Genomic DNA, 115,435 nt, shown 5'->3' with positions numbered 1-115,435 from the left:
TTTTATTTGCAAGTCAATTTTAAATAATTTTAAATAGTTAACTATTTTCCCCTACAAAGAGGTAACACATCATCGCGTCGACATCTAGTCACTTTACACAGAACTATAAAAGCAAACTGCATGATCATCAAATGATAATTTACCGACTTCCCAGCGTGAACACCATCCACCATCTGCTTGTCTAACATTAAACTAATTAAATGACAACGTTCATCACTAGATAAGTCAGTATTATTTATCTACCAGCAGTAATAGATTTAAAATACAATGAAAATGTGAATATATCGAAATTTTCACAGCACTGTCCTATTGTTAACAGTGTCACACATTTACACATTTCGATGCAATAAATACCAAAAAATTTACAATGTAAAATATATACATATAAGTCAATGAGAATAGTACTGATAAGATAAAAAAACAACTGCTTCATTAATTATTATTCAAGTATCGGTCTAGAAACGTTACTTTTCCATATGGGTTTTTTTAGTATGACCAACGAAAGAGTCCACCTCCCGAACGACGAAATCGAGTATTATTTATGGAATGTAGCTGCTTCGAAAGACAAAAGAAAAACCGAAACGCGGATGAAGCATGCTGAAGTTTGAAATTCGGTGAGGTCAGCAACAGAGCATAGGTCAAATCACATGATAAAGGGGCTTTCACGGTCGCTTCGTGATAGAATTTACGATGCTCGACGGACTCCTTTGACATACTTTGTTTGCCTAGACTGCGATCAGTGCATTTCTTGCCTTCGGCGAACAACGTGCATTACGTGTTCGGTTTCAGTGACGTCTCGAACTTATTCTGTGACTCCAGTTCCGCGAAATTCAACTGTTACTGCAGTGCTTCGACTTTCTTTTCCTTCCGCAAGTCAGGAACTCCGTGCCATTGTTGAAACTTCGTTACCACAGGAGAATGCATTTCTTACTCTAATTTCAGGTAAAACGCTCCAAAATGCTTTCTTCCTATTTTTTTCTTCTTTCTGTCATCTTCCCTGCTATTTTTCTAGACGAGGACATTTGGCAAATTTATTCAACACTAGTTGCATATAATAATTATCCCATTGCATGAATATCTGCAATAGCGATTGTCAAAATGCGAAGCTATTGCGTGAACTGCTACTAATTTATAATTAGTTGATATATAACATCGAACGAGTGTTTTCTTCGTAGTCTTCTGGGTTGGTCGAACGAGTTCCTTGGTTAAAAATTTAAGACGACGATGTCCCAATTGGACCTGAACAAATTTTATTTGAAATGAAAATGAGAAATAACTATTTGAGATCATTCATTTCGTTGTTTCCAATGATGTTATTTGAAAATAAAAATAATATCGATTCGTTTGAAATGATAGTAACTTGAAACAAAGAATAATTTTGATATTTTTTATTTCAAATATGACGAAAAAAATGATTCTGAAAATAGTATTCAACAAAGAGATTTTATTTTAAGAAATCATTACATCAGTTTGCTTTGAACAAAAGCTCTTTCCTCAAAAAGTTCATCGTTTAGAGATTTTTTCTAGGTTTATCTAAGGGGAAAAGGGTGGGGTGGGGATGGAGGTGTTATTCTTTAAAAAAATGTTTCTTTTTCTGCGATAATCATCTAATATTGTTTTAGAAAAGATTCCTGGCATGAAAATAATTATGCAGTGAAATTAAGTGTTATTCGAAATAATATTCCAAATAATGTAATTTCAACCTTTTTTTTGAAATCGACTTTTTCTGAAATCGTTAATACAATGATTCCAAGAAGTACATATTTGTACCTGTTTTAAGACGAAATAACTTTTTCAACCCTTTGCACTCAAATGTCTGCTCTTGGGAGATAACGTGACTGCTGCTAATTATAGTAAAAAATTTGCATCGATACTTAAAATCTACTTAAACGGAGCAATCATTTCCAACGTTATATCATTTTATATTTTCCTGAATTTGATACTTACTATTTTGATGATGAATATATTCAATTTGCTGGTAGAATCAAATGGCTTGATTTTTTATTTAGATGTTCGATGAACCAGTTTACCAGACAATAACTAAACAAAATTTTGCAAAAAATTGCAATTAATTGTAGTAGGAAAGATTATTTAAAAATGATGTTTTTCAAATTTTTTATCTAAGCATACGACGAAAATTTAAACAATGCGTTCTATGGATCTCGGTAATATAAATAAGAAATTGACTGTCGCAAAAAGGAGTATAGGATTACTTTTATTAAAATGGTATAATTGAATAATTAAATGATATGGGAGAAATGAAAGTCGCTGTATTGAATGATCAAATGATGAACGAATAGTCAGATGAGTGAAATTAGTGTAGAAAGTGTTAATATTTTAATAATACATTTCACAAATTGATAAAATATTATCATAAGTGTACGAATAATTTTGTAGCCATCATGTAAATAAATCTTTGCGAATTTCGTCATTGTAAGCGTATCACGGAGCGTTAATAACAATTGGGAGAATTATGGACAGCATTGTTTCAAGTTTCGAAATGTGGCATGCAGCCGCCATGCTCCGCAGTTTAATTTATTTAGTATTTTTTTTAATCTACAAATTACTCGGTCTGAAACTTCACTTAGTTCAAAAATCGTAGATACTTTGTATTTCATTAACATTTATCATACTGTATACTTCAGAATATCATCATTTCTAAAATTGAAGTTTCAACTTAGTCAAAAATTTCTCAAGTTTTTTTGTTTAATAAATAGATGAAGACACAAATAGTTTCTAATTTTGCCGTTGTTAGATGTCGTAAAATATTTTTGTAGGTTCAATCCTCGTTAAAATCAATGAATATTAACGATTTAATTACTGTGATCATACTAACGACCTTTTTGTAGTATCTCACATGTAAACATACTAAAACAATTTTTTAGCAATTATGAAATACTATATATTGAATTTTCTTTGTCAATAAATAAAGTGAGCGGAAATGAAACGGAAATGTTAGATATATAAACAATAAAATTGTTTCTTCTTTAACCATTTGAAAACTTGCTACTGTAAATAGCGAAATAATAAAATAATAAGGAAAATATATATATTGCAGTTTATAAATAAGTGTGACTCGTACGCGTTGATAAAGATTTGAAATCGAACGAATATTGTTATTAAAGTATAAATTTTATTACAATACAATGGTTTCACAATGATTTATGGAACAGAAAATAGAGAAAAAGTAATCATTAGAAACAAAATCTAGTGAAATATAATTTATAGTTTTCTTTTCTTCGTATCTTGAGAACACTTTTGTCAAAGTTCAAAGGATTAGAATCTTGCCACTTGCAATTATCAGTTACTGTTATTGTTAATGTTTGGTTAACCGAAAGGTAACGGTTGCTGATTGAAATCTAACGGTTAGCGGTTTCAGTATAATTCATGACTCCATTTCCGACCCTGTCCTTGAAATTAATCAGAAAAGGAAATATCAATTTTCCATTAGCGGTTTGGGGTTGTTTGTTGGATTGCCTATATTATTAAAAATTGTGAATCGTTTAACACAATAGCGTGCATTCTGCCAACATATACTTCATTGGTTTTACATTTTATAAAGCAAATAAAAATAATTCTGAAAATATTATATGTATAGAAAAAGTTTATTCCTATGTTATATATTGATATACTTGAGTAATGTTTAAACAATATATTGACTGACGGAATAGTAAAAAAAAAGGGCAGAAAAATATACAGATATTTGCAATAATTTCAAGTTCTTTCAAGTAGATAAATAATTTCCAAATTGTTGAGTCACTAATTTTTTAATTTACGATTGTAAAGATACATTTATGAGTTATTTATTCAATATATGTGTTAATCGCGGAAAATATTAGAATAACACTCGTTAAAAATCAGAATAAATGTCTTATCGTTACTTTTATAAATTAATGTAAAACAGATGCTTTTAGAGCTCCGTAAATCTAGTGTAAACAAAAATGGAGTCTAAATATCGTCACATATGGAATTATTATACTGTAGGTATAAATTATTGTAAATTGTAACAGATCATTTTTCATAAAGCATGACGAGTCAATGAATCATAATTAGTAACGCGCAACGTTATCTGCAAAACAGATAGAGGACGGGTTTGCAAAATAGAAAATTATGTAAGTAGTACTTTTATTACGCGTCAAATCCCGCGTAAAAGATGCGACTGTTGAGACACTGCCAGAAACGCACATCGTGTAACAAGGTACTTTTTCAATGCAGAATAAAATTTGCGATAGGTTAGGGTAAGTGCGAATATGGAACAATATTGAGTTCTTATTAAATACCATAATTATAATAATAATAATATAAACTTTATTATAACAACTTCATTATTTATGGTACACACAATATCAGAACAAACATAACATATAACACCATATGTTATGATGATAACATGACTGCGGATCTTGATATAAGATAAAAATGTCTTCCATCGATTTAATAAAATAGAAACCACATTTCCCTTCTGTCTTAAATAATTTAAATTAAATCAGTGCGATCGAAACTCTTGAATTTTTTTAGTTTTCTTACTATTTCTAATCATATCTACGCATTTTTGTCGTAAATGCATCAAATCCACAGTCTAATAACAAACGAGATTCATGTGTCGTATACGTAATCATGAATGGCACATTCATACAAATTTTGCACTCAAAATTAATTTTTTTATAGATCATATTCATGACAGCTGGTTGAATAAGCGAGATTCTAGCTGATAAGCTAGATATGATCGCTGGCAAAAGCGTATTATAAAATTAAATAAATAAATAGTTTCCCATAAGAAAGCAAATTGCGCTTACTATACCGGTGTAATATTGCAGCCTTCGTAGTTCAGAATTGACTATTATATAGATATAATAGATAGATATTATATATATAATATATATTATAATATATATTACAATATATAGATATTATATATATAATATAGTTATATAAATATAATAGTTATAATGACTCCCACTCCGCAGTAGGGAGTCCCAGCGTATCACGTGACTTACTCCCACTCCTTCGATTCGAAATCTAGCTTATTCTCCCGAGTACCATGATCATATTTGCAGTCCAAATTAAATTATATTTATCTTTCTGCACTCCAGATTAATCCTTTTCGTATTCACCTTTTGCTACATCAATGGCACGCATAAATAATTTAACTCCTTCCTATGAGCATAACGTAATTTACTTCTTTGCTTCAATAACCTGAGTACATTACATAACATTTGATGCGTATGGAAGACATGGGTGACCCTGGTTGTCAGGTTTGGATGCTATATTCCAGCTTTGAGGAGTGAGGGAATGTGCTATGGTGAGGCGACCTTCACTGCCTCGACTCATTCGTAAATTTAACTATAGTTTTGTGCAAACATCTCGAAACTAAAGTCGAATGACGTTGAAATAAAAAAAGAAATAAAAAAAGAATATTATTGTTTGTAAACATTTCAGATTAGATTTCTGATAGATTACATGCAAACAGTATTTGCATAAGTAATTGTAATTTATATTTATTATATTTATGATTAAGTTATAATAGATAATATTAAGTAGTAGAAATATTTCCGCCATTATTTAAAAAAAATGCAAAAGCATTTTAATAATAATTCTATAAAAATAGAATTGTCCATATTATACCTGCGACGAAATAAAAATTCAGCAATATTATCGGCATAGTATTCTTTTTGTGTCCCGTATCTAGGAATGTTGGCACTGGTTTCTCGCCAAATGTGCTCAATGTTTTTAGCGTGGTCCCCACTATCCGGATCCACAAAATTTAATTTGTGATTTGCTGCCAAATTTGTATAACCTTCTTCGTGTAAACAGTTGCGATTATATGAAATAACGTCTCAGAACTTCGATCAAGAACTGGTACAATAAATACTGGATTTTTATACTTTTCGCATAAAAATCCACTAACCATCCACGAGACGTCCTTTATTGAACTTGCGTTTCCGAATTTTTGCCTCATCAATCACAACAATTTCGTTTTCGCCACCTATTTCAACGGCTTCTTTACGCACCCATAAAATGCATAATTCTCGACAAAAACTAGTCCAATCCACGACGGTTTCCGAGCTGATACTTCTTGTCGAGGTAGTCGTAATATCAAATGGTATCCAATAAATCGACAAATAGTTTCTAACGATAAGTGTGCATTATAAAACCACGTATTATGATAAGCAATAATTTTTGTCACATTGCTTTCGTGCACGTTTTCTGTTTCGATTGTGACAATAATAGGTATTGTGGCATTTAAATATCAGATCTTCTCTATCAAGCGTTTAGGTTAATCAGAAAATCAACTAACGTATTGTGGCTATTACAAATATTCAGGTATTCGTTCAACTTCATTTCATCTTAATTCACTAATGCTATATGATAGTATTAGAATTTGTATTGTTTCGTGGTGTTTCTTATTGGTCATTGTTTTTCGTTGATATAACGAAGCCGCGCATTGCATTTTCGCTAACGAAAAAGTTATTTCAAAAGAGCGCGGGAACCTCTCATTTCCCGGAAGGACCATAATTTTGGGACACTCTGTATATGAAATGTATTTTCATGAACATATCGGAGACTAAAGGTGCCCGGCGCTAATATAGTATAGGAAAATAGTTGTTCAGAATGATGACCTTGACTACATATTTCAAGGTCATTGAAATCGATGTGAGGACCGTATTCCGAATAATTACCCATATTTATGTAAAGTTGTTTATTATTATTAAGTTGTACAGTTAAGTTATATAAAGTTGTTTATTGTCATTATTATTATTATTGTTTATTATCGTAAAGTTTCTTTTTTAGATATACAGAGTGTCTCAACTAAAGAAGGCAACCTACAGTGCCGTGAACAATCATAAACTCAAAGAAAATTTGAAATTTTTACTGATATTTAAACAAAAACCAAAAAAAGTTGTATTTTTATATTTCTATTTTCTATTGTTTCTAGTATAGAAATTTGTACACAGTTTTTGTTTAAAAATATAAAGGATACTTCGAGTCTACAATTATTAGCAATGCTGTATCGGCGATTAAACATATAATGGAGTTCACAGAGTTGAAAAGTCACTGTTGCACAAAAGCCACGTGTTTACAGTCGTTTAATCGCCAATAGCAGTTATCGAAAAGGGGACGTTGTTATGATTAATTTATCGTGCTGCGTTCGAAGTGGCAAAGAGATCACAAGTTTTTTTTTACAACTGAACAACGTCAGTCCATCGTTTATGCGCGTGCATTCCAAACTGCGACCACCACAAACACAATTAACGTGCTCGTTGGATGGAAAGCAATTAGTAGAACGTTAACCAACAGTTTCATAAATTACAAATAATTCACGACGACACGCAACTACGAAGCGATTAACTCTCTTCTATCATTTTATCATGCTTCTGAAAATTGTATGCATGATTTTCGCTCGGAACGTGTATGTAATAACAATTTGTCCACTATTTACTTTAAATTAACATGCTTCAATTAACATACTTTCAAATTTCAAGCTTACGTTAATTTGCAATCGGCTGATTTTTATGCAAAATAAACATTGTCAGCATCAATTGTAAGAAGCAGTAACCAACTAAAAGTTTCTTTCTTTCTCTAACAATTTTAATAAGTTGGGAATAATATATTCACACACATTTTTAAATTACTTAAATTTTCTTACAATTCTTGTAGATCTTCTACTCATTTTTGTCATAAATACATAAAATGCACCGTCACTTTTGCATTTCATTTGAATACGTTTTCGCGTGGTTGCGATACTTTTCGAATAATTTCCTCCTGTTTCTGAGTTATAATGTTAACAACGATGTAATTTCTCGATCAGTTGTTCTCTTTGTCGTAAATTATTTATTATTTCCGTTATAATTTTCTACCGAATTTTTACCAAACTATAACAATTATATTATAAGAATCAGATTAGAAACATTAAAGTGTTGATAGTAACATTTTATTAATGATTTGAAACACGACATAAATTAACAACCTCGATCGCCTCCTGTTTCTCATTCATCATTTCAATTATTCAATACATTGACTTTTACTTCTCTCACATCATTCAATTATTCAATTTTTCGATCAACTATTCCATTATTCAAGTATTCAAGTATTCAATTTTTCCAACAATCCATTATTCGAGTATTCAATTATTACATTATACAATTATTCAGTTATTCAAGTATTCCTATTATTCCTATTAATTAATTAATTTTTATTAATAGGAATAATAGGAATACTTGTGTAACTGAATAACTGAATAACTGAATAATTGAATAATTGTATAATGTAATAATTGAATACTTGAATAATGGATTAATTGAAATTCCTATTAATTCCTGTTAATAAAAATAGCTTCTCTCTCTCTCTCTCTCTCTCACATAAAGCTATCCACATAGGTCAGAAATAAAGTAATAATTATTCCCAAATTCATGCAATGTCTTCCAAGTTGTGCGTTTCATTGGTTCGGTTTTGCTATAAACGCATAAACTCTATAATCTAATAATCGTCATCATTTTAATAGTCACTGTCCAGAGTACACTGTACACTCTACAGATTTCTGTAAAGAGATCTACATCCCCGTTCCATAAATCTAAGTCTATAAACGCAGGCCACGAACCTGCTAACGCATTGATTACGGTACTCGACTCTATTGGCGGTTTTGCGCACGACGCCCACTTGCTCGCATTTTTGCTTCATTGTCATTCATACTCGTACTTACGTAAAACCTGTATTTGCTTCCTCGCTGTGCAAATACAAAGTTATCGAAACAACATACTGGATATCTAGGAAAATTCTTGCTATTTACAATGTAAAACATTCAAATTATACTTTCCTTTCGCGAAATTTTAGTTTCTTTTATCATTAAAGGTCGAACAATTTAGACTAACGCGCGAGCGAAAATTTATTTTATTTATTAGGAGATTTTTCGCGACGACAATAAAATAAATATACTACTTACATATTTATGTTAGTATACGTGTTTCCCTGTATTTTTGAACAATTTAGTTACAACTAATGAAAAGGGTGCTCGATTGTATTATAAATCATTTCTTTCTACAAATTTATGCTGTGCACTTTATTGTTCAATTCTTGTTTTGGACATTCTTTAATCCTTTAAGTATTGACTAAAATGAGAATGTATAGTAGAAGAAATATTTACTTTTTATATTATTTTTACGCCTTTATGTTAATTTTTTTTATTATATGAACGTCATTCAGATAATGTTACTTGTGCCTACGCTAGTCGATCAAATCTTTCATAAATATTGTAAATCAAACATTCTTTCCGTAATGCTGTACATATAACGAAAATAATAAGATAATATTGCAGAATAAATTCACGATAATTAGTAGACGCGATCTGTTGTTTCGAAAATGGAAAATTTCTCGATTTTAATTCTATTACAAGGAATCTCTTTTAGTCATTAGGTACAAAAACGAGAATTTGCATACAGATGCAGTCTATTAATTAGAATAGCACTTAGTCGATATGGTACTTACACTTCTTAATTAGAAACTGGTATCAAATATTTTACATAACTATTAGTATATTAATTAATTTCATGTTCCATCTCATTAACGTTTTTAAATAACTCCTTACCGTAAGAAGATTCCTGAAATGTTACACCGTAAACAACTTCGTTAATGTTTCTTTTTTCGCTTAGACGCTCCCAGGAGTTTATTTTCTGAGTTCGTTTGGCTCTTTTGCTATTAATCTGATTACACGGTATTGATGACAAGTGTTTCGATTACTATAATAGGCTAATGGCGACCAGTATTTCAGTTACTAGCATGCACTAATCACAACAAATATTATACTCACTAATATACCAATATTCTTTATTTCAAAAAGTTACTCCAAATCTATTCAGCTGTAATTAAATGTTATTAATATTATTTAGGAAAAAAATCAAGGATTCTATACTCCTGGGATCGGTATTATAGGAACTGAACATGTAATAAATAATTACTTCAACAATGCCTAAGTATATCATCTCGTTTTGCTCAATATTACCACGAAATAGTTGTTTAATAATCTATTAGACGATCTAAATACTTTCTTCGAATCAAACCGAGGGTGCAAAAATACATTATCATGGCTCCGACGTAATAATTTTGTGACACCCTGTACATAGTATGAAGACAATAGTACATATTTTGTTGTGACTAGACGATTAGAGGTAATGTGCAAGACGACTTGGCTAGTAATGCGTTTTATGCCGCATACATTGACCTACGGTTCAAGAACATACAGGGTCACCGAAGGTTAATTAAGATAGAAAATTATTTTCGATACGGAAGCGATTGAAGAAATTCATGTCTTCTTCGGTGAATGAGTATTCAGTTACATTGTTTGTTTTATATTGATTGTATAATCTACTTGTGAATACAATTATTAATTTTACCATTATTTATCCTGTAATCGTTACTTATTTGTTTCTTGCGGCATTAGTTTGTTTATTGTGGTTATGCTTTTATTCATTGTTGAAAATATTGCTAAATTATAAAATGAACATCGTGTGTATACTATGTCATGAACAAATTACGGAAATGTTCAACTGCTTTTGCGAGCTAAATTACTTTTATGTCAATTGACCTTCAACGACTTTCATTGACCTTTTCATTGACCTTGATCAGTAAACGCAACTGAGAAAGTTTTGCAAGATAAAACATAAGAATTAAAGCAGAATAATAAAACATAAGACTAAAACATAATAATACATATAACATAAGATAAACATAAGAATTAAATTATTATACACATATATATAAACATAATATATATAAACATAAGAATTAAATTAATATAACATAAGATAAAACATAAGAATTCAAGAAGAATTAAAGCTATTCGTTATGTCCTTTCCATTATCGACTACAAAAATAATTATAGACATCACATCCTGTATCTCTTGACATAAAACAATTTTTTTCTTACCGGCCAATAACATCCTAACTTACAGGTGCAGATATTTCAAACGTCAGGATAGTTCACCTAACTAAAGAAGTCCAAACAGCGAATTTCTCATCAGCAATACAAGAAAATGTTAGAGGAAAACATGATTTAAGAGGTGGTAATCAAAAATGTATCTCATCTTTCTTTCTTAAAGAGAACAAATTTCTCTCAAAACTCACATTTTGTTAAGATCTCAAGATCACTGATACCTTTCTTAAACAAAACGGTATACTTGTATTACAGTCACTTGATTAACCAACGTCAAAACGAGTCCAACGACCTATAGTACCATGACCTACGCGCGACCTCTAGCAGGAAATATTAATAAAAATAGATATTATGTATAAAAAAATGAAATTAATTTTAGCAGGTGCTCAGAACGATGTCCAATAAATTCTATAAGTTCTTGTTGACGACAAATGACCTCCTATCAAACTCTCCTTAAAATTTTGTGATTAACATTTACACGTGCAGTTTTTATAATATGACCGCTGCTCAAGGTCACGTAAGGGACCTCATATTATATATTATAAATCGTTGAATTCTCCTTGGATTTGACTGTTAATATGATATTATTCGAATTATACAGTCCCACATTTGAAAGGAAAACATCGATGACCTTAAAGTCTTGAAAGATGACAATGAAAAAAGGTTTTCTCTTTCTATGACCATTTTGTATCTCATACTTGAGATGCTCAAGATAGATGGATCATCCTATATAACTACCTTTTATTGGTAATAGAAGTAGTAAAAGTCGAATTTTGACCAAAATGTTACAGGTCCTTGCATTTACGAAAAGAAAAGTGCTTCGAAATCGAATATAATGTACATTTTGTGAACCTAATGAAATTAAAAACACGTCATCAACCTCTATATCGAAAAGCTGACATCTGTGACCTTGCATTGCACTTCAAATGACTTAAAAGCCGTCCTTTGAAACGTACAGATGGATAGATATACGAATTTCCGTGCCTTAAGCCATTTTTTGCTTTGCTAAGGCTGTCATGAAACACTCTAATTTTCATTTAATACGCTAAAAATATATTTCGATATTTCAAGCATTTTGGTCTTCGGAAATATCTTTTTGCGTTGGAAATATTTTTTCAAAGTTGTCCGAACATTAATGGGAGCCACTGTATTACCATTAATGTTCGGACAGCTTTTAAAACGCAATAAATTCTCCACAACTGGACTAAACGACTCGCTTTTTTGTGTAGAAATGATAGAGGGACCCAGTCTACTAGATTGTAACTAGAGCGCTCTTTTTAAAATTTTGCTATTGCTTGAAGTGACGAAAAAGAAAAATAAAACACTCATGTTTGAATATTCAAACTCGATTTTCCCATAAACCAGGTCCCAAATATAAAAAAGCTATTCTATATTTTTTGTTCATGCTTTTTTATGAGGGATCACCTGGTGTCCGCTTGTACATACCTTTCAGAGACACCCTGTACAATATACGTTTCGTATAAATCACATTAATACTTAATTTCTACGAAGATCTTCAGCAAGCATTTCTTCCGATTTTTGGCCAGACATATGAGTCGTTCATTTTGAAAGTGGCATAAGTCACTTTACCGTAATGAAAAGTGGTGATTTTTTAATGTTTATACGAAACTATTTATACTGAGAAAAATATCAGTATCCTGAGGTAACAAATACAAGTAAATCTTCTCGAAAGTTAGCATCCATATTTTTAAACGTGTTAAAGCGCAAACCCTTAAATATATCGACTTAATAACAAAGTGACTTATGCCACTTTCAAAATAAACGGCTCATATATTACTTTTAACCCTTTTAGTGCCGGAGGCCGATATATTGGCTCTTGCTGCACTGGCGAGAAGTGCCAGAGCCGATATATCGGCCCGCGCCTTATAGCGCTTTATAATAACAAAATTTTACACATTTACAATATATAAATATAAATATAAATATTTATGTTATTATAATGAAGTATTATGCAAAATTATATCACAAATATATTTATGACAACATAATTTTGTTTCAACAATGTTATATTACCTATAACAATTACACATTTCGGAAGAGATAATCCGTCCGGCGCTTACCATGTACCTTCGAGTTATTTTTTATGTTTGTTATGTAATATTATTTATCTTGTTACAAAATATATCAGAAATGCAATGTATATACTTTGTAATAAATGATCTATATAAAATTATGATGAAAAGATGACTTTTTGTATGTGCAAATACTTTTTGTAAGAGAGAACTGGACTTTTACTTTCTTTATGATCTTTTATACCTTTGTTATTTATATAATTTTCAATGAATATAGAAAATCTAGTGTCATTTTGTTTTTGTACTCTATTTCGTCCTTAATTTACTGCTTTTTGAATCATGTAAATATTGTTTCTTGTTTGGTTTTTACAAGCATTTTCCCAAACCCTAGTAAAACCGTGAAATTCGGCCGGTTATTCTCGCATAGGGACCTCTTTTTCGCATGGCACTAAAAGGGCTAAACTCGCCAGAACTGCTGCAGCATCGATTTAACTATATTTGCTACATTTTAACACATGGAAAATATAATACTTCTCCCTATATCTTACATGATGACAGGTAAACATAATAATGAAAATATAAATCATCAATTTACATATAATACGTTTTTAATCCGAGGTCGTCCCCTAGGTCCCCTTTAACCCGAGGTAATCCCTAGTCGTCACCGTGTTCGTACATTTCACCATCCAACCATAGCAAAGAAAATTCTCTGATTAAAGGAACACGTCGAACGATCCGATATACAAGGCTCGTAACTTGTCAAGCGACCCGATACGAAGCTACGAAGATCACTGTCTTTATTCACTGGATACTCACACGACCACAGAAGTTAATAAAGCTATCCCAATTAGCGGATCAAAGCTGTCCCGGTAGCTACGATCTATCGTCGACTAAAACAACGCTCCTCGGAGCGCGCGGCCCACTTCCTATCGCTAATGATCGTGCAACCAATACAGCCTCGAGTCCCGCGCGTAAAAAAAAAGAGCAAACTTCAGCGGCCGGAAGGCCGTTCGCCGATCGTCGGCCCGCGGAGGTGTCACTGCGGACACGATACACTGGCCCGGGAGGAGTCGACGTCTCCTGCAGTCAGCCTCTAGCAAGAATGCGGCAGGGATCACGGAAAAAGCCAGTGAACCAGACACCGTGGCGAGCTCGTCTCGTTTTAGAACGAACCGCGAGCGCGGTGGAACACGGCGTATAGCCGAAGACCGAGACCAAGATATGTACTTGCTGCGCTGCGCGTTCAGTCCCTTCCAGCTCTCGGAACAGGTTTCATGGTAGGGGACAAGTACAGTACCGGACAAATGTATTCGGGCCACTTTTAGAACGCAACAATCTTTTGCAAACTGGACTAGATTACTTGAATTTGTTTTCAATGTTACAGCGACTGGTTCGCTTTGCAAGAACTAAAATACTATTTTTTTCTGAATTTTTAAATTTCTAGGAATAATAAAAGAAAATATGTGAACTCGCGTTTTTTGACATTTTTTTATCTGAGCCTGGAATTGAAAAAGTGCATTTCGTTGATCTCGGTAATTTATGTATACGCGTATTGGAGACAAGCATTGAGATATTTTTCAAAACTGCAGGTTTCTGACAGTTGTGTTGGTCGATGGTGTCAAAGATCTGGGCAAAACTGGGATTTTCGAGATTTTTAATTGGTCGTGATAATAACATCAACCGATTTCGATGATATCGTCAGTATGCAATTTTTATTTAATATATAATGGTAACGAAGTTTATTATGTGTACATTCTTTTGCATTATTTTTGTTTACAAGTAACAATACGGTACAGTACGGTAGTAATAATTGAAACATCAGAGCCATCTATGTTAATTTTTTTTTGCACCTGCAAATATTATAATACGCCGCTTGAAAAGGAACTCTCATGATTTGAAGAAAGTAATTTTAATATTAAGACGTCGACGAATGGGTGGTGGCTGAAGTTGATTAGCATGAACAAACGAACGTGAAATTTATTAATATATAAATCTCGACAAAATATCTCAACAAATATAGATTTCATTAAGGTGCAAATAACGTGCATAGATGCGCGTGTCACAAAAATTGCTGGCAATAACTTTATATAAATAGTAAAAACGCTTTTTGCAATCGTGAAAATTTCAATTATTGATTCGCCAGAAATATCTCTCGACATAATAGAAAATTGATGGCGGGGTCTTGCAAGAGCTGTTTTTATCAACGATCGACGATTTCAAAGTCTAAATAATTTAAAAGATACATCGGGCTAGAATGGCACGAACTGCGACAAAAAAAAATGTTAAAAGACTGCGCAAGTTTTGTCACGGTGAATGATTGACGTCATCAAAAATAAGGGCAGCTCTACAAAATACCGAATACTAATAAAAACTGGCAAATTTCATTTTATTCACATATGTCTCATCATTTTGCCCCATTCTATTCAATTTTTACGTTCTTCCAGATAAAATTGTATCGAATGTTGCTATTTTCATTTATCTGACTAAAACTCATCGACAAACATAGTACAGAAAAAACTGATTACCGTTATACAGGGTGTTCCAGGGTTAAATCGACAAACTTTAGATAGAAAGGGACCATAAAACAAATTGTTCCTGTGGAAGTATGCTCTTAAGTGCTTCCTTCAAGAGATATTTACAGTAAATTCTCCCTAATTCACGCTCGGATTGTACACAAAAATGGACAATCTGTCTGTCAATTAGGGAGAAAACTTATTACCGTTATACAGGGTGTTTCAGGGTTAAATCGACAAACTTTAGATAGAAAGGGACCATAAAGCAAATAAATTTTTCCTGTGGAAGTATGCTTTTAAATGCTTCCTTCAAGAGATATTTACAGTAAATTCTCCTTAATTGACACACAGATTGTCCATTTTTGTGTACAATCCAAGCGTCAATTAGGGAGAATTTACTGTACTACTAAAGTTGCAGGACCTAGTAATGTAGATATGCTATCGAAATAATTCAGGTTTACCACGTATATAATTGAAGAAAATTGTTGTATTTATTATTAGAAATAACTGCAACTATTACATATATCGATCAAAATGACTGCAATTTGTATCGATTTATCAGCATTCAATTATAAGAAATATAATCGAAGTAGTTTCACGATTAAACAAATTGTTCATTTCATTAAATATCATTGTAAGATAAAACCTGATCAAAAAATGCTTCATACAAAAGCTACTCTCTCTCCATCTTTTTTAAATCGAATAACTTTTGTTTTGAATATTTTCCTCTAAATTACTTATGTTTCAAAAGCAATTTCCATGATCGTAAGTTCCGCTTAAGAATCCTACTACTTTCGTAGTAAATATGTCTTGACAGAAGCATTTAAGCATTTTAACCCTGAAACACCCTGTATATTATATAAAAATTGTCAAATTAATAGGGTGTAAGTTACCGAGATTTAGGAAACGCATTTTTAAAATTTTCATTACAGCCTCAGCGATAAGAAATTTTAAAAACCTTATTTTTCTATTCATTTTGCCATTCCAGGTAATAATTTATTTTAAATTAAAAAAAAAATTGAATATAGAATATTTTGAGTTAAAAAGAAAGCACTTTAATATCATGACCTAGAAGACTGGTCCCGCTATCGTCTAAAAAAAGAATTCAAATCGTTTGGTCCAGTTTTAAAAAAACTTGTTGCGTTTTAAAGGGTGTCCGAGTACATTTGTCCGGTACTGTACACCGTCCCCGTGTTATCGGCGGCCTGAATGGGAAGGGAGGAGAGGATCGACGCGAGTTGGAAGAGGGGAGGGATAGTAGAGATGGTAGCGGGATTCGATAGCGCAGGCCTGCCCCGTCTAATTACTCGTATTTACTCGCAGAAGGAGAAGAGGACGCGCCACGGAGCGACGTAAAACACGAAGAGTCCAGGGTAGTAGACACGAGGAAGGTCGTCCGAGAGGAACGAGCGAAAGATGGTCTGTCCGGAAAGGCCGGTCACGGCGCTCACCGTCTCCCTCGTCTACCTTCTGGCACTCTTCGGTGAGTTACTTACTTAGCTGTCCGTTGTTAGGCCTAACAACACTCTCTCTCTGTTGGCCCGCCTGCCGCCTTGCTTTCTGTTCGTGTCCCTATCCCCGAGCCATCCTGCCGACACGTCATCCCCGCTACTTTCGAATCGCATCGCGAAACTCATTCATTAAAAACGTATCAATCTGTGGTGGGGCCGCTGCACAGGGTTCCGCTCAGAGTTGGGCATTATTCGGATTATCTCGAATAAATATTTAACTATGATAATTGCTCTAATGAATTTCTTTCAGTCGAATATTTTATTCGAATTATTCATTATTCGTCGTGAATTATTCTATCTATTTATTCGAATAATATTTTATTTTGTAATAATAAATTATTATATTAATTTATTTTATAATAATTCGAAAAATTCATCGATCGAGTCATTTTTTATTTTGAAATTCGAAAAATTCATCGATCGAGTCATTTTTTATTTTGCAATTCGAAAAATTCATTGATCGAGTCATTTTTTATTTTGCAATTCGAAAAATTCATTGTTCGGATAATTTTTTATTTTGCAATTCGAAAAATTCATCGATCGAGTCATTTTTTATTTTGCAATTCGAAAAATTCATTGATCGAGTCATTTTTTATTTTGCAATTCGAAAAATTCATTGTTTGGATAATTTTTTATTTTGCAATTCGAAAAATACATTGTTCGGATAATTTTTTATTTTGTAACTCGAAAAGTTCTTTCTCTGGACAATTTTTTATTTTGTAACTTGAAAAAATCTTTATTCGAATATTTCGAAAAAGTGATATGAAAGAAAGAAATCGATAGACTAAGAGAAAATATTTTATATTTTATTATTTTTATTCAAATCAATTATTTTCCGTGTGCATTCCTGTATGAATAAATTCTTATTAGAATAAAATCTGACTGGAATGAATTGTTGTTTGAATAAAATTTTATTCAGACAAGAGATTGCATAAATATGTCACATTCCGTCTACTGACCGCTAATTTGCTACGATCTAACAGTATTGATACAGAATACATGACGCAAAAATTGTTAGAAAAATTCTAGAAATTACCTCAATTATTAGCAATTTTATTAAGTCGCCTGAGTGGAACACTCAAGTGTGAAGGTTTAATAGAATGTTGCAATTACGAAGTCTCGCATCAGATGGTGGTAGCAAACCTGTTAACCCTCATAAGTGCCTCAAACGTGCATTATAAGATGCGTTAAGATTATTTAATTAATGTTCGTTCGTTCGTATGCACTCTATACCTCATTTCCAGCAATTATGTTTCCTTCATAATCTCATATTTCATACAAACGGCTTGAATTGCAACAAAATTGTATATGTAGAGGTATACATACAGTATCTGGAACAGGTTTCAGTTGAACACGTAGTTGGATTCGTAATTCTTCAACGCATTTAGTTTCTGAAATTAATTTAAGAAGGTGTAGGTGGTTGAGAGGGTTAAAACTACTCTTCACCCAATTTAATCAGTTAGCTGTCGCAATCTCTTTGAAAAATGTGCAAGTTACTGTAATTATACTGTAATATTTGATTTTCTTTGTATTTTGTTTAAATACAACACTTTTATAAAATGTATAATTTAATAAGAATTCAATATTTTATGTCTAATTATGTATCAAATAAATAATTTAATAAAGAATATCAAATATATATATAAGTATAAATTATATTTATATATATATAAATTAAATAAAAATAATTTATATATATATTTAAATATACATATAATTATATATATAATTAAATATATATAAATTATATATATTTTTTTAATTTATATATATATATATTATAAATCAAATATATATAAATATATATCCTTCTTAACCAGTTAGCACTTTTTGACGAGTATACTCGTCATAAAAACATAGCAACATTTTGTGTTATGACGAGCGTACTTGTCAAAAACAGCTAAATGATTAAACGGCTGATCAAACCAAAGAATGATACTGACTTCATCAGAGACCGTTTGAACGAGCGATTAGGCATTTTCCAGAATGCTATGCATTGTCGACCCGTTTCCCAGCCGATGGAAAGAAAACTAAAGTGCGAAATGCTGTTCGAAACGTAACAGTTGTTTAGTTTAAACAATTACCCAGACATTCACGTGTAATTAACAATGTGAAATGTGTCTTTTATATTCTTTATCATTCGAAGCAATTTCCGTTGATGGTAAATTGTTTATCGAAGCGCAAAATTTATTGTTTTCTCACACACCTTCCGAACATGCCAATGTTGTTTACGATCTGCAAAATTCGAAAGGTAAAAATTAAGTAGCGTCATAAATCTTAATTTGACATATTGCCATTTTATTCAATGTTTTGATGTCATCTCTTCGATTAAATTTTCTTTCGAAGTCGAATCGATTATCTTGCGTTAAAATCTTTGCTGACTCGATCGATCATCTTTTTCGAATCTACGAAGACGTTGCGGATGCTTTTAGAATTAAGACTTCAGCTTAAGATGTTAACCGAAGAAAATTGATCGTTACAAAAATTTTTGTTTCCGAAGTTAATTTTCAGAATTTGTTTCGTGAAATATTAGTTTTCTAAGAATCCCGTTCTTTTCCTGACTTCGCTAAGAAAAACTTGCTGCTCGCAGTTCCACTTGCTTATTCATGTTGTCCGCTTTCTTCCTTTTCGGTTTGTATCAATGTCACAGCTGCCCTCGTTACCATTCTTCTTCTGTAACCAATCGTGACCGTATTTGTTGGCCGAGGTTCCAGCCTGCGGAAACAATTATTTCCGATGTTTGTATGTTTCTATTGTATGCGAAAACGCGATTGCATACTATACCGTTGGCAAAAAGTATTCGACCAAACAATTCTAACTTCTGTTAATGGAACCATTCGTATCCTTGATGTAAAAAAGATTTCGGTTAATATCACAGTTAATTGCAATGATGAAACTCGGTATACAGGGTGAGCTACGAAAAACTGGTCGCTTGAATTTCTCTGTCGGTATAAAGACCAAAAGGCAAGTTGCGAAAGTGAAATGAAGCCGTCCAAAGGGGTCATTATGATGATATTCGACAGATTTTTTGATTAGCGTTTTCTTTAAAGATCATTTCAAGGCCGTCCATTTTTTTAAAAAACGGTATCATGTATTTTTAATCTCATTATGCCATAACTAAAACAGATACGAGTTCAGTGACTTAGGATACTTTGACCTTCGAATGATTTTAAACAGAGAAATACAAGTGTCCTGCTTTTTGTGACTCACCCTATATAAAAATGAATATTACTAAATTGGATACGTTCGTTCTTTTACAAGTAGACTGCGGATTTTATGCATTTATGATACGAACGAGTAATTCAAATGCAAAATAGCAAAAATATTTGAATAATTTGACAATATTATTGTATTACTGTGAACTTGCTAAAATAATTAAAAAAAGAAATAAATGTCTATGTAGTATCTGCATCATATAATTAATGAAGAAAATTTTTATTTTGCATAAAAATCCGCAAACTATTTATAAGATACAAAATGAGAAGACACATTGGATTGTGGAAAGATTTAACAATTTTCAAGTGTTGATAAAGATGATTCAACAATGTTTTACATTGTCTTTTAATTACAATTGTCTTCATTGTTTGAAGTATTAACACTAAAACTTTCTAATGTATTGATATATTTAATATATTTATACATTATGTATAAAAAATAAATATATCATAAACATATATTATAAATATAATAAATAAATTATATTTAATATGTTTTTATATATTAATTGTAGTATTAATAGAAAAGATATTATAAAATTAAATATTATAAAATTTTATTCAGATAATTTATTCGAAATGTTTTTCTGCCATTTTTTCAACACTTAGATATTTCTTTGCACAATCCTATTCATGATTCTGATTGAATATTTTCTAGATAGTGAATTTTTATGCAAAATACAAAATTGTGTGCAGCAATTGCGAGATGCAGAAGCTGCATAGTCCTTTTCTCTCTTGGTTGTTGATTTGAATAGTTCTTAAAATAATATACTAATATTCTTAAATTCTTTTTATCGTTACACTGTTTTAAGCTTCGCGTACACAATTTTATAATGAATGCATAGAATCCGTAGTCCAATAATAGTAATGACATATAAGTGACACACAAGAAATATCAAGCATTGTTAAGAATTATAATTTCATCGTTTTCTTGCAGGTTCCTACTGTCAAATGGCGCCAGGTAAATTTTTTGAATGTTTTATAAAACTATAGAAATATCGGAATGCGTGTGAAAAGAGGGTTTTGTAAAATTGACTTCACCCTGCCAAGAATGTTCACCATAATTGCCGTCCCATAACATACCATAGAAAAACACGACAAAATCCAAGCCAGTTTGACGGCATAACCGATCTTAAGCAACCGAGAGTAGTTAGGTATTTATGATTAAACGTCATTTCATTCGGTGTCGGTATTCACTTCGCGCAAAAAGACCGAAATTGCTTGTTAATCGAAAGGAGAGACTAGTATTAATTGCTCATTACCAACACAGAAGCGTAATCACCAGTATACAGGGTGAGTCAGCTTAATTTTTCCTGTAAAAATACATATTGTATATAAAAATGTTTCGAACAAAAGGAGCATGCAGGACAACGATTAACCTTTTTGCTAAATTCCTTTCTTATCAAAATGCGAGGATCCCCTTGTTTTAACTAGAATGTGCAATATTTAATCATGCCATTCGAAAATTTATTAAATTCAAAATAAAAAAATTATTAAAGGAGCAAAGGTTCAGAAAGTAACATTTCTTCAGATATTCTTTAATTGATTTTTGATGCAAGAAATGCTCAAAATGTTATCGATTACGTGTATTAGGCTTATACAACTTTTTTACTTACCACCAAGTTAGAGTCTTTATTGAATTGTGCAAATGAACTTTTTCTTTCCTTTGTATTTTTCTACTAATTACTATATTCTTTTTTCTATAAGCTAGAAAAAATTGTGTTATATGAACACTGTAGGATAATATCAAACCTTGCACATTATTGTATGCCAATGTAATTCTGCGAAACATCTAATTAAATGGTATAATATAAAAGACAGTATATATAAAATAGATAGACAATAGTACAGGATAAAAAACAAAAATTCTGAAATACTTTCATTGGAATACAAATTCTCATAAACGGTATATGTACATCCAAAATTTTACAAAATAATTGTAGCTGCGAAAAAAAGAAATAAAGAAACAATAATAATAGAAATAAAACGATATTTTCACACGAAGGGTCAAACGACTTAACGCGTTAACACTCCACAAAGTTGAAGAAGAAAGTTTTCTCAGCTTCACACTGAGCTAAACGCCATCAAAGACACATGACTTTCCAGCATGACATGTTCAAAGAACATAATTTGCTGTCGCCTGTGTCTTCACAGGATTGATACCCTGAATTGTTTGCAGTTAAGCAAAGATATTATCTCGAAAGACGGACCGGAAATAAATGATTACGTGCACGGACAAGTTTCTTATTCTCCAGGCCCAGTGTTCGAAGGGTCAATCCCTGGGTCTTACAATTAACATAGATTTTTCCTTTGGAGAGAATAGACCTGGATCAATTTTATTTGGTATGAGAATAAAAGATAACTATTTGAAGTAATTCGTCTCGAACCGATATTTTCAAAGCTGTAAATAACATCGAATTCTGTGAAATGATTGTAATTTCAAACAATAAATTATTTCGCGACTTTTTCATATCAAGTATGAAAAAAGAAATAATCCTCGAAATAATATGCAACAGATTTTATTTTAACAAATCTTTGCATCAATTTTTCTTTATTTTAAAATAATATTTCAATGTTATTTCGAAAGTGATCACAGACATGGAAATAATTAAGAAATAAAATGACATGCCATCTGAAATAATATTTTTAACAATGTCAATTCTAATGTGACTAGGCCTGGAAGACCTCTTAGCTATGACGACCAATTTTTAAGACCAATTTCTTATGTATTTTATCAGTCACACTGTGTGCAGTTTCTCTCGACAAGTTTTGCTATAACTATTCTGAAATATGTAAAATTTATAAATATTTTTCATGAAAGATTTAATTGAAATCGTAAGATGAATATGTTCGTTGTAGTACATAAATTTGTGATATATATACTTGTCATTCACAATCAAAAGATTTAACTTGATCGCAGATGTGAAAATAATTATGATATAAAATAATATAGTATCTGAAATAACATTTCAAAAGTAATTACAGACATGGGAATAATCATAAAATGAAATAACATGTCAGTCGAAATATTTAAAAAAGAAACTATACGCATGGAAATAAATATGAAATAAAAGAACATATTATTTGAAATAATATATATAATAATAAAAATGTCATTTCAAAAGTGATCACAGCTCATAGTAATAATTATAAAGTAAAATAATATTTAAAAAGTGGTTATAGGCATGGAAATAATTTTGAAATAAAAGAACATGTTACAATAATAATAATATTATATCATAATAAATACTATGTTATTTGTAATAATATTTCAAACAATGTTATTTAAAACGTGACCAGATCTGGACAAGGGCAGATTATTTCCTAGCTGGGGAATGCACTGGCATTTTCAGCTTATTTGTTTAATTGCTAGGGAGTATCCCATTTCCCGTATCTCCGTCGTGTAACAGGGACTTGGCGAATTAACGGTGTCTGTCATTGGATTGTGTAGGTGTGCGTAAACGCGTGCGTACGTGCACGCAAAAGGATGCCGGCACGCATGTATCTCGTAGTCTCTTTTAGAAGACCGATCCAGACTACGATGGTTATGTGGGCGCATATGTGTGTTCACGGTTGCACATAGGGTGCTCCGAAAGTACAAGCTCAAAATATCGTACCAATGTTCGAGACTAAAGACTAGTAGACTTCATTTGCACAGACATCATAACAAATGATCATTTGAGAGAGAATTAATTACAGTAGAAATTCAGTAAATTAACTATAATTATCTAAACCATTATTATATATATATTTAACTATTATTATAAATTAGTAAATTAACTACAATATATATATAATTTACTAATTTATAATAATAGTTAAATATATATATATATATATAATTTTATATAATTTACTAATTTATAATAATAGTTAAATATATATATATATATATATATATATATATATATATATATTTAACTATTATTATAAATTAGTAAATTAACTACAATTAACTATAACTCTGAATGCTCGATTATACAAATATGCTTCACACCTGAACAGCTCAACCTATGTCAACTCATACGCGAAAGGATTTACCGTATAAATTTATAAAAGTAAAGTATTACTGTTAAGTTGTTGTTGCATTAACCAAACATTCATGTCAGTCTACTTAAGTTGAATAAGCCTAGATCGAAGTTCTACCTTACTTCAAATATTTTATTTTTTTTACTTTTATTTTACAAATAAGAAATTGATTCAATTTTTTGTTTATTTGAAATGAACAGTTTTTAAGGAAAAGACTCAGACATTATCTGGTTACACGTTGCGTGAAAAAGATCGTACATTAGTTTGTTTGAACATACGAATTATTTTTACATTGCTGTATACTATTTTCAGAAATTATTATTTGGTTATTTGGAATACGTATTTGGATTGATTTTTTATTTGTTTTTTTTTAATTCGATCAAATATCTTTTTGAATACATTTTTTGAAATAGCTTATTTCCATCATGACCCTGGTAGCCAGAAAAATCAGCTAGATTTGCAGAGCTAGTATGTAGAGCTTCTATTTACCCAAAATGATATTGAATACAATTTCTCTTATTCTGACTTCGCTGTTTATTTTTTTCTATTTTTCTTACGAGACAACTTTGAGACACCCTGTATATGCAACCGTGTGAACGTACGTTATCGCTGGTATACGCACGTATATCTGCTGACATAAGTACTTACCTACTCGCCCGAGACCGCAATTCTGTGCTCGATTGTATCTTTCTTGCAAAACGTTCGCTTTTCTTACGGCTTAAGAAAGCAGATCCAAGGAGAACCGTGAAATTGATTTGACGTGTCGAACACGTGTTAATTTCGCGATTTAAAAAGCGGTCTCACCTCGCTGGCCATAATTAAATTCACAGTTCGGCCTTAATGTTAACAAAAAGAGCGCGTCACACAAAAGTCAATGTCTCTGAGGAGTTATTCTTTCTACAGCTTTTCCAATCCAAATTAATCATTTCGTCGATGATGTTCACCTTTTTTGTACTCTAACTTAATGCTTAATTTTTTATAATTTCTTGGACTGTCTTAACGCATGCTACATAATGTTCTTCGAAGAATTCAACAATTTAGAAATTAATGAGAACTTGTACGTACGCGGGGAAATCAAACAATATGAGCAATATCAAAAAATATGTTTTTAGAATCATTTAATCATAACATAAATTTGTGTTTATGTCCCGCTGATTTATTTCTTTTCTATAAAAGTACAGCATGGTCCAGAAAGAATTAACACTGGAATATCTCCGGTATTTTCTAAAATATGAAGAAACTTTATGAACTTAATAATTTCAGCATATGTATGGGAAAGTCTGTTTATAATAGGACCGTAATCATTTTTCTACAACTGGTGAAGTTTCGGAGATTTCAAGGTCATCTTCACTTTTTTAAATAGAAATTGAATAGCAAAAATAAAACAGTATTTTTTGAACATCGTAATTCGCATAAACGAATTAGATTACCAGACAAATCACTAATAAAATTAGAATGAAAATTAAACGTCTTCAAGATCATTTCTTTTATAAGATAAATTTTTGGAACGGGGTATCAGCACGCATTAATCGACAACAAAGATTCAATAAAATAGAGGATTAAATAAATTATCCGTCGTATAATTAATTTATTGTAACAATCCGTTGAATATTCAATATCTGAATGAAATAATAAAATAGAAACACGTACAACATTAATAATCCATACTTCTCGAATATATTCCTAGAATTCAGTGAGTAATACTTATTATAATACAATGAAATTCTTGCACGGTCGATAAAGAGGTCATTTACCTTACCTCAAGCCGCGTTTTCACTTCGTCGACATTTGTCGATCGACGGTGCACGCGGCATCGTGATGGCTTCCGTTTCGACTTAGATCGATGCTGAGTGGCACGAAAAGTTGAACGACTATAAATCGACCTATCGGCTTCGTCGCTCCTCCTCATTCCACGAGACGGCTCGAGATAAAAATAAAGAGCAGTTATTTGAAAATAAAAATGTCGGTTCACTTGTGACAAGGCGATTTCATCTAATAAATTACTTCGTTATTTCTTTATTTCAAATCGGCCAAATGAAATAATCCGCAAAACAATATTGAACGAAAAGATTTTATTTCATGAAATCTTCAGAACAATTTGTAGTTCAGAATTATAACGTTCACGCGGTAGACGCGCCATGTCGCTGTGCGGGACTCCCGCGCATGGGTCGCTTGCCCCCACTCTTTGCGTCGTTTGACCCCACTCCTCGCGTAATTTATTTTCGCGTGTACACTGCGGAGGACTCGACTAAACGTTCCTCTCTTCTCCTGGCACGATTCCCTTTGATATTTGTTGTCATTAGATAAAAAACGAATCGGCATAGCGTCCGGCTTCTCAAGTGGAATTGTATTCTTCCCAAGTGATACTGAATATGAACATCGAATACTTCAGACTTGTTTGTATTTGCCTACTTCATTTCTCGATCGTCGTGTGCCGACGCAATCGGAACGCCGATTTTACCAGGATTGATTCATTCGAACAGCGAAGCCACCCGACAGTGCCGATCGGTAAAAACCGGCACAGTGGAAACGCGCCTTTAACTCGGCGGAAGGCGCATCCCATATCGTTACATAGGTTCTGGAAATATTAAAAATCATAACTTTAGAATACTTCTTTTAACTGTATTATTTTTATATTAAGGTGCAGTGTTGATTTAAAATGCGAATAAAGTGTAAAATATATCTTAAAATCTTTATTAAACCCCTTTCAAAAATCATAACAGAAACCCAAACCGTTTTCTTCATTTCACTTGGTTATTTCTGTGATAAATTTTACCGAATAGCGCCTCCCGCTGAGTTAAACTGCCTTCCGGATGTAGAAAATTAAAATACAGGGTGTCCCGTTTTCTTTTCGTCGAATAGTACAAATATGTACTTCGCGAATAATAAATATGAAATAAATATTACGCAAACAGCTCTTTATGAAATTGAAAAATTATAACAAATAATCTAACGTAACAACGTCTCGCATTCAATCTTAATTCTGTTATTTAATCGAAGTACATTTATTTGTGGACATTAATACAGTAAACAAGAATAAGAGAAAGGGTTTAACAAAATAAAAAATCGTTGCAATTAGAGAACTATTTGTTCTTGTAAATACTAGATTCAATAACCATGAAAAATTTAATTTTGCATTAGGAATCTCTCGTCGATTCCTCTTAATTGCAATAAAAGCATAACAAATTACTTCTGCTAAAATGAATACGTACATATTTTCCTTTGAGAAATTAGTGGATAGCTTGCAATGACCTTGGGTAATAAGCGCAAGCTGTGCAAACAGATTAGATAAATATCGTGTGTTTGTTACTACGCTGCAAAGGAAAAACAGAACCACATCGCGTCGTATTTTCCTTGTCAGTTTTTAACGTTTCAATTAATAAAAGAAAAAAGAAGAAAGGGTTAACAAAAAATTTGGCACAATCATCGCGAAGCTCTCCCTTAAACCATGTTATTCTAGCTCAAAAAATGTTCAATCGAACCACAGAATAAATTAAGCTGATTAAAACGGTTTAGCCGGTTTAAAACAGTTAATTCCGGAACTTCTTCTCAAGCCCTGATTAAAAAACACTATAAATAAGTTAGTAGACAGATTTTAAACGTGTCGAGACAAAAAGATAATTTTAGCCAGGAAAATCGGACACATAGCCCACTGTGCAGTACACGTTTCTAAAGAGACACCCGAACGGTCCGTTACTTGTATCAACCCTTTACAATGGGTGCCATTTTAATTTGAAATCCAAAATAATGTTCCTAAGACATAGTACTTCCATTCAATATAACCCAGAGCATTTTATACATATAAATTTGAATTTCGTGGCTCATACAAGAGTTACATTTTCAACAGATTCTTAAATATAAACAAATTTGGTAGGGTCAAAATTATTTTGAAACGTGATACAACAATATCTAATGTCGCCTTAGAGACGTCACTCGAGTTCAAAGGGCTCCGAGCTCTAAATGCAACCAATGTACATCCGTTGTATACCAACCATTGTATACCAATGTTTATAACAGTCACAAGATCGGAGTTATTTAAACCGCATACGGTTTCTATTACAATATATGGTTGATTAAAGAAGTTTATCTAAAAATTACTCATCAGAAAAATCAGAAACCAGTCACTTTCACTGGTTGAATAATTCCTAGTGTTAACAATATTACGTACCGTTCCGATCAAAAATGTTCTTGCACGAATTTCGCGAACACCATATCAATTTTCCTGCAGCGTCGTAAACAATTTAGAGCAAACCGGGTCACGCGTTAATTCTAATTTAAAAAAAAAAAAGAAAACCTAGTGCGCCGAACTTTCTCGATCCACTGTACGGTTTGACCCGACTGATATGGGGGAGGTCAAACCGGCCGGCGAAAAAAAAGAAAAGGGAACTCTAGCACCCAATCACTGCGCGATCGAGCATCCTATGGCACACAGACGTATCGCACGCAATCTCGTGGCCACACACATGCACACACACATGGCCACGGTATCCTGCGTGTCTCATCGGTTTAGACGGGGGATTCTGTGGTAACAATGTTTGTCAGTCGACGCGTGACTCTCGCCGGGTCGCATTCCAAAATTGCCGTTGGTATCGGACGCGCGCGCGCGTGCGCACGTCGGCTACTTCGTCGACCGGTATCGGAGTCAGAGGTGTCGGTTTAATCGGCTAGTCGGTGATCGAGGTGATCCGTGCCCGAGTCTGTTAGTTCCGGTCGATTTCCGATTCGGATTCATAATTTTCGATTCTCGATTCTCTGAGACCTCACGGTGCGGCCATGTACTGGAGACTGTTCGTCGTTCTAGCAGCCATGGCCGGGGCTGCCAGGGCCTGGGACGTGGTGAGCGGTCTCAAGTACAAGCTGACGACGACCTTGCTCTTCAACGAGGCTGCCCCACCGAAGACCAGCGGGGACGTCGGCTTGCGACTCACCGGCGAGCTGAACGTGACCGCCGTTTGGCAACAGCCCACCGATCACGATACCTTCTTGCTCAGGATACAGGTAGGAGAACACTTCTTGCTAGACCTTCTTTATGCAGGCGCGAGTCATTGTTGTGATCGCGCCGAGCCGGTTGCGGTAGAGCAATTAGAGCCGAGGAGGGCTCTTGCGGGCATAGTTGGGCATTATTTAAGTAAATGTTTCATTGAAATAATTGTTTAAATGAAACGTTGTTATTTGGACGTTTAAGCGAAAGACAAAAATAATTGCTTATTATTTATATGGATCTAAATGAATCGTTTAAAATAATAAAATTCTGTCCTATTTATAAATACTTTACTAAATACTCATTTATAATTTATTTATACTAAATAGATACTTATTTATAATTTCTGTCTTATTCAACTCAAACTTTTTAATTATCATTTAATTCCTTATTTATTCGTTGCAATGGTGTACCGAATGTAGTCTGGGAATAATGTTTTCCAATCGGTCTAAACACCAAACGATAGCATTTAGTTCACGAAGAAAGTCGCAAATTAATATTTATTACACGATGAACGAAGAGAAAAAAACAAAATTGCCTATTATTTGATTTTCCCTTAAATTTGAAGAAAAAATAACATTTTATTTACAAACCTAATATACAAAATATCTATTGTATGATGTACAACATACGAAAGAGAAGCAAACATTGTTAGTTATTTAATTTAAAAAAAAAAATATAATAAACGTAGAGTAAAAATAGATCAATTAAAATTAAAATGATGAATGATCTGCACGTTGTGCAGATAAATCGAATAATTGTATTTGTTTTATAAATTGGTACGAAAGCAGTGCATGCAAAAAGAAACACATGAACGATAAATCAATTCATTTGATAATTTCCAGCACAAAAGTATCTTTGGAGCAGCGCTAATTATAAATACAAATGGTTCTCCTAACGCAAGTACAATTTTGTGTACAATTTAAGTAGTACCAATAGACAAATGCAAAGAATATTTTTGTGTCTAGATCATCCTTTTCGACTATTTTATTATTACTTATACAACGGGTGATCAAACAATTAATAGCCGTTTAAATAAATTTATGAGTTTATATTAAAGTAATGCATTTTTCTCAACTAATAAGTTCTCTTAAAGTAAATTCAAGCTGATATTATTGTAATTATAAGTCAATGCCAACTTATGTATACCTCAGCCTATTTCTCACTGGCACCTGAACATCAGTTATCGAACGTAAACATTAGTTCGTTGCCACATAAGACCATCTAATATTCTGTATTTCAGTTAGTCATTACCGAACACTCTGTATCTTGCTTATTAATCATTCTAGGCATTCTAACCTTTCACCCTAACCACAGCATTATCATCCCTTTTTCATGTACCAACATGTCATTTCAGAAAAACCTACACATTCTCCCAATGTTCCGTCAAAATATCTTCTAAACCAGGGATCAAAATTAGGCATTATTTAAGTAAATGTTAATTTAAATGATTATTTAAACAAAAAATGATTTATCGTTTGGAAGTCTAAATAAAGATCTAAATAAATTATTTCAAATAATAGGATTTACTTCTTATTTATAAATAAAATTTCAGTTGTTACTTATTAATTATTATTTAATTGCTTATTATTATTTACGTAATCGTCACAACGCAACGCATCGAGTTCACGTCATCGTCAGTATACATATACTTTTATACTGGGTGACTTAAAGATTTTTTGTAATAAATTTTTATGAAGAGCATGACGAGCTAAATCATTTAGTATAATAAAAACTATATGATTCCATTTAAAAAAATGAACCTTCGTATCTCCTCGACGCGTTCGCCTAGAAAAATTGTATTAATATCAGACTACATGACCCCTAAAAACCATTCAAATTTCGTTTGAAACACAATTTAGTATCACCGATGGATTCGAAAATATTTGACTGGATCGATTTAAATAGGTCACCCTGTGAGAGTAATATATATACATAATAATATATATATATATTATATTATATATAATATAATAATATATAATATGTATATATATAATATAATAATATATAATAATATATATACATAACGTGAGAAATATAAATGTTAAAATAGTTAGCACAATATTTTTGGAAAATCAACTTAGGCCACTTTCAAAATAAACGGCTTAACGAGACTGCATATTTTATGCATTTATGACAAAAATGAGTAGGCGCAATTTGAAAAAATAAAAATATTACAAGAATTAAAGAGTATCAATATATTGCTTTTGTTCTAATAAAATTGTTAAAAGAAAGGAAGATATTCTTAATTGTTTCTTGTATTTTATAATAGTTGCAGAACAGTTTTATTTTGCATAAAAATCTCCAATGTACATGTAACTATTAATTATAACTGAAAACATTCGAATCGAAGTTATAATGTGATACAACGATTGTTGCCATGTTTATTGTAAAAGTTCCTGAAATAAGGGATATAAAATAAAAGGATATAAAAAAATATATAAAAAATAAAGAACGAACGTGTATAATATTATTAATCATAATAAACATACAACATATTCTATTACTTACAATTTTGACATATGATATTTATATTTGTGTGACTTCTATAAGTAAATCTATTAATAAATATTATAAATCGTCGCACTCGTACAGTCATAATTCGGCCAAAATGGCCCAAAATCGTAGTCCAGAACTATTATTTAATCGGTCTATATATTTTCCTAACTTCTCCATACTACTAATCATATTTAATAGACGTACCAATTAATCGCGTATGACAGAATGAATTCGTACAGTCCTAATTAACAGTAATGAATAAACTATAAATTTCATACGCGTACGAAATGAAACTTTGATACATGTATTATTCAGATAAATTCAGCAATTAAACATTTGAATTTAAATTTGAAGGAATTCATGAATTTTTGAAACTTACGTCTATAAAGCGTTCTTCACTATGTATTTTATATTAATAATACAATTTTATACAATGTAAATGCAGATATACTATGTGAATGTAACTTACCTGGTTATTAACCGCGTTCACGATCCATCTTATCGCAGGGATCGTTTTCTTAAATATAATTAAATACTATAGTATCATTATCTAAACTATTCATCAAATCATCGCGTAGATTGAAGCTAATTCTGTTGATTAAATCATGTATATTGCAACTTGAGATTAGATACGCAATTCATTTATTTTATACGCAACGCATGATAAGTATTTCGCGTTTTGAACTGGTAAAAAGTATTTTCTAATTTAAAATATTCCGTTCGCGGATTATGAATTCGCTTTCGTATCTGCAGAACAGCATTTCGTTCGCTTCTACTTAGAAGGAAAGGTTATCAGTTCCGCGCAGAGAAGCACATACATATATTTACAACGTTTATCGTATATTCTTCGATAATTGGGTCATTTATAGCAACAGAATTGTGTATGGAATTTTAAATAAACTGTGAAAGAAACGGATTGTCCGAAATTATTGCAAAGAAATTTAATCGTTCATTTCATTTGTATTATAATATTCTTCCTGTAATAATTACAGCATTAAAGTATTATAGACGTCCATAAAGTATTATAGTCATCCATGAAGTGTTATAAATATTCATAGATTATACATATACGAAAAGTAGAATTTGACTAGCTAGCTGCTTTTGACGAGTATGCTCGTCATGAAGATATGGCAACATTTTGTGTTATGACGAGTTTACTCGTCAAAAACAACTGATTAAGACAACTGATTAAACTAAGTAAAGAAATACATGTTGGTAATAAAATTAAAAAATAAAACACTCATTTATTGCAACTTAATCCAATGTTATAACAGCACATTTACACATAAACTTTTCGAAGAAGTATTGCAACAGCTGAGTGGTTAATAACTAGTATTCTGCAAAATATTTACAAGTTAACTTGATGTCGTATCAAACTAAATTTCATCATAGTTTAAAATTCAAAGTTGACATTTTAACAAATATTGGGTTGACAAGAAAGTATTTTCGGTTGGTTACACGTAGAGAGCGTTGTAATTGTTATTCCTAAACGGAAATTTCTTTCTTACAATCTCAACAAATTGGAAACCTAAACACCAATTTCTTGTTTCTTAGACTACTTTTATAGCGTCTTTAAGGTTTCTGTAATTATTAAACATTTCTTTTAAATGAAACGATCCAAATGAATTTAAGATATTAATCGAAATAAAAAATAAGTTCATGAGTTGCTTACTCTGCTTTGATCATAAGTTACAGTGAGTCAGTGAGCCTCATCTATAGTCTTCACGCGACAAGAAGGCACCTTTGTGTTTACATTTCTCTTCTTACTAGCTGCCCCACTACCGCAACTATCGATTGCTATTGGCAGATGGCGATTTTCATTACCGTTCGCGGCCAATAGCGACCGATAGCTGAGTCAGTGGGGCAGCTAGTAAAAGGGGAAATGTAATCACAAATGTACCTTCTTGTTGCGTGAGGACTATACTGTGCCCCATATCTACTTAATGTATTCTATTGGATTGACAACTAAGTAATTGCCGATTTCAGTTATAGATGTCTCTCACTCCCATTTTTATGATATCCGTAAATGTTATATTATAAAATTATTATTATTATTATTATTATTATGTTATATTTTATTATCCGTGAATGTTAGCAACTGGACAAATTGAATGCAGCGGTCAAGGAAAAGCGACCAGAATTGGTCAATCGTAAAGATGTCATTTTTCACCAGGACAATGCTAGGCCGCACACGTCTTTGTCCACTCGGCAAAAATTGATGGATATTGGTTGGGAATTCATGTTACACCCACCATATAGCCCTGATCTCGCGCCATCGGATTACCACTTATTTCGATCCCTGGACAACTCCCTTCGTGGTAAAACTTTTAATGATGATGACGCTGTAAAATCTCACTTAACTCAGTTTTTGGCCGAAAAGGATCAGACTTTCTACGAGCGTGGAATTTTCAAGTTGTCAGAGAGATGGCAAAAGGTCATCGAACAAAATGGAAAATACATTACAGATTAAACTTCATTCCAAGTAAAAAAAATTTTTTTATTTCATTGAACAAATCGGCAATTACTTAGTTGCTAACCCAATAAATAGTGTAGTATGAATTATACCGAATGCTGTGGTCGACATTCTACAACAATTCTTGTTCGATCTATTATATAGGGTGATCACGCTGACACTAGTCAGCGTTTTTCTTAGATTAGAAGAAATGAAAAAGTAAAGACTTACACTGTTTTTTGCTAGCAATATAATGGCGTCTACAATTTTTTTTATCTGAATCGTTTCTTTTTAAATGAAGGTAACTTTCAATTTTTTAAATGATTTGCTATTTACTTTTTTACATCGAATAGAAGAGTGTGCCAGAACGAATTCATTCGTATACGACATAATGACCTATAGCACCTCTCCACAGCTACAATGAAAACTTGGAAATCGACTTTCAATTGTACTAATTTTTACCATTTTTCCGCAGCTTCTGTCGCCGCAGTTATGGATCAAGTCTCGGAGAGCTCCAGAACCGGAAGGCTTCGTCGAACACTCATCGAAAGTGGACACTGTCGGCGATAAGCCGGTGTTGCTCTTATGGCGACACGGCGAGATAAAGTCAATCTACATGGACCCGTCGGAGACCGTTTCATCGGCGAATTTGAAACGTGGCCTGGCTAGTTTCTTTCAATATAGGCTGCTCGACGGCGAGGTCCAAGAACGGGACGCTTCCGGCCTCTGCAACGCTACTTATCATTCCCTGGGTCCGAAGTCGATCATGAAAGAGAAGACCTTCTGCGAGCATGCTACTCTTCCGTCGAGAAAACGCCATCCAAACCCGCTGTTCGACGTGAAGGTCGTCAGCGAGCACAAAACGAATTACGAGCTATCGCATTATCTTCTGCCGAGCATGGTCCACGTCAAGGAGAGCCATAAAATGACGCTGCCAGCGAGGCCGGAAGTTGGTACCATCGTTACGTCGGAAGGAATCCTTGAAGAGGTCACCGATCTTTTGACCCCAAATCGCATCCAAGCCAATACCGTGAGGGAAGCTATTGTTTGGTTGCAACCTGGATTCGTGGAGACCAGCATAGAACTTCAATTGGAGCCGGCTACGTGTCCCAGCGGCGGATGCCAAACGGTTAGTTTGAAAAGGTTTTGGTATTATAATACAACCTCTATAACTTTCACTTATGATAGAGGTACAGTACTCTCTCCACATCTGTTACAATTTCGGGTCTGATTAGTGATAGTTATACTAAAGATACTTTCCATAACTGACACAACTTTGGTTCCACCGAGCGACAGTTATGGTAGTGGTATAATATTCTCTTCACATCTGTTACAATTTCGGGTCTGATTAGTGATAGTTATACTAGAGATACGATATTCTTCCTATAACTGATCCAACTTTGGTTCCACGGAGTGACAATTATGGTAGTGGTATAATATTCTCTCTACATTTGTTACAATTTCGGGTCTTCCCAGTGACAATTATGATAGAGGACAGTATTCTCTCTATAAGGGTATGCTGAATAACAGTTATGGAGAATGAAACTACGTATAAGCATTCATATATTTGTGATTGATACATTTATTTAGTTCAGTATCTTATGTTCACTTATTCGTTATTATATTTGAGTCTAATTACTCGAAAGAAAAATTTATTAGCGTGAAATAAAAAACTACTTTTCATACGTTACTCGTAAGAAATGAGAGAGAGAGAAACGAATAAGAGTATTTGAAATAATCTATTACTTTAAATATTTACTTGTTTTCTTAGTTCGTATAAAATATGTCCAAATCTGCACTTTAATATCGAGACAAACTCACAGCGATGTTCTCAAATAAAATCTATTAAATAAATATAAACATAAAATTAACAAAGATTTTATATTTCTCCTGGAAAATCACTCTCGGCAAAGATCTTCTGATCATTGTAAAGTGACTTGTAGGTGTTTAAAAAATTGATAGAAAATTTAATAGAAAATATGGCCGCCAAGAACATTAAAAAAATTGTTCATGACTTTAGCTATAAAGTATAAATTCCAGCGCTTAAAAGTTAGCATTTCTGGTCGTTTGCCGTAAACACTTCCCACTTACTTTTGCTCACGTAAGGTTAAATAAATAAACGACAGAAAATGCATGATAATGTTAATAATCTAAAGGTATAATTATAGACTTCCTAGCAATTGTAGCTTCTTATGATATAATTTTTCGCGTCAAAGCAATCTATACATCAACATGCAATATATGTCGTGTGGAAATATCTGCGAAGGCCATCCCAGAAACGAGTCGCATAACATGCTAAAGACAATTGTATATTGAATTGTACTGTCACTCACTGGAATATTCGAACGCCTTTCAAAACGGACTACATTTTCATAAATTCGATTCGATGACTTGAAATTGTTGAGATGTTAGCGAGACTAGTTTAATAGACAATATCCAAATAAATTCTCCAATCGTAAAATGAGCGATTTTCACGATTCCTAACTGTTTCTAGTAGACAACACCGTCGACCGAGTTTTCGATTCTGACAAAACGATTAAGAAACATCTGTTTTCTATCATTTTTGTCGTTGAAAACAATTCCAATCGTTGCGAAAATGTGTTAAAATATTGTCCAAAATATTGCCAAAAAGTAGACCCCTTTCTCAGCGTAAGGAGAGTTCTGGGACACCCTGTATAATCGCATGCCACTTCCGATATCAGCCAAATGACCTTGAAATTCCATTTTCAGCTCGAGCAAGCCCTCGACGAACACCGCAACGCCCTAGAAAACGCGGCTCTCGGCACCGGGAAGTCCGCTGCAGCGTTCAACAAGCTGTTGCCCCTAGTCAAATCCGCCACGTCGGAAGAGTTATTGAAGATACTGAAGAGTCCGCGATACCGTCTCCTGAAGACGCAGCTATTAGACGTGATCGGGTCCGTCTCGACGATGCCGGGACATCAGGCGGCGATGAAGGCCTTGAGACAGGACGAAATAGGCGACGACACCGAGAGATACCTGTGGGCGTTGTCTCTGTCGCCATCGCCGGACGCGGATGTCGCGAAGGACGTCCTGAGGCGATCCGAGGAGACGATGCAGAACGACAAGGTATCCGAGACGTTGGCTTTGACCGCGGCGGCGATGGCTCGTCACCTGGGCTCGCCGAGCGCAGTCGAGAAGGCCAGAGTCAGCTTAGAAATCGGTCTGGAGAGTTGCACCGGCGAGGAGTGCAAGCTGAAGTTCCTAAGGGCCCTCAGGAATCTGAGAAGCAAGGCCTCCATTCCGACTTTGCTGAGGTTCGCAACCGGCGACGATAGAGCCATCAGCGTGGCAGCTTGGAGGGCGTTGTCTGCCCTGCCGAAGGGCTCCATAACGGACGAAGCGAAGGTTGCAGCCAGAAGAGTCTTCTACCAAATCGGTGGTCCCAGGAGAGACAGCAGCGCCAGAACTATCGCGTTAGACGTAATTCTCGAGAACAGTCCTTCGAAAGACGACGTCAGGGGTCTGGTGGAGTACCTGGCCGGCTCTGATACAGCCTACGAGATCCGGAAGTACTTGGGCCAACGTTTAGAGCAGGTCTCTAAGAAGGACGCTCGATTGGCTGCGAACTTGAACGAAATAATGGAAGAGTATGGGAAGAGCGTGGTGAACTATAACGTTCTGGCTCAACGTGGTTTGAGCACAGCGTTCACCAGGCACTTCTTGACGTCCGCGGATAGCAACGGGTCTCTGGTAACTATTCAAGAGATCAGCTCAGGTATATTGAAGCGGGGTACAGTCGACGTGGTGCTGGAAGTGGACGGTCATAACGAAGCTCTGTTCTCTCTGGGACTCTTCGCCGGTGGCCTGGGAGGCTTCGTGTCGACTTCGGGCCAAGAGGACGCTCAGGACGACGAACCAGCCACCGCTGGCATGGAGGTTGACTTCATGGGCGTGGGCATCAGACCTTTCACCTTCTTCTCCGGTCAAGGAGAGTTGATGGGTCACGTTTGGTCCGGCACTGCTTCCGAGCGGACCCCAGCGTTCCAGGCGCTGTCTTCCGTTCACAGCTACAGCGAGCACATCCCGTTGACCTCCGGCATGGTCGCAGAGATCGATGTTCAAGGTGCGGTGAGCTTCGACCTGGCGGGTCAGATTCAACTGAGTCTGTGGTCCAGGAATGCTCAATCGCTGGTCGACCTGAAGGCTGGCGTCGTGATCCAAGGCGGCAGCAAAGTACGGACGGACTTCGTGCAAAGCATGGCTGAATTCGCCATGACGATGGAGCCAAAGCTGGAGCTGGCCACGGACGTGGACTTCTCTGGACCGGTGTCCCTCTGCATGAGGCTCAGCCAACCGACGAACCTCGTCAAATACCAGGTGTACAAGGTAGAAAGAATAGCAGGCAGCAGGCACAAGCTGAGGAAAACCAGGAGGATGAAGCTTCACAGTCCCGGCAGGTCTTATCAATTGAACAGCAAGAACAACGAGATGTGCTCGAAAGTGATAAACTCTCAGTGATCGTTGTCGCGGGACTTGATTAGGCTTTAAAAAGTTTACTATGACAATTTTATCGAATGCGTTAGCTCGTGTCGTCCTTGCGTAGTGCGCGACGTGGCATCGCGTGCCTCGCGATGGACCTGTGTCGTACACATTGGTGGAATATATTTTTATACTGTAAGCAATTAATGCCGAATTGGTGCTCCGTTGATGGAAGTCACTTGAAGTCATTCCAGTTAGCAGTAGATCTGTTTACAATCGCAGACGAAGTTTAGTGGAAAGGAAGCGAAAATAGGGGTCAATCATGTCTCCTCAAATTAACGTTGCTGTTACTCTGATAATATTACTGTTTGATATACACATACTATATAAAACTTGAGCATATAACAGCAATGTTTATTTCATAAAACTTCATTGACATCTATTTTTACCACATGTCCACGTGATTTTGTCGTCGGCTGTACCTTTGATCTAACCACGATTATTCTGATATCAATTTTTATGCATTTTTATATGATAACATTTTGTATTCTACACGTAAATTTTTGATACCTTGGAAAATATACAACGACAAAGATATTATTGCGCGTCTCCAGTGAAAAACTGTATGGCGTATAAACGATCTTTGGTCGATAGAATTTTATGAGGTCAATCTAACGTATCCAGCAGCATGACTTTATTCCATGAACTGCCTTTAGCAGAGAGACCTTATTTTTCTACTGTAAATTTGTATTACCTTGTTGAGCGTCAAAATGTTTATAAACATCTGTTGTTAATGTTCCAGCTACCAGAATTTCAATATTCTTAAAATAAGTGTTCGAATGATAGTCTAAAGAATTGCATTTCGAATAGGGGAGGCTAAGGAGGATCGATGCATTTTGGAAAGAAAGATCCTGTAGACGAAACTAATTAAAATTTTAATAATCTCTTTGTACATTTATAGTCAATATGATACACTTCAACGTGAACGAAGGTAACCCTTTGAACTCCATCGACGACTCTGAGGCAACTAAAAATTATTATACTGTTAATTTTAAACAACTTTCACATTGGTAAATTTGTTTGTATGTATTTCTGAGCTGTATGAAATTTCTAGGTTTTCAAATTCAAGTCGTATCGAGTGCGAAGGGTTAAATTCGTTTAATTGAAACGAACAACATATAACAAGAATGTGATTTTGTGAAACATAAAATGTCTCGGACTTCCCGATTTATGGGAGTATCGATATGCGATGATGATGGGTGTCGTGGGACGTAAAAATAAAGTTTGTTTTGCATAAATCTCGCAATTAAATAGTTCTGTTCTTTGGTTTATACTAACATATTTTGTATAGCACGATCTTTTTTTAACATGTTTCTTCTCTTTTCAACTCAATTATGTCAACATACATTTTTCCTTTTTATACAGTATGTACCGCAGCTCCTCAAATTTACATCACTTCAAAACAACACCTTTAACAACATTTATCCTTAAGTTGAAAACGACAGAAGTCATAACGTCTACTTAATATGAGATATAATTAAAATTTCATACAAAACAATCAATACACAATGGTACAAACTTTAAAGGAATTAAACAGAACACTCAAACTCGGATAACAGAATTACAGATCAACAATCATCGTTAAAACAATTTTGACAATCCTCTTTTGTTTATAACGTAGGAAATATAAAACTGTATCGAAGCTTCTTATGCAGTGTGTTCCACCTGAAACAGGCCATTCAATTATCTTTTTTAAACATAACGCTAAGAAAGGAGTTTTGGAAATCTGAAATCTCATCCAAACCAAGTTTATTGTTAATTAAAAAATTGTAAAACTCATGGTCTTGCAGATCATACTATATACATAATATAGGTGAATATAGAGTAGAATATAGAGTAGAAAAGATAAATAGATGGTCTCTTCTCGGTGGGACATCCTGTATATTAGGCCATCCCAATCTCTCTATTAATTGTATATGAACCATTTTCTATACGAACAATAACAAATGTACATATATTAAAGTTTCATTATTACAATGAAGTTCTGGACAACTGCTGCCGCACGGTGCCCTCTCTTGAGTCTACAACTCTCACTACCAGAATTTCATCGCAACAATGAAATTTTAATTGTTAATATCTAAAAAACTATTGAACGTCTGACTCTACAAGGTATGCCATAATTATGTTAACACCCGGGCAACAAGTTCGCCCCCACACATTCAGTGTTGGGAATAATTGCAGACTCAGAGTAACTTTTACGCTTTTATGTCGCTATTTAAGCAAAAACCTTAACAAAGCATCGTATCTGTACACTTCTATATTGCAAATAATAGAAATAGAAATACGCAAATGTGATACTTTGTTAAGTTCTTGTTTAAATATCAGTAACAATGTAAAAGTTACTACGAGTCTACAGGGTGTCCCAAATGTTACCCGCAATCGGGAAATGAAAGGTTCCTGAGGTCGTTAAAAATAACTTTTTCCTTAGCGAAAATGCAGTCCGCGGCTTCGTTTACGAGTTATTAACGAAAAACAGTGACCAATGAGTGGAAAGCTCGGCTGGCAAGCTCGAAGTCCAGTTCCGCTTATTGGCTCAGCCGCGCCAGCTGAACTCGCCTCTCATTGGTCAGTGTTTTCCGTTAATAACTCGCAAACAAAGTCGCGGATTGCATTTTCGCTAAGGAAAAAGTTACTTAAAATGACCTCAGGAATCGCCCCTTTCCTGCTATTAACATAATTATGGGACTTCCTACATAATAGTATACTAGATTCGCAATCAGAAGAACGCAATATATAAATGTACAAAGTCTCAACAAAATTGGTGTCCCCAATATCTTGCACTCTCCTTGTTACACTATACTAACCCTTTGTGCTCGGATGGCGACTCCAAGGCACCGCTAAAAATTGTTACATTACATTCAAAAATAATTTTGACATCTTCAAATTTATTCGTATCTAAAACAAACCGTTGAAACTATATCTATTGTATGAGCCACGAGGTTCGTTTTCATATGCACAAAATGCACTAAGTCGCGTGAGACTGAAACATTGTAAGTTGGAAAAATCATTTTGAATTTAGAATTAAAATGGCTTCGAGTGCAAAGGGCTAACACAGTGTACCCATTTATCGCGAGAATACTGTACTTCTAGGACAACTGTCCCTCGGCAGACCCGAAGATGGGACAGTTATCGAGAGACCACTGTATTTGGTGCAGCATATTACAACAGATTTCAGTCCCTAGTTTACCGGCAACCGCACTCGGCGACAACCATGTCCTCGTACCCGTACTGATAAGTCAACGTTCCACTAGCATCTAGGTAAAGGAGACTGGTGGGTGCCAGTCTGGTGGGCACGCAGCAGGCCCTGCCGACAGGCTTGTTAGCACCTTCGGCAGCTTGGAGAGCTCCGTGTACCAGGGCCTGCACGATCGCATGCTTCGTAGGGTTCAGGTGGTCCCCGAACGGATAGAAACACTTACCGGCGCATTGATACGCTTCGTAGCCCGGCGGAGCAACGACCCACTCGTCGTACGCGATCAGCGCGAAGTCCACGTACAATGAACGACGTCTGCAGGAGTTCCTGCGCCGTCTTCGAGGACCCTCTTCCTCTTCCTGCTCCTCATCCTGGACGGACCGGCGCGGCCTCTTCTTCTTGATCTTGCTGTAGCTCAGCAGCAAGATCGGCCCGTCTCCGCAGGGCTGGTAGCCGACCTTGCCGTTGACGCGAAGTCTGACCGTGCTACCGTTTCTGACAGCTACGGCGGATGTCACGTCGAATGCCCTCCAGCTGTCCTCGTGTCGCGACTTGCAGCTCTCCGACGCGTTCGCCTGGTCCAGACGCACTCGCAGGATCGTGCCAGCGGTGCTCAGCAATTCGGCGATGTCTAAGGTTTCTTCAGGACCAACCAGTGGCACCGAAAACATCAGAATCCTCGCTCCATCACTCATTGGGCCTGTTGGTAATTGATGACTTTAGTGAATGTTCAGGTATGAGGGCACAGTCTGTCCCGCAAGAGCGATGAAATCTCCGGAACCACGCATCCGATTTACTTCGAATATTATGGAGATATTCTGCATAAAGTATACTACAATGTAACGTTGTTATTACAGCAATATCTGTTGACATGTATATTATTTAATTTTTTATGATCCTTTGAAGTTGATTTTTTGCGATAAAAATGGCTGTTTTTTTCCTTCAAACCGCGGACATTTAATTATTAAAATTTTCGAAAACTCGTACGCTGCATTTTTTATGATAGTTTAACGATTTCTAATTTACGAATCAACGAAATTTGTTTAATTCAGACGCCCCAATAGTTGCCAACTGTGACGGTCAACAATCAATATTCTACAAGAAGGGATTTCGGAAACAACGAATAACTTGGACATTTGTATGATTTTTACTTTTAAAAGATCAAAAGGCGAAGCTGAAACTTACATTTATATTCTCTTAGAAAGATTGAATCTCTTATTTAGTAATAACTTGTAAAAAATATTCTGCAACTATACTTATTTCTTAATGCCACAGGGTGGTATCCACCCTTAAGGGCAGTACCTGATTTAGAACATTGAAATATTAGTGATTTTTAAGAACTTTTTCTCGACTACTATAAGTTCAACACTTTCAACACTTTAGAGAGATTATGTCAAGATTTTATTAAACATTTAGGACGGTACAACAAAATTGTTGTATTAACAATAAAGTTTCTTAGTATTACTATAATTGTCCAGTTCCGGACTCGCTAGGTTCATCGTTGATGAACTCACAAAATTATGGAAAAAGTGGAAACGCGAGAAGATATAACGATTTTAAGAAAAAATTACGATTTTTAGCATATGAATCGATTTATTTATGCAAAAAAGCTTATACAGCTTGATATTTTTATGAATGTTTTTATTCATCGACGATGATTAAATATCAGCTAACTAATAAATGGCCGAGAAAGTAAATCGGTCAAATAGTGTTTTCTGTATCGTGTACGCAAACTCTGAAAACATGGTTTCTTCAACTTTCTTATCTGAGTCTACAACGAAAATTTAAAAAATATATTTTGTAGATCTCATCATAGTCAAATTACAATCACTGAAAGATATAAAATTACCTGTTTCAGGTTGAAATACTAAAGCTGAAAAACTAAGATTTTTATGATCTTTAATTGCTTGATCATGTCAAAGACAACCGATTTCGATGAAATGTTCAGCATACAGGTAAGTTAACAAGATCTAGAAAATGCATTTTTTTAAATTTTCATTATGGGTTCTTAATTCTTCTGCCATGTCAACCTATTGCAATTTTTCCAAACAATTTTTCAGCCACTGTCTAGTAAATCAATCCTTCCGAAAACAAATTTAGATCAAATTTAGCCTAATTATATACAAATAATTTATCCCGTTTTAAAAGGTGTACAGTTATACTTTGTACACCGACTGTATTGGTTTAAGACGATACGAACCTCGATTAAGACGATAATGTTGATGCTATAGTGTTTAATACAGATAATCTAATTAATTAATGAATTAATTAATTAATTAAATGAATAAAACTGTACACGCATATTTTTAATAAGAGTATCGCTATCGATTTATGCCAAATAAAAATCGGAAATTTAAAGTCTGTGAATCAGGTTGCCCTCTTAACACACTATCTGCGGGTCATAGTTTGACCTGGATTCACGCGCCTAGTTGGCGAAAGTCAATGAAGTTTGAAAAAATCGACTTTTTAAGAAATATTTAATATTTTCAAAATATTTAAGATTTTAATAACAAACATATAACGAGATTTTTTTAGATTTTCGAAGGGGGATTATTTCAAATATATAACACGACGATCGATGCCAGTCTACGAGTAGCTAAGTAGCCAAGACGCCACTAAAAATTGCTATTCAATTTTTTCAAAATGTTTTTACATTGTTAAGTTGGATTATATTTAAAGAACGGTTAATAATGTAAGTCTGTACGAGCAAATAAACTCGACTGATGCAATGCAAAACTAATAAAAAATCAAAATGCTATACGTTGAAAGAGATATCTCAGCTTGATTGTTAAAACAGCTCCGACTGCAACGGGTTAATATCCTTCTTTAATAAGAGCCTAAAGTAAATAATTACCGACCTGTCACGTGTACTGGCTGCAGAGCTCTGACTATGTCCACGTCCGACCTTCGATGATAAAGTTCTAGCATGTACTTGGACACCGCGCCCCGATACCTTCTATGGATCCTGTCGCTGGGTCTTCGGCTCGTCCTATTGTAGAACCGATGGACCACAGAAGGAGACGATGCTGGGATAGACAGGTCGAACTGTATCGACGCTTTCGCGTGCACGGTTGACGTCTCCCAGGAGAGCGAGCTCGTCCTCCACAAACCGTACATGCAGAATGATCCAAAGACAAACAGCAACAAGTACTGAGAGGAACTCATCGCGCGACGCACTGACTGACTGTGACGATCGTCGGGTGACTGTGGTTCGTACGAGTCGAAAATCGCATGATTTTCACCCGATGCCGATCAGATTCCGCATCGAACTGCAAACGAATCCTTGGCTGAGCGGCCGAGGCTGAAGGACTGCGTTTAAATAGCCGCCAATCGAGAGCAACGATCGGATGTTGGCCCTGGAATGTCCTTATCGTCGACAGACTACCACTCGACTTCCAGCTACCCCATTTTTCTTTCGTTGAAGTCGTCGTTTCTGTTTACTGTATTTGTCTCCTCTGCGAGTAAGTGACGTGTTCACGGCACCTGCATAGGGCAGATGCGCCAGTTAAAGTGGCCCAAAACTAACCTTTCGCAAGTTATGTTATACAGGGTGAATGGATCTGTCAGTGCTGGATCAACATTTTATTCGGGTGACGGACAAAAGGTGAAGATTAACGAATATAACTATATATATATATATATATATATGTATATATATATATATATATATATATCGTTGTTCGAGCAAAATATTCGATTAAAAAGAATTCATTCGAATCAATTTTTATCTAGACAAATTATAAATATATATATTATTATTATTATTATTATTATATATAAATATATAATTTATATATATAATATAACTATATATATAACTATCGAATCAAAATTTATCTAGATAAAAATTGATTCGAATGAATTCTTTTTAATCGAATATTTTGCTCGAACAACGACTACTTCGTCATAAATTATTCTATTCTATTTATTCGAGTAATTTTTTGTTTGTATAATTCTTTATTCGTCTGCATTATTCGAATGGAGATTGTAAAACGATTCAAATAATAATGCGGATAACGTTGACCGTTTTTGTTTTTACCTAATTTAATGAAAATATATTTATACGAATATGTTTAAGGCCAGTTCAATTCCAATTGCTTGTGAAATTATAAAATTGCAGATGCCTTTCTCTGCACCTGTAAAAAGTTCTGCATCAATAATCTATCAATATCTACTATAAATCTATATATAATCTATTACAATCTACTATAAATCTATATCTATAGATAATCTACCCAGAAGTAACAAATTTTCGAATGTAACATTTGAAAAAAAGTATATCGGCGAAATAAATCGATGAATTATGAAAAAACTGCACTTTTTATTTTTCATTAGTTTCATTCAAAGCGATTATTTTCCGTAAGAATTCTTGTTCGAAAAAAATCGTATTCGGATAAATTTTTACGTATATAGATATCTATTCGGTTGGACATTTATTCGATAGCGCTCAATAAATCATCAACCGAATCAAATTCTGCCCAACCGTGATGAGCACGTAAACGACCGCGGTGCCAATAATTACAACTGAAATTGAAATAACTCGGACAACAATCAATCTTTCGAGCTGAAATTTTTACTGCAATCTCCGTGGACGACGTTGAACAGAATTGCTTGCGGATTCAATCCGATTTTTCTTCGTAAAAAAGGAATCTATTTATTGTCAGAAAAATTCGCTGGCAAAATCGTTTGCACGTAATTCGAATCAGCGTAAAAAAATGCTATAAAAATGCGTATCCTCGAAGTTTTATCTGTAAAATTACTGATAGTTGGCTATCGCACGAATGCCCTCCCCTAAACGTCCTATCTGTAGATTCGCGAACATCCGCAGTCCGGTGACGATCTAGCCCAGACAGCTGGCATGATCGATGAATCGTGGAAAGATAGGATCACGAGTTAGAGAGCGTGTGTGCGAAAAGCTGGCTGCACTTTCACTACTCGGCCGTTTTCGATCACGCCTGCGTGTCTGCGGCCAAGGGAAAGCACGGGGTGGCTAGCAAGGGTCGTTGCAGTGGGCGACATCGATTCGGGAGCTTACGTCACGGCGCTGCACGACGCCAGTAAAAAGCCGCAGCGCGTGCTACCGGTGCCGTCGTCGTCATGCCGCGGATCTGACCCTAGTTCCTCGCTGGCACGGGCCGGCCGCGACGATTTTTTTTCCGTTTCGAACGAGTGCCGGATCCGATCGGTCAAGTCCGCGAAGGTGTTGTTCGCCTGGGACGAGCCTGCAAATTAGTTTAACAGTAAGTACATACGACGCGCCACGGTATGCAGACGCCAACGGCTCGGGTTTCACGTGCGCTTTAATTTGATAGAACGCGCCGCGTTGCTCGGAAGTCTGACGCATGATTCGCGTAGACCGCCCTTCTCGCACGCGTCTCGCACTCACGGTTTTTTCTCCGTCGATGTGGAAATTCGCTTCTCATTTTATTCTAGCCTCTGGTTTTCATCGAGACCCGCTGTCGCGACCAGTTCCGTGGATTCCGGGATAACGATTCGATGATTTTAATCGATTTGCGAATAGGATAGACCGATGACGGTTGTAACACGGGGACGGTTGTAACACGTTAAATAATCTCAGAATACTTGACAGATGTTATTACACGGTTCAGATATACATATAATGTAGAATGACATTTGGACTCGTCTGTCGTAAATACCAAATAAACTCTCCCTAATTGACGTTTAGATTGTACACAAAAATGGATAATTCGGGAAGAGGAGGTACGATTATTCGAGCCTTGCGGCTCGTTTTTATAGTTACTGACGTACCTCTTCTTTCCAAATTGTCCATTTTTGTTTCCAAGCTGAGCGTCAATTAGGCAGAATTTACTGTTATACATCTGCATAAGGAAGGAAATAACTTTTCGATATCTGAAAGCTAACTTTCCTTGCAGCTTTAAAATTATGATACAAGTGCTATCGTAGCAAATGTATTCTTCGTTCTTGTTTCAAATCTCTAATTTTACATGTCCTAAAGAAATGCCCATGGTTGCTTTGCATCAATAAGCATCTTATAAATAACAATTTGTAATAAAGTTTGATAATACATATACAAAGTTTGAAAGTGCAGTCGGGAACGATTGTAACGAATTTCTACGGTTAATTTTCTTCAGCTTACAACTGAAATAAGCACCTACATTTATTAGGTTAACTAATACATTTAAAATTGTTGCAATTTAATATCTTAATTAAACTTTTAGAATGCTTCGTACAAAAATTAGAAAAGCTAATAGAGGAACCATGGATATAAAAGCGTACGAAAATGGCTAGGGACCTTGCAGGACAAGCAAATTTAATGAGAAACGTTTCCAATGTTGTGACTGTAATGACTGGGCATGTAAAGAATGCCGTGCTATGTTACAACTGTTCCGAGGTCGGGGTCGGTTGTTACATTTGACCCGCTTCCCATATTTTATTAATAACTTGGCTGTTCCTTGATATACAACTAAACCACTGTAACTGAATAATCTCGGATAAGTAGATAAAGGCAATAATTTTCGATGTAAATATTGGGTTGACAACTAAGTAATTGCCGATTTCAATTATAGGTGTCTCTCACTCCCATTTTTATGATATCCGTAAATGTTATATTATAACATTATTATTATTATTATTATTATTATTATTATTATGTTATTTTGTATTATCCGTGAATGTTAGCAACTGGACAAATTGAATGCAGCGGTCAAGGAAAAGCGATCAGAATTTGTCAATCGTAAAGGTGTCATTTTCCACCAGGACAATGCTAGGCCGCACACGTCTTTGTCCACTCGGCAAAAATTGATGGATATTGGTTGGGAATTGATGTTACACCCACCATATAGCCCTGGTCTCGCGCCATCGGATTACCACTTATTTCGATCCCTGGACAACTCCCTTCGTGGTAAAACTTTTAATGATGATGACGCTGTAAAATCTCACTTAACTCAGTTTTTGGCCGAAAAGGATCAGACTTTCTACGAGCGTGGAATTTTCAAGTTGTCGGAGAGATGGCAAAAGATCATCGAACAAAATGGAAAATACATTACAGATTAAACTTCATTCCAAGTAAAACAAAATTTTTTATTTCATTGAACAAATCGGCAATTATTTAGTTGTCAACCCAATACAATAGTTTATGTGTAATCGTGTTCTAAAATGAAAGTGTTACAGCCGTCCTCGGTCTCCCGTACGTTGACTACGGCACTCTACGGGCTTCTTTTCCTTGTCATTGTCTACGTTTATTTGCTACCTATTATCAAGAGAGATTGCCTATTTTATCCGTTTACCAGAAAAACGAGTAGTCGGAGTTTAACACGGTAAAAAGCTTAGAAGGCTTTCGGTGTTTGTGCTTACAAAGCTCGCAATATGAAATAAGTGAAGTTCATTTGCAAAAGAATGAATTTGATTTATGCGAAGTTGAATATCATCTTCATAAGGTTTAATTTGGAGTGCAAAGTCTGCATTTGGTACCATTATGCAAATTATTAAGCAAGTTGTAACTGTAATAATAGACTTTCGGGAATTATAAAATCATCGCCGGTAGATAATGTGTTAAGACAACTGCTAATTAAATGAATGAAATTTGAAAGATATTATAAATACAAACAAAATGACATCTGCAAGGAATTTTTATGTGTACGATTGAAGTACTCTATGAATTGTAATGTGGAAAAGGTATGATAGACGTTGTCTTTTTTTTGTATAATACGAAATATGCTCGTTCACTGGGAGGTGCTTATTCATTGGACAGATTACCCTACATGCCCCTGTCAGCCTGCGGTAGTATTGTATTGCCGAATGACATGACTTTTTTCTGAGTGCGAAGGTTATACAGTTATATTTAACCTTTTTCACTCCAAATTAATCCTTTCGTACATTATTTTTTATCCTTTTATAGATTTTGCGTAGAAAAATCATAAATTCATTTGTAGAAAATAAAATTCACTTACTTGTAATTATTTGCAATCGAATTCATATTAAACTTATAAATCGAAAACATTTTATAGACAATCATTGAAGATCGATGAAGATTAATGCAGATTAATTGTATATATTTCTATAAATAATATTTCTGTAATAAATTTATAAATTCAGAATAAATTTTTAAATTAAATAAAATACGGCAATTTTGATCCGTGAAGGGGTTAGTTTTATTTGCGAAAAGTTGAATATGATGTACAAAAGGATTAATTTTTAATGCAAGACCTGTACTTTCAGTTGCCTAAAAGTAATATATCTATGCTCGTTTCTCCCAAAAACGTCATTTTAAAATGATTCATTTCCTGCAACTATTGAAAAAAGCAACAGTCACTCGAAAATTATTTCTTTCTTTAAAAGATTTAATTAATCAAAAAAAAAAGTAATATATCAAAGTTTTCGTGTTCTGAGTACACCATGTTGAGATAATATTTAGAATTTTGCGTACGTATAGTCCTCATGCAACATGAAAACACCTTTGTGTTTACATTCCTCCACTTACTAGCTACTCCTACTGCCACAACTATCGGTCGCTAGTGGCTGAAAACGGTGGTAAAGATCAATGGCGGTCGCTAACAGCCTATAGTTGCGACAGTGGGACAGCTAGTAAGAGGGGGAATGTAAACACGGAGATACATTCTTGTCGCATGAGGACTATATACATGGTTGGAAATTCTTCGTGGCAATAGGGTGTGACGTTTACATAATTATTCGGCTGTGGGTCTTTATGCGAAATTAACATGTCCTGCATCTGCTGCAAGAACCTGGAGCCATTTGGGAATTTTTGGTGTCTTTGATGATGTTAATTAGTCAAAAGTGATATGTAGACTGCGAATTTTTATGAAAAATAACATTTGTCTTCAACTTGTTTCTTTAATAATTTTAATGACACTAATAGAACAATATTTTTTAATTTTTCAAATGTTTTTGTTATTTTGCATTTGGTCTACACTTTTTTTATCGTAAATGCATAAATCCTAGACTATAAATAACGGCAAAAATAGAAACAGTCTAGTATGTTAATTTATTACATAATTCTTTTAATTCATCATTTCGGATATATTATATTATGTATTATAAAATATATAAATTATATATTTTATAATACATATATTATATTATATTATGTATTATATTAAGCAATTAATATATTATTAACTATTGCATTTACTTTCATAATGCTAGTACGAGAAATAAAGATAAATAAAGTTTGACAAAACTGAGAAATCATAGAAGTCAATTTACAAAATATTATTTCGAGAAAATCCTTTTAAAGTTTCGTAATGTATGACGTTTCTTATAGTATATCACATTGCTCGAAATACTATAACATCATTGTTTAAAATAGAAGTGTACAATTTTTGTAACGCCATCTCTGAGATATTGCACTTTTGCAAAATGCAATAAAAAATCGATGTTTTGCTTCTTCAAAAGAGAATACAAAGGATAAGACGTGCCAAAAAAAGTGGCACGTCTCCCACGTAATTTTATTTGTTACATCGAATAACGTTACTGTAGATTTAAGCCTGGTTTACATTAGAAATTATATCATTAAATCTGAAACATATACATATATTAAAGTTTGTACATTTGGTGCATGCAAAGTTAGTCTGACCTCGTTACAGTTTTATTACTAGCTTGCGTGTTTGTGCTACTATTTGAATTTTTTTATTAGCAGAGCCGATTGAAACATTTTAGGTAGTCTTGATTTTTTAATTGGGTCTGCACAATAATTGTTACACATAAAGATTGGCAAATTAAATGATTTAGGTCTTCTTTTCCTCGAGAGACATTCGCATAAAGAGTTGACATTTATATTTATTCTAGCAACAGAAATTACTACTTAATAATATTGTGACACCGTTTTCGACTTACCGAAACTATTAAAAGAAACAGTTTATTTTTATTCAAAATTTATATTTCTTACAAACTTGTTGGAAATTTTTTATTTTGCATAAAGATCCGCAGTCTAGTTATTATAAATAGATCAATTGATTATTTACAAAGAATGCGAATAATCTTATTATAACTTACCACAATTTTTCATTTTTAGTACGAGAGTTCACATATTTAATCTTTTATCACGCTGGTATATTGATTTTTCATGAAATTGTGTCAATCCGATGCCAAGGGACAAATTAAATTGGGAAAATGAAGGACGCATTCCATGTCAATGAATTCTCTTGAGATTATTATTTAAGAGAGAATGATTAAGCTTCTTCTGAATATAGCACAGTCATTAAAGAGCCCGTTAATTGGCTTACGGTAGCTGAAGTGCTGAGACTAGGGTTTTTTTCATCCCATTCCACTCAACTTCGAGGGCCTAAGCAAATCAAAATGTTAAATTGCTCCAACTTACACTATTTTTGTAATCTGAATTCACAGTCGCGCAATCTCAGCACTGGAGTGGCTCTTATATTTCGACTTCTGATTTTTGAGGGAATTTTTAACTCTCTAAACTGAGACATTTAGTGACAAATTGATACGTACAAAATTTGTAAGCAATCGGACAATGGAAACTCATTAATATTAGAAACGCAAACTTATTGTTATTATAAAGATACGTTTATGGGAAATTTTGTGAATAAATTTGTTTCGGTCGACATACAGTTAGTAACTTTAAAACATTCGGACATTACAAAATAGTTAACAGAAAAATTCATAACAGAAAAAAGAAACATGGTCAGGTATAAGTTCAGATAGAAGAGTTAAAAAACGCAATTTTTTAATTTTGTTTTTGTCATTCGGAAATACCAATTGCAATTGTTGAAAAAAATTTGTAGACATTGTCTAGTAAACTAGTTCTTTAAATATCTAAAAAGAGGTTAGATCGCTAATTTAAAAGGTGATTCTTATAGCTTCTGATAGCTTTATTTACTTTCTCTATTACTATAGGCTCAGATAAAAAAGTTAAGAAAAAAGAAGAAATTAGAAAAAAGCATTTTATTCATTATCTAGTAGACTAGTTCCTTTATCATCTAAAAAAAAATTCAAGTCATTTAGTCCAAATTTAGAAACGTTATAAGTTATATCGTTTTAAAGGATGTGTCCACATATATTTGTCCTCGACGAATACACTCGCAATATACACTCATCTTCTCAGTCAGCTGTGGTTTACGGAAACGATTTATTTGAAAGAGTCTAGAAGAAATCAAGCACTCGTATAATATAGCTGATGCATACTTTTATCATCTCGTCGAAAGCTGGATAAAGCGAGAAACATTAAAGCTATTTTTAAAATTAGATCGTAGGTAAGAGAGATTGCTCAATGCCACTCAACAGAGACAGTAATTACAACTTCCCTTCTCTCCATCCGGAACAAATAAATATTGGACACAAAAATACTGAAAAAGATAAACATTAACATTCGGATCGATATAAATGAAGTATAATTTTTCTTTATTGTATCTATGAATATAAGGACACTTGCAAATAGTGCCGGATGTTTTTATATTGTTATTTATTATAGTATTTTATAATTATTTATATTATACTAGCTTGTCATAAATAATCGTATTCCTTATTTTGTATAAATGGTCCCACATTCGATACGCAATCTCTGTTCATAAAGAAACAGATAAAATTGATTTAATCCGATTTTAGTTCTGCACGAAAATATAATTAAAGTTCAATAAGGTTCAAATAATTCAACTTCATTTTTATGTATGACACTTTGCGAGTTCGTATCTGTGAAATTGAATATTGAAGTACGATAACTTAATTAAATAACAGTGTGTACTTCCAACGGACGTCATTAAAATTGATGTTTCATCGATTTACCGCCTCGTTCCAATGTCGATTCGTATCTAGGAGGCAATAGCTATATCAACGCAATAGTAGATACACAATATCCATATTTCATTGCAATTGCTTACAATGATAATGCATAATGTAATAGTATACATGCCCATTTCGTTGACATAGATGTCCTTTTGCATTTTTCACAATGTTACAGGTTTTCCATTATGGTCTTTCTGCTTTTTATACCCGTCACGATGCAAGATGACCTATGCGTTTTATTATTATTATTAATATTATTATAAACATATATTATATTACAAAGTGTACTACGTACTACATACTGCATATGGCATTTGTACTTCCTTTATTTTAATATGTTCAATTTATATGTATAAATTTCTATTAAAATATATAACTTATATTATAACTTAACTTTTTGTTAAAACTCTAATATAACTTAAATTTCTATTAAAAATCTATCATAATCTATACCTCCATTTAAAAAACAACTATAATTAAAATTTCTTTTTAAAATCTATTATAATTTAAATTTCTATCCAAAATCTGCTGTAACTTAAATTTCTGTTAAAATAACTTGGCCAGGGCTAACAAGTAAGTACGTATATATTTGTATATAACAATGGAAAAATTCTATCTTTAATAAAAATATATATTATAACAGTATTTTTGTAGAAATTTAAGTTGTACCTACTAGATTTTAAATAGAAATTTTAATTATCGCAGATGCTATACACAATCACATTTTTATCCTAATAGGGCTACGTATGATTATTACTGTGTATTTTTCTCGGATTTTTCGTAAGGGCTAAACAAAATCAAAAAGATTGAAAACCACCAAAAATGAAAAAATAAATGGATGGCTTAAATTAAAGTTTGTCAGACATCAGTTAATTAGGAATCATCTGTTAATCCGATTTCTCCCTGTAACTACCTTTGTGGTGGAGGTAAGTGCTTAAAAATTGACTGAGAAGGTTTTCAATCAATGACCTATCGAAAGTCTAAACAAAAGTCAATCTGATCGAGGGACACATTTGACCACTTTATCCGGCTATGCTCTTTTATTGTTCAGTTTTGTGATTAATATGTTTGGTAAACTGGTTAAATATATAATATATTAAATTGAAGTGTTCATTTATAGTATTTCCAAAACAGCTGAATAAAAATATACAGATATACAGACAGAATCTGCTCCGTATATTGTACATTACTTCCACTACATCTCCCTTCCCACCCCCTTCTCGTTTTTACCAGCCACGAGTCTCTTTCAGAAGTACTGCATAACAAAATGTTACTATAAAAATATCAACAACAATAATAATCATGGTAATACTAACAACAACAACAACAACAATAATATTAGTAGCAATAGCAATAGCAATAGCAATAGCAATAGGAATAGGAATAGGAATAAGAATAGGAATAGGAATAGGAATAGGAATAGGAATAGCAATAAGAATAGGAATAGGAATAGGAATAGGAATAGGAATAGGAATAGGAATAGGAATAGGAATAGGAATAGGAATAGGAATAGGAATAGGAATAGGAATAGGAATAGGAATAGCAATAGCAATAGCAATAGCAATAGCAATAGCAATAGCAATAGCAATAGCAATAGCAATAGCAATAGCAATAGCAATAGCAATAGCAATAGCAATAGTAATAATAAAGATGATAATAATAAAATACTGCTCGCATATGAAGTGTTTCAGTCGCAGTTCGAAGACTACCTGCCTTACCTAAGCGGCGCTGCAGGTGTTCTCGTGGTGACCGGAATTGCGGCTTACTTCGCATCCAGACCAAAACCAGAGAAACCACTGTGGCCTCTCGATGCTCAGTCCGTGTTACTTCCGGTGAGCGAACACCCTAACTCTTGCTGCGTAAATTATGGCTTTAGCGTTTATCGAGCTTCATAAGGAAATATGTGAATTCGATATACATAAGTTACTTCGAAAGAATAACGCATTCTTTTAGACACTTTATTTAGATAAAATTCGTCGAATATGAAATATCGTTTTGTTTTCCGTATGTCATTTTTATAAAACAATCACAATAGAAGATTTTTGTAGGCCGTCACATATTTACGATTCAGAGTACAACAGTTTTATATTTCTAACATTATTTAATACAGCAGAACGTAGAAATTAGAATTTAGAAATTAAGTGAAAACATATAAAATTGCTATAAAAATAGATAAAACACATACAAGACATACATTATATTGATTTTACATTTACTAAAGATATAGTTAAGTATACGAAATGCATGCATATGTTATAAGTGAACAGCGGATATTATGCGTTTGTTACAAAAATTAAGAAGAGAAATATAAAATAGCGAAAATATTGGAAGAATTTAAGAACATTGTCATGTTACTTTCAATTAATTAAAACTGTAGAAAGACGAAATACATTTTCATGTAGCTCTAATTTCATACAATGTATAAACAAAAGGTTATTTTGCATAAAGATATCCGTTGTTTAATTATAAGAAACAATCATTTGTTTATATATAGAACGTTTATTGTAAGTAGAGATATTATTATAATTTAAGTTTATATAATTTATTTTCATTATATACATATTTTATAACATAATCAAATTTTTTAAAAATGTAATAAGCGTGCGCAAAAGCACACAAAAAAGATTAAATTGAGTATACAAGCCCCAAGAGAATAAAGAATAATAATAATGATAATAATGATGATACGTTTCTAACATTATAAATAATTGTTAATACTGAAGTAGCTTCAAAAAATGGAAAAGTGCATCAAACATAATATTGGTACTCAAATGTAGCACCTAAAAATTTATTTTTTTTACTTACTTCAGCACTTTGATTATGATTTTATATCGAATACGCAATTAAGTAAAAATTTAATAAAAAAAATAATTATTTTCATAAACACCAAAAGGAATTTTTATAATATAATATTTTTTCCTTTATATGAATTAAATTCTCTAGTTACATCACGTTTGAAAGGAATTTAAATGAGAAATATTTGTTTAAAATAGCCACAAGCATTCATGTGTTAAACTCGGTACAAGCACACTGAATACGAGCCAGTCCTTCAAAGCACCCATTTCCCTTTCGCTGACCATTTTTATGGCTTCAGCCATTTTCGCATCGTTCCATACATTTCCCTGACGCTTCGCCGCATTCAAAGACAATATTGATCGCATTCTGATGAATATATAAATGCACTATAAAAGAATGTAAATAAATATTTTATAAATCTCAATTTTGTCAGTCAAGTAGATCTTTTCATTTTTTATGTCGTCTATTTGGTTTCAATCTTTTTACGTGACGAGTATACTTGTCGTAACTGAAAAATCACTATCGTTTCATGCGAGCATACTCGTCACATGCAAAAATGAAAGGTCAGCCAGTTTTCAGTATTTTTGTGAAAGTATCGCAATATCGCTCCGACTTCACGCCGTCTCGCATCCTGTTACATCAGCTTAGGATGTGGAAAAATAAAAGTTTGTTCAAACAACTTCGAACATACCTTCTCGTTTTCAAGAATAGGAATCGCATACCCACTGCGTCCATTTGTTCCAAAGTGCAAAGTTCCGACGTGTAAACACGAATTGTCAATCCGTTCATTCCTCGGACACACTGTCAAACAACCTCGTGTACCGATTCTGGTAGCTTCAAGCTTGTTTATACGTTCTCTTTAGTCGCACAGAGGGTGTTTGAGGTGTTGTCGTTTCCGTGCCTTGGCACAATTTGAAGATGCACCGAACTCGCGTCAATTTGTTTCGTTTTAAAATTTGTTTGAAATAAACGCACCTGTTCGGACGATTTTATTTCATTCCGACTCGGAGCACGCAATTAATATGAACAAATTGAAATCTTAAAATATACAAAAAGAATATGAAAATAAACTTATTAGATATCTGCACAAGATGATTAAATTTTTGAATTCATTTCTGTCTTCCCTGTACTTAAGTCAGGGCTCGGAATTAACCGGCACGCAACATGAGGATCGCGAGGGCTGCGCCTCCTGACTCCGGTCGCTCCCCGTGGTCGCCTCTTTCTTTCTTCTTTAGAAGTATATGTGTGTAGGTGAGTAGTATATGTATGTTTTGTGCCAGGCATCACCGGAGAGCGAGACGCGTGATAGGAATCAGAAGGCGTAGCTCACGCGATCCTCTTGTTACGTGCTGGTTAATTCCGAGCCCTGACTTAAGTCCATACGAGGACTACGGATCTCTATATAATTTTATTTTAGAGTAAAATTTTCTATTTTAATACTAAATCAGAAATATTAATTTTGTATAACATAAATGCTTTCTTTTATTTTGCAAAAGAGCGTGCGTAGAAGTTAACGGGTTCTTACAAAACGCATTTTTAAACTCGGATAAAAGAATTGAAAAGAACGTTAAATCTTTTTATCGTTGCAACCAGTCGCGATTTACCAATCGCGATTTACCAGTCGCGTAAACTAGTCGGTCTAACATCTGCAAAACAATTTCAAGTCGTTTGGTCCTATTTCAAAGACGTTATTCTGTTTGGGAAGTTGTCAACATACTTTTCTCGAGCGACTGTACACTACATTCAGAATCAGAATCACTTCAATTTCTATTACTCTGCCGATGATATACTGTGTGTGCGTTTGCTTCTTGTTTTTGTTTACGATGCGATGACAGCAACCAAACAAACGCACGTGCTGTAAACATGAATCATCGAATATACGATGCCTCCCTCTGCGGCCGTAGAAAGATTAGTTATGCAACAATGATCAATCTATCCAAAAACAATAAACTTGCTGACGCAACATTCGAAAACAAAATAAATTGTAAAAGTAAACGTGGAAGAAACGCGAATCGGTAAACCTTCGAGAAAAATAATTTGTATTCCACCATTTCGATACGAATCGAATATTTTACGAATAAATCCAGGGCAAATAAATTCGATTAAATTTTTATTCGGATAAATTGTTACCTAAATGAATTCTTATTCGAGTAAATTGTTACATCGACCAACTTTTATTCGGATAAATTGTTATCTCGATAAATTTGTATTCAAGTAAATTGTTACATGGATAAATTTTTATTCGGATAAATTGTTACCTAAATGAATTCTTATTCGAGTAAATTGTTACATCGACCAACTTTTATTCGGATAAATTGTTATCTCGATAAATTTGTATTCGAGTAAATTGTTACATGGATAAATTTTTATTCGGATAAATTGTTATCTAAACAAATTGTTGTATCGATTTTTTATTCGGATACCTTATTACGTAGATAAATTTTTATTCCGATAAATTGTTACGTAGATAAATTTTTGGTCGTATAAATTGTTATGTAGATCAATTGTTTTTCTTTATCTCTCATCCGCCAATAAAATTTTGCCTAACTCTTGTTTTAACACTAAACCTATCGAGTTATAAAAACGACTAACAAAATGTTGCCTCGCAAGAATCACAAGACAGAATTTATCCAAATTTTTCAGAATTTGTATAACAGTGTCCGCCTGAATAAAGAAACATATACAATAATTTTGAATGGAAGCGACTTTATGACACCAATTATTCCAAAATCAAAACCGGTCGTTTGACTCGCGATGGTAGGTTTAGTGTCAACAGACCCATCATTTTGCCTACCTACACTAGTTTCCATTCACTGTCTCTCATTGAATCGACCATACCCTTGCCATGTCTTTCATCTTGCAATAGCAACCCCTTCAATTTATTCCCAAAACAACAACATTCTAACAGTCCCTAAAACTATTAAAAATCGCCCTTGGCTCGTACAAAGATCTACGCTGAAGATCCCAAGCTTCCCAAGATCTCAAGCTGCTTTCGCACAATCGATAAGCTCCGAGGTGTCCGAAGCAACAGGAAAGAACGCTCGAAGAAAGAACGCTTTCTGTGGTAATCGGTGGCGGAACGACTGTTTCCATTCATCGAGTAGCAGACGCGACGATCTCGATCGTGTGACCCGTCCGATGTCAAAGACCGATGTCGATCGATTTTTTTCGCGGCTGGCGATCGTCCAACGAGTTCGGTAGCTGCCGAGGACGACGCTCGCACCACCAGCTCGGTCCACTATATTTAAATATAGTCGAAGATCGTCGTAGAGGATGGACGAGAGCGGCTAGTCTTATGCGCGAGCTACTGATAGCAGCCGCTCCTCTCGGTGGAGCAGCAGCAGCAGCGGCAGAGCAGCGGTAGCAAGCGGTAGCGGTACCATTAGTAGCACTTCTGACAGGCAAAGTAATCCGAAGGCAAAGTCTCGTGAATAGAAGTGAGCCTCGCGGGCGTGCGGGCCCGTCTCGTTCGAAGTGATCGCGTGTCCCCGTGCTCGGAATCGTTCAGGTGATCGGATCAGTCGGTCCGTGGACCGGTCGGCCCGATACTATGTCGTCGAGTTGCTTCGCCCCGGAACCCATTCGACCACCGATCGACCTCAGCGAGCAGTCTGATACAGTCAAGGTGGAGTGTCCATGGTGTCCGCCGTTGACCGTTCGACCGAGGGACCTTCGGTTCCTCGAAGCGGGCCAATCGTTCGCATCGTCATCGACGACGTTATAATCATCCGTCGGCGGTGCCGAGGGTGGTCCCGGTGATCGCGAGCATTAAGGGTGCGCTCCGACTTCGGAGCATTCTTCGTCGAAATCCCCGAACCGCTCGGTGGGTTCGCTGGGAGGTGTGTGGGTGGCTAGACTAGTTGCACAAGCGACTTGGCATCGGCGAGGAGATTGAAACGTCGTCGTTGATGGGAGCAGCTGGGAGACCAGGAAGCGATCGGTTCCCTTTTCAACCCCGAGGACGGGTCCCTCGGGACAGCTCCGATCCCCTACGCGTCCATCCCGCTCCACGCGCTCGCTATACTTAGACCCTGTGCACTTGGCATTCCGTTACATAACCGGAGAAGGAGAACCGGGTGGATCTCACGTGTGATAAACGTTTTGCAGGGCACCGACCTGATCAGAGTGTCGAGGTTCTACAAGGACAGCAAGGAGGGGAAGTTCGTCAGCTACATCCACGAGGACACGAGGACCCTGTACGATGCCTTCCGCAGGGGCGCCAAAGAGTCTAGTAAGTCCGAGCTGGCCGCTTTATGGCCGCGGAATAGCGCGGCGCGTTTTAAATAAACGAGCAGAGCCTCGGGACCGACCGCGTAATGGACCGTTTGGCAAGTGGCTGCTGTGCTACGGTCGCGTTCGCATGACAAACACGCGACGCCGCGGACACTGTCGACTAATAAGACCGAGGATCCCCTCGCTGAGGCCTGCCGTCGCGTCCCGTCTCGTCCCGTCGCGCGATCGGCCAGAAATCCGGTTTTCGTGGCAATCATTATTTCAGCGTTGCGGTAGTGCACGATGACATTTACAGTAGCGCTCGTAAATTTCTGACGATAAATTTTCATTTCGCGTCTTATAACTGTTACTTATTTATTTGGACCTCGCTGACAGACGGACGGAAGCTTTATTAACCCGTCAAGGGGAGAGACTCGTGCGACGGGTCAAAAAGATCGATTCTATTCTTCTCGCATGAATCGATGCTTTTGCGTTGCGAGAATGTCGTGCGAAACGTTCTCTATACATTTTCTCGTTGTCGCGTCGACGGTGACAGAAACCACAAAACTTCGAAACCATTTTTCTCGAAACGGCACTCCTCGAATTTCTCAACAAATAATTAACCGATCGAGCTGGATCGATGCATGTACATGTATAACTCTAAGTTCTTCGTCGTATGAATTGGTCACCTTCGTAATAATAATTATTTGAACTATGTTTATTGCATAATTAAGCTAGAAATTTGTGACGAAGATCATTTGTTTAGTTCAAACGACGCGTAATACTATTGCGAAAAAAATGTCATTCGATTTTTCGTTTTAAATCGAAGGAAAAAAATTCTAGACTGCGCGCCATCGACTGGGATGTATAAAGAATGTATATGCAAAGTGGCGATAAATATCATAGAGATCTTACGTTATAAAAAAAATTAACAAATATCACCTCTCGTTCGAACGCTTCACACGAATCTCCCCTCCTTAAACTACGGTTTCTTTCACAATTCTACGTTGATTAGCACTTCATCGTTCTTAATCATTTCTCTGACAGGACGAGGCTATTTTTGTTTCTTGGATGTCGTCGTTTACTTTCATTCCTAAATCAATCCTAGATCAATCAATCATTTTGACAAAATTGAATAGGTGAAATATAAAAATGAGAGGATATTGGACGAATTTAAGAATACTTGTTGCACTATTGTTGACTTGTTGAAATTATTAATAGAAAAAGAAACGTTTTCATTTAATTTTTGTTTCTCGCAATTGACTTAACAAATTTCATTGCCCACAAAAGATCCGCAGTCTACTGATCACGGAGAAATCAAATTTTGTGCCGATTTAGGAGAAACGAATAGCATCCATATTTAGAAACCTACGTACAATAGTGGCCACAAGACGACGAAACATAATTTCAATTTTACACATACATATCGTGCAGCTGTTATTTACTTACTTAGTTTATTTCTAGTTAGAATTTCGCTACCAAACAACGGAAGCTTTATTAACTCTTTAAACTATTTCTTTCGCAGTTACGATGATAAGCTTTATTAACTCCTTAAACTATTTCTTTCGCAATTACGTTACATTTCTTCTTAACATTAAACCTACCGTGATGATCAAAATCACCGATTCACATTTTTCACTTTAAAATTGTTGAAATTGTAAGGTTATATTTTTCGTAGGAAATGGTACAATAAATTTCTTTATTCAAGCATACATTAGAATAAGAATGAGAAGAAGTCTAAACAAAATTCAGTATCGTAATTCTTATAAAGCAACGTAAATTTTATAGCATTAATGCTCGGTAGGTTCAGTGTTAATAATTTCTCTAATAGAACGAGACAATTTTTGTTTTTTCTATATCTTCATTTGCTCAAATTTTATTTTGATTTCAACGAAGCGAATGAAATCCATATTTAGAAGCTTAGGTAGACATAGTAGCGGTTATAAACTTAAGAAATGATGAGTTATGGTTTCAGTTGCGCGTGTATTATGTGTTACTTATTTATGTAAATTTTATTTTATTTATTAAAGCTTTAAACCGGATGGTTCACGTAGCAAATGCAGGATTATTATCCCCCTCTTACTAGCTACCCGCTCTCCCACTGCCGCAGCTAGTAAGAGGGGGAATGTGAAGACGAAGGTGCCTTCTTTTCGCGTGAGAACCATATGTGTGTTCGATATTACTTATTATTATCTAGTATGTTTCGTTTTAAAATCTACAGATGCTGGTTTCGTTTTCTCAATTTCAGCCACTGAAATTTAAGCAAGACACAGTTATCTTTATGTTTCTGATCTTCTGGCTTCAATGAACGGCGAACATCAGTTTGCGACGATTTATTTAGCGAGAAGCGTTTTACAAATTCCCTTCTTATTTTAGTATACAGATATAAAAAAGAACGTGGTAATATGCTTTTAGTTGATTAACACTGAATCTACTATGCAGGTCAATTTTACATTTTTTTCATTTAAGATTGTTGACGTTATAAGATCACATTTTATAGGATACATTTGAATAGATTTATTGATCCAAGCATACATTGGAACAAAAGTGGCCAAATGTTTAAAGAAATCCAATTTTATCATTCTTATAGAATAACACATCACTAGACCATAATTTTTATGCAAAATAGAAATTATCTGCATGAATTGCAAGCCATAGAGACTAAATAACACGTTCGTTGTTTCTTTTATCATTTTAATAGATCGAAAATAGTAGATTGGCGTTTTTAAATTCCTTTAATCCTTATAATATTTTAAATTACAGCCAACTAATTTTGCCATAAATGTATAAAATCCGCAATCTACTTGTCACAATCACTTTCAGACCTCTAGGTAGGTTTAATGTTAAATTCATTTACTGAGCATAAAGGTATTGACAAATCATGGAATCTACTATTCAACGAAAGGAAACAAGTCGCAATACCATGTAACCGAAAGAAGATATTTTCTGAACTAGCAACTATTGTTAACAGACCAGAAACTGCTTGCTAGCAAACATGACACAAATTTTTAGAAACTGTTTTGGTTCTGCAACCGATATTACGGCTGAAATTAATTTAAATAATGACATATAAATCAATGCTAGAACAGTTGGGGACAATTGGAACGTTTTCAATTAAGAGCACGAAGACCACGCAAGTGACGTCGTTTTGTAAAAGATTTGCAACAACAGTTCATTTCACCACTTTCTTCCTTTCTTTCTTTCTTTTCGTCTTTCTCTTTTGTTGCTACTATAGATCGATGTAAATGTAAAAATGTTGAAAATACAAAGGCATTTACCAGTCTTTCAATGTGCCAATCATGGTTATAGTTCGCGAGTACACGAACCTCGTTCTCTTTTATTATTGATTATATGTATTGTTTCAATGAAATTTTCAACTGAAAATTTCACTATTTAAGTTACCGACATCTACAAGCTCCATTTTATAAAATTTCAATTCAGGCTGAGATAAAAAAGTTGAAAAAACATTATTTTTTAATTTGATTATGATATTAACGAATTGCAATTGTTGAAAACAATTTTTAGAGCATTGTCTAGTAAACTAATCCCTCTAACACTCCAAAAAATTTAAATCGCTTGGTTCAATTATAAAAAAAGTTATTTTGTTTTAATAAAAGATGTACGAATACCTTTTACATCGACCGTATGCAGTCCGTGATTTTGTTTACGATTTATAAACGAAAACACTGACCAATGAAAGGCCACCTCGCGCCAGCTGATCTCGCCTCTCATTGGTCACTGTTTTCGTTAATAACTTGCAAACAAAGCCACGGATTGCATTTGCGCTAAGGAAAAAGTTATATTAATAATATATATCATATATATATATATATATATATATATATATATATATATATATATGATATATATGATATATATTAGATATTATTATATATATATATATATATATATATATATATATATATATATATAATAATATCTAATATATATCATATAAATTAAGTAACGCAAGTTTCTCTTCCGCAAAAATACAACACGGAAGAGTGTGTTAAAAAGTGTGTTTTAAAGTGTGTTAAAATCAAAGATTATATAATGATATAGTTCTGCACAAATTTCAAAACGTTTTTCGCTTTCACTTCGATATATAGGGTGTCTCAAAACTCCTGTTGCACCTGGAGAAGGTTGATATCTGAGGTGATTTAAAGTAAGTTTTTCCTTAGTGAAAATGTTCTCCACAGCTTCGTTAATGAGTTATTAACGAAAACACACAGACTAATCAAATAGCGAGTACGACTGGCGCAATAACGAACTCGACGCGGTTTGGAGCAAAGGCGAAGCGCCAACCATACTAGCTCTCCAATTGGTCCATGTTTTTTTGTTAATAACTCGTTAACGAAGCTACAACCAACATTTTCGTTAAGGAAATTGTAATTTCGAATCACCTCAGGTGTATCGATCAATTTCAGTGTAACGGAAGTTCTAGGACGCTCAATATAATGTTATAGAAAATGCTAAAATAAAAGAGAGGAAACGCTTTGACCTGCAATGGATCACCTTTACACTCGAGTGATCAATCAGAGACACTACCAAAAATTGTTATACCACGTTCAAAAATAATTTTTATATTATCTAATTTGTTTATATGTAAAAAGCTATTAAAATTGAAATTCTAACTTTTGTCTGAGTAATATAAAATGGAAATACTTAGGTTAAAAAAACTATCTTGAATTTTGTACTATTTATTGTTATTCGTATCTGCCCACTAAAAGTCACCGAGACAAACGAGTTTTTGCTTTCACTAAATAGATGAGGGTTAAAATAAATAAGAAAAAAACAAAAGAAATAAATAAAAGACAAAAGAAATTTCTGATAAAGAAACGGAAGATATTTGTGATTACAAAATGGCTTCGAGTGCAAGTTCATGAAACCCTGGGCACAGAATAATATAAAGAACGCAAAATTCTTGTACGCACTAAGTTCGCCCCCACATACAGTGGTGTGAATAATTGTAGACTCAGAGTAACTTTTACGTTTTTATGTTGTTATTTAAACAAAAACTTTACAAAGCATCATATCTCTACACTTCTATATTACAGATAATAGAAAATAGAAATATACAAATATAATAGTTTGATAAGTTCTTATTTAAATATCAGTAATAAAATGTAAAAGTTACTTCGAGTCTACAGGGTATCCCAAAAGTCATTCGCAATTGGAAAATGTGGGTTCCTGAGGTCATTTGAAGTAACATTTTCTTTAGCACAAATGCAATCTGCGGCATCGTTTACGAGTTATTAACGAAAAACAGTGACCAATGAGAGGCCAGCTCGACTGGCATAAGACAGCTGAGCCAACCAGCAGTCGTAGCCCAGTTCCGCTCATTGGTTCGGCCGCCTCGCGCCAGCCGAGCACGGCTCTCATTGGTCCCCGTTTTTCGTTAATAACTCGTAAACGAAGCCGCGGATTGCATTTGCGCTGAGGAAAAAGTTATTTCAAATAACCTCAGGAACCCCTCATTTCCCGATTGCGAGTGATTTTTGGGGTACCCTGTATAAATATGCGTACCACTGTATTTCATTGCATATGACAGTTTGTTCTTCGAAATCTGCTCATATTTTTTAGGAGTTTAGATTACGGTCTTTCCGTTTGCTGTATTTTATTTGTTATTATTATCTGCGTCCACTAGCTCGGTAGTAAATGAACTCCTATGTATGCGACAACAGCCGTAATTTCCTTTGAATCATTTGAACCAGCTCACGCCGATTCAGAAATTCGCGCGTACTTATCGTGGCGACGACGTTGTTGGTCCGCGCGACGTGGTTTTTATTTTTAACCGCACGGGATACCCACGCTCGCGGACACTGCGACACGAGACACCTGTCGTTCCCAGGGACGGTAACAGTTCGAAACGTTGTTAACAATACTGCATTCGAATCTCTGGCGACAACTTTTTATTTCAATCTGTTCGACGACAGAAAATAGAATCGAATTCCAAGGTTGCGCACAGCGCACAGTGCCTAAAAGAGTCCGTTTTTGGAACAAAATTCCACTTATTTCGTTCTGTTCCTGATAAAGACATGAAAAGAAGAGCGTTCTTATTCTTATGAATAGACTGCGGATTTTTATGCAAAATAAAAATTGTCTACACCGTTCGCAAGAAATAGAAATTAAATAAAAAGTTCATTTCTTTTTTAATAATTTTATTAGATTGAAAATGACATTTTTAAATTAATTTAATCCCGCTACTATATTAAATTGAAACTACTAATTTTTTGCTGTAAATTCATAAAATCCGCAGTCCAGTTATGAATATACTACGATTTCCGTCACTAACATTTAATTATTGTCCACAACTCGGCCTCAGAATCGCTTATTTAGAATAAAAATAAAGCTAAGTAGATAATACTTGAACATGATTTTTTATTTACATTGAAATTAATTTCGATGTGACATTTTTATCAATCTAGTTCTCTATTCAAGTTCGAAAAGGTGTCGAAAAGTTTTTTTTGTTTCCGACAGTGTAAGTTTGTTTGATTGTGTAAAAAACAATGTTTATTCATTTAACCATATCCGTAATTATATTCGATATTCTAATTGTTTTCACGACGTCTATCATCCGTCAGATTGTACATTGCAATGCAATTATAATAAATTAACGAAAATATTTGAAAAAAGATCATATGTAACAGAAATAGAAAAAAGTTGAACACATAAATTAAATAATAATAAACTAAATTCAACGAAAATGACACTGATTATTTTAGTATCCTGTGTTTAGTGTGTGAAAATTTTCTTCACGTAATATCAAGTTGGAAATTCAACCTTATCACAGATTTCCACAAGTCAGTGAAAAGTGAAGAAAATTTTCGAGAAATAAAGTTAAATTACTCGTTAGCTATTCGGTTTAGGGCTAATAGAGGTCAATACCTTTTCACTCCGAATTCGATATTATTCCATATTTTGATATTAAAAATATATTATTCTATCTTAAAAAACAAAATTAACCTTCAAAATTCCGGAATGCCTCCACCTATAAAAAAATTAATATACTAAATAATGTAGCCCTTTAAACCATGCAACTTTTATGTACAAAAATTTTGCGTGTAAATTTGCTACAATAGAAACAATAGTTACAAAATCCAAGATCCAAGTCCAAATGGTAGTACAATATGTATATTGATGGGTTAAAGTGCTCGCGCAGTTCCACTAAAACTCTCCCCTACTAACATCATAATCGTAGTAAAGTCATAATAATATATGAGCCGTTTATTTTGAAAGTGGCATAAGTCACTTTTTCAAAAAAATCGAGTTAATGGTAACACTAATTACAATTGAACGGTATGTTATCATTTAAAAGAAAAAAAAAAGTGACTTATGCCACTTTCAAAATAAACGGCTCATATGTATCTGTTTATAACAATTTGGTCACCCATTCTAAACTGTTCCTTTGTAAGTAGATAAGTATAATATAGTAAAAACGTATAAAAACTATAGTAAACGATAGTATAATCGTAGCAAAATCATAGTAATATATGTATCTGTTTATAACAATTTGGTCACCCATTCTAAACTGTTCCTTTGTAAATACATAAGTATAATATAGTAAAAACGTATAAAAACTATAGTAAATGATAGTATAATCGTAGTAAAATCATAATAATATATGTATCTGTTTATAACAATTTGGTCACCCATTTTAAACTGTTCCTTTGTAAATAGATAAGTATAATATAGTAAAAACGTATAAAAACTATAGTAAACGATAGTATAATCGTAGTAAAATCATAGTAATACATGTATCTGTTTATAACAATTTGGTCACCCATTCTAAACTGTTCCTTTGTAAGTAGACGGCCATCAGACCTTCATTACGAAGCGGTAACATTGAGTAATTGATATTGTCAAAACTTTAATATAGGCAATCTGTAAGCTGTATATTCTGGATGCTCATGTATTTATAGTCACTCATAACAGTAATAGCTCATAAGAACAGTAATTCATGAAACCGTAAATTCAACGAAAATTAATACACTGCATCAGTTACTTTATCTTGTTATTAATGCGCTGTACATTTTGGTCAATTTTCTCTTCGTTTGTACGTCGTAAATGCATGAAAGCCGCAGCCTAATAGTATGCAATCGAATGCAACGCGGTGTTGCCAGTTCTCTTCGTGCTCCTGCATCATCTGCTCGGAGAGAATGTACACTATCTAAACGAGCATTTATGAAAGGGAGGCGACTCGAGTCCCAGGTTCAAAGAGTAGAAACGGATTCTGAAATATTAACAGTTTGGGGAGCGAAGGCTTTTATGCACGGCGCGGCGCGGGCGCTGCATCCGCAACGTTGCAACGCTGCAGATTTCCAAGCCATGAATAAATAAAACTTTAGGCGACGTAACTTAGCATATTAGGTCATCCTGCCGGTCTCATTTTTTTACGCTAACTCTTCGTGCGGGATAATAATGCTTTGTATAATAATCAGGCTGCGGATCTTTATACAAATTCTCATTTTCATTAATCATTTTCTAGATATCTAAAGACGGGATTCAAAAGTTTTGCACTCAAAATTGATCCTTTTGGAGATCGTAATCTCTATTTTGCACCCCAAATTAATACTTCCGTAGATCACATTCCCCTTTTTGCAAATAAAATTGACTTGTTCACTTGTCTCTAAATGAAATTCCACCCATTTGCAAATGACTCACTCATTTGTAATTATTTGTAATAAAATTCATAGTAAAGTTAAAAACTGCCAAAAGATGGTCAATTTCATCAAAGTTATTTTATGAATAACCTTGAATTAAAACGTGAATACGATTTACAAAAGGATCCATTTTAACTGGAAAAAGATGAACAGGATTTACGAAAGAATTAATTTCGAGTGCAAAGCCTGCATTAAATAACGATGCAAATGATTTTCATCAATGTTGTACGTTTCCTTGCATTTTACGAAGTTGCATGTTACCCTGCACGCTCCTGTTTATATCCAGCAACAGTTTTCGTTCGAAACATATTTTTATACACGTAGTTCACAAAAAACATTCAGGTGATATAGTTAAATGACTCGCCCTGTATATTTCCTATTTCTATTTCCTGTCAGACTGCGCTTCTCTTAATAATTCTATATCTAACTAAAAATAATATTTACTTTACATCATTGACGCGTCGATCGTACTATTCAATGACGTTATTGCAGGAGTATTTTGATCATTTCGGTGACCGTGAGAGAAAATATTTAGCGTTAATAAAGTACGATAAAAGAATTACATTTTCAAAACGCTTCTTCGGAATAATTACTAACGTACTGTGGCCCATAAAAGTGTTCGTACATCTTCTAAAATGTAATAATTTTTTTTAAAGCTCAACTAAATTAACTTGAACTTTTTTTAGGTGATAGAGGAACTAGTCTGCTAGACGATGACTAAAATGCCTTTTTTTTAACTTCGCTATTACTTGGAATGAAAAAAAAAGGATAAAATTCTCGTTTTTTAACTTTTTTATCTGAGCCTGTAACAAAAATTTAAACTGAAAATTTGATCCACAATTTGGTCAAAAACTGGAAGAAATCTGCATTTTTTTTAAATTTTACGACGCCTAGCTCGACTTAAATTTCCGTTATAGGCTCAAATAAAAAAAGTTAAAAACGAGAGTTTATTTTTGTCTCATTCCAAGTAATAGCAAAATTTAAAAAAAGCATTTTGGTCATCGTCTAGCAGACTAGACCCGCTATTATCTAACAAGAATTCAAGCCTGTTAGTCCAGTTTTAAAAAAAAGTCATTGCGATTTAAGAGATGTTCGAACACTTTTATGGGCCACTATATATAAATTCAGAGAACGGTGTCCACTTTCAGCAGTAAGTTAGTCGAAATTCATTAACAGAAAATAGTCAAACTGACAGGAATAGGCTATAACACTAGGCCAGACGGGGAACAGAAGTCACGGTAAATAGCGGATAAGCACGATAATAAACTCGTAGTAAGTATTAGGTTCACGCCATATATTCAACGTTAAAGTATGTTCAACGTCGATTTTCTGCTAAATGAACGCGCGCGCGATTAAGTTTTATCTGCGTACATATCTCTTGTCTACTTGTGTTTAGACTTTAGTGTCCATTGGAACTCGTTGCAAGTAGTAAACGTCATTACTTGCTTCAAATACCATTGCAGACAACTGCGTTCTTCCTTTGAACACTATATCATACAATATTTTTATTATCTTTATATAATCGATCTAAAAAAGGCAACGTTTACTCACTTCATGCGTCGAAAGTGAAATTACGGACTGAATTCTACATCGAATCTATTGCTACTCCAAAGTATGTATTCTCCGAGAGAGAATGAATATATAATATATATGTATAAACCAAAAGAGAGCTATATTCGTATATTTCCATTTTCTATTATTCTTATTAGAGAAATATTCAAATATGGTGTTTTGTTCAGTTTTAAATATCACAAAAAATGTAAAAGTTACTTTGAGTGTAATGGAAATATAAAATGTGGAAATATACTAATATAGCTCTCTTTTGATTTTTGTTTAAATATCAGTAAAAATGTATAGAAGCACTGTAGGCGGTTTCACCCTATATATTTAAGAAGAAACTTAACGAAACATTATATTTGTATATTTCTATATTAGAAATAATAGAAAATAGAAATATACAAATACGATATTTTGTTAAGTTTTCGTTTGGATATCGGTAACAATATAAATGTTACTTTTTGAGTTTATAATTATGCACACTATTTTAACTTAATACCTTATTTAATTCCATTCGAAACTGTCGATGACGTGGGAACATTGTAAACTGAAATGATTTTAATCAGATCTTCATTATTTTCGTAATTATATATTATACATTGTCATATTATATATTATCATTTTCGTAATTTCGTTTTATTCATTATCACGTTAATATTAAGCCCTCGTATTATAATTATTATTTCTTGTATGTCTTTATACACTTCCCCTCCTAGATTTCGATAACAAATGAATGAAATTTTGTGTGTGTGTGTGTGTGTGTGTGTGTGTTTCAATCTAAAAGAAACGAGTAACATTAATATTTAGTGAATTTTGCATAAGATCTTCGTCACAAGACTGACTCATTGTTACAGTGCAAGGGATTAATGAAAAAGAGAACTTTACATATATGTAACTCTAACCTACAACAATACAAATTCCATAAAAATCACAATACAATTTCTTAAATAATTTGCCCTTAGAAAATGTTGTATTAAACAGTAAAATTTTAAATTGGAAAAATGTTAAATAAAATCAATGAAATCTCTCGATGGTTCGACGAATCATTTAAATTTTTGTATTTCGGTACAGTTGAATAACTTGTTCGATTATCTGTTAAATTAACTAGAAAACCAGCAGACATTTCTGCAGCTTTCATCTTGATTTCCGACGTAATAAGAGCCTTATATCACACCGAGGCGATGCGACAAGATCAATCAGCGCCGTTTGAAGATGAAGATCACAACCCTCGGAGGCTCGGCATGGCCACATTAATAAAGTTCAATCCTCGGGACCGCATAAAATTAGACCACCCAGATCCACGCGTCTATTCAAAACAGCATAAATTACGATTTCAAACAAACTGTCACTTAAAGGCAAACGAATGATTGACATTTCCAAAGAAGATGTTACTTAGGCCGGTCGGCGTGCGGCGGAGCCTTTAATCATCAAACGATTACGCCCGTCGCGATCGTAAATATCATATATCCCGGCGGTTCCTCGAGTCGCGTCCTTCTCCCGCGTCCCAGCGATTCGAAGACCACTGCGGCGGATCTGTCGCCGTTACGCATCGGTCGATTTCCCGTGTCATCCGCGGCCGCGAGTTGGCAGATCGCGCGGTTCTCGACAATTAACATTCCTGGACACCCGCGAATCACGGGCCGTGGATGCGTATTCTCCTCGATCCGCCCAAAAATCATTGGCTCCGCTTCCACATTCCAGGCGTAGCCAGGATATTATTTTAACCGGGACTCGTCGAAATCAAGTTCGATCGGCTGCGGCATCGACTAACGGGAACGCTGGCCGACGTTTATTGCAATTTAGTGCCAACGAGTCACTTGCCAATCAATTTCGGGATACAAAAATCAATATTATTGTATAATGTTGATTAATATTATATATAAAATCTTATATAATATGTATAATAATAATATAATAATAATATAATAATAATGTAATAATAATATAATAATAATGTAATAATAATATAATAATAATATATATATAAAATCAATAAGATTGTCTGCATCGATTGCAAAACATAGCTGCCACAAAATTCGTCTCTCTTAAATAATCTTAATAAATAGAAATTATCTAGTTATCCAATTATGTTTATTACAACGTATTTGTTATTTAGTTGTACATTTTCGTAAATGTAGTGGACAATGCAAAAATCCTTATTTTTTGATTCTGACACATTTTTATTTCGTATACATTTATTGTTTGTTTAATTAGTTTATTCTTTATGCATTTTTTATTGTTCTTTTGTTGTGCTTTTTTTTCTTTTATACATTGCTTTTTAGTCTTTTCTGTGGTTACATCTTCTGTTATACACTGTATCAACATGCCCCAGAGAAAAAATATCAACCTGCCCCACAGGAGGTCATTTTATAAAAACGAAACAATATGGACCATATAATCGAAGTAATGAAATGTAATTATCTTCTCCTCGAATCGTTAGAAGAAAATTTAGCAAATTAATTTTTTTACAAATCAATAATTCACGTTCAACTATCTTTTTAACTCACACCTTCTTATATGATTTAATGATAATTTAATAAAATGATAATTAAAATCTTATATGATTTAATCATGTTTACAATAAAACAATCTCACACAATCACACTTTTAACCACTTGCACCGTAACAACGAATCAAACTCGTGACGAAGATTTCACACATGAATACTATTCATTTCTTGTGTATTGAAGAATGGTTGGTATTTCTGTTATCAATGTCTGTAAATGAAAGAGGATAAAAACATACAGAAAACAAAATTTGTCTGGTTCTATTATGAATATTGTTAAGACAAAGTGCCACTCAACGTAGTTGTGCAAGAAATCGTAGTGCAAGGAATGACGTTTACATAGATAATATTAAACTTTTTTTGTTATTACTTCTAGTGCACCAAGTTAATTTAAATATACTTGAAAACATATAAAGTCTGATGACTAAATAGCGAATCTTTGTGCAAAATAAAAATTGTCGTCATCAATTGAAAGAAACGTGAGTCAGATAGAAATTGCTTCCATCCTTAAACAATTTCAGTCAGTTGAAAATGATACATAGTTGTCTTTAAATTCTTTTAATGTTCTCATTCTCTTAAATTTCACCTAATCATTTTAATCATAAATGCATAAAATCCGCAGTCTACTGATGACCATAGATTAACTAAATATAGGATATAGAAGAACGTATAGTCCTCGCACGACAAGAAGACACCTTTGTATTTACATTCCCCCTCTTACTAACTGCGGCAGTGGGGGGCAGCTAGTAAGAGAGGGAATGTAAGCCCAGAATTGCCTCCTTGTCGTGCGAGGACTATACAATCTCATCTACCTTTGGATATAAAATATAGAAAATATAATAAACATAGATAAAATGAACAATCAAATCTAACTTCGATTATAAAATATATAAGACAAATAAAAACATAGATAAAATAAATAGATGATATAGTGCAACAAACAATTTAATCTATGTTTTTGGATATAAACTATATAAAATATAATAAACAGAGGAACAAAAAACAAAATCGCAATTATAAAAACAGAAACTATAACATATTTTATATTATTATGAAATATAGTTTGTGATCGATTCCAGTTAGTTAATCTTTTATAAATCTAAGCAGACAGTGCTTCTTAACATAATAATCGTTCTTCTTGTTTATTCTCGCTTAAGATAAATAATTATGAAGAACTGAAATTTAAACGGAGAAATCTAATTTTCATTGCACATAGTGTACAGTAACACAGTTTTCTTACGTGTATACATGTAAAATGCATCGTATTCATCGATAGTAGCGAAGGTGTTAAAAGCTCGCTTGGCTTTTCTGGGCGCAAGAAATTATTTCCTTAGTTACATAGCTTCACTAAATGGATTATCCAAAACGAGACTTGCCCTTAAGAGTAAGAGCATTAACCGAAAATGCATACAGCACTTGCGTAAGTCACGTTGTCATTCTTGGCGACGCGAATAAGTCGTTAATCGTGAAACAAAAATCGTGTTTGAAATTTTTATGATTTATTTATAGGTTATGTCACTTATCTTTTGTATTTTTTGTGTACTTAAAAAATCTTTTTTCGACATACAAAAAAGAAAAATATTACTACTTTGCAAATTTGATTCAAGTGTCGAAAACTTTAAAAAAACTAATATTCATCATCTGTGAGCTCCCCCTTTCCATCCCATTTTTTTCAATTCACGGCCACTCTGATACTGTAATTAGGGTAAGGCAGCAAAAGCCGCGTAATCCATTTGGCACTTAATGATCCGTACACAAGAATCTAGTTTTATTGTAAATTTTCAGAAAAATCATTATTACGCTCTTGTCCCATTTGGGGGGAAAGTGGAAAGTAACGTAATTATGCCCGAAAACAAACCAAAGGGCGCAGCAGTTGGTCACCCCACAGTAACCGGCTCTACTACCCTGTTGCGCGGACCGCGGATTTTTCTGTCCCATCGAAGTAAAGCTGTTAATGTAACCATTGCATTCATTGTGCAGACAACGGGCCTTGCCTCGGCTGGCGAGACGGCCTCAACAAACCGTACCAGTGGATGCACTACAACGAAACTCTGCTCAGGGCGAAGAATTTCGGTTCAGGACTGGTATGTCACGGCCTCGCGCCGGGCTCCCACACCCTCGTAGGCCTCTACAGCCAAAACTGCCCCGAATGGATCCTCACCGAGCAGGCCTGCTACACGTACTCCCTCGTGATCGTTCCTCTCTACGACACGCTGGGTCCAGACGCATGTGCCTTCATCATCAACCAAGCCGAGATCAACCTAGTTGTCTGCGAGAACGATAAAAAGTGCAATTTGTTGCTTGACAAAGCGCCAAGGTATGTGCATTTTCATATTATGCGAGGAAGTTCCTCTAGTTCCGGACATTGAATCTATTTTCGAAAATTGAAACGCTATCAAATTTGCTAGAGGAGGCGCATTTTCGTACAATCCAGTAGCAAGTAAGAGCAGAATAAGGAATGATACAGGTTCTGCTACTCGCGCACTCTGAATTCATCTTTCGTGTCGGTCGTATTCACCTTTCTTCGAGTTAAGTTCGTCCTTTCGCGAGTCATATTCGTCTATTTTTTGTAACTAAATTCATCCCCTTGCAGGTCGTATTCGCCGTTTTTCAAATCAAAGTCATCCTTCTGAAGATCGTGTGCATTATTTTTCAAAATAAATGCAGCCTTTCGCAGGTTATGTTAATTTTTCTACAGGTTATGTTCATCTTTTGCAAATCGAATTCATTTCGTAGCTATCTCGAGAGTGAAGTAACGTGAATATAACTTCAAATACTCTTCGCTAATTGCTTCGGAGATTGCCGTAGAAGGGCGGTGTTGGTATGCATGATATAGGAATCGCTGACGGATCAGGTGATTGCGAGAAAGGCGTCGATTCAGTAGCCATCTACCGGCGAATGTAGGAGGCAGTCGCTGCATGAGGCCCCACGAGATCTAGGAACTGCGTGTCCTTGTTCATCGGGCAAGGATCATGTATATACGCGATGTTTCCAAATGGAATTAAGTTGAACGAAGTCGCTGGTTGCTTTTATGTACACTTTAACCCTTTGCACTCGAAGTTTTTTTTGAGTCATATTACCAGCAACTCGAAGCCATTTTAGTGAAAAGATCATATTCACATGTAAGCTCATGATATAAGCATTAAAAGAAAAGTCATCGTTGTATGTTATTTCTTTTTTAATTGTTTATGGATACAAACGTCATTTGTCACCAACAGCGAAACATCCTATAACTAATTTTTACGATTTGTTTTTGTTCTTATGTTAAAAACTGAAAATTATTTGCATTGTCTCCGTAGCGGAGCCCTCGAGTTTGAAGACAAATTTTAAATGGCTCCGCTCCGGAGCCCTCGAGTGCAAAGGGTTAATATTACAGTACAGCTATGGTCTTAGCGATGCGTTATTTGCGTTTTATCTGCGTTCTTAGAGTTCTACGAGTTCTGGGAGTTCTAACAGTTCTGACTAACGTTCTAGGTGCCCTTCCGCTTGTCACCTCGGTTTTTTTGTTGATTGGTGGATGGTGGGTTTTGGTGGAGGAAATGAAGCGTTTTTGATTGGAGATGGGTGTGTCGGAAGGAACTTGAAATGAGGAGTGGGAAACTGTTCGAAAGTTCGGGTTGTAATTTTTCCGTTTTGTGAAATATGGAATTTATGAGTCTGTCGCACGTGTTGTCCGTTCGTCGGGTCGAAGGGTATTTTCGTTCGGATGCATTTTTTACTGTCGCAGGTATATTGCTTAATTGCTCAAGGGATGGCCAGGGACGTTCGACCTTCGGTGTTGCCGTCGCAACAGATCACTTTATTATTTTCACCAGCTTCAACGATGACCTAATTAAATATTTTTTTGAAAAATGTACTTTTCAAAGGTTCATTGTTACACGCGTACAATAACATTAGGAATTTCAGAATAACTTTCCATTAGAATTGAATTTTATTATAATAATTTAGGAAAACAAAGTAGAAGGACTTGATTCGCAAAGGGATGATTATGAATTGCAAAAGGAAGAACTTGGTGTGCAAAGGGGTGAATTTAATTTGAAAAATGATCGAGACAATTTGCAAAAGGATGAATTTGGAATGCAAAACCTGTATCACAATAGTAGCGGTCAAATTTTCTCCATTTGTTATTTCGATTTTCATCGCGGTTGACTTGCAATTAATGCAAAATAAAAGGGAGTACAATGAACAGTCTCAATTCAAGGGGTACTTTAATCGTCCGGTACTAGGAAGCTCTGCCTAATCAATACTTAAGATACTTAATGCTTTGTACACAATGGATACGACAACAAAAATTAATGTCACTGTTCTGTACAGTGTCCTGTACTGTGAGTACATTCCTAATACACGTTCATATTGCTCGGTAGCAATAATAGCAGTAGTATTTTTATTTATATTAAAGTAAAACAAACGAGTAGACCGTAGTAAACAAATTCACAAACACTTTCAATTTATTTTCTTAAATTATAAATAAATTGCGGATCTTTATTCATTTGTGGTACTTACATCAAATGTGGACATCTAAAATACAAGCTTATTAACGGACATTGATGATAATACTATATCTGTCATGAGATATTTCCTAGAAAATAAATTGAATTTGGTCACCATACTGAGATTTATTAAATAATATATAAGAATTGGCATTTACATTAAGATCCACAGTCTAGTTATAACCTTTTTTACCAAATGCTTCGTTTTAACAATTTTTTTGTTGCTGATGGCATTGTAAAATGTTTGGAATTATAATAATTAAAAGGAAATTAGGAATATTTAAATACAAATTTTAATTCAAAGTTCAAAAATTTCGTTATAACACATTTTATATTCAGTTCGTGGCTTGGAAACTATTTTTTGAAACACTTTCTAGCTGACTCGCTGTTTATATACTACCAGATTGCTATCACATGTATTTATAACAATAACAATACAAAATGTAGTGAAAAAATGAATAACAGAAGCGGACGCAGTTCTAATATTTTTCATTGCTCAACAATACGAGCATATTGCCATTGTAGTGGTAACCTTTTATCTAATTTTAGTTTCATCGATTAATATTTTAATTTGCACAAGCTATCGCAATCTGCAGAATAATAATAACCTCATATTTTTAATCCTGTAATGATTGGTGCATTACAACTCCTTTATAAAGATATAGTCGTTGCATTTGTCAGACAATTTATTAATACAATAAATAAATAAATAACCTCATTGTGTATTGCATCGAACTCACATTCTATCATTGTGACAAATCTTTAATTTAAATAATAACAATTTTAACATAAATAGTGAAATGTTAGCATATTTCAAAAATATACAATATTTATTCAAAACATAATAATAATGATTTTGACAATCACAATATAATATAACATGTTCCAGTGTAACTTTCATTTCTCTATCAAATTAAAGTAATTTTATTATTCTTGCTTGTCATTAACAATCCCCAACAAGAAAGATAAAATTTATATTTATCTTAACGGCTAAATATCATTAATAAAAATATTGCATTTATTTCTATCTTACAAAAAGATGAATATCCATATTTATTATTATACTGCCTCAAGTATTCATAACGAGTCTATCACAATATTATAGTGCAATATTATTTTTAACTATATCTTTGAAGACTTTACACTTTTGATGTTTCCGCTTTATTATATTAAAATGTTAATAGATAAATACAATAATAAATATCAAAACAAAAGAAGCAGAAAATGGAAACTACAAGAGTGAAATAATGCAAACTATTCAATGGAAAATATTTTCATTGTATTTTTCAAATGTGTAACAAGTCATTTTTAGAATTTTTGTAGATGAAGAAAGATCTGAAATAGTTAGTAAAAAATGTCATAAATTTCATTTAATAGATATATGTACATGTATACTAGTGTGTAATGCGAGTCTTTACAATTAGATTGTAGATCAGCATGCAAATTACAAAATTAAAATTAAAGAAACATTTCCAAAAAAAAAATTTGCATATGCATCATTTGTAAAGAATATAAACCAAATAGCATTTTCAATCTTTCTTTAATGATCTTAACAGATTGAAAATACTTCATTGACGGTTAAAGATTCTTTTAATTACTACACTATTTTAAATTCTAACTACCCAATTTTGCCATAAATAAAATAAAATCCACAGTATTGTCATTACTGGACTGCGGATTTTATTTATTCGTGACAGAAACGATTAACCAAATCAACAGAACCATAAAAGAGAATTAATAACATATATAGAGAATCGGTGTTTAGCGATAATTAATTGAAGATTGATATATGATAATTTTGCCAACGCAATTCCCAAAATAGCATATCAGACACTTTCGGATTCAATGAAAGTTTATCGACCAAGGTCGCACGATTCTGCTGCATCGCAGTAAGATCGCATAACAAAGTATTCTAAACCAACACAGTCTCGAACGGATGCTGGTCCATTGTAAATAAGAATCCTAATCATCTGGTATCGTGATTTCTGGTATGTCGGTGTGGCAATGTGCCACGAACGCGTGCGTATGTATACACCTATCTGTACGCATCTCGTCACGTATACAACTTACAAATCTCACGTGGTATTCGAGTCAAATTTAAATACTCCCGTGCAATGTCCTGAAGCGTTTCAACCAAAATAACCTGACTTTTTATTGTCAACGTGACATAGAAGGCGCGCGGTGTCTGATCAAATTGTGAACAATACGACGTATATTCGTAATAACATTGTCATTCGATGAATCAACGAAATTGAAGTATTAAAATCATCAGCTAAGCTTGACGCGCGTGCGCGCGCACAACACACGCGATGGAATCTAGAAATTATATTTAACCTTTAACTGGTACGATGATTTTCACAAAAGTGACCAGCGTACCTGGGTCATGGCAGACCCCAAAATAAAAAGTGCAAAACAATGTGTTAACCTCTAATTCTAGATAAATCATCCATTGTGTTTTACTCTTAGTTAGTGTGTAACATGATGAAAATATAGAAAATTAAAGTTACACTACAAAATAAAATTGAAATACCATATTAGGGTCACTAGTGACCCCAGCATGCCAGGTAAGGATTACAATGATTAAAGGGTTAAATATAGTTATTTGAAATACTCATTTGACTTGACAGGTATGTTTAACATATATTTCAATTTTTCGATTAAAAATCTTCTTTACAACTTGTTAGTTACGGATATATTTTGATATTTATAATTATGTTTGTGCATCCTAATATAGAGTATTAATTGAAATGATTTTATCTCATGTAATTACTTAGTAATATATGTGCATCCTATAAAAGAACAAATTTTAATCAGTAATTCCGATTCGTGTGTAATAAATAGACATTTTCGAATATTTTTGCATATTCAACTGAGAGAGAAAACAATTTTTAAACACTATAAATGAAAGTGTCTTAATTACAATTTCTAATAACTTATCAATAATTTTTATTAGAATTACAACCAGTTCTGCCTGTAACAGAAACGTGTACGCTTAATTAAAAAGGAACAATGTCAGCGTACTACCAAATTAATTTGAATACGTAGATCAAAATTATTTTACAGAAAATGTTGAATCGTATCAATTAATGCGTAAAAGATATATAATTCGATGTAAAAAGTGATGGTGACCTTAAAATCTTCAGAACTTCTTCAGCTGACTGTAAATTATTGCCGTCAAATCAATAAAAAATTTTAGAATAAAGTTTCTCTGAAAATAACGGACATCATGTTCGCATTTTATCATGAATGCGTAATAAATATGCAAGTGTAAATTATAAACAACTATACGGACATACGAGAAGTCATTAAATAAGTAACAACAAATAACGAGAACAAAATATGAATAAAATCAAAGATATACATTATAATTTTATTTTCTTTATATTTTGTTTAAATACAACACTTTTATCAAATTTCTCTTTGAAAAGTGTGTGAGTTATTGTAATTATTATACTGCAGATCTTTATGGATTTATGGCTTGTGGAAATTTAAAAAATACAATGAAACATAGAAATTAACAAGGTCTAATAGCATTTTTATTTTATTCTTTTACTTGATGAAAAAAACTTTTCCGTAATTTTCATTTTTATACATCATTGTATAATAATCAACTAAAGGAATCAAACAAAAATGCTATTAGACCTTGTCAATTTATACGTTTCCTTGTATTTTTTAAATTTTCACAAGCCATAAATGCATAAAGTTTTTTACTTTAATAATCACAGTAACTCAAATACTTTTCAAAGAGATTATACCAGCTAATTTGTTGAGAGCTAGACGCGATGAAGAATTTGGAGAATCAAGGGGACAACTAAGTATGTATAATGACGCATAATACAGATTTCCACGTCGTAATCTGTATCATCGTGTATAACGTTTTATGTTCGCAAGGCTTGTTAAACGAGTTTAACATGTCGAAACATTAATCTCCACGTGATTTTAAGTACACTGTCGTTGAGCGACGCCGATGAATTTATTTCTCTAGAACTTAAAAATAAATAATCCGACGGACGACGGATAAAAATAAGTTGTCTATTTTCATGCGTCGGGCAAATTTGTACGTTAACCCGTTTCGTTGTTTGTTGACGCGAGCTGACAAAAATTTCTACGTCGTTTCGTTTCTCTAGAAAAAGGATTTTCCTAGGAAGACGATTTGAAATATTTTAGACATCTTCCAGGCGAAATGAAATATTAAATTGAATATTTGAATATATGAAAATATACATTTTTCAAATTCTGAACTCGATGAAAAATAACACATCGCAAACATTTAATATATCTTTATTGCAAACAGTCAGTGTACAGTATAAAATACAACTAAATGTGACTTCATTGCAAATAATCATCAGATATTTATTGCAGAAAGTCAATAATACGATTAAATGCCATCACACGTGACTTAATAACAAACATTTAACAAATATTTATTTAGGAATACAATATATAGCATAAAAAACAATTAAATAACGCCAGATATGATTTTGTTACAAACATTTAGCAAATATTTATTACAGATATATTTATTACAATATCTATACAAACAACCGTGACATAACCTTAATAAGATTGCAAACAATTAACAAATATTTATTGCGGAAAGTCAATATACATATAATATAGAATATAATCGTGTGAAGCTTTTTTTACCTGCTACACTGAGGCCCTACCACACGCAGAAGGAATATATTCAGGGTGAGTCATATAATCTGCACATCCCATATAACTTCTAAATTATGCATCTAATACAAAAGTTAAGCAAGTCGCGAATTTTGTGTATTCATTTTGTCGTATGCTTACATTGAAAGAAAAGTTGGAAAAAATAAAGTATGCTGAGTATTCTCTCTCTCTCTCTCTCTCTCTCTCTCTCAGTTTTAGAAATAATATACATATTCTTCAAGGTATTTTCATTGGCACTAGTGCTAAAATTATTGATAATAATTTCCAGAGTGCTAAATGCTCGCTCCACATTGACTTGTATAGTAGGAACTGCTACTAGCTAGTTAACTTAGAAATGGGTTTTTAAGTCTCCAATTAATTCAATATTCTAATATGCTAACATTGAAATCAGCTCTTTGGAGTCCCATCAAAAAAGCAAAATGGTAAAAAATTAATTGTTGTCATATGGGCTCCTATTTATATTACATAATTTTTCTTCGAAACATTCTTTCATACAACATATAATTTACAAAAAAAACTAAAGTGAAAGAGTTAAATGACTCACCCTGTGTAATATATTATAAAATGTATAACTAATTTTCGTGCACATCCACCACATACAACCGAAACCATGTGAACCAAAATAATAATTGAGCCGTTTATTTTGAAAGTGGCATAGGTCACTTAACCGTAATGAAAAGTGGTGATTTTTTAATGTTTATACGAAATTATTTATACTGAGAAAAATCTTCTCGAAAGTTAGCATCCATATTTTTAAACGTGTTAAAACGCAAACCCTTAAATATATCGACTTAAAAACAAAGTGACTTATGCCATTTTCAAAATAAACGGCTCAATTGTTACACAACGATTTCTTTCATATTGATTATAACAGTTATGGTCCCCGCTTCTCAATCGCTTGAACGATCAATTTGCAGCTGGTAACGAAATCCGACATTTCACGTGCCACGACCAAAACAGTATTTCTTGATCGAAACACGCGACAACATTGGCATTAGAAAATTGGAACGACCTCATAGTACACGGACAGGCCGCGCGAACCAGCGACGATGCCAATGCTTCTTTGATTCATTATAATCTCGTTCCTCTGTATCAGATGCCTAAGGAAACTGGTAGTGATAAAAGAAGCTCGTCAAGCGACGAATCAGAGGGCGAAGAACCGCGGCATCGAGCTGCTAAGGTTCGAGGACGTCGAGCGATTAGGCGCGCAAAAGAACCACCCCGAGATGCCGCCGAACGTGAACGATATCTGCACGATATGCTACACTTCCGGCACAACCGGAAACCCTAAAGGAGTGATGCTGACGCACCAGAACGTGATGGCCGGTGTATGCGCGGTTCTGCTGCAGCTGGGCGAGCACAAGCCCTCGAACAAGGACACGATGATCAGCTTCTTGCCTCTGGCACACATGTTGGAACGGTGCTGCGAAAACGGCATGTACATGGTGGGCGGGTCCGTGGGCTTTTACAGCGGTGACATCAAAACATTAGCCGAAGATATGAAAGCCTTGAGGCCTACCGTCATGCCAGCGGTCCCGAGGCTCTTGAATCGAATGTACGACAAGGTGAGTGCGGCTCTTGCGACATCCAACAGCCTTCCCAAACCGCTTGCTGCCCTCCCTCGCTCTGTCACCGATCTGTCCGACCACCTGGTGTGCGAATATTCTCGCAGGGGAGTCGGAGCACTTCCTCTGGCCATGGTCGCTAGAGAAATAAACACGATCCGATGCCGTTCGACTGTTTACTAAAAGACGGATTTGAATGGAAAATATATTTGAATGTGCAAAATACAAATTTTCTTATTAACAGAGTCGGTCCCATCTTAATCGTTATGCCATTGGCAATAAGCTATAACGTGTTTCAAAATTATTTTCACGCTGCTAAATTCTGTTGCATTTAAAACATCGTTAAAAATGTAAACGTTGCATGGCCTAGAAAGCTCAATGTTATACGCTTAACATGAAATAAAAATCATGTAAGATTCAAATACTGCGGGTCGAAAGGAATGTCGTTGTTCTGGAGTTAAAATAGCGACGATTTCATCAACAAATTACTCAATTATCGACGAATAAATTAAATAAGCTACAGTTACAATGGAGACAACATAACTGTGAAGCTTGCAAACAATATTTCTAAAAATATGATTTGAGAAATTAATGAATAAAGCTGAGAATGGTCGCAAACATCAATTGTATTGATGTGAATATGGTCCATCGGCCGAGATATACAGGGTGCCCCAAAAGGTAGGTACTTGATTCCGTGAAAGGTGTGATTCCTGAGATTATTTGAAGTAACTCTGCTATCGTCAGCCACAATACCGATGCATTTCGCTATAATACGCTATAATAAACCGTCAAATAACACCAGAAACTATTATAGTATTTTGGTTACTTTAACACTAGGTTCACGAGACCCACGAAAATGACGGATTGCAAAATTTCTCGCGAGACGACCGAGCCAATGAGCGGAACTGGGAAAGAAATGTCTATGTAGCTTCTGTATCTTGTAAATAATGCAGACAATTTTTATTTTGCATAAAAATCCGCAGTTTAATTATTAGGTCGTCCCATAAGGGTTCTTAAGGTCGTTAGAAGTAACTTTTCACTTTGCGAAAATGTTCTCCATAGCTTCAGTAACGAGTTATTAACGAAACACACTGACCAATGAGAGGCGAGCTCGATTGCCGCGAGGCGGTCGAGCCAATGGGTGGAACTGGGCTTCGTCCGTTTATTGGCTCAGCCGCCTCGCGCCAGTCGAGCTCACCTCTCATTGGTCAGTGTTTTTCGTTGATAACTCGGTAACATAATCATAAAGAACATTTTCGCTAAGAAAAAGTTCACTTTAAATGACCTCAGGAACCTCTCACATTTCTCGATTGCGACTGATTTTTGGGACACTCTATGTATAGTATCTATGGACAGATAATTTTAAGATTTTCAAAGTTTTAGTCATAAAACAGATTATGAATTACGTCCTCATCTAACACAGGTTGAAGCCTAGAACGTGGTTGGTTTTTCAAGATCGAAATTTTCTTTACGAAATCAATGCAACCATCTTTTATTCTAACGGAGCGATAAAACCACTTCGCCGTAAACGACGGCAACTGTTACTGCGGCATTCTCTTTGCGAAACTCGGACATCATAAGATGCCGATGTTACGAACTTTTTTAACGTGAACTTTTTTCTATGAGTCAATGCTAGTTTTACCAGAGGTGTCAAAAGACACCTATCAATCATTTATATTTAACACTATTTTTATCAAAGGGATTAATGGACATCTTTCAATAATTTTAAATAGAAGTTATTTCCTGTGTTCTATGTTTTCTATGTAATCACTGCTCGACTTTTGTTATAGTCATTACAAAATTAATTCGATCAGTTGTATAACACAGGATATTGGTAAAAATAGTGTTAAGAACACAGACAATTTCCCCTTTTCAACGACATTTCAAAACCTGGTGTAAAACTTTATTTCGTCGTTCTACTTTTTTATATTTTGCACTCCAAATTTACCTTTTTGCAAATTACTTTCAACATTAATTTTCAAAATCAAATTGTCGATGTTTATTTGTCTTAATTTGTACTCCAAATTGTATATTGCATTAAAATTATAGTAAATTGAAAACAAAATTTAAAAAAAAAATCATATGTAACCGTTGAGCATATGTGAACCTATTTTTACTAAAATTTGTACCAAAATTTTGTACCAGAATTTTTATGCAAAATGAAAATTGTCTGCATAAATTGCAACAAGTTGTTATTGCACAGAGATCTATTTTTTTCTTTTATTAACTTGAAAAAATTTGCAAAGAATATAGTAGAATCTTTAAATTCTGCTGAAGTTTTCACTAACTGTAAAAATACTGATACAGTGACTGCATTGTTAATCGATGAAATCGAGGAAAGCCAACACACGACGTCTTGTAACATTATAGATATAGATACAACCAGATGGCCTAACTTCTGGTTCCCAATAGCATAGCCAGAAGACGGTTATTGCAAACATTGTTATTTCATACTATTCGCGTTTGCGCCGATCTGACATTAATACTTCAAGAAAATTACTACCCTATAAAGATTGTAGCAACAGCTTTATAATTAATTAAATTTTAATTTTAATGATAGCTCATTATCGCATCCACGATTACTTATTTATTATCACAATAATTAAAAAACGGATTTTCTGCATTTATAACAAAAACAAGTAGATGAAATTTAAAGCATTAGAAAATTCAAAAATCGTATAAAAAACATTTCTTCTTTAACTTTTTTCAAATTAGTAAAATTTCTATTTGGTTTCTAGTTTTCGAAATTAATTTAACACCTGCTCGGCGATGCTTGAATCAATTTTGGCCGAGAATATGAAAATTTTTATTTGACTGACTGATTTTTCACAGCTATTTAAAATGTTCACGTGTTTTATTAAGATCAGTTATGTGTTCATCAAAAAGGTCAGCTATTCGAGTATTAAAAGAGACACCTCTGATGAAAAAGTCATAAAGATCCGTAGTCTAATTATAGTAAACCCTTAATCTCTTCCTGACCAATGTTATTAGTATCATTCTATTCAGTCGATTCTCATATATAGTTCAGTACATGGAGTTCGGCCAATTATTCCTCAAAATTAGAATAAAAACGGGAGAAATATTTCGATAATATGAATAATCCAATTGAAATCTTACGTGCGACACATTGGCAATACGTTTCGCGAAAAATCATAGCTTCAAATTATAGTACGACTGTCTCGTATAAAATATTTCACGTAATTTTAAATAACAGTAATAAGACAATATCAAACATTACAAATAAATAGGCAATTTAGTTTTCGAATACGCATACAACACAAAATATGACATAGACAGCTTAAAGATTATTCATAATTAAACTACGACGGATCAGTTATTATTTGGCATTAAATATTTTTGGTAATCGAAAAGTAAATTTCAGTAATTTTGTAATGTAAGTTACTGGACACGTATCGTAAACACGAATAAGATATGCATAATTATAGAATTACACAGAAAAATTCGTTTCAAATAATTCATTTATCGTTAGATTTCGCAAAAATCCGACCGTCGTACATTGTGGATATTCTGTCGAAGGCGTCGCCGAGGGGCGAGATATTTTTGCGCTCGTACGACGTGACAAAGTGCAAGGTTGCAGGGTGTTAAGTAATTTTTGCGGCGAGCAATCTATTAAGAATCGAATTTCTTGAAGATCGTGCAACGTCTAAACACATCGTTTCGCTTCGTTTGTCAAAATTAATTTGATGGACCCCTCTGCTGTCTCGGATGATGCTGTTGACGGACAGTTGCATTAGCCAAATCAACACATTTGTAAACATAGGGCGCATTCAGCAACACCTTCGTGTCTGCAGAACGTATTCCTGAAGTTCTTACCGCATCCACAGATGTAGAAATAACTTTTGTATTCATTTAGAATTATTATACTTAATTATTATACATATAGTACATATTATACTATATATTATTATATAATATATTATTATACTATATATTATTATATAATATATTATTATATATTATATTATTATATAATATATTATTATACTATATATTATTATATAATATATTATTATATTATTATAGAGGTACCCATAAGTAATCAATTGTTTTCCCAAGACCTTATTTCTCATTAATTCTGTGACAACCGGATAAGTATAAGCACAAATTTTGTTGTTGTTATTCTTCAACCAATTTTTTAGTAATTTATTCCTAATAATATCATTTTTTATAATAACCCTGCAACAAAATGGCGAACTTTGTACCTTCTGAAAGCCATATTCGTAATTGTGTACTTTTTCATTTTCACGTTGGATTTAGTGCAACAGATACAACAAGGAAAATTTGTGATACATATAGAGATGTGTTGAAAGTGAACAAATGTCAACGTTGGTTCAGAAGATTTACTGCTAGTGATTACGAGACAAGCATCGGAGTGTCAACGTTGGTTCAGAAAATTTACTGCTAGTGATTATGAGACAAGCATCGAAGTGGACGGCCAATTCAATTCGATAATGATGCCTTAAAATCTCTAGTGGAGTCCAATCCAAGGTTACGTATACAGGAATTATCAAGAAGCCATAGGGTCCACATGGTCTACCATTCAAAGACACCTAAATGAAATTGGCAAGGTGTATAGACAAGGGATATTGGTTCCACACCTGTTATGTGAGACCAATAAAGATAATGCCCGACCTCATGCAGCGAAACTCACTTAAGAAAAAATTAAACAGTTAGGCTGGGAAGTTCTACCGCACCCTCCATACTTCCCAGACATCGCACCGTCGGACTATCATTTATTTAGGTCTCTGGAGCATTCGCTACGTAATAAAACCTTTAATTATTTAGCCGATGTTAGAACACACCTTGAATCTTATCTTGAGTCACGTCCGCCATACTTTTATAAAAGGGGGATTGAAATTTTGCTGAAACGATGGCAACAAGTTATCGATAATGATGGTGATTATAATATGAATATAAATATTATAATCGATTAAAAAATAAAAATGTTATTTAAACAAACAATTTCACCTATGAATGAAAGATAATTGATTACATATGGGTGCCCCTAATATGTACTATACATATAATAGTATACTATATATTATACTACGTGCTACATATTATACTATATAATATATTATTCTACATATTATATATTATATTATACATATATATTATATCACATATTACATATTATATATTATACTATACTAATGCTACATATATTCATTGAACTATTATATTCTTAAATAAATTGTTTAATTTTGTTATTATACTACTTCATAATATATAATTTTACTAATTTAAACGTACTGTTACTATGATATAGTACTATAGACTAGCGTCTAGATACTAGGTAAAATATCTAATAGTCTTGAAACTAAATAATTCAATATTATTATTATTATTATTATTATTATTATTATTATTATTATTATTATTATTATTACTATTATAATAATGTATAATGACCACAATTCAATAGTATTATTACTATTATTGTTCTTTAGAATTATAAATACTGAACGATCTATCAAAGAGATAAGTTGTTTTGAATTGTTCAGTTATTCAATAAACTAGAGTTCTTCTAATATATTTTTAAGAAATAATCCTAGTAGTGCACGAGTTGCAAGTATGCTTCTAACGAGCTCTATAAATGAAATCAGTAGAACGCAATGTGGTGTCTGGCAATCGTTAATTGAGAATGCAGAACAAACACGGCGAAACAGGTGGATGCGAAATGCTTGCCGTCGTAACCCTGAAATCTCGAATGAATGGAATGCATTGTGTACATAAAACAAATCTAAGCATCAAATTTATCACATTAACATGCGTACTTACATACCTCTGTATTCTCTTCGTTCTCTTCCTACACATAATAAATCAGACTAGTCAAGATTGCATGCGATAGAAATGATTGAAAAATAATATCAAATTAACAGCAGTTACAGCAGCAGTTATTTTAACAGCACTTATAAACTATATTTATTTACTTAAACTATATTACTAAGTTTATAACTATATACAGCTTATTTATAATATATATAAACTTATTTATAACTATATACAGTTCCATGAAGTAATTGTTTAAATTATTTCAAAATAGTATTACTTTACAGATAGTAATAAAAGACAAGTGCGATACAAATTACGAAAAATAATATTTAATTGTTGACAATTAAACTATAATTTATAGAATTCGTCTGGATGCAGTGCGCATGAAATAATTGTTTAAATTATTTCTGAATAATATTACTTTACAAATAGTAATAAGACAAGTGCTGTACAAGTTACGAAAAATAATATTTAATTGTTGACAATTAAACTATAATTTATAGAATTCGTCTGGATGCAGTGCGCATGAAGTAATTATTTAAATTATTTAACAAGTATAATTACAGACAAGATCCCTAGTTTTATTGTTTCGAGCAGGATTCAATTTTGATTTGAATACTAAACGTTTAAATTTATATTAGAATGTGTGTGTGGGTTAAACATTTTAAGTATAAATTTTATTTCAATACAGCTCATCGTAAAACAAGTTCCAGTACATATTTTTGGTTATAAATTCATGATTTTAAATGGCAAAGACGACCGACGAATAAGAAATTCCTGTGGGAAAACGTGATTAAATTCCGAAGAGACTTCCTGGACACGTCACACATAAATATTCGCTAAAATTACCTCATGGCGTGATTTTATCTGCAGCTATAAACGAATGCAACATCATTGAGATGTTAGAGCAACAGCCGACGATGACTCAACATACTCTGACAATTTGATTCATAGATACATTGGAGTCACCGATAATTCAGTAATAAAATTCGATAACATTTGCGCACATTTGATAAATTTTTATAGAAACTTGAATAGTACTTTCGATAAATTTATTACTTAAATGCTCCACGTTTAAATAATTCCAACACAAATAAATATGTACAGATCACATGATTTCATTCCAATCGACCGTTTATCATCGCTTAATCCGTAAACAAATATTCCAAACTGAACTTACATAACATGAAACAAGAGAATACTTGCAATTAGTTAAAAATTTGACTGATTGTTTCTTATAAATATAAAATATTATATTTTATGTGAACATATAATAATGATCAGACTGCGGATTTTATGCATTTATTATAAAAACAATTAGATGAAACACAAAACAGTGTCATTATTTGAAACAATTAACAATTTGATCATAAGCAAGTAATAAGATAATATAAATATTATTTACAAGTGATTAAAATTATTCAAATTGCGTTCAAATGTTTATGCAACTCCCATTCCTAGCAGCTGAGGCGCGAAATTCTGATTTGATGTCGAAATTAATTGCAACGTCCATAAAATTATGTACGTTTCTGTGCTACCTAAAAAAATCGACAAAAAACTACATGCAATACATTTACCTGCGAAGCAATATTTTGTAAATCGTTTATAATTCACCATAATTATTAACGCATTTATAACACGTGCAAATTTATTAAACACTAGAAAACATTTGTTTCACCTAAACTGAATAGCCTCGTTCGTTTTCGGCTTGCAACGACGAATCTTCTGCTCGAAGAAACAAATTGTGCAGCCGACTCGATTACTAACAAATGAACTGAAGAAATATGAGATTGTACAGGGATCCACAACGAATCATCAGTCAGCAGATTTCACACATTTATGGCAAAAATCATTTGCTGAAATATAAGATTACAAAGACGTAAGAAGAATGAAATAATATTGGTACACTATTTTCAACTTATCAATATTATTATTAAAAGAAATAATATATCTTTATTTAATTTCGGTTCCTTACAATATCGTCTTGGACAATTTTCATTTTGCATAAAGTCCCGCAGTCTACTTCATCATCATTAATCTCCTGGAACACAACATTGAATCGAAGACAGTGTCAGAGAAATCCGTAATTGCCGGGCTCGGACACCAGCAGCTGTTCATCTTCTTCAAGGAAGTCATTCCACAAAATCCATGAAGTTAATTTAAGTCACGCACAATGCACAAGCGAAAATAGCTCTCGGTCAAAACGGTGATTGCACATGGGATACCAATTTTCCTCGTGACCGATCAGCAGACCAAAAGGAACAGTGGCGCTGCTCAAGCAAATTTCTCTGGTTACAAAACTGTCGGAGCCGATTTCGTCCAAAGACCGTATCATCCATTAGCTCCAGATGTGCGCGTGGTCGAGTGGTTGGTACCCACTTACTTTCCGCGGGACTGCTAAGCGTCCAACCGACGCGATGCCGAGTCGATTCTTCAAACGGACCGACAATTATACGCTGCTTTGCCAATCATCTTCTCTGCGAAAATATACAGTGGCTCACGACGACGGAAGTTCCCGGCAGAAAGTGAAAACAGTTATGATATCAGTTTTGGAGAGCCGAGTCAGAGATTTGAGGCTTCACTGCAAAGCACCATACAGTTCTTACTGTTGAGGCTTCCGGGTAGAAGCCAAGACCTGGCGAAATTATTAAGAGTACTCTGATTAACATTCGGACTACTTATACTATTTCTTTATCTTTGGCTTTGTACAGCGTGTCCCAGATGTCACTCGAAATCGGGAAATGAGGGGTTCCTGAGGTCATTTGAAGTAACTTTTTCGTTAGCGGCAATGTTCTACGCGGCTTTGTTTACGAGATATTAACGAAAAACACTGACCAATGAGAGGTGAGCTCGACTGGCGCGAGGCGGCTGAGCCAACAAACGGACGAAGCCCAGTTCCACCCATTGACTCGACCGCCTCGCGGCAATCGAGCTCGCCTCTCATTGGTCAGTGTGTTTCGTTAATAACTCGTTACTGAAGCTATGGAGAACATTTTCGCAAAGTGAAAAGTTACTTCTAACGACCTTAAGAACCCTTATGGGACGACCTAATAATTAAACTGCGGATTTTTATGCAAAATAAAAATTGTCTGCATTATTTACAAGATACAGAAGCTACATAGACATTTCTTTCCCAGTTCCACTCATTGGCTCGGTCGTCTCGCGAGAAATTTTGCAATCCGTCATTTTCGTGGGTCTCGTGAACCTAGTGTTAAAGTAACCAAAATACTATAATAGTTTCTAGTGTTATTTGACGGTTTATTATAGCGTATTATAGCGAAATGCATCGGTATTGTGGCTGACGATAGCAGAGTTACTTCAAATAATCACGGAATCAAGTGCCTACCTTTTGGGGCACCCTGTATATCTCGGCCGATGGACCATATTCACATCAATACAATTGATGTTTGCGACCATTCTCAGCTTTATTCATTAATTTCTCAAATTATATTTTTAGAAATACTTCTTGCAGGCCACACAGTTCTGTTGTTCCTAGTGTAATTGTAGCTTATTTAATTTATTCGTCGATAATTGAGTAATTTGGTGATGAAATCGACGCTATTTTAACTCCAGAATAAAGGCATTTTTTTTACCTACAGTGTTTGAATTTTACATGATTTTTATTTCATGTTAAGCCTATAACATTGAGGTATTTAGCCAGTACAAAGTTTACATTTTTAACGATGTTTTAAATATAATTATTTTTAAAGAATTTTAATTAGTATATAGTTATAATTAGTTTTATTAGAATTTAGTAGCGTGAAAATAAGTTTGAAACATGATGTAGCTTATTTCCAATAGAGTCGCAGACCAAGGTTCAAACAATGTCTAAATTTGCTAGCCGGCATAAACATTTAAACAAATCTGAATGGTAAACATATTTTACATCCACTAGGATAGCACATAAACTACACAGCTAATGGATAGCTATTAATAAATGGTCAAATATTCCTCTTACTTTACTAACATCCGGTATAAACTTGCACCAAAACAAAACATTGCTTTTGTAGGTCTGTGGTCTATAAAAAGAGCGATATAAGACTTTTATTTCATGAATTTTGCAGAGCTTCTATTCTATTAATTTTCAAGCTTTCATTTCGTTAATTTTCGAGATTATTTCATGAATTTTTTAAATCATTTTATGAATTTTCAAGCCGTTATTCCATTAATTTTCAAGATTATTTCACTAATTTTCGAATTGTTCATAGTGATCAATCGATATTTCCAGGTCCAAGCCGAGCTTCAGAACTCTTGTATGAAGAAGCTGGTGTTCAGCATGGGGATGCGAGCTAAAGAGTCTGAGATCAAGAAGGGCATCATCCGAAACAACAGTATTTGGGACAAGCTAGCCTTTGGGAAGATCAAAGAGACGACAGGTGGAAGGTTAAGACTGATGGTCGTGGGCTCTGCACCCCTCGCGGGAAATGTGCTCACATTCGCAAGGTGTGCCCTTGGGTGCCTGATAGTTGAAGGATACGGTCAAACAGAGTGTTGCGCGCCAATCACTCTTACGATTCAGGTATGTAGCTAAATTATCATTGTTTAATGTTCAATCGTGTTCACATGTTAACAGACTGACCCACATAGAGTTTCGCTCACGATTAATCGAACGACTGACCCATATACAGTTTCACTCACGATTATGTCGCGGCAGCTGGTAAATATGATGTCGAACAATTTTGTAAAAGACTGTTTCGGTTGCATTTTGCACGAAAGATGATCTTGCATTGATGGATCGTTCGAAAAGCTGTTTCGTTTCTCAAAAAAATTTCGTTTCGTAAGGGTCTTAAAATAGCACTCGATTCAGCAGTTAAATATTATCCTAATAAATAAATAGTGCAGTAATTAAATACAACAATGAAAAATATAGTAATTAAATACTATTAGAATCTATAATCTGTATCGTGTAAATTTTAATAAGATATAACAAAATATACACGTAAGTTACATGTCAATTGTACTTTCTAAGTTTTATAAACGTAAAAATATGATATAAATAGTTAGAATGATTTATAATTTGCATGAATGATGCAGAAATAGTTTAAATAGTTTCGAAATAGAATTTTTTGTATTTGCGATCATAAAGCAGACGTATTTCGATTAAGAACCATTAACACATCTATTTCTTATGCTATACATTCCAATATTACCTTTTAATTAACCCAATATTTAATCGAATAATTATTAACTACCGAATTTTATGCAAACGGCACTGACCAATACGCGTAGCCTTTAGTCTGCTTATTGCTTTTGACGATTTTTATTTTGGTTATTGTCTAATTTTAATCATTAATTTTAATTATTTGTTAATATTTTTTCTGAAATTTTGTCATTCACGTTTTGTAAATGCTTCATAGTGTTTCTGTTGCTTGTAAATAACAGCATTTATTTTTATCTAAATTGTTCTGTTAATAGAAGACTGTTTTCATTGTAGAATAAAAAGAATGTTAATTGCTCTACTATATTAATATTATACTATACAAAATTTATAATATATTAATTTGAATTCGTTCAATACGAATTTGTATTCCTGTTTACAAAATATTATGTATTTACTTGTTAATGCTATAAACCGAATGATACATTTAGCAAACACAGTCTTGTTGTATGTATTGTTTCTGATTTATTTAGTACAAATCTACAAAATTGTATTCAGTTTTTTTTTAGATTTTATTCAGATTGTTTCGTGAAATTCACAATAAGCGATATAACAATTCTAAATCATTTTTGGTCACTAGCCTCGTACAGAATTGTCAATTCAGAAAAATAATTGAGAAATCGATAGGCAAGAAAAGGGCATTTTTGTTTTTGTTCTATTTAGTTTATTTATCTTTATTTTCCCTATTTGTATTAGACACTTTCTGGGTTCCTTAATATCTATCATTTTGAAACTAATATCTTAAAAGCTACGAAAACGTTGATTTAAATGGCCTAAAGTACTATGAATTTTAAATAATTGAACAGTGTTAAAATTCTTCTCCTGTTACGGAGTTACATATGCAAACAAACTATTCTTTGAAAATTCTGTAGAAAGCGAAATATTCAAACTCTCGGTAGCAAAATACGTTCTACGTGATATTATGTAATATTAAAATATGCTATAATCAGACTACGGACTTTTATACAAAATAAAAATTGTTTCCGTCAATTATACGGAACAGGTTAAATAAAGATGTACCGCTTCTTTCAACAGTTTCAATAAATGGAAACGAGTGCAACAAGAGATCCGTAAATACTTTTAATGTTTTCATTGTTCTTCAAATCCGAAGTCTAACTATAGCCATGATTTTCTGACCAGGAATGTAATCCAAAATACATAGTTGCATCGTGTACCTTTCTAAGGTACCTTATTTTTTTTACTACAAAATTGCATCACCGTGGAAAATTAAACTTTAGAATTTGTTGTCGCATTCTTCGTTTTAAAAATAAAATCTTTAATTGATCAGCGGACATATCCGACGTTTTTAAGAATCTTAATTTAGGAAACTGATACAATATCAAAAGGAGATGCTATTGTCAAAATAAAAAATACAACAAATTTGAAAGATTTTCAATGAAGAAGCTGATACAAAATTCTATTCTATTCTCAAAATAAAGAATACAGCAAAAAAATTCGCAGTTTAATTAATGTGCAAACACTTTTACCATTCTCAAAAGTTATTTATGAAACTAGTATAACATTAGATCAAATTATATTGTGAAGGAGATCATCAATTTTTATGATTCCATTATGTTAGATTACAAAATAAAAATACTTAATTCGAGTTCTATGATCTATATTAATAAAATATTGCGTTCAATAAACAAAGACAATACAGAACTACAGAATTAGCATGTGCTATTGCCTCGGGTAATCCCCGAGGAAGAACGGTTAAAGAAACAATATAGGGAAAGTACGCAATAACAATGGTCGACGGCCGAATCGCCTCAGTGAGATCATTTATCAGATGATTTCAATCGAGGACTGACTAACGATCAAGTGACACACATGGTCACTATTTTAGTCATATCTGCTGGGTATCGATGCACCTAGGCGACAAGAGCTAATATTTATAGGTAGTCGTAGGTATTTATGTCGGCTGGTCGAACAGAAAAACTCTCTGCAACCACGCGCCAAAAGCACGTGGCCAGCCACGTCAATTTTGCGATCAGCTGTTCGACTATATTGTGCAGCGTGTATGCAACTGCTGTGAAATGTTGCACCGTTCTCGTATAGTCGCCAATGATCGTGACAATATACAGGACGGATCGCCCAAGACTAGAATCTAAAATATCTTCGTTCGTTTTAATGAGATAAGAACACGAAAAAGTTGTCCGCTCTAAGAAAATATGCATCGTGATCAAACTACGAATTTTTATAATAAATAAACATTCTCCACGTCGAGTGTATAAAACAGATGCTCAGTTCAAATGAAATTTTCGTTTAACGTACGAACGATGAAACTTTTTCATAACAATATAAACGAGTATGCTCAAGATCATTTATAACTTTATATATCAATTTTTGTTAATATGTTTTTTTAATTGTTCCTTTTAGACACGTTCGTTCATTTAGGCATTACGGAAACGTGTGAAAATTTCAATTGGCTGTCAGAAACTTAATATAATTTTTAAATATTTTCCATTTTCTATAAAATTCATTTAATGAGAGTTTTATCTTTTCCGAAATTTAATAAAATCTCTAATATAGTTAAGAAATTTTTTCTTTAGATTTTGTTTTCTGTAACTGTTTATAATAAAAAAGGAATGCATTGAAAGTGCATAAGCAAAATAGGAAACTATGTAGATATTGTAAGAACTTAAGAACGTCGTTAACGACTTATTAATGTTATTTAAAAGAGCACTACGTTTTCATTTAACATCCGATTCACGCAATAAAATATGCTAATAAACAAGCGATATTTATCTTCTTAAAATTTGTTTTGTTTTTATAAAAGGTACGTTCTTAAGTCTTATTGAAAATTATAATGTCTGCTGACAAAGAATGAACAACAAAGAATGTCAACAATTTATACATACAGAATTTGATTTAGTTTCAATAAAATCTACAATTATGATAATTCGGGAGACCTTGAAAAAACACTTATTTCACACTGGTGCCATATTGAAATATTTTACCCATTGAAACTTGTTCATGACACCAAAAACAACGAAGATATTCTGTTACGATTCTAGGCGTCACACCCTGTATATTCTAGTCAGGCGATTCGTCTTGGAATAGTTGCCAAAAATCTTAAGTAACTCTGATAAATATTTTTAACATTTTCAGCAACAATAAATTAATATTTTAAATAATTCGTGTCTTAATCACAAACATTTTCGATCGTTCCTACACACAATTGTTTATAAAATATAGTCAATTACTCCAGAAACTAAATGCTCCTATGTAAAATTATAAATTTTTAAAAAATTCTTTAAAATTCTTTAAAAATAAATTTTAAAGAAACAAATTGCTATAACTGTATTAAGATAAAACGTCTCTTTCTAATGTTTCAATTAGTCGTGTACGTCTAGTATCAGTATTATGCACTAAATAATATTTATAGAACTTATTAAATTACTGTCTACTTTTTAATATTTTATTTAAAGATTACATTGCACAACAAATAACATAATAAAAATAAATTTATAAAAACTCATTCCAAAATGACTAGCGCTCAGGAACGAGTTAAACAAACATTTATTTAGTTTACGCTCTCATACATAAATATGTTATATCTTTGGATACAGTATTTTAACGCATATAATAATTACTATAATAATTTTTGATATTGTTCGAAATCGTACATGATATTTTTTTATAGAAGCAACTTTTAATTATAAATATATTTTTGTTATCAATACACCATTATTTACGTATATATAGATTTCTTAAAATTAATTTGTGGAATCCAAGAATAGCAAAATTATTTGCTTTAAGACTTTTATAAGGTGGCAAACGAAATAGAAACAGCTATTATTTAACTATTTTTTAACGTTTTTAACTATTCTGTATATTAAACAGTGGTATATTAATCGTGTATGCTATAAATGTATAAAATCTGCAGTTAGAATATAATTCTGCTACGAATTTTGCATGTTAAACCTCTTTGTTTGTTTATATGCTTGGCATTTTGCAACATTATTATACATTTGAGGGTCTTAAGCTAATAGCACAAAACTAATGTGTTTATTTAAAAAAAAAAATAGAACATATCAAAGTGTAAATTAATGTAGTCAGACTATAAAATAGTATAATTAAAAGAAATTGAAATAATTGGAATTTTAAGAGATCATAAGTACACATGACGAATATTAACAAAGAGGAATCTTTATATACTTCCATCAATCAATCACATAAAAGATGTTTGAGACTTCGATGGATGTATATAATTTAAATCTCCTCTTTTTTAAAGCTCCTCTCTTTTGAATTTACTTTTCCAACTAACGTGTCTTTATAATAAGCATCCTTAACATCACTAAAACGAACAGTTATATTTTTTACGTTCATTATTGTACGATAACTAGTGAACATGTTCCCAAAAGGAACATTCAATTTGCGTAACAATTGTTCTGTAACATTTTAATAGTGTGTGCAATAAATGTTCAACTTCTTATGCCCATAGTTGGTTCAAAAACAATTAGCCATTTAAAACTGCTACAGAACTATCATCAACCTAATGGCTCTGTGAACTTGCAAAGGCGTTTCTCGACTCTTAAACAACAAAATAAGCAGAACTGGCTTTAAATGGATAATTGAGTTCGATTCAACTTTACTAATTCCTATATTCAACATCTTATTCACGGTTTTGAAATTATCACAGGGTGATTATGTACCGGAGCACGTAGGTCCACCGGTTGCTTGCTGCTGCGTCAAATTAGTAGATGTCCCGGAAATGGAATACTATGCCAGAAAGAGCAAAGGCGAGGTGTGCGTGAAGGGCACTAACGTGTTCGTGGGATATTTCAAGGATCCTGAAAAAACTGCTCAAGTTATCGACGAATTCGGATGGCATCATACGGGAGACATCGGCATGTGGCTGCCTGTAAGACAATAATCATTCAATAACACTTTTCTTGCTTGATACAAATATTGAGGATGTAGTACCATTTCCTTTCCTTTCTACCTACATGCGTTCTGAACAGAAAACTATTTCGTTCTTTATACAGAGAACTACTTTTGCGTTAATTGTTAATCCTAATTTTCTTTTGGCACAGAACGGAACGCTTAAAATAATCGACAGGAAGAAACACATCTTTAAGCTGTCACAAGGAGAATACATAGTTCCGGAGAAGATTGAAAATATTTATTTGCGCAGTCAATATGTACATCAAGTATTCGTTCACGGGGAATCCCTGAAATCTTGCGTTGTAGGAATAGTAGTACCGGATGTGGATGTTGTAAAATGTTGGGCAGTGGAGAATGGTATTTCGGGTACGCTAAGCGTATTATGCAATAATCCACAAATCAAACAGTTAATCATAGACGACATGCTTGCGTGGGGAAAAGAAGCTGGCCTCAAATCCTTTGAGCAGGTAAGCAAAACTATGCTTGCACAATTTAATCCCGCAAATAAATTTGAAAAAGTTAGGGAATCAAGCATACGTGAATTACAGTAAGTTAGACAATCTTGTTATTCTCTTCAAAATAATTAGAAACATTTGAAAGTATACAGAATGGCAACTACGACTGGACATATTAAACATATTAATGCAACATTAAGTAAACTTTTAAATTGGGTATGTTATGAATAACTTTAATCTTTTCTACAGGAAACAAGATAAATTAATTAAATCGTTATTCGATTCCGCGAAAATAATATCATTGATCTTCAAATTTTTACGAAGCAAAGAAAGAACCATTTTACCATATTTGCTTTTTTAAAAGAAGTATCTTTTTCCTTAAGAATGTTGTGACCCGAATAGAAATAAAATTCCAGTCTAGTTGTGTACAGCTCTTTATAATTCACATTCTAATACTATTTCTTTTAATGTCAGGTCAAAGATATTTATTTACATCCGGACCCATTCTCTGTCCAAAACGGCCTCCTCACGCCGACATTGAAAACAAAACGACCTCAGCTGAAAGACTACTTCACACCACAGATAGAGGATCTCTACCGACATTTGGACTGACCAGACTGAACATTCATCTCGATTTGTTTTCATTAGCATTGGGAGCAGCGAAGACAGGAAGGATTGAAATGCCTTTATGTCGCACCCACAGAAGTCACTTCCGTCATCGAATACGTTCGTTATTCCGCGCAACTTTTATTATATCATTTTCACGATTGCATAAAAACGCAAGCGAAAAAATAAGCACCGTTTTAGGCTACTAAGGTAATTGACAATATTATAAGTAATAAAATGAGTTATTATTAGGCGCGTCTGATTTAATTTTAATTGTAATCAACCCTTGATACTTTTCACATCTAGCTACAATCTTCTCCAACTCTTATCCTTGTATTTTGATACATATTATTGCCTAACTATAGATGTATATTTTTATTGATAACAATAATTCGTCGAATTCTGGATTTAGTACAAAGTAGGATACTTGAACGTTAATTACAGTGGCGAACTCAATGTTTTTCAATCTACAGAATTCACGTAACAAATGGATAACTAGAAGATCGTGAATATGATTTGAAATTTTCGTAGACCTTCAAAAGATTTGCTTATAACATTGTAACTAGACAGGAGATGCTTTTCTTTTATTACTACTAATACATTACAATTGTTTCCTCCTGTTTGGCAACTGTATAATTATAAACCATATCAAGGATTTAAAGTGATTCTTAATAAAAAATGAATATAAAATACGGAACGAAAATGATGAAACAAGCAAAAATGGTACGACATCCCTCCAAACTATAAGTTACTAACGACCACAGCACACTACATTCAATGTAATAATAACATTTGAAACTCACTGATAATAAATATGGTTCAAAAACCTCATTGCGACCAAGATATCACTCTACTTGCAGCTTTAGCTTTTAGATTTAAAGCTATAATATACGACAACGCAACCAACAATTATTAGTGTCAACGCAACTGCCGCTAAAATAAATCTTTGCTGAAGAGTTCTGAATATCATTCCTGATAATAACCGAGAACCTCGTCCCAGCTCTGCATCTGTATCACGTAGCTAAAACAATAATTTATGTAATAACAATTAATTATAAGTCATGATAATTCTATCATCAGAAAAAAACATTTGATTTGAACAGTTAAGATGCAAATTGAAAATAATATCTTACTCTTCCTCTTCCTCTTTGAATCGTTTCCCTTTGACTGTGCAATTCCTTCAATACTTGAGAACCCATTTCTTCTGTTTCTAGTACCATTCGATAACCATTTTGTAATGTCCGTCCACTTCGTTCTATCCGCTCCGAAGCATCCAACAATCTTTCTTTCTGATCCTCTGTAATACCGTTATCCCAGGAATCATCTCTGGTTAATTCAATGCTGTCTTCTTTTGGCATTTTAGCCGATTGGAATTCTTGAGTCAATCGTTTTAGTTCTACTCTGTGACTTTCTACTCGACCACGTAAGCGGTCACGGGATGCACCAGTCACCCCACGAACCTCCAATTCCATTTGCTCGAGCTGAAGTTGAACAAACAAAAGTGACATAACAAATATATAATGTCAAACATTTGAACATTTTCACATTTGAACATTATTGAACATCTTCTACACAAAATTTGATGTCTTGCATACTAATTTAGTAAGACTCTTCTTAAAAGTTAAGACTTGTGGAATCTAACAAATTCAGAGAAACTTTAATATAAATTTCACACAATAACATGGTTAAATAAATTTGAAGAATCATTGAAATTACGAATGCTATATCCAAAGTCAAAAGAACAGCTGAAGTAATTATACTCTATTGATTCTATTTTATTATATCAATATAACTATTAACCCTCTTTTATAACTGATCACCACATGAAGATTAATTAATTACACACACACTCCACAAATTAAAAAATATATTAAGCATTGTACAAAGTATCCATAATCATATGAAACTTTTGTTTATTAAACTTCTATTCTCTGAAAACTCAATAAGACAAAGCTTTCACAACTTAAAAGGTTTAGTTTATCTTTGATTTTCTAAGGTATGACTGCTAAATTAAAAATCCTAATTGTTATATTTAAAGGATAATTTGAAATCAAGCACTATTATTTATATTACTGTTAAAATTTACAGAAATATTAACACGTAGATAATTAACTTTCCATAAACGAAAAATAAAACGACTCTTGTCTAACCCTAATATGTAACAAACTATGTACTTGTAATTTCTAATAAGCTCAAATATCTGTATGTTAAAATTTCTAAAAAAAACAGAAAAATACAATGTAGTTTTTCTTTTACCAGCTCCTGAGCATCCTTAATTTGCCTGTCCACATCTTGGACGAATGTTCTCCTCTCATCTGAAATTACGTCACGTGTATCGATTATTGTTGTTTAATATTGCTGAAAGACTGATATTCACATCGAAAATAAAAATCGAAGGTGTGAAACATAATCATTTCTACGATTCTACTTTGTCTGTACTTACTGCCGCTCTGTGTCCTTATTCTACCGATTTTCGCAGTTATGTCAGCTGTCAAAACGGCGTATTCTTGCTCATAGTTGTCAATGAGCGACGCCATCTTAAACGTATTTCCATTGAAGATGTGTAAATGGGAGTGTAAACTAAACCATCCATGTAACACTGGATTTGGAACAGCTGCGTTCTGAAATCAGCTGAGAACAATGGTAGCCAACATAGCCATAGAGTAATCTTATAGAAGGTGTCCCAGAAACTGTCGTAAGTCCTTAAAAGAAGGTGATTTTTGAGATGATTGAAAGTATGTGATTTCTTCGACAGTACAAATGCTGGTTGCGACTTTGTTAATGAATTATTAAAAAAAAAACATGGACCAATCAGAAGTGAGTACTGCTTGTGAATTCTGGCGCCATGGGGCGCAGTGCTCCGGGTCGAAAACTTCAGTGACATTTTGTCAAAAAATTAACTTTTGCTAATTGATATTTATTTAATATATATTGCAATTAAGATAGCATATTTTACCTGAATAACTGCTTGCCTTCTATTTAAGGCTATAGAGATTGATAATATCCATATACATAAAATAATAAGTATAATGAATTATTATATTTGATAAAATTGAAATTGATTATTAAAGTAATGCAATAAAATGAAATTTTGGTTCAAAGGATTTCCACATCTTTTTTATAAAGTATTTATTATACGACACGTACATATGTATGATACATATAATCATTAGTGTTTATGTTAAATTAATTTGTAAATTGTTATCTACATATATCATTATCATTTACTTTCGAATACATATAATGGAGTTTAATTTTTAAACATTATTTGATTATCGTTTTTATAAGATATGGAGTGTGTGGTTCATTATTATCAATATCGTAGCATATATATATACATTAGATATAGTTTATAAATAATAAATTTGAATATATTAAAATTCTTTTTATATGATAAAATATTATATAAGCATATATTTTCATAAAATGAAATGTTAGCATTATTAATCTTTTCACTCTTCATGCTTGCTATTTCTTCGTCACATTCATTCATAAAATCTATTATTTCAGCACTGCTACTTATTGATAGTAAATTTTGTTCACTTACAATAAATTTGCGTTATTGTCGTCGTACTAGGGCCACTTCCAGCTAGCAGCATAGCTTGGCTGTCCGGCCTGACGAGTCCCGCAGATACGAAACTACATATGTACATACAGGGTGTCCCAACAATTTCTCAGAGTGTCCCAAAAATGAAGGGACCCTAAGGTCATTTGAAGTAACCTTTTCCTTAGGGAAAATACAATCCGCAGTGACCAATGAGAGGCGAGATCAGCTGGCGTGAGACGGCCGAGCTAATGAGCGAAATTGTTGCATTTTCGCTAAGGAAAAAGTGACTTCATATGACCTGAGGAAATTCCCATTACCGGATTGCGAAACATTTTTGGAACACCCTGTATAGAACAACTGTCAAAAGTTTATTCTCAACTGGATACGCGCCTTTATTTTACACGCGCCATGTGAGATCTGAAGCACGTGTCCTGAAATTCTATTTGTAAAGAAGGTTCAAATATTGAAATTTGTTGCATCTTAGGCCCCTTGGTTAAGTTCAGTATACGTTAGTTCATACAGCTTTTTTTATATTAAATACTTAAATACCTATATATCATATTTCATTAACGTTAAATTGTATTCTATCTTTCTTTGGTAAGTATGAAAGAACTTAGTTTTATTCTACGAGCCGTTTCCTTTATGTAACATTTTCTTCTTTGCTATTCAGATTTCATAAAAAAAAATGGAAGGATTTCGAACAAATAAAGATTTATTCCTTATTTTACGAAATGCTAAGAGAGATATCGGTGACTATTTATATCTAAAAGAAAAGATAGAAGAAAGGATGAATATTTCTTCTAAGAAATCAGAAGAATTAAAAATTAAGTTAAGGAAGTTTGCTTCTAAACTCAAGGAGAAATGGATAAAGTGTAGTTACAGTAAAACCTACTTCTTCAAACATCACAACCAGTGGTTAGAAAGAGATTTCTTGTATCCAAATGAAATCTTAACAGATACTTTTTCGACAAGTGCTCAAGAACTAAGATCATCCATAGTGACCGTGTATAAAGTAAAAGGATCACTTTTGCAATACAGTGATAGAGAGTAAATAAGAAGAGCTCAGTATCTAATTAATCATTTTACTTCATCGGAATTACTGAACGCTGCAGGAATGAAGCTCAGGAAACGTGGGATGCATTCTAAAGCATCCTTGTTGAAATATTTAGCAAATGACAAATACAATAAAGGCATTGAAAATTTGAATAAAAGGATATACAGCTAAAGACAAAAGGTATTGCCCACAAAAGGCATGAAATATTTTCGTAATGGCAGAACTGTTCCAGTACATCACAATAAGGAATCAAGCAATAATACATAATAGTAACTCTTGGCTTTGTTATTAAAAATTATTAAAACTTAATATGCAAAACATATTAAATCGTATTGTTTCACAGATAATAGAAAGTTTGAACAAACCAGACAATCCAGATTAAAAAATTTGGAGATATAAGATGGATAAGATGTGTGGATTATACATGGATAAGATGTATGGAATGTTTACTGCACATCATACATCTGTAGTGGATGCAAATTTGAAGAAAGAAAAAGATGAAAACAAAACAATGTGTACAGAACGAATTTAAAGAAAAGATGAGGTTGGAATTTGTCAAACGATGGTAATACAACACGCCAATTTTATTATTTGAAAATTTTAGCAAAAATCACCCAAATTGACAAAGTAGTAATAAAAAAATTTCACTTTATATTACAGGTACTTTCGAATAAACACATTAACAATTTATAGCTGATTATATGACAAGTATATACCTACTTATTCATTGTATTAAATAAATTTGGAATAACCATAATAAGTCTATACTAATTATAAAAATTCTACTCTTTACTACAGATCATTGCCCTATACAAAATACATATCGAAGAATTTTAAAAATATATAAAAGATACAGCACAATATTATGGGTGGTATTATATGACAATTTCAGTCCATAATTTATTAATACATGAGGCAGAAATAATTCAAAAGGCATTATTGGGTAGTTTTGTGAGGAGGCTCAGAAAGCCCCATGCAGAGATACAATAATACACTTTATAGAACAATAATAAATTAAATATTTTTAAAATAATTTTTATGATTTTTTAAACCTATTTATTGCATAACATTAATACATTATTGATCTCATATCTTGTGTCAATATCTCTTATGGTTTATGGAAAAATATTTGTTGACACACATGCGATGTGTTTTTACTTTTCTGGTCATTATTGTATGTTGTGATTACAAATATTTCTTAAATGTATATCTTACTTATTCCATAAAACGTTATATATATAAAACATAAACATAATACATATATTTAGAAAGTAAAAAATAGTAAAATTATATTTAAATAATTTTTCTTAAATAAAAAATATCAATGTAAATGAATTAAAAAGTAGTGTTTAACAAATGCAAAAATATTTAATTATCTATAGTTGGAAATAACTATTTTTAAATATATTTAGTGAAAATTTCATTGCAATATCTCTAATGGTTCAAAAGTTACTCGAACTCGAGCCTTGAACATATTATAAGTATGTTATTCAGAAGTTTGTGGCCGATATCTCGAAGAGACGACACGAAAAATTGCAAACATTAAAAAACGTGGCGATATTTGATTGATAATATAAGGTAGAAAACAGTGTTTGAGAAGTATAAATATGCAATTTTGAAGCTATGTTCATTTAGTATAAACTTGTATGCGCTTGAACAATTGAGTTCAAAGTTTTGAGATTCGTTTCGTACGGAATTTACACATCTCTATAAGAATTTTCTGTGACTATACTAAAACTGCTCTGTGATAGAACGGAATTAGGAGAATTTAAAAGGCGGATTTTCAAATAATTATTATGATAGGGACGGTATGTTCATTAAATAAATTAATGTAAACGTGGAATGTATCTTGTCACAGGAAATTAATTTCTGATAAACATCGAATGCCATTAACTAGACATGATAAAAAATGATATATGTATACCGCACGTAGCTTATTTCAATGATTTTAACGATAAGTATATTCTATCTTTTGAATCTTCTTATTCTTACCGATAACAATTGATAATTTCTCATTCAATATGGTTTAAGTTCATACGAATTTTCAATAATCAAAGTAAAAATTAAGTAGATATCAATTTGTTGACTTTAATATCACATATTAGCTTAATCGGAATACTTATTATTATAGCCTGAGCTTCCTCAAATCTGTTTAATTTAATCATGATAAAATATTTGTTTAGTTGACACTCGTTTACATTGAACCTCCATCTCTTTAAACTTTCAAATCACATGGAGAAGTTTTATTATTTAAAACATCTGAAAATACATTGGTTAAATTAAATGCTGTGATAACATTAAAAAACACATTTAGTTTCCGCTTATCCTCGAAAGTATAAAGTGTTTGCATATCTGAGAAATACAATACAACTGATAAGTCGTAGATAGGTTATTAATCAGTCATAATATTTTCACTTGTTACATCTACACTGATACTTTATTCATGATAACGCCATATTCTCATATGACACGTCCACAAAAACTAACGAACGTTTACTCTGCAGAAGATGTTTATTCATATATAATTAATGAGATTCTCATTTTTTTAGTTGATTTCTCTCATGAATTAAATCTCGCACAATATAGTAGAATTAACAGAGAAGTATATAAACAAATTGCCGGTGAAAGACAGACCTTTGAAATGTGGCCACAAAATTGACACGTCATTGATAATACACCAATCAAAAGAGGAAATCAAATGGTTCCACCAATCACCTCTACCGGTTGCAGGGTTGAATGTGGTCAATTTACTTTCGACTCAACAGTCGAAATGAAGATGGCCGCCGAGGTGAGGTGGCTTTTAATTTTTCATGTATTTTTGGTAATTAATACGGTACTCGGCGACATACCTCATCGGAAATTTGAATACAAGTACTCGTTCAAACCACCGTATCTCGCACAAAAAGATGGCAGTGTGCCTTTCTGGGAATACGGAGGAAGTGAGTAATGTTGAAACCTAACCAAGTATACACATGCTGTAAAATACTTCCGTATGTTATTTTCTCCTAGTCGGCATTTCGATTATTTAAATAAAGTGTATTCGTATTTCATTCCTAAACACAAACACTAATTGACTCCTCTTCTTTTGACCACTTTGTTCATTAAAATGGACAATGTTTATTTGACAGAAGTCAGTAAAACTGTCACGACAGGTTTATATGTATTTATTTACATTGTAAACTGTTTTAATTACTTTGAGTAATGAAAACACAAGTGTATCTATTTCCATTTTTTGAGATAAATTGTTAAAAGTTTCTTTCCATTCAATGATTTTTTGATGGCAAATTAAAAACTATTATCGTTAATTTTATTTTTATCGTATATTGTGATTAATAAATTTATAACAAATATTTGATAGGACATCTATTTTTATTATAGATGCAATCGCGAGTGCAGAAAATGTGAGAGTAGCTCCATCATTGAGAAGTCAAAAAGGTAAGTGAAAATATGAAAATATTAAAGATAATTTCTTTAATGTCAAATAATTTGTGTAAATCTAAAATGTTGTGTGTAAAGGTGCTACTAGTTTTTTAATATATTAATAGCAAAAGATATTTTCTAATGTAAGTAAAATACTTTGAGACAAACATATGGTCTCTTGTATGGTAACATTTAATATTATTAAATTAGTTAAATTTATAATGTTATATGTTTTATTTTCTTCATTTATATATGGAAGAATAAATGTTTGTTATACTTTTTATTTCTTTTCTACAATACTATAAGAATTTGAAATGACATTTAGGTGCAATATGGATCAAACAGCCAGTTAACTTTGACTGGTGGGAAGTAGAGTTAATATTTAGAGTAACAGGAAGAGGAAGAATTGGAGCAGATGGTTTAGCATTTTGGTATACTAGTTCGAAGGGGGCTTACAATGGCACTGTCTTCGGCAGCGTTGATCAGTGGAATGGTCTTGGACTCTTCTTTGATTCATTCGATAATGACAATAAACATAATAACCCTTACATCATGGCTGTTCTCAACGATGGCACGAAGATTTTTGATCATTCTAAGTGAATTACATTTCTTACTGTTTTAATGTTTTAAACCTTACAATAAGAATTAAAAATTAACAGTTAATATCATTAATCTTGCTACAGTGATGCTGCAACACAATTGTCTGCTGGTTGTTTGCGAGACTTCCGTAACAAACCATTTGCAACAAGAGCAAAAATTGAATATTACCAGAACATTTTAACAGTAAGATCATTCATATATTGTCTTTTGTAAGTATCTATTTATCATAGCTATTTGTCATTGTTTATTGAAGGTACTATTCCACAATGGAATGACAAATGACGATCAAAGTTATGAAGTATGTTTCCGCGTTGAAAACGTAGTTTTACCGAAAGGTGGATACTTTGGAGTTTCTGCTGCTACAGGTATGTATTGCAGAAACTAAGAATTACTTTAATTTGGACACTTATTTATGATGTTATGATTCATTTAAGGTGGTTTGGCTGACGATCATGATGTATCTCATTTTTTGACGCATTCTTTGTATCCCCCTGGTCAAGTGCAATATGATGGGCAAAAAGTTTCTATGGAGGAGCAGCAAAAGCTTAGTCAAGAATATATGGATTACCAGAAAAAATTAGATCAACAGAAAGAGGATTATCGCAGGTAAGAGAATTACTTGTAATTTCATAATTGTACATAAAATAAAAATTTCTTGAATGCTATCATTTCATAGGGAACATCCTGAAGCACGCCGTGAAAAAGAATTTGAGGAATACTTTGAAACTGACAATCAAAGGGAACTGTTACAAATTTATTCTGGCTTGAGTCAAGTGTATGATTCTTTACGTGAACTCAATAAAAAATCAGATGAAATAATTGGAAGGCAGGAACGATCACTCAGTTTAATATCTCAGCTTCAAGTAGGAGGTAATTTTCAATTTAAGGATCGCGCGTAATTTAACATAAATCTTTTATTATAAACAGTGAAAAAAGTTTTCAAGTAACATATAAATAATTTATTTGTAGGTATACAAGCAACAGGTGGCCAACCAGGTCAACAAGTTCAATTAATTGACACAATACGGCGGCAAGAAGTTGACACTTTATTGGCAAATCAAAATGCTATACTGAATACAGTCAGAGAAACTAAATCTTTCGCGAATGATATATACACTAAGACTGATACCATTCTTAACAACCAAGCTCGTGCTCCGACTGCTCAAGTGTGTATTTATCATTTATTATCACGTTTTGTCAATGTCTTCTTCGACATATTCTATGAAAAAATGTAATTTTAGGTGCAACCGATGGGATACGAATACCATTCACTCATTTCTGAAATACAAGAGGGGCTCAAAACGTTAAAGAGAGAGGTTGGACAAGTAAACACTAAACTAAATAGTGGCGGTGGAGATTGTCCTACAACAAATTGTTTAACAACAACAATGTTCTTATTATTTGTGGCACTTCAAATGGTGATTTTGTTTGCATACAGTATGTACCGGTAAGTATGAACTTTTAGATATTTACGTGAAGAAACATATTAAGAAAACAGTGTCTCATTCTTTGTTTATCCTTCTATAGGGACAATAAGGAAGCACAGGCGAAAAAGTTATATTAATAATTGGTTTTTGAACGTACAGTAAAAGAAGCAAAAATACAGATAACAAGTTCTGTCCTTGCATACTGACTCAATGTTTATATCCATGAAATATGCATTTTGTTGAACATTTGTATAATAAATGCATTCTTCATCCGAGTTAGACCTAACGAAATAGCAGAGAGCGATAAATACTCTCTAGGCGCGATGAAAAATCACTTCACTCAGCTTGGTATAATTCAGTCGAGTCAATAAATTTTTTCAGCGTATGATTTTTTTATAAGTGCGAATCATAGACATATAGAGACAAAGATGACAAAATGTGAACGTTATATTAAAAATAAAAGAAAATATTGGAGATACAATTATGAAAATTGGAATAAGACATGCTTTGTCGTGTAGTTGTTTAGGGGATTGTTGTGTATAATATATATTTTTTTATTGTCTTTCATCAAGAATATCTCGCGTAATGCGCACATGCATTTTTTGCGCATTTCGTTTATTAACATCTATCACTACTTTCTTTTTCTGACATAAAGATTTTTTTTGTAGCGTCACATGGGATATATTGTATAAATGTTATGTGATTTTCTCTGTCTCTCTCTCTTTTTAATTGGGAATCGGCATACCGAGAATTGAAATCTACGATTTTCGATTGGAGGAATTTGATAATCCTCACCAGTTATACATTCTTGTATAAGATATTTATTGATCTGGTATTACATTCCCTTAGATGAGTGATGGTATAGGTAAGGTTTGCATTTTGAATGTGACAAATACTTCGGAATAAAGAACATAAGAGATGAACGTGGCTCTATCGAATTCAAAAGACGAGTGACTTTATACTTCGCATATTATCCGTGATGTCGAACAATCATAACGTTCTCAAACCTGTAATAAAAATGAAAGATCGAAATGATTTTGTTAAGGTAACATGTACTTTGTAAGTGTATACGGTATATCGAGTAGCAAGCATAGGAAGAACTAAAATTATTCGCAAACTCGGTATTCCTATCAATCTTATTGCATTTGTAAAAGTTTATGAAAGATTGTAAATGTATAATGAAATATATCTGATAATAAAAACATTAATGGAAAAAACAGAAACTGGAATTCAGTAAATGGAAAATTATACACAGTGTGTCACCAATTTGTATTGTTCAAGTATGAAAACAGATACAAATGCAGAAATCAGTGAAGTTGTATGTATTCATACTGAAACAGTTAAATATTTTCTATAATATTATTTAATTTGTTAATCAAATGTGAAACAATAATATTCTTTATGTAGAAGTTGAAATAGGAATATTTTATGACGTAAGTGTTTAAATTACAATGTTTTACTAGTCTTAATCCAAACATCTATTTCTGTTTAATTTTGATTAAATTATAGCAATATAATAATATCGTTTTTGGACACATACATATAGCTCATATAATATCGTGTAATCTCGTTTATTTAAATGATTCCTTGATTTTATACAGGTAAATAGTTGTAATTGATTTTGTTTTACTAATCTAACATTTGTTGAATCTTTAACAAATTTGTGGACCATGCAAATTTATGATAGTTTGAATACTGCTAACATTCGCGTGCAGTGAATTATATAGTTTAATCTACTATTTGTAACAAACTTATACAATTTCAACATTTGCAAATGAAAATTTTATTTTAAGGTTCCATATTTTCAATTTATTAAATATGAAATTTTATGAGAATAACAATGAAAGAACAAACAATAATACTACTACGATTTGTGTATTAGAAACAAAAGCTTTGTGCAACTGACATTCATAATTCATTTTAACTAGCTAACAAGAGTGATATACTGACGTATATATGTATACATAATTAAGTCTTATATCTTCCCCACACTTAGAGTATCAAACAGCGAGGCACTATGTCTATAAATAAAAGTGATGACTAATTAGAAACTGCATACGTAGATCAAGTTACGTTTATCGGCAAGAAATATTTAACGTTTCCTCAATGGAGCAACAGCTCTATTTGTATCACAATTCATATCATTTATTTAGTAAATATTACAGTAATAAATGTATTTTTATTATAGCATTGTTCATTGTAAGTTATAAAATAAATTGTCCAATGTTCATCTGTCTTGCTTCTTTCAATTGTTAATTAGAAACAAAATTTCATCATCTTGATTCTTATACAAAAATATATTAATATTACACCTTCAACTACATATTAAATGTAAGCAATTTTGTAAACACCTATAGTATGTAAATACAAATTTACAGATTTTTAATAAAGCTTATAGTACAGAATATATTACTATCTTTTACTACAATGCGATGGTACTTCAGTTTTGAAATACTTTAAGCATTAACACCTTTATCCACCGGCACTTATCTAATAGTTTTTTTAATATAGTGGATTCAAAGTTTAGAATTTATTCAACAGCGAAAAATAATTGCATTCATAATCACACATTTGGATTAATATAATATAACAACCTCTTCTGAAATTATCGAGCTTCTCTGTCTATATTTGCCAATATACATTAGGACACTTTAGGCAAACGTATGATTTCACACTAAATTAATGAATTCTTAAATTAACACCTAGTTAATTTGAATTTTTATTATTCTTTCATAAAGTGCCTATTGATATACATATATATATATTAAAAATTATATTATATTATGTTATATTATACTATATTATATTATATTATATTATGTTATATTATATTATACTACATTATATTATGTTCTATTATATTATATTATATGATACATATATTGATCGTTTAATTGAAATATGAAATCGTGATGACACACTAAAAAACTGTAAAAAATTTACGAAAAGTATTCCACAAACAGCCAAAGCAGTATTGTATTTAGTAAAAGGTGGTGTCACCACTTATCGTTTTATAAAAAATTATCAAATAAAGATATTTAAGTACAAAAAATTAATATTTATGATGACTCTATAATTTTATTTTTATACAAATATAGAAAATATATTCCTTATTCATTTGAATAATAATTTAAGCATCCACTATACATTTTTTTCTGGAATAGCAGTATTGAGCAAATTTTTATTTGACTATCAAATAATAAATAGTAAATTGTAGTGAGATTTCGATTATAAATAAGAATTAAAATTTTTATCTAAATAAAAGTTATTTAAATAATGTCAAGAATAATTTATTTATTATTTATTATTTCCAAGTAAAGTTTTAATTTTTATTTGTGTTTAATTGAAAACAATTAATAAGTAGTTTTTTGTTTGATCTTATACAGTGCTTGATTTTATATACAATGAAAAATTAATTAGAAAATAATCTAGAATTAATATACGTAGAAATATATGTATAAATACTAACATAGGAAAAATTTATTAAAAATTTATTGAGAATTAATGTAGTTATTTTTCAATAGACAGCTTCTGGTAGCAACTTGCTGTTCATATATTCGCTTTTAAAACTACAGTAAATTTTCCCTAATTGGCGCTTAGATTGTGCACAAAAATAGACAATTTGGGAAGGGGAAATACGATTGTCCATTTTTGTGTCCAATCTCAGCGTCAATTAGAGAGAATTTATTGTACTCTGTTCTGGTACAGGATGTCCGACATTCTATTTAATTTCGGTGTATTCATAATTGTTGCCAAACAAAATATTAGCTCTACGGGAGCTGACGACGGTAAAGGAATATTAAAAGTTCTCATTGAGAATTTCTCAAGAGACTTCTCCAGAGAAACAATATATGTATTTCCTTCTGACACTAGTTCGTCGCTAAAAATAACGCAAAATAGATTTATCTAACCATCGATAAATAATAAATATAATGTATGCAAATAGTAATTAAAAAACTATGAATTTCATTATTTAAATAATTTACTTAAACTTGTTCAATTAACAAATAATTTATTTCTGTTTGTCATTTGAACACGCAAATAATAAATAAAATTGTATTTTCATACCTATTCAAATAAAAATTTATTTAATTTTGCCGAACACTGTCGTATAGCAATTTGTTAACGACAGAGAAGTGCTAATTAACCGTCGGATGTCGGATCATTTTCATAACTATGTAATTGACGTTATTTATGACTATTCTGAGCTTTATTCATCAATTTTTCAAAACAAACAAACTTGATGAAAATATTTCTTGGAGACCTATTAGTTTTTATATGTATTATTCGTAGTATATATAGTATATATAGTAGTATAATTAAATTTTGTGGTTATATATATATATATATATATATAACCACAAAATTTAATTGAATTGCCGAAGTGTGAAAACTGGATGATTATTAGTGAGCAATTAGGT

The 115,435-nt window shown here is 33.2% G+C and overlaps 5 protein-coding genes and 2 long non-coding RNA genes across 11 annotated transcripts; 4 read left to right on the top strand and 3 right to left on the bottom strand.

The window, feature by feature from the left end:
* Positions 1–809: 809 nt before the first annotated feature.
* Mtp (microsomal triacylglycerol transfer protein) lies at positions 810–39,901 on the top strand. Of its 3 annotated transcripts, none has more exons than XM_033472489.2 (6): positions 810–942; positions 16,797–16,956; positions 21,137–21,160; positions 29,033–29,226; positions 34,639–35,292; positions 36,894–39,901. In XM_033472489.2, exons 2-6 carry the CDS (start codon positions 16,890–16,892, stop codon positions 38,640–38,642), a joined length of 2,688 nt encoding a protein of 895 aa, XP_033328380.1. In that variant the 5' UTR covers positions 810–942; positions 16,797–16,889; the 3' UTR covers positions 38,643–39,901. The 3 variants fall into 3 exon arrangements, with proteins under 3 accessions (XP_033328380.1, XP_033328364.1, XP_033328371.1); XM_033472473.2 differs by having other exon boundaries at positions 29,030–29,226; XM_033472480.2 differs by lacking the exon at positions 810–942 and adding an exon at positions 12,732–14,237 and having other exon boundaries at positions 29,030–29,226.
* LOC117221478 (uncharacterized) lies at positions 26,286–29,031 on the bottom strand. The gene is made up of 2 exons (XR_004490513.2): positions 28,397–29,031; positions 26,286–26,806 (listed from the first exon to the last, which is right to left on the bottom strand). It is a non-coding gene; the product is annotated as an uncharacterized LOC117221478 (long non-coding RNA).
* LOC117221441 (uncharacterized) lies at positions 39,518–47,010 on the bottom strand. Its single transcript, XM_033472423.2, has 3 exons — positions 46,892–47,010; positions 44,715–45,339; positions 39,518–42,556 (listed from the first exon to the last, which is right to left on the bottom strand). Exons 2-3 carry the CDS (start codon positions 45,019–45,021, stop codon positions 41,847–41,849), a joined length of 1,017 nt encoding a protein of 338 aa, XP_033328314.2. The 5' UTR covers positions 45,022–45,339; positions 46,892–47,010; the 3' UTR covers positions 39,518–41,846.
* On the top strand, positions 46,941–101,922 carry LOC117221424 (long-chain-fatty-acid--CoA ligase 1). 2 transcript variants are annotated; one of them, XM_033472390.2, is made up of 9 exons: positions 46,941–47,096; positions 55,279–55,427; positions 60,499–60,622; positions 75,310–75,646; positions 83,593–84,061; positions 94,086–94,376; positions 99,661–99,882; positions 100,055–100,372; positions 100,835–101,922. In XM_033472390.2, coding segments are annotated over exons 1-9 (2,049 nt in total). In that variant the 5' UTR covers positions 46,941–47,095; the 3' UTR covers positions 100,973–101,922. The 2 variants fall into 2 exon arrangements, with proteins under 2 accessions (XP_033328281.1, XP_033328299.1); XM_033472408.2 differs by lacking the exons at positions 46,941–47,096; positions 55,279–55,427 and adding an exon at positions 59,662–60,016.
* Vti1a (Vesicle transport through interaction with t-SNAREs 1a) lies at positions 98,415–103,591 on the bottom strand. Of its 2 annotated transcripts, XR_004490509.2 has the most exons (5): positions 103,410–103,576; positions 103,223–103,281; positions 102,100–102,447; positions 101,770–101,987; positions 98,415–99,880 (listed from the first exon to the last, which is right to left on the bottom strand). XR_004490509.2 is itself a non-coding variant. In XM_033472460.2 (4 exons), exons 1-4 carry the CDS (start codon positions 103,501–103,503, stop codon positions 101,829–101,831), a joined length of 660 nt encoding a protein of 219 aa, XP_033328351.1. In that variant the 5' UTR covers positions 103,504–103,591; the 3' UTR covers positions 100,122–101,828. The 2 variants fall into 2 exon arrangements, 1 of the variants encoding a protein (XP_033328351.1); XM_033472460.2 differs by lacking the exon at positions 98,415–99,880 and having other exon boundaries at positions 100,122–101,987; positions 103,410–103,591.
* An 814-nt stretch (positions 103,592–104,405) lies between these two features.
* LOC117221539 (uncharacterized) lies at positions 104,406–106,600 on the top strand. Its single transcript, XR_004490526.2, has 5 exons — positions 104,406–105,110; positions 105,184–105,836; positions 105,911–106,132; positions 106,228–106,275; positions 106,366–106,600. It is a non-coding gene; the product is annotated as an uncharacterized LOC117221539 (long non-coding RNA).
* A 1,713-nt stretch (positions 106,601–108,313) lies between these two features.
* On the top strand, positions 108,314–112,237 carry ergic53 (lectin, mannose binding protein ergic53). The gene is made up of 10 exons (XM_033472562.2): positions 108,314–108,506; positions 108,946–109,002; positions 109,313–109,583; positions 109,671–109,770; positions 109,841–109,952; positions 110,022–110,193; positions 110,264–110,457; positions 110,557–110,753; positions 110,829–111,034; positions 111,115–112,237. Exons 1-10 carry the CDS (start codon positions 108,338–108,340, stop codon positions 111,149–111,151), a joined length of 1,515 nt encoding a protein of 504 aa, XP_033328453.1. The 5' UTR covers positions 108,314–108,337; the 3' UTR covers positions 111,152–112,237.
* Positions 112,238–115,435: the final 3,198 nt, after the last annotated feature.

This window comes from Megalopta genalis, chromosome 4, assembly GCF_051020955.1.
Source record: "Megalopta genalis isolate 19385.01 chromosome 4, iyMegGena1_principal, whole genome shotgun sequence".
In the NCBI taxonomy this organism is placed as follows: domain Eukaryota; kingdom Metazoa; phylum Arthropoda; class Insecta; order Hymenoptera; family Halictidae; genus Megalopta; species Megalopta genalis.
This window is presented reverse-complemented; position numbering and strand designations above follow the sequence as displayed.

Bases quoted from the DNA above. Each gene is read 5' to 3' on its own strand.
- Mtp (XM_033472473.2), top strand. From the start codon at position 16,890: ATGGTCTGTCCGGAAAGGCCGGTCACGGCGCTCACCGTCTCCCTCGTC. The intron at 16,957-21,136 runs GTGAGTTACTTA...GTTTTCTTGCAG, and splicing joins CTACCTTCTGGCACTCTTCG to GTTCCTACTGTCAAATGGCG. The intron at 29,227-34,638 runs GTAGGAGAACAC...ATTTTTCCGCAG, and splicing joins CCTTCTTGCTCAGGATACAG to CTTCTGTCGCCGCAGTTATG.
- LOC117221441 (XM_033472423.2), bottom strand. From the start codon at position 45,021: ATGAGTTCCTCTCAGTACTTGTTGCTGTTTGTCTTTGGATCATTCTGC. The intron at 42,557-44,714 runs GTCGGTAATTAT...AATTACCAACAG, and splicing joins GCAGCCAGTACACGTGACAG to GCCCAATGAGTGATGGAGCG.
- LOC117221424 (XM_033472390.2), top strand. The intron at 55,428-60,498 runs GTGAGCGAACAC...AACGTTTTGCAG, and splicing joins CTCAGTCCGTGTTACTTCCG to GGCACCGACCTGATCAGAGT. The intron at 100,373-100,834 runs GTAAGCAAAACT...TTTTAATGTCAG, and splicing joins GCCTCAAATCCTTTGAGCAG to GTCAAAGATATTTATTTACA.
- Vti1a (XM_033472460.2), bottom strand. From the start codon at position 103,503: ATGGCGTCGCTCATTGACAACTATGAGCAAGAATACGCCGTTTTGACA. The intron at 103,282-103,409 runs GTAAGTACAGAC...ACGTAATTTCAG, and splicing joins AATAAGGACACAGAGCGGCA to ATGAGAGGAGAACATTCGTC. The intron at 102,448-103,222 runs GTAAAAGAAAAA...GTTCAACTTCAG, and splicing joins TTAAGGATGCTCAGGAGCTG to CTCGAGCAAATGGAATTGGA.
- ergic53 (XM_033472562.2), top strand. From the start codon at position 108,338: ATGAAGATGGCCGCCGAGGTGAGGTGGCTTTTAATTTTTCATGTATTT. The intron at 108,507-108,945 runs GTGAGTAATGTT...TTTTTATTATAG, and splicing joins TTTCTGGGAATACGGAGGAA to ATGCAATCGCGAGTGCAGAA. The intron at 109,003-109,312 runs GTAAGTGAAAAT...AATGACATTTAG, and splicing joins ATCATTGAGAAGTCAAAAAG to GTGCAATATGGATCAAACAG.